The 144179-nt window shown below is 38.4% G+C and overlaps 4 protein-coding genes across 5 annotated transcripts in view; 1 reads left to right on the top strand and 3 right to left on the bottom strand.

Annotated features, from left to right (window-relative positions):
• Positions 1–30796, bottom strand: part of tgfbr1b (transforming growth factor, beta receptor 1 b) — a 77340-nt gene extending 46544 nt beyond the window's left edge. Inside the window, exon 1 of the mRNA XM_046848484.1 lies at positions 30567–30796. Coding sequence (XP_046704440.1) covers positions 30567–30636 — 70 coding nt within the window. The 5' untranslated portion in view covers positions 30637–30796. The remainder of the gene's footprint in view (positions 1–30566) is intronic.
• An 18233-nt stretch (positions 30797–49029) lies between these two features.
• Positions 49030–70349, bottom strand: si:ch1073-59l16.1. 2 transcript variants are annotated; one of them, XM_046848487.1, is made up of 8 exons: positions 70226–70349; positions 63833–64138; positions 61394–61694; positions 60925–61010; positions 60759–60802; positions 60521–60592; positions 59737–59779; positions 49030–49886 (listed from the first exon to the last, which is right to left on the bottom strand). In XM_046848487.1, the coding sequence occupies exons 1-8, from the start codon at positions 70287–70289 to the stop codon at positions 49795–49797; spliced, it is 1008 nt and encodes a 335-aa protein (XP_046704443.1). In that variant the 5' UTR covers positions 70290–70349; the 3' UTR covers positions 49030–49794. The 2 variants fall into 2 exon arrangements, with proteins under 2 accessions (XP_046704443.1, XP_046704442.1); XM_046848486.1 differs by having other exon boundaries at positions 49032–49886; positions 60732–60802.
• Positions 50438–53770, top strand: LOC124385259. Its single transcript, XM_046848482.1, has 2 exons — positions 50438–52428; positions 52459–53770. Exons 1-2 carry the CDS (start codon positions 50873–50875, stop codon positions 53471–53473), a joined length of 2571 nt encoding a protein of 856 aa, XP_046704438.1. The 5' UTR covers positions 50438–50872; the 3' UTR covers positions 53474–53770.
• Positions 70350–72034: 1685 nt separating the features above from the next.
• reck (reversion-inducing-cysteine-rich protein with kazal motifs) lies at positions 72035–138552 on the bottom strand. The gene is made up of 21 exons (XM_046848476.1): positions 138318–138552; positions 117687–117745; positions 112391–112465; positions 110745–110781; positions 109932–110017; positions 109364–109411; positions 106232–106265; positions 104864–105061; positions 103480–103744; positions 103183–103356; positions 98345–98557; positions 92895–93031; positions 92664–92804; positions 92323–92511; positions 90922–91044; positions 89634–89805; positions 85048–85243; positions 80894–81104; positions 80697–80770; positions 78642–78797; positions 72035–74083 (listed from the first exon to the last, which is right to left on the bottom strand). The coding sequence occupies exons 1-21, from the start codon at positions 138385–138387 to the stop codon at positions 73847–73849; spliced, it is 2895 nt and encodes a 964-aa protein (XP_046704432.1). The 5' UTR covers positions 138388–138552; the 3' UTR covers positions 72035–73846.
• Between the last annotated feature and the right edge of the window lie 5627 nt (positions 138553–144179).

The raw sequence follows: 144179 nt of genomic DNA, 5'->3' as shown, positions 1-144179 counted from the left end.
ATACTTCTCCATCAACATTCTCAAAGCAAATAATGCATCTGTGGTGCTCTTCCTCGGCATGAAACCATACTGTTGCTCACAGATGGTCACCTCTTCTCTCAGCCTGGCTTCCACTACTCTTTCCCATAACTTCATGGTGTGACTTATCAACTTAATTCCTCTGTAGTTACTGCAGGTCTGCACATTTCCCTTGTTCTTACAGATCAGTAACAAAACATTCCTTCTCGATTCTTCCCAGAATGAGAGGTATCCTCTTACCTTTCAAAATCTTCTTGAACAATCTTGTTAAAAACTCCACTGCCATCTCTCCTAAACATCTCCAAGCCTTTACCGGTCATCTGGTCCAACCGACTTTCCACTCTTCATCCTCTTAATCGCTGCTGTCACTTCCTCCTTACTAATCCTATCTACTTCCTGCTTCACCATCTCCACACCATCCAACCTTCTTTCTCTCTCATTTTTCTCGTTCATGAGCTACTCAAAATACTTCCTTCATCTTCTCAACACACTCTCCTCACTAGTCAACACATTTTCATCTACATCCTTAATTGCTCTAACTTGTAGCACATCCTTCCCAGCTCGGTCCCTCTGCCTGGCCAATCGCTACAAATCCTTTTCTCCCTCCTTAGTGTCCAACTTCTCATACAGCTCCTCTTTTGTCTTTTCCTTGGCTTTCGCCACATCCCTCTTCACCTGCTGCCGCATCTGCTTGTACTCCTGCCTACTTTTCTCATCACTCTGTCGATCCCAATTCTGTTTTGCCAAACTCTTTCTCCTTTTGCTTTCCTGTACTTCCCCCACACATTTGTCTTCCTTTCTTTTCCAGATGTCACACCAAATACTTTTCTAGCTGTCTCTCTTATCACTTCTGCAGTAGTTGCCCAATCATCCAGCACCTCTTCATCACCACCGAGCCCCTGTCTGACCTCTTTACTTGATCTCACACTACAGTCTTCCTCCTTCAGATTCCACCATCTTATTCTTCTTTCAGTCCTCACACTCCTCCTCTTCTTCTTCACCTCCAAAACCATCCTACAGACCACCATCCGATGCTGTCTAGCTACATTGTCCCCTGCCATCACCTTACAGTCTCCAATCTCCTTCAGGTTGCATCTCCTACATAGAACATAGTCCACCTGTGTGCACCTTCTTAATACGATTTTGTACCCGTGCCTACCTATAGCCTAAACTACAACTGGTACAACTAGAAGACTCACTAACAATACAGTTCCTAAATGCTACTCTCATTCTCTCTCCAAAAGCAGCATCATATTAAACCAATAAAATATATAATGCTAGATTAAGAACCGGTAAACAACAAGATGATGGGCGGCTCTGGTCAGACGGCATCAGCTGTTTCTCAGCTGATTCTTTGTGTCGAATCAGCAGCAGAGCTTGTTGGCGAGAAAGAGAATGAGCTAATCAGCTAATTAGCTCAGCGAATCCGTAAGTAATGATCCCAGCAGGTGGAAACACTCCTTGCTTTAGATATTTACAGTTTCCAGCTCTTATAGCTCCGGTTTCCCTGCTTGGGTGCTGAATACAGACTACTGCCACCTGCTGGTATGCGAAAGTTGTGTTCTTTTACGCGAGCGCAGAATGTCCACGCACGGTCAGGCCTAATAATACGGCCTAATTTGCAGCATTCGATGCTGATCAATAAAAAATACCAAAAATCGGCCCGATTAATTGGTTAGCCGATCGATCAGTCGACCTATAATTGTTATAATAGAAAATGTGGAATGGGATGTTCAAAAAGCACAAGTAAATTACAAGTGAAATGCTCAGGTGTCCACAAACTCTTGTCTATATAATGTATGATTTGAACAGCCGATCTGAATAAAGTTACCACAGTGCTTAAATATCTGCCTCTAGTTTATTTGTAGTGTTTGGTACAAACTATTGGAGGTTATTATAACAGCTAATGAGGACATGCCAAGCACATGCACACGTATATACTGTATATACACCGAACAGGCATAACAATTTGACCACCAGTCCTGATCCATCGAGCATCAACATCATTAACCAGACATCACATTTTCGCTCTCGTCAACTCAAATCCTTACGCTTGCCCATTTTTCCTGCTTTTAACATGTCAACTTTGAGAACAATATATTCACTCACTAACAGGTGCCATGATGAAGAGATAATCAGTGTTATTCACTTCACCTCTCATAATGTTATAAGGTCATAATGTTATGCCTGATCGGTGTATGTTTACAGTCCACAAATATATACAGATTTAAACAAAAGCTGTTTTTAATAACTGCAGCTCTCAAACTTCATCTTCATTGGTGTTGACCATAACCTATTTCAGAATCTGAGAGCCCAAAATCTTTGCATTATTACAGCGTAATTGGATGAACAGCAGTTAGGAGATGGCGATAAAATGAAAATGTCTTTAGTAAAATAAAAAAAAACGGAGACGCAATTTGGATCCATTAATGTCACGCATTTTTCAAACATTAAGAAATGAATGCAAAGTCGTGCACTGAGTGGCTTTATTTCCAAAAGTACACCGGTCTCGCTCACCACTACACCAGAGTCTGAGACGACGTCTACGCTAATCCGTCTGCAAACGGCGTTTTCGTCTAAAAGAATCCTTGTACTGCGCATGCGCAAAAAACGCCAGCCGATTTGATCTGCGTCGTTTCTGCCTGGAGTTTATTTACTTTTCGGCTCTTTGGAATGTGGCGGCAATGATTAAAAACGCGTCATCATTTTTTTCTTTTTGAAAGCCTCCGTTTTCACAGTCCACACTCCGATGCGGAAACGGCGTTTTTCGCTGACTGGAAAAATGCGTCTCCGTGTAGACAGACGGCCACAACTAAGAAAAAAATATGCGTTGTCAAACAAAAACGTATCAGTGCGGGCATGGCCTCAGATAAAAATCAGACCTGAAAAGCCGATCTTTCTGCCTCTTTCCTGTTTCAGCACGCCCGCTTGGACCGTGTACTGCTCTGCAGGACGCGGCAGAGACCGACATGAGATGTGTGTAAATACTGAGTCACTGTTTGGCTAGACCCTGTGTGTGTGTGTGTGTGTGTGTGTGTGTGTGTGTGTGTGTGTGTGTGTGTCTTGTAGACATGGAAGAGTAGTTGTGACTTCCGCACGCAGAACTGTGTCCCAAAGCCAGAACTATTTTGGGATGCATGTCCTTAAGGAAAACTTGCATGATCAAAAGGTCACCATTTAACACATCTGGGAGCTCCGGGCTGAACGAGAGACTGAAATTACTCGCTTTATGATTGTGCATCCTAAAGAGAACCTAATGAGACAAACGCAAAGCCGCTTGACAAATGGCTTCCAGTCTGGAACAACTGATATTCGGTATACACCAGAGGTCTGCTAGTCAGGCTCATTTTTCACGAACAGCTTCGGTTCGGATTAGGCTCCGGTTTGAAATGAAATAAAATATATATTTTTTAATGTGCTCTCGCACCCACACTTTCTCGGTTACACAAAACGCTGAAACCGTCGCCGCTCTGTGCTGTTTATTCACGGCTCGTCCTGATCAGAGGTACGTCTGTGTGAATAGTTGTGCACTTTCTGTAAACTCTGGTAGGAAGAAGTTTGGGTTCTAGGAGAAATTACTGATAATTACTCATAACTGATAATTGTGTTTTTGTTCTCTTCTGCTCTCGTGCGCTGAGGGGGCTGCCATCAACCTGGGTTTATTTAGTGTTGCATGCAGTCCTGAAATACTGTTTACTGCAAAATATATTATTGTGAATAAAAAAAAGAAAAGAAAAGAAAAGAAAGAGATTTACAGTTCTGGTTTTCAAAACTGAACAATACCAGCCGGGGCTGTGAGGAAACACTCTTGGGTACGGTCCAGGGGTCTATTCTTAATACATGGATTGCTGGATTCGCTGGTGTTTATTGTTGAAATGAGCTGGGAATGTTTGGCTCGTTCGAAGTTGATTCTGGAGTCTGTAAGCACGCACCTGGTCGAGAGCAGACTTATGTCACACAAACAGGATAAGATTATGCTGTTATAAGCGAAGTGATACAGGAAGTGTGTCACAGTCATGAATAAAGCACAAGAATGGAGTGTTTTTTAAAAGATGGTGTATCTTGTGATTCGTTTGTTAGACACTCGTTAAAAGTACAGCATGAGCGGTAAAAAAAAAAACGCCATTTTGTAAAATGTTCTTGTACTGATTTCTATAAAGCTGCTTGGGGACAATGTTCGTTGTTAAAAGTGCTATACAAATAAAACTGAATTAAAGTAAAATCAACAACTTTTGACCAATCAGACTTGAGGATTTGGATGAAGAAGAATCTTTGTGAGAAACTGGAAGAAAAAAACTTCTCCTCTGGGTGGCAACAAATGTCCATTCATTATAGTTTGATTTATTCAATTACATTTACATTTTAATTTTATCACACAGTATCACAGTATCAAAGCAGCTTCACAGAGATAAAGCAGTTATATAAGGATGTATAATTTGTTCCTTATGATTGTAAGTTTGTCCCTAATGAGTGAACCAGTGAAGACTTTGGCAAGAAAAGACTCCCTGAGATGGTATGAGGAAGAAACCTTGAGAGGAACCAGACTCAAAAGAGAAACCCTTCTTCATCTGGGTGGCCCCGAATGTCCATTCAGTACAGTTCATCGCTGTTAAGGTGTTCAGTTATTAAATGCGCCCTAAGGTCCATTGTGGTAGACTGCTGAAATTAATTACAGTCCAAATCCATCCTCATAGTTATTGAGTTACTCAGCAACGTAAAGTATCTTCAGGCTGTTCATGTGGAACCGGCCACCGAATGGTCTCTAATTAAAGAAAACTTTATCCAGAGGAAATCTGTTTCTATAGCAGCAGCTCTGATTGTAGAAGCCATCTTTAAATTAATAAAACATATCTGTATGATATGATATGATATAAGCTTTCTCAGCATTGTAGCGGTCTGCTGCATTGTAAATGTCTCTGTGACAGAGGAAACCTGCGATAACAAAAACGGTCTTGTAATCCGCACCTGCAACATTAATGCAACTGTGAACAAATAAAAATGTAAAAAAAAAACCTTCCCGTTTCGCTTTTATTCCTTCTGTATTATCCAGTCCTCCTGCGCAGCAAGATGATGGTCCGCTAAATGCTTCTGCTCATCCACTCATAACCAAAAAAACCTTATAGAACTTTACTTCATTCCTTAGTGTGCGCTAATGAATCTTTTTAGCCCGATGCATTGCTTTATTAAAACTCCTTTCATCTGAGCCAAAAAAAAAAAACCCAGGACTTCAAAGACCTCATCCAGGCACTCGAGCCAGTAAATGCAGTTGTCGTCTATAGCTTGTTTTCAGCCGGTCTGTAAGACCTGTTCTGTTGCAGGGCACGAGAGGAAATGGCATTACTGAGGAAAGCTTTAATTGCTTTAACAACAGATGAATGGGTGTCGAACGAAAGCCGCGCTACAATAATTGTAGACCGACGCGTGATGAGGAAACGGCGAGGTGCGGACAAGGCCGCTGGACAAAGCGCACGAGCCCAAGCGAAAGTCAGGAGCTCGAATTACCAAACCGTCTATCTCGTCTTAGTGTGGTGAATTCTTTTTCTCGGGATTAATATGACGAGGCTGTTCGCCCACACGCAGATCCAGCACTGGTTCATCTTTTACACTATTGTTGAATTAATAATGAATAATATCATTTATAATTGAATTTAATTTATGTAAAAAAAAAAAAAAGAGAATGCGAAACATTCGCATTTTTACTCAATTATATCTAGGAAATAGTACACATTTTTTGGTTTCTCACATATCACATCTAATATAAGATTGAACATTTGTATTATTATAACCCTATGTAATCTGATGTTATTTAGGTTCTTCTAGAAATAAAATGCTACAACACAAATAATTCAATTTAATTCATATTTATTTGTATAGCGCTTTGTACAATGAACATTGTCTCAAAGCAGCTTTACACAGATAATGTGGTGATAAAAATGAATATGTTCTTTATAAGTAAGTTTGTCCCTAGGGAGCCGGTGGCGACTGTGGCAAGGAAAAACTCCCCGAGATGGCATAAGGAAGAAACCTTGAGAGGAACCAGACTCAAGAGGGAACCCATCCTCATCTGGGTTGCACCAAATGTCCATTTATTGCAGATATACGATGTTGCGGGGTGCAGTGATGATGATCAGAAGTGAAAAGTAGTCCTGAGTCAATGTAGCAGACTGTTGACATTAACTACAGTCCAAATATTAAGTGATTGCCTTTTAGTAAATTGTGTGTGTGTGTGTGTGTGTGTGTGTGTGTGTGTGTGTGTGTGTGTGTGTGTGCGTGTGCGTGTGAGTGAGCGCGTGACAATAACTGACTGTGATTTGTATAGTTGCCTTTGATGATTGTATTTGGTGTTTGGGCCACAGTGATATGCCTCGGGCGCCTTAAAATACAGAACAGAAACAAAGCAGTGACATTTGCGTATGCGTGTGTGTGCGTGTTTATGATCTACTTCAAGAAGCGTATGAAAATCAGAACTAAGCCTAGTTATAGCAGGTGTGAATAGAACTACATCAGAACACACACACACACACACACACACACACACACACACACACACACACACACACAAACCTTAATATGACCTTCTACAGAGGCATACTTTACATACCATCCATACTTTAAAGGTTTCCAAATATAGGGGGAAATAAATGTGTTTTATATTCTATACACACACTATATCTATACTATAACAGTTCATCCCTAAACTGAAAGCACACAATTGTATAGGATGTCTTTGGATGCAGCAGAATTCAATTCAAGCTCTCGAGTAACCTGCTATAGAGCTCCAACCTCAACCTTATGGAACACCTTTGGGATGAATTTGAATGCTGACTGAACCCCAGGCCTCCTCGCCCTCACCTACATCACTACCTGAATTTACTCACACCCTTGTGGCTGAATGAGCACAAATCTCCACTCCCAAAATCGAGTGTAACATCTCCCCTAAAAAGTGGAGGGAGGGTCCAGAAAATGGGGACTCAATGTGAATAGGATGTTCAAAATATCACACAAATCTAACATAAAGCACTAAATCTTATGCTCAGGTATCCACAAACTTTAGTCCATATAGTGCATGAGCTCATGTGACATCCAATCAAAGAGAAATAAATCAGAAATTAATGTTGACACTGTGGACCCTGAGCAGCTACACTAGTAATAAACAGACATAAAGACACGTTTTTATGCAGCGTTAAAAAAAAAGGTAACCGAACCCAAAACCTTCCAAACCGCCCATGTTCCTTTACTCCGCTCATGCGTGAGTGTTTTTCCCAGTCGCAGACGTCAGCTCAGTCTGAAAGGTCACAACTCGATAATAATGTGGACACGCTTTACTGCAAACAAACAAAAGCATCATAATGCTTCACTGCACGTCGAATAAATCCAGATAACGGCATCACTGGGGTATTCTTATGCTAATGGGCTTTTAATATGAAACTTTAATTTGGAGCAAACTAATCATTTTATTTATTTTAGAAAAAAAGAAAGAAATGCTCACATTCGGGACAGTGTGGACCTAATTCCACTAAATGTATGCCATTCAGTTTTTCATTTACATTCATTGCATTGCATTAAGAAAAAATTAAACACGAATTAATTGCCAAAATACTGAGAGAGAGTAAGTGCGAGTTTATTATTATTATTATTATTATTATTATTACTGTTATATCAACAACTTATTTATTTTACCTACGTATTCTTTTTTTAACTGTATTGTTGAATGTACAGAGCCTGTCGAAAGAAAACGTCTAGTCTTTCATTGTTTTTGAGAAACACGTGAGAAACTAGGTAATTTAACTGTATTTATTTTCATCACATTTATTGTTTTAGGTTGATTGGGTCATTTAACACTTCATTTTCATTTTGTTCAATTAACCTTTTGATTTGCGTAGCGCTTTTGACAGTGGACATTGTCCCAAAGCTGCTTAACAGAGAAGAGTTAATGAAGTTCGAATATAAAAGTTTTGTGCCTATACGTTTGTTCTAGATGTCGACTGATTCATCGGCACAGATGGTTGATCCCGGGAACTATCTGCAAAAATCCGTACAGATAGTTTTTCCGGGTTTAGGTCCGCTGTCATTACTAGAGCGACATCTAGAGGCTAATCACTGAAGCCATGTTTTAACACATGAGACTGCGTGCTGCACGGAGAGAACGTGATGCACAGAGAGCGGTATATTATACATATTTATTGATTATAATATAATAAAAAAAATAATATAATAAATCTATATATTTTTTTTTATTTAGCACATTTTCATGATTCAGTAATGTTCTTGTATTTTTTATTTTTGTAATAAATTTCAGTACTATTTTACATGGAGTGTTATTTATTAATTTTTTTTTAACCTAGCATACATTTTAAAAATTTAATCAGATGATTAAATGGTTATCGGCAAGTACGATCCAACCCAGCTAGCGGTATCGGCAAAATCTACTACCGCTCGAACTATCGGCAGAATCTACTATAGTCTGTTCCTTATAAGTTAATCCCTAACGAGTGAGCCAGTGGCGAATGTGGCAAGACCCCCTTTAGACATTATGAGGAAGAAACCTTGAGAGGAACCAGACTCAATACGGAATGTTCCACTTTACAAGATTCCGTTTATATTTGCATAATAAGTCATTATATGCTTGTACGTTAAATGTAAGTTGATTAATAAAAGGAATACTGGACCAAACACGACTGCCATTCCATAATGACTGAATTAAAAGCATACGTCTAAGCTCTGTAAGCATCACTTATCTAGCATGGAATGACCTGCCCGGTCACTGCACCTAAATTCTATTGAACTGCTCTGGGATGAACTGGACCGCAAGGTCAGAAAAATCTCCAACTAGTGAAGAAGACCTTTGGCAAGTTTTACAACAGGCATGGCTGAATGTATTTCAGCTGAATGTTTGGAGAAATGAACTGTCCAGATATACATGCTGAGAGAGGATTTCTTTAACTTCGTCATGGAAGTTATAAAGGGAGTTATAAAGGGAAAGACTTCTGTCTCGCTCGGGCAACTCTACACTTAAAGTGTTCGACAGTGTAGTCTGTGCGGATGGCAGTCACATCCACACTGCGTTTCTCGTCGACGCCTTGATGTTTTTCCTTCATTTGTAAAATAAAAACCCCACACTATTAAAAGCCCAGTCCTGAGGCAACAGGCTTAAAACACATGAGCTTTACACGGAGTGGGAGTGAAGACGCTGGAGCCCCGGGGCCGAGCGCAGTCCCTGTGAAAGGATAACTGATCTCTCGGCTATTTATGGACATCACTCTAATAGGAAAGACCTTGCCGTGGGGTATTGTTGAACGTAAAGGTGGCTAATGGGAAGCTCGGATAGAATAAAGTGCTCCGGCTTGTTTGCTGAACACGTTTGTATACTGAACCAAAGAAGCACAACATAACTCAACGGCAGAGGATGGAAAGAGCAAAAAAAACAATATTGGAAATGGGCGTGTGTTTGTTTATAAAATGCTTCATGAAAGCAAAAGAGTGGAAACTTGCATGGACACCAAAACAGACTTTACCTGGTTTCTTCTTCACTTTAAAATACCACCTATATTTTATTAAATCTTTTACAGTCTGTCCAACTCACAGCATGTTTTCTCTGAAACCTCACTGGGTCATACTACTAGCGTTTTATCCCATGATGCATGTACGCGTGAACGGAAAAGATGTGATTGGTGGTCTCACGTGTCATTAAAGAAGCCTATAATGAGAATGGGTTCCCTTTTAAGTCTGGTTCCTCTCAAGGTTTCTTCCTCATGCTATCCCAGGAGGTTTTCCTTGCCAGTGGTTGGCTCATTGGAAATAAACTTACATTTATAAGTAGCAAACTTATAGGCACTAATACATTCTTTTACACAACTTTATAACCGCTTTATCTCTGTAAAGCTGCTGTGAGACAACATTGTTAAAAGTGCTATACAAATAAAAATGTACTGACTTAATTTAGGGCTGAAATGATTCCTCGAGTAACTCTAGTAATTCGAATACAATTCGTTCCTTTGCTTCGTTTAGTCCATTTAACTGCACACAGAGCATTGTGTTTCCCCACAGGCCATTATTACTGAAGCACCACCCGCTAAACTTTAGAGTGCTCTGGAAAGGTAACACAGAAGATGCTGCAGAAGGAAAAAGTGGAGGAATGGGGAGAAAACAGCAAAAAAATGTTTGTCTAATTCCTACTTTATTTCTCGCAATTTCCAGTTGTTTTTTCCTCGCAATTTTTTCTTCACCCCTCTGTAACACCACAAAGTGTTTATACTTTCAAAAAATGTAATGGGCTACAGTCAATAGAATCGCATGGTATCAAGCTAAGCCTCTGATCCCTGGAGAGAACTCTGTCTAACAATCAATTCTGAAGGAAACGCAACAAGACACATGAAGCAGAAAATGTAAATGAAGCTTCAAACTTCAGACTCACAACATGGCTACCGGTGGATGCACCAGAAATGTTGGGATGTTTACGAGAAATGAAGTCGCAATTGTGAGAAATAAAGTCCGAATTGTGAAGAACAAAGTCAGAATTATGAGGGAGTAACTCGGAATTGTGAGGAAAAGTTTTGGGGATTTTTGTGTGGTGGAAATCCATAGGATTCAGGCCAAAGGAGACCACAGAAGGTTTCTAAAGATTTCAAACTTAAACATAAAAAAAAAAAAAAAAAAAACCCACCATATAGTGCGTTTACTTTTTATTTTAATTTATTTTTTTGAGTAATCTGAAATTTATTTATATATTTTTATGTATGATTTTTTATTCATATATTTGTGTTTGCATTTTTATGTAATTAACAATTACATGCACTAAATGGGTTTATTTTTCACAGAATTGCAATTTCAGCAACAGAATGTAAATTTTTCTAAAGAGGAAACAAATTACGTGTTCGTTTTAAGAGACCCGTCTTATTTTTTCTTGTATATTTAGTATTTCTCTTTAATAATCGAAAAACAGCCCTACAGTAAATATCCATCTCTGGCCACAAAGTCGGCTGTAACTCAAGTAACAGCTTTATATTAATGCACTCATTCTAATCAAGTCACAATATATACAGTGCATATGTTATTGTTTCTATAGTAACGGCTTATGCAGGAAACTCTTCCTTTTCTCTTTTTTTTTACCACAGGAAAGTCAACACTTTTTTTACTTCAGGACAGAGCGAACCAGAAGGTGAAGGTGAGCGACTGTGTCTGGTATGAAGTGAATGACCGCAGAAACCTTTTTCATTTACATGCCACAGCATCAATTTGTTAAACTGAGGCAGTCGCATTCTAATACAATTGCAGTCAAACGCTGCGGTGTGAGAGGAATAAAACATTTCGGGCTTTTATCGGCAAAGACTCAATTTCACTAAGAGGTGACAGTGCCTTCACTTCACACCATTACGCTTTTCTTCCTACAGCAGCACTTTAACTTATGTTTTATTCCTTACACAGCACTGTGTCTGTAATCGGTAGTACATTTTTTTATCTCCCTTTCGATCATTAATTGCTTGTAACCTTCTTAATGAGGTCTCTATCACAGCACGCATCTTGTTTGGAAAACTATATAGAAATATATGAGGTACAATCATCAATTTTAACCAATAGAGAAATCTCCTGCTTGGCAGAGATGAGTTTTTTTTCCAAGCTGAGAGAGAGAGAGAGAGAGAGAGAGAGAGAGAGAGAGAGAGAGAGAGAGAGAGAGAGAGAGAGAAAGAGAACAGCTCTATAGCAGGCCTCTGAAGATCTTCCATTCTAGCACATCCAAAGACATTCTACACAATTGTATGCCTCCAAATTTGTGGTAACAGTTTAGGGAAAGATGGCTAAAAATGTCAGATGTCCCAAAACTTTTGTCCATTACAGACAGAAAATAAAATAAAATAAAGGAAATGTTCTTTTTTTTTTCCCTCCTTTTATTCTCTTTATTTTGCTGTGCAGTGTCTAACTTTAGTTAAATTAGTTTTAAGCCCTAAAGAACACCTTTCTGGCCTTTCCCAAATTAATTTGGCATTTCTGAGTTATTCAATTCGGAGCCACTGAAATTCTGAAAAGACTTCTCATAACTAGTATGCACAGTTCATAATCTACACAAATCATGTATTTAAAAAAATAAATACAATTAAATATTTTGATGTGATGGAGGGCAGTAAGGTTGGCGGGCCTGTGGCTAGACGATCTGCAGAACACAGAGGCTTCCCCAGGGACATGCAAATGAAAAGGATGAAAGATGTTTAATATAATAAGCTGTACCACAGTGGGCAAAAAAATTCTAAGAATCAATGGCAATTTAATTTCACATTTTTGGAGCCTGTAGCTTCAGCATCTAATGGCTTAATCAAATCATCCGGCATTCAAAAGAGAAGCAGCGGTCGAGCGGGTGAGCAGAGTGAGAGAGAGCAAGTGCTTTACTGTCTACACAACTGCTGTTAATTATACACTTTTACAGCCATTTCTCTTTTAAAATGCAAGAACATAACATTATGATATGTTTCACTGCTGTGTGATAAATACTGCCATTAACCAAATGCTTATATCTATAACCTTCAATTATTTAGATGTTTTTAAATAATTATTTTTTCAAATTTCTTAGCTCCCATTCCTTTTTATCTTCAGATAGATAGATAGATAGATAGATAGATAGATAGATAGATAGATAGATAGATAGATAGATAGATAGATAGATAGATAGATAGATAGACAGGCTGACAGACAGACAGACAGACAGACAGACAGACAGACAGACAGACAGACAGACAGACAGACAGATAGATAGATAGATAGATAGATAGATAGATAGATAGATAGATAGATAGCAATTATCTACCTATTATCAATTAGTTGGGCTGCAGAGTTTACGGCAAGATAACAGGGTCAACCAGCAGCAGGAAAAAATGTGCATTCCAAGTCACGGACGAAGGTAAAACTTCAGCAAAAGCTTTTGAACACCAATGTATATTTTTTCCTTTTCAGGCCTGTTGGCTTGCTGCGTTTCTCCGTTCCATTCTCTTTTTATAGCATTTATCTACTGCAACAGCTTGTCTACTACATATGCTTGTTTTCGATGTTTGTATATTTAATTTATGCATAAATCATTTAATTATTATACAAAATAAAATTCATTATATATTCTAGATGCTTACATCTTCACAACTAAACAAAATGTCTGTGTGTTTTGTTTATGTCAAAAGATTGTTGCATTATATTTTATATAGATTTTTAAAGCACGGGTGTCAACTTGCCTTTTGCAATTATCATTAAAAACAATACAAATGTTGATACTTAAACGCTATTTTTTCTGTTTGTACAGAAAGAAGCAACCGAGTGAATTTGTTCAAGGAATCTCAATATGTGGATTTTGCATTTTTGAAGTACACTTTTATACACAAATACCCTGATTTAGGATTTTATATAGATATAATAAGCAAAGCATAAACATTTTTTTCCAAGTTAAACGATTAATCATAAATAATAATAATTGTCTGATTAATCGTTAGTTGCAGCCCTAATGCTAATGCTAATGCTAGTCGACTCTTTTAGAAGAAGTAGCACGGTATAAGCACTGCGATGGTTCCTCAGCAGCTGTTCACTGTGTCACTGTGCTCCAAATCATATCATACAACACAATGAACATCAGCATATCCTCAAACCACGGCTGTTTTTCATGTGGTTTCGCTAACCTTGATTTTGTTCGATTTTGCTTGATTTTGTGGTTACTCAGAAAACAATTGAAATATTCGTTTAAGCCACTAGAACAAACGGTAACAGTATAAAAGTGACTAAGCCGAAGCCGTTGTGCTTTTTTTTAGTCGAGATTTGTGTGGATTTTCTCATGTTTTTAGGTCTGTTACATTTCCATGAACTTCCTGCTTTCTTATCTTTCGAGTTTGCTCTTTTTGTACTTCCAATCAGTATCACACGATGTACTTTTTAGATATATGAGCTGGTCAGTCAGTTATTGATTGTTATTACCACACAACTCCGTATGTGTGTGTCCCGGCTATCAACCGGTCTCTGATGCAATATTAGGAGATACGCTGAAATCGGAAAAAACGTCGATGATGCACCATTTTCAGAGTCGGCTCAGTTGGAGAGGATAAATCCCTACCTGATGCGGTGCTTACACTTGTATTATGAACAATTTAGTTCAGTAATCGTATTTGTATTTATTCGTTTTCATTCACCGAAATCTACTTTTATGCGTTTAGTCCCTGTGCTCATTATCCACTCTGGGCTTCAGTCTACATGAATCACTGGTTTTGATTGGAGCAGATATTTCTAATTAGCTCATCATCAGGCCAACATGACAGTAATAGCATAATCATGTAAGGAAAGAAAAACCCTGACTAAACAAATAAACCAGCATTATCTTGCCAAACAGCTTTCCTATATCAGGTGTTCTTCTAAAACTGTTACCTACGGCCATTTTAGATGCTATGCGCGATAAGAGTGGCTTCCTCATCTAGAACGACGATCTCTCTTTTGTAATATTACGCTGGGCTTCTTGCTCAACTGTGCCTAGGAGACAAGAACAGATTCAGGCAAGCCTAGCACTTATATGGATATTTTTTCATCTGACCATAAAATGTGTGTGCTTTTTGAACATCCCTTTCCACATTTGCTGTTATAATAAAAGCCACTCTTCTGGGAAGATGTTCCACTAGATTTCGGCGTGTACTCATGGAGATTTGAGCTCATTCAGCCATAAGGGTGTTAGTAAAGTCAGGCACTGATAAGGTGGGAGGTGAGGAGGTCTGGGGTGCAGCCAGCATTCCAATTCAGCTCAAAGGTGTTCAGTGGGGTTGAGAGTTCAAGATCTTCAACTCCAACCCATGTAATGCAGAGTGATGCACCAGGTATATTTTCCATGTTAATCTAGGCCTCTACAATGACGTGGGATAAGCAATATTGCTGTGAAACTGATTCAAAGCAGATTGAGATCTGTGTTGGTACTACATATAGAGCTCAATAAGGTAAAGGCATCTTTGCATCTCTATTACCGTATTTTCCGGACTATAAGCCGCTACTTTTTTCCCACGATTTGAACCCCGCGGCTTAAACAATGACGCGGCTAATTTATGGATTTTTCCTGGGTTTTTCCCGGTTTCACAAACTTCAAGCCAAAAAACTCCCATAACATTAGACCAATGAAATTTCCGAACAGGTTCAGGTGAACCAATGAAACTCTTTATATTAAATCAGATGCGCTCCCACTGAATTGGGCCGCACCACATCATAAATATGGATGAGGTTCCTCTGACGTTTGACCTGCTGCTCACTCGGACTGTCTACAGGAAATGTGAATCATTCGTCACGCTGAAAACAACCGGGCATGAAAAAACACACTTCACCTGTGTTCTGAGCTGCACGGCATCGGGAGAAAAGATTCACCGATGGTGATTTTTAAACGCACGACGATGCCAAAAGAAAAACTCTCAAGAGAAATAGTTGTGAAAGGAAGGAGGAAGACAGTGAACAATGACTTTCTTGGTAAGCTACTGTTCAGATACAAGCCGTGTTACAGTCACTGTCTTTCATTAAAGCCTGTGTAAAGTTTATTAGTTTCAGTGTAGACACCTGCGGCTTATACACAGGTGCAGCGTATTTATGTTCAAAATAAAAATCTTTGTAAAATTCAGTGGTTGCGGCTTATATTTGGGTGCGCTTAATAGTCCGGAAATTACGGTATTAAAAAAAAAAATAAAATAAAATACCAGACTCAAATTCTTATTTCCCTTTTTGGATATTTTACATGCATCATGTTTTCACGTGTTTCGCGTCTTCGCGTGGTTCCGATCAAAGAAACAGGGTTTTAACTGAATCATCAGGGACGTTAGTGACGTTCGGTGAGGCAGACCATCTTCAGCTTGTTAATGATAAGACGTCTATTCTACCTCTGATATTCACCGGCATCTTCAGCAAGCTGAAAGATTTCATTACACACACTCTGGATCCAGATGAAGCTGCCTGACCGCTTAAACCTTCACTCCATACAAAATGCAAAACTGCTTAAGCTATTATTTATATCTGTACAACATATAGGGTCATTATTAGAGTCCTTATAGTTATTACAATGATTATTATTTGAAGAGTTTATCACAAGCAGCAGAACCTTGAGATGCCCCAGAAAACAACATATTGTGCTTTCTCTACCTATAAAGATCAAGACAATAGTAAGGTAGAAAAAGTTGTTCTAGTGATGTTCTAATGTTTCGATGGCACATTCATGTGTTAGTTTGATTTTTATAGTTAAAATGTACAGTGTAGAATGTTTATGAACTCTGTATGATTACAGATATTCCCAAATGGCTGTGTATGGACCCTAAGCACAATGATCTGATTCAAGATCTGTTTACATGAAGGACCAAATATCAAACATGTTAGAAGGCCGTGAGCCAAAAATAAATAATCCATAATCTAAAATATTATAGTTTGCCATGGTTCCTCTCGTTTGCGGGTTCATAATATTTAACTATAAGCAAATTTAAAATAATTCGAAACGAGTTTATTAAAGGGGACAGTGCATGTAGGACGTTTTGGAGACAATGCGAGGGAGGCGAGATTGAGATGGTTTGGACATGTGCAGAGGAGGGACATGGGGTATATCAGTAGAAGAATGCTGAGGATGGAGCCACCAGGAATGAGGAAAAGAGGAAGACCAAGGAGGAGGTTTATGGATGTGGTGAGGGAAGACATGCAGGTAGTTGGTGTGAAAGAGGCAATGTAGAGGACAGAGGGGTATGGAGACAGATGATCCGCTGTGGAGACCCCTAATGGGAGAAGCCAAAAGAAGAAGAAGAAGCAAATTTGAAATAAATAACATTTAGTAATTTGCGTGACTAATGCAATTTAATTTCCAAAGTCCTCTTCAGTGAAACTTACAGAAGAATAAAAAAGATGTATTGTGAATAGAGTTCAGTGCTTATTATAGCTATTTAATGACCTCTATTGAGACAGGAAGCTGGTCCTTATTTTTCAAAGGTTTTTCCAAATGGCATCTTCTCTGTCTTTTTTTTTTTTGCTCTTTTTTCATATATGGCATGACCAAAATCAACGTCATCAAAAGCCAATTGTGGCCTAGAAGCCCTAGTTTGCGCATTTCCGGTTTGAATAATTGCCGAATTTAGTCGTTTACATAACGCGCAAGACGGAAATAAACATACGCGTTCCTGCAATGTGCGTTTGCGCAAAGGTTTTTTTTTTTTTCAGCATCAAATTGAAAGTACTCGGTTTAAGTGGTTAAGTGGAAATTTGTCTTGTATTTGCCATATTATTTCCGGTCGACGAAGCCCCTTTCGATCTGTTCGACGTTCCGTTGCGATCGAGCTCAAAAAGACCGAGCGAGGTGAACAAATGTGGGCTTTTCGATCCCATTAAGCTTTCATTATGATTACTGATGGAATATTTGGTGCCTTCCCTCTCCAATGTTAATCACAGCAACTGTAGCTAATTGTGAGGATCCATTAGCTGTTGTATGCAAAAAGATGGTAGATTTATGTGCGCCCGCACACACACACACACACACATACACACACACACACACACACACACACACACACACACACACACACACACACACACACACACACACGCGCACACACACACACACACACGCACACATCTGCCATCAGGATGATCCATGGGAAGAGGGGGAGGCTTTGTGTGTACATGTATATTGCTCGTAGTGCTGACAAACTGGAAACACACTTTATTGAAATGCTCTTTTTTTTTTTTCATCAGATAAATTCGATATCCACTATGTGAACGATGGCGTTTAAACTATAGAAAAAAAAAATCGAGTGGCTGCCTCGTCGGGTGCAATGCCATTTCCCACAAGCCTTTGCGTTCGCATTTGTATGCAGCTGAATTATGTATCCTGTGTCTCCTGGCAGTCAGAAACGCAGCTCCCTTCGATTGGCTCCTTGTACATCTTTTACGTGTATAGAGGAGGGAAAAGCTTGATACGGCGCAGCGTGCTGTATGGAATGCGTGATGGAGCGGCGGCGTTACGGCGATGTGAGGTTTTTAGCTCGATTCCCTTCCCCCAGTGTGTTTTTCCCTCCTCCAAAAATAACCATTCAAACCCCCTATATATCCCATAAGGGTACCATTTCCATAGGTCAGCGCCCTCGTCCCTTCCCCCGTTTCGGCCATTATTGCGCGTCTTTTGTGTGTGACAGATGTGGGCTCGGATGCATGGGATCGGATGGAAGGAACCACCCTGACCTCCCCCACACGCCGTTATAGACCGCAATACTCTTTGTGCATGCTCGACGGTAAACTCCCTCGTGGGTCGTGCCGTGGTTATGCGTAGGATCCTACACAAGAAGTCACGACTGTGCGTTTCTGATTGCAATCTCTGCCTGTGCACCGAGGTCATGGTTGTCCGGTTACGTAAAGCAGCGCAGATACCGAGCGTGCGTGCAGAAAGCCTGGCTTCCCGACTATGATTTCGCTTAGACCAAACAGGGATATGATATTTATTCTGTAACTGTCTCTTGGGTTTATTAGGAGAATGATTTCGCATATCCGGTGGTGAAGCAAACCTGCGGGGTTTCCCTGCCAGGGAGCTTTTTTGAGCAGATGAGAAACAAAGCTGCAATTACAACTAAATTGTTCTGAATGCGGTTCTAATCAAACTCCGGGAACGTTCTATTAAAATGAGGAAAGCATTTAAACTCAGAATTGCCCCGGTAAAACTAAATGTTCCTTTGTTTGGAGTTCAAGTTTTGGTTTTTTTAGGGTGCCGAGGGGCGGGACATTTCTGGTAATGTAATGTAAACAATGTAAACTTCATCTGTGGAATATTGGAAATATTCCAAGTTGGTGAATTACCAGGTATTTATGAGAATGTACATGAATTAAATAGATATTCGGGGAAATCTATATAAACTGTATCATATACAAACATAAATATGATCATTTTGTTTGGTCATAAGCTGATATGCATGCAAACATAATACAGATTTTTAAAAATTTAATTTTTGACTTTTACTTAATTGTTAGTTTCATTTTATTAAACAATTACTGACACACAGCACAAGGAACTTTCTTAATTTATGTAATATTTATGTCATTTCTTTTATATTATTTTGTGTGCAGGATTCAAGAAATGATCTGTGTTATGTTATTGAGATATGTTGTGTTATGTGGATCTGTTATGGAGATCTGTTATGTTATGGGGATCTATTGTGTTATGGGGATCTGTTATGTTATAGAGATCTGTTATGCTAAGGAGATCTGTTGTTTTATGGGGATCTGTTATGTTATTGAGATCTGTTATGTTATAGGGATCTGTTATGTTATGGAGATCTTTCATGTTATAGGGGATCAGTTATGTTATGGAGATCTTTCATGTTATAGGGGATTAGTTATGTTATTGGGATCAGTTATGTTATAGAGATCTGTTATGTTATTGAGATCTGTAATGTTATGGGGATCTGTTTTGTTATGGAGATCAGTTATGTTATAGAGATCTGTAATGTTATGGGGATCTGTTATGTAATGGAGATCAGGTATGTTATTGAGCTCTGTAATGTTATGGGGATCTGTTATGTTATGGAGATCAGTTATGTTATAGAGATCTGTTATGTTATTGAGATCTGTAATGTTATGGGGATCTGTTATGTTATTGAGATCTGTAATGTTATGGGGATCTGTTATGTTATGGGGATCAGTTATGTTATAGAGATCTGTTATGTTATTGAGATCTGTAATGTTATGGGGATCTGTTATGTTATTGAGATCTGTTATGTTATAGAGATCTGTAATGTTATAGGGAGCTGTTATGTTATGGAGATCTGTTGTGTTATGACGATGTTTCCCCTGGCTGATGGGTGCTTTTAAAGGTGTTTTTCTGGTTACACGTCTTTGGCTTTTGCGTTTTGTTCAAATAAATCTTGCAACCAAACTTCCAAAGAGACAGCCCCAACTACTTAAGCTATCACTGAACCTTCACTTGCAAGCTACTGTAAATAAACACATCAACCTCAAACACACCCCAACCCCCCCAAAAAACCTGAGCGATTCGAGCTTTGACAAACCGCAATCAGCGGCTCAGTGCTTTGCATGCGAGTGTCAAGTGTTTGTGACCTGAGGCGCACCCCATTATATGAAAATCTAACACAGGGCATAATGATTTGCTTTTCGGTATCTAAAAGTAAGCGCTAACCATGACATTTACTTGCGTAATTGTCATGATAAATACTTTCACTACGTAGGAACAAACTCTAATCTCATCCAGGGATGCAAATGAATATAAACGGTTTCAACTTCAAACCTTTAGAATCACAAACAAATGAGGACAATCTGATCATCTACTTATACTCACCTGGTTCCAATAATAATTCAATTCACAATCTATTAATCAACATAATAATGAAGTAATCAACCAATGGAATCAATGTTCAGGTGTCACTTTTAATGTTAGAACGTCACAGCAGCAGCTTCACCACCAAATCATCGTTCTCATGGACTTCCTGACAATTGTTATGACTTTTATGTTTTTTTTTTTTTATAAAACTGCTAAAAATGTGTACATCAGTTCTGACAAAAAAAAAATAATAAACCAAATCTCAGACCCCTGTGCTGTCAGACAACTTGGTTCATCCAGCGGATGAAATAAACCTATAGGTCTTTATTAAAATACTTGAAAGTCATTACAAAAATAAATTTTTGTATTAGTTGTTAATTACAGAAACAACTCACTCTCTTTCATTATTTTCCAGCATTATACAAATATCCTCTATTAAATTCACCCTTTACTGAACCTTACTGAAATGAACCGAACAGCGAGACGGTCATTACCGACTGTACTGATGCCTCGAGCGAGCGAAGAGCATCAGAAAGCCGGTCAGAGAGCAAAACTGTTTACGAGAAATGGATCTTTACGCAGATATCTCAGTGTTCGGAAATCTCAAGGCGTGAGCTACAAATAAGCAAAATGAACAGGAGGAAACCGGGGTATTGAGACCTCGTCGCTGATATATGATAAAAGGTTTGTGTTTGAAGGGGCGATTGAATGCCAGCATGGTTGGATAGTGAAATCTGACAATATGCAATGGATACCTGTTTACTCCGTCTTCCTGAACTGATTTGACAAAGTGAAACCGAACACATAGTAAGACTCTCGGTAAGACTCACTCGAATATCCAGTGGATTTCTTAATAAGACTCACTCGAATATCCAGTGGATTTCTTAATAATGGATTAGTGGATTTCTTAATAATAATAAACTGACATCATTTGCAGCATTTACAATACTGCCAACCGGGATCACATTGTAGTTTCTAATTTAATTTGCACACACCCGCACACACATATATAAATAAATATGTACACACACACATATATATATATATATATATATATATATATATATATATATATATATATATATATATATATATATATATATATATATAAAATCAAGCTGTAGAAACATTTTAAGGATGATTAGTGGAAACAGGATATATATATTAGTGGTGCAATGGATAACAAAACTTAGCAAAATTCAACTTTCGGATCAGCAAAAAAAGAGGAGGAGACTAATAGAATTTATTTATACAATATAATACCATACTTACAAAATGATCCCATACAGGCTTTCCAAGTTCTTCTACTACTCCTCTAGCCGTTGTTGTTGACTGATTAACATGTCGCGTTCACGTGAACACATGACCGCTCTGTGTAGTTACTTAAAAAGCAATATCAGCTCTGGGATCGTTAAAAAATTAAGATTATACACACACACACACACACACACACACACACACACACACACACATATATATATATATATATATATATATATATATATATATATATATATATATATATATATATATATATATATATATATATATATATATATACACATACACATACACATAAAATTCATGGATATCGGCTCCAGTAAAAAAAGGTATTCGGCGGTTGAGTAAAAGCTAATCTAAGAAAGAACGAACGGACGTCAATACATTATGTCTGTGAAGAACCGAGGTCCATAGTTTAGAAGCAATCAGAAGAAATAACCAGTGGAGTGTTAAGTGTTGTCAGAGTAATGGCAATGGTTGCCTGGGAAAAGTTTTGAAGTACATTCGTTGGGTTTAAGTATAGTGTCCGGGACACATTAACGTGCACTCGTCAGATACGTGGTGCAAAAACCTGACGTGTTAATGAGCCCTGAGAGAAAAAAAGGAGCAATAAGAGTCGCGCAGCGGTTTCACAGCATCTGGAGCTCACAAGAGAATCGTAAAGCTCCAGTTCGAGTTTCCTGAACCTCGGAGAAGCGAGTTTACTTCGATGAAAAGATAAACCTAAAGAAATACAAGCTGTGCAAGAAAAAATGAAATAAATATATTCTCCATTCTTATATTTACCTCCTCCCCTCCCTAACTACTAGCTCAGCGCTTGTGTGTATTCTGCATGCCACCATTTCAAATGTGTAAACTGCATTCTGGATTTGGCACCAATCCAGACACACCAGCTATTAATCACAATGCTGTCTCTCTCTTTTTTTCAAAACCGCAGACACCACAGTCTGGGCGTAGTCTGAGTATTACGGGCCGTGACGAATAATCTACAGACAGGTACAACTCATCAAGGTAGTGAGATGGAAACCTGATAGCAGGGTGAAGGGATGGGAAATGTCCTCGTCTGGGGCTACGCTTCATCCTGACATACAGAGAAGCTATTTTTCAGCGTGTAACCCCTGGCGAACATGTGTCTGAATGACAAGGCGGTGATAAAAAAAGCAACAGCTCTCAGATCTACGCTGTAATGATTTCCTGTATAGACAGTGTGAGAGCTGTCTTTACAGGAAGTGCACATTTAACCTTGCTCGCTTTAGCACACACGGAACAAACTGACTAAAAACAAAATGTTTTTAAAACGTCGTTCAGGGTGTTCTGCTGTAATTAGTTACAACCAGTCAAAGGTTTGTGGACACCTGACCATAAGATTTCTGTGTTCTTTTTCAACATTTCCCTTTCACCCATTTGCTGTCAACGTTCCAATTCATCGCAAACGTGTTCAATAAGGTGGAGGTCAGAGATCCAAAACAGACCACTCAAGATTTTCCACTCTAACCCACACAAGCAATGTCTTCATTAAGCTGACTTTGTGCATAGAAGCCAGGTTTGGGTCTCCTAGTTCAAATAAAGGGAAAATGTAATGTTACCACGTCCATAGACATGGATGGTGACGGGGGTTGTAGCTTAGTTAGTTGTTATGACATTGGAGTTTAGAGCAGAAAGCTGTGAGTTGAAATCTCCACCACACCAAGCTGCCAGTCCTAGGCACCAGAGCAAGGCCCTTCACCCCATAGCTGCACAGTTGTATGAATGTGATGAATGCAAACTGCCAAAAGGCACAAATGTAAGACATCATATACAATTGTGTGCCTCTAACAGTTTGAAGAAGAAACACATATGCCTGAAAAAGTCAGGTGTCCAAATACTTTTGTTCCTATACTGTACATATAGTGCTATAATGTAATGCAAATTGGTTGTTGATTATTAACTCTAAAAAAAGAAACGAAAAGAATAATGATTCTCCCCCGGTGCTGACTCGGAGGGTATTTAAAGCACAATAGAGTGTATCTAACTGCAGGGAGGATGTGACAGAGGTACTCACAATACAATATCCGATCCATCATCCGTGCCGTCCCTTACAAGCCTGAATCATTTATTAAACACCGGGAATCGATAGCACGTTTGTTCAGGAGTGTTTTTCACGGCTGAAATTAAACCGTGACTGAAACAGGGATGTTTCATAATACACGTGTAATACTGCAAAAAAAGGGTTTTAATGCAGATATTGAGCTGTCAAAGCTCCATCAAATGCCATCCGCACCTCACCCCCTGGAAATCACTCAAACACACAACCTGCCGTGACAGAAAAGACAGCTGCCGTTACACTCGTCTTCCTGAGTTTGATGGATTTAAAGGTTTTTCCTAGCAGGAAGCCGGGGTCGCTGTAGTCAACTGCAAGAATAAGCCTTTGGCATTATTGTGTACGAGCAGAAAAGTTTGTGCACCCTTTAAAATTTTACTGATGTTCAATCCCATGAAAAATGTTTTATATATATATATATACAGTGGAACCTCGGAGCTCGCGAGGGTTAGGGACCAAGACCGGTCGCGAGTTCCGAATTTTCGCGACCTTTTGATACGCCTGAGAAGGGTTGACCTCAAGAACCATGAAGATGGATTTGGGCTCTAATTAATTGAAACAGTTTTGCTACAAGAGCTTGGGGCTACAATTACAATGAATGGGTTTGAATTCAAGTGGCCATCAGTGAACTGGTGACAAAGTCAACAATGATGGAACTATAATGAATTGACATTCGGTGTCACCCAGATGAGGACGGGTTTCCCTTTAGAGTCTGGTTCCTTGCGAGGTTTCTTCCCATCATCTCAGGGTGTTTTTAATTGCCATAGACAAATATGCTACACTGTATATTCACAATCTGTTTATTTCTATAAAGCTGGTTTGAGACAATGTCCACTGTTAATTGCTATACAAATAACATTTAATTGAATGATGATATAAAGGTTATAAGATTTAAATGCTAAAAGATTACATATAAAAGATAACAGGCTAAGTAGCATTAGTAAGAAGAAGAAGAAAAAAAAAAAAAAAAAGAAGAGGAGAAAGAACCATTAACTTTCTGCAGAAAGGTATATTTTGTTGGTCCACGTACTCAACCGTGGCAACTTTATTCGCCAGGAAAAACCTCTTCGAAGGCATCTCTCTTATATTCTGTCACAATCGCGGCAAAATACAGTCTCTCTGTCTAAACCCGTCGTTCCTCTTTACATTCTTTCGAAACCACAGCTGGCATGAACACAACAAGCGCAGACAAAGCACGCGCGGTAAAAGCTGTGACAACGGTTAGACCAAGGTCATAAAAATGCTTTGGATTCCTTTGTCAGAAAAAAAAAAAACGACTGTATTCGCCGCGTCTCGAACGCTCGCTCCCGAAGCCCTTTCTGAAGGCCTCATAGCGAACGCTGGCTCACATCGTGCTTCCCGGTGTGTGTGGATATGAGTGCAGCATACATCCCCAGCAGGATACAAAGCTGTATGCCTTTAGCTAATGTGTTCAGCTGTAGAACATTAACACACTCTCACACACTTTTATTCGGCGTACTTATTCAGGGAGAAAAGAAATGAAACACGGGAGCTTCAGACTAGTTTCAAACTTTGTCTCCTGCATGTGAACTTCATTTCTAGTCTGTTAATAAACAACACGTCTGCACAGGAAAGTCGAGGACAAAGAGTGCCACACACACACACACATACACACACACACATACACACACACACACACAAACTGTATCACTCAGGCCACACACAGAAATACTGTGATTTCAATAAAGACTGTTTCTGTAGCATTATCTGATTTTGAGATCTTGTTACGAAAACCAAATACGGTAAAGAAAATAAACCCGGCGCTAATGTCAATGCTGACCCGTCGCTCTGTGAATGATTAGCCTCGTGAAAACTGCGTAAAGATTTTCTATCCCTCTGCCCTAGTCAGCTATCATTCACAATTACACTCGCACTGACATTTGCAATAAACAAACATTCCTACGGATGCAAGTTACACATTGTTATTTTTTTACGTTTTTTCTTCCTGCTTTTATGATCTGTCAATTACACTTTCGAAAAGGAACGCACGAAGGAGTGCTGCACGGGGTTGTGCCTTTCATAATAAGTAGGTTTTGTTTAACTCAAAGCCGTACGCGCTTCGGCACCACGACTGGCCGGCATTGATTCGTCCGCTTCCACCAGTGAACTAACCGAATTAGGATCGCACTGAATCGAAGGTTAGCAAGATGAGCCAGTCGTGGTCAAGTCACGTCAAGAAGCAACAGTGCAAACAATACAACACAGTGCAGGACAATACAAGACAGTGCAAGACAACACAAGACAGGACAGTGCAAGCCAACATAAGACAGTGCAGGACAATACAGGACAGTGCAAGACAACACAAGACAGTGCAGGACAATACAGGACAGTGCAAGACAACACAAGACAGTGCAGGACAATACAGGACAGTGCAAGACAACACAAGACAGTGCAGGACAATACAGGACAGTGCAAGACAACACAAGACAGGACAGTGCAAGACAACATAAGACAGTGCAGGACAATACAGGACAGTGCAAGACAACACAGGACAGTGCAAGACAACACAAGACAGTGCAGGACAATACAGGACAGTGCAAGACAACACAGGACAGTGCAAGACAACACAAGACAGTGCAGGACAATACAGGACAGTGCAAGACAACACAAGACAGTGCAGGACAATACAGGACAATACAGGACAGTGCAAGACAACACAAGACAGTGCAGGACAATACAGGACAGTGCAAGACAAGACAGTGCAGGACAATACAGGACAGTGTAAGACAACACAAGACAGTGCAGGACAATACAGGACAGTGCAGGACAATACAGGACAGTGCAAGACAACACAAGACAGTGCAGGACAATACAGGGCAGTGCAGGACAATACAGGACAGTGCAGGACAATACAAGACAGTGCAGGACAACACAAGACAGTGCAGGACAATACAGGACAGTGCAAGACAACACAGGACAGTGCAAGACAACACAAGACAGTGCAGGACAATACAGGACAATACAGGACAGTGCAAGACAACACAAGACAGTGCAGGACAATACAGGACAGTGCAAGACAAGACAGTGCAGGACAATACAGGACAGTGCAAGACAACATAAGACAGTGCAGGACAATACAGGACAGTGCAGGACAATACAGGACAGTGCAAGACAACACAAGACAGTGCAGGACAATACAGGGCAGTGCAGGACAATACAGGACAGTGCAGGACAATACAAGGCAGTGCAAGACAACATAAGACAGTGCGGGATAATACAGGACAGTGCAGGACAATACAGGACAGTGCAAGACAACACAAGACAGTGCAGGACAATACAGGGCAGTGCAGGACAATACAGGACAGTGCAGGACAATACAGGACAGTGCAAGACAACATAAGACAGTGCGGGACAATACAGGACAGTGCAGGACAATACAGGACAGTGCAAGGCAACACAAGACAGTGCAGGACAATACAGGACAGTGCAGGATATCACAGGACAGTGCAAGAAAACACAAGACAGTGCAAGAAAATACAAGATAGCGTAAAACAAATACACAAAACACAAAACAGTGCTGCCAGTAAACCTGTTGTATACTGCACACTGTGGTGTGTAAGAGACGTAACGTGAACATTGTATACTTGGTGGCTCAGTGATTAAAGGTTGAAAGATCAAACAGATATTTGAATGTTCCCAAACTGCCTCGTCTGGGTTGTCAAGTTCTGCTCAGTTGTTTCCTGTATTAACCAAATCCCCTGGGGTTATGTGTTCCCTCATCATGTGAGATGTTACAACGCATTACCGCAAATATGTAAACCCAGGTTCCCTCTAAATGTTCAAATCTGCAATCAGTTATATATAATGTAGCTAGCACTTTCCATACTTTTTATCCATACGGTTACCCAATTCTGTTCTCTTGAAATTCGTATGACCAAAAAAAACAAAAACAAAAACAAAAAAAAAAACTAAGCTTCAACACCGGATGTTTCACAAATATGAAATTATTTTTGTACAATAAAAATAATAATTCTCCATACACAAACGCTTCAACCGTTGTATAATCTGTCCATGTGTACGCCGTTCAGCTGTTGCACATCTCTGTTTAAGAGGGTTTAAATACTTTTCACTATATAACCAAAAGTATTGGGACGCCAGCCATATGTGGTTCCTCCCTAAACTGTTACCACCCAGTTGAAGGCACACGCTGGTAGAGACCCAGACCTGAGCACAGTTGTTCGCAATCACACTCCAGAATCTAGTGGAACGCCTTTCCAGAAAAGAGGAGGTTATTATAACTTCAAATGCAAAAAAAAAAGCAAATACGTGTGTATTACTTTTGACCACATACTTTCGAGCGATCCACCGCCTGAATCCCAGCTCACTCCTTCACTTCTTATAAAGTGAAATTTAGAGTTAAGGATGGAACGGTGTGTTCTTTCAGTCTGTACCGGAACACCTTAACCCACGAGTGCAATTCTGCTTAGAGCGCCGTCTCCGAATTCTCCTTTTCTTATTGTTGACATGCATGAGTTTTAAAAACACGTACAGCATGTATTTAATGAGAACACACCGGGCAGGACTGTGACATGTTAAAATATACCATGGTAGCTTTTCATTGCTATGTAAAGATTTTTTATTTTTGTTAAAAAAAGGCGTTCTTCAGGGAGACTTGTGAATGTGTTGGACACAAAATTTAGCCGCCATCTACCACGATATTAAATAATGACGACAAACAGTGTGCCGTCGATGAACACGTCGCAGATGCGTGTTTGTAACTGCCCCATTGTGCCATTTTGAAAGCCACTGCTTTTAAATCCAATTTTCTACACACAGAGACAAACTGTAGCAGCGAACCAGCTGCTGAATTGTGTTTAAAAATGCCGTATCAAGGGTTCTGTGTCCTCTGCGTGTAAGTTAAGGTTAGAGCACAAGCGCTACATTGATGCGCATAAGACGCAAACCGAACGTGATACTGCAACAACATGAATACGATCCACAGTGTGGAAAAACAGAAAGAAGGACAAACTATCCGAGATCTGATTATAAGCACTGGCATCGGCATCGAATACCGGATCACGGATCAGGATCAGATCAATCAGCACGTTTTCTTATCAGAACCACACCTTTTTCACGATGTAGATGTGTTACACTGAAGTGTCTAATGTGCACGGGGTCGTAAATCCTGACAGACGGTGCGCGATGACCGGTCAGATCAGATACAAGGAAGATTCTGATGGGATCTGTTTTTGTATACGTGCATACAATGAAATGATAGCTGCCTCTCTGCTTTCCATTCGGATTTTATTAAATGCCAGGACCTATCCTGATGTCTCTCCGCTCGTTGCTTCATTTTCAGCAGTTTTATTTGTTTTTTTGCTCCTCCGATAGGATGTACGGCCAGTTTCCCATGTGGACGTGTAATGCTATGTGACACAACACTGATTTCCAATGGACTGTCGGACACAGCTCACCTTAAAGACTGCACATAAATATCAGGAACAGTCCGATACTCAGAAATCTGAAAATCCAGCACAAAAACATCTGAATCTGTGCTGCATTACAGAACTTATAAAATGCAATATCCATCATTCCTGTGTATCGTGTTCACTCATAACATCCTTTACAGACTTAACATCGATGCAAGCGTAAAAAAAACTGATTTATTTCTGTGGATACATCTTCTGAAGTTGTAAAAGTTTATAATTATTATTTTTTTAAACAATAAACCAACAAGACATTTCACTATAGACAAGCAGCTCTCAAGAGTGTGTGTGTGTGTGTGTGTGTGTGTGTGTGTGTGTGTGTGTGTGTTTAGCTAGCAGCGTCCACCTACAGTCATTAAAAGCTATTTTATTAAATGTTATTAATATTATTAGTATTTTTTGCCAGTAATAATAATAATGTTAAAGTGGTGTGTGTGTCCTGCTAAGTTTTCTTTGCTAACAGGTAGCACCGCTACCCAAACCTACACCAATTAACGGGGAACTCGCAAATCGGCTAGCACGCTACTAACCCGTTATTCAGCGTTATAACTAGTTTATAACTACTCCTTTTATTACTTAAGCGTATCTAGATTAAAAAATGAACTTTTATTTCAACTAGAAATACGCCAGCGAGGGGGGGAAGACAGAGGAAAATCCAAATAATATACATACACACACATATATGTATACATATAAAGATAAATATCAGCCGCTTAGCCAGCTAGCTAACTGTAAGAGGAGTTGTAGAAAGGGGGTCGGTGGAGGGATCAGTGTTTAGTATCGGGAAATAAGTTTATTTTGATTGTTTTGATCATTTGTATGGCTAGCGAAAGATTTATAGATTAGACCTATGAGTGTGTATGACTTGTTTGTTTTGTGAATCACGGCGTCGAATACACACGAAGTAGTAACGAGGACACAAAGGCTGCTGGGACACACAAAGATCTCAGTAAGATGTCGTTTTCCTTTTATTCAATCACAAGAAAACAGTGTATGGTGTAGAGGATGTTTTATTAGAGTGTGTTGGTTGACTGCTCTGTGTGTGTGTGTGTGTGTGTGTGTGTGCGTGCGTAGAAAAAACACTCAGCGAAAACACGCCTGACTTTCCGGTCTTCGCTTTTTGCCTTCGCTTTCTCTCTGTCTAACCCGATTTCTCTCCACCCAGACACTCACACGGACAGGGACATGGACAGGGACATGGACATGTCCACCCCCCTGGTCAGAAACAATCAACATTCCTGTGGAAAGCACGGCTCTTTCTGTCTCTGACCTGCGCCATCTTTGAACAGAGTCCTCCGGCTCAGCTCGGCTCTCCGCTCCCTCCAAACAAAGAGCAACACACACACGGCGGCTTCCGCCACACAACTTCACCGAGAAACTGGAAATAAACAAAACAGCGGCAAGAGCGATTCACACACTCTCACACACTCTGTCACACACACACACATCAGCGTCTTACCTTCAGCTCTGTGAATCCAAGCGTTAAAGAACAGAAGAAGGAAAGCGAGACAGCACGGGACTGCATCCATCCTCGGATCACACTTTACTCTACACTGGCTGCTGGATCTGTCTCTCTCTGTTTTCTCTCTCTCTTTCTCTCTCCCCCCTTCATACACACACGCGCGGGCGCACACACACACATATACACAACTGCATATATATATATATATATATATATACACACGCACGCTGAACTTCTCCAGCTCACTGTTATAGAGGCGTGAAGCACGTGTGATTGGCTGGAAGCGCCACTCCCCGCCCAGACACACACACACACACACACACACACGAGTACTCTCTCTCTCTCTCTCTCTCTCTCTCTCTCACACACACACACACACACACACACACATTATATATATTTATTTATATATACGCATATGCATATATACAGTACGTGCACACACACACACACACACACTCTATCTCTCTCTCTACTTATGACTGCACAACCCATTAAATTCCCCCTTGCAAACAAAAGTATACAGTGAATGCACACTCAGCCATATATTTACACATAAACACACACTACTTACAAACACAAACACCACACACTTACACAAAAGTTTACAAAAAAATATTTTCAACAACTGATGTTTATTGCTTGTCCTCCTAGCCATTGTGCTTCGTCTTTCCATTTCACTCGCAATCATTCCCAAAAAATTTTTTACACACAATTCAAGGTCTATTCATCACTGTCTGTGTGTAACAAGTTTCTTTGTGTGAATATCTATTCCTACATAGAACTTTTTTTTTTTTTTTGCACCTGAAATACATGTATTTTTTAAATATATAATTCGTATTTGTACATATGTCTTGTTATTCAGATATGCATAATATCATTCCATAATCTCCAGTAAATATTTTATCCAGGTCAAGTTCTTGGCGGATCCGGGAATGGGAGCATGAGCCGGGAATACAACCTGAATGTGTGCTTCACATTGCAGGAATGCACACAGACATTCACAAGTAGGAGCAATTTAGCATCATTGATCCAATCCAATCTGATTTTCTGGAGGTTGGATGGAAACCGGAGAACCTGCAAGAACCAGCAAGAATCCTACACGGACACAGAAAGAACATAAAAAACTCCAGACAGACAGTAATCTGAGATAGTAAGAAAGCTGGAACTGTGGGATGGGCAGCGATACCCTCTGTGCCGTTATGTCTCCCATTTATAAACTATTCTGGCTATTTGTTTTGGCCACAGAGCATTTTATTTGTGAACCAAGATGATTATATCCAAGCTGATTTCAAATTCATTTTAGCTTTATATGTAAAGCGCTTTTAACAATGTAATAAATATCTTTACAGCGATAAAATAGGTTATAAAATATGATTTTATTCATTAGTATCCATAAGTTTAACCCTTATAAGTTTATCCCTAATGAGCGAGAAGTGGAGACAAAGTTAAGGAAAAACTCAGTGAGATGGGATTAGGAAGAAACTTTAAAGGAACCAGACTCAAAAGGCAACGATCCTCATCAGGGTAGCACCGACTTTTATTCATTATAGTTCCTTTATTATTCAGGTATACTGTTCATTGATTGGTCCTTACATGCAGAGATGTTCATGCAAATCCACCTGCAGTCCTGAGCCCTTGTAGTAGACTGTTGATATTAATTACAATTAAAATATATCCTTATAGTACTTCTGTTGCTCAGGACCTTTCTATAACATTTTAGCATGATTTTTAGGTATTGAGGTTTAGATTCAATCTCTTTCATTTTCACACCATCTTTATTTATTGGGTTAAAGCTTATTACTGCTAAACCGATTGCCAAGACAACTGTGTTGAACGATCCAGTACATTCTAAACGTCTCTCTAATTTAATATTAGATATGTGATGAAGGGAAATGAACAACATTTTATACAGAAACATATTAGTGCGGCTGGCAAAACTGTTAAAGGCATTATTTTATCCTTTAAATGATCATCAAATTCAGTTTATAATTACTAAACTATATGGACAAAAGTATTGGGACACCAGACTTATGGTTTTTCCTCAAACTGATATCACAAAATTATGTTTGGATGTATGTGTTGTAGTATTAAATGGAGCAGTAGTAGGATTCCTAATAACAAGAAGAACCGCAACAATTTAAAAAATTTGATTTTGTGTCCAATAACTGAAAGTCAAGTCAAGTTTATTTCTATAGCGCTTTTCACAACAACATTGTCTCAAAGCAGTTTTACAGAAATTAACAGTTAACTTGAGCAATCTGTATTTATCCCTGATGAGCAAGCAGTGGCGACTGTGGCAAGGAAAAACTCCCTTAGATGTTATGAGGAAGAAACCTTGAGAGGAACCAGACTCAAAAGGGGAACCCATCCTCATTTGGGTGATATCAAGAGTGTGATTATAGTCTTTAAACAATAAAGTGCTTTATGAAAGCGTAAGGCTCTAGATTAACAGTAGTCCTCCTTCAACCAACCAAATCTTTAGGGAAAGACTTCAGAAGATCACCATGATACACCAGACCATTCCGAGCTAGCCAGGGTATCTATCTCATTAAGTGTGAAGATACAGGCTGATGTAGGCTGAGCAAGCTGAATTGTTGATCTCCCATCTACACACGCTTTGAGATGCATGCTGAGAATTGGCTAAACAACAGGTTTAGAGTTGAAAGGATAGAATGAACAGGGATTACAATAAGTAAATGAATTTGACCGTGAAAAAAAACATTGTCTTCTGGTTGATGGATATCAAGATTTTAAGTTAGATCTACTATACCGAAATGATCTAATTTCAAGATTACAGGGATGAAACTGTCAAATGTTTTAGAGTAGTCTGTGACTAGGGATGCATTACAATGTATTAAAATTATTTTATTTCATATGAGAAAAAAACCAAGGACGAGCGTGGGAAAATATGATAATGCAGGTTTAGGAAGCTTTTCTAGTAAACATAAAACATTTTATGGTGCGTAATGCACTGCAAAATGTCAAGACAGACATCTAAACCAAAAAAAAAAAGATATTTCCTAACAGCAAATGATTTAAGCTGACCCACGCAATATTACTCCACGAGTCCATTATTTACAGACACAAAAGCATTTGCTCAGGGCTAGTCGAGTGCGCTTCTTTATGTGTCTCAGCCATTGCTCCAATCCCTTTTGCATATATTTTCAGGATTGGACAAAGGATGTGACCTCCTGAAACTTCGAGCTCCCCAACACCCATCTGTGGTGACAGAGATTGATGAAGGTCTATTGTTCAGGCTAGAGCTCAGTCTCAGGCTCACACCCTAAGCAGCAGCTTCATCCAATTCTACCCAAAATATTGTGCCTAAAATATAAGCATATTGATTGAATGGGGGAAGGGGGAGAGGTACCTCATGAGGAAGCAGTGTTTAGCACATATTGAGGCATCTTGAGCTTGTATATTTGTTGACTGTGCACCATTAGCAGAGCAATGAATACAAACAGCAGAGTAAGGGTCAGTGGCGTTTGATCATGTGGAGATCATGGAAAGCTGCTTGGCTTAGCTATTTTGGTGGGAATAACAGGGTCCATAGAATGAGACTTGTATATAATTAAGTCTGTCAGCGGTTTTTATGTCTTGCTGTTTATGTAACCTGAACATTCAGATAAGGATACCTGTGCTTCTGTGCCATTATTTATAGCCAGACATAGAATGTAATAAATTGCACAAAAAAACAGAAGCAGAAGCATGATTTAATATGAAAGCACAGCTATGCTTTGCAATATTCTATCTGTTTTGTATGTATGTATATATATATATATATATATATATATATATATATATATATATATATATATATACAGACCAGCTATATTAAAAACTTTTAAAGATATTATATGGAAACCTGTACAACCCAGTCATTATGGTTGCATTAGCCAGTGCACTCTTAGTGCCGGTCCCAAGCCTGGATAAATGGGAAAGGTTCCGTTAGGAAGGGCATCCAGCGTAAAACATGCGCCAAATCAAATATGCGGATCACAAATCTGAATTTCATACCGGATCGGTCGATACCAACAATCGCCACAGGTATTGTATCGCCACAGGTATTGTATCGCCAACAGGGTACCAGTGGAAATTGGGCTAATGTTGGCCGAAGAAGAGAAGGAGAGGAGGAAGACGTCTACAGAGACAGCAGGAAAAGGAGAAGTGTAGGGGAGTGGAGGTTTGTGTGGGCACTTTACATGTTGGTACTATGACTGGTAAAGGGAGAGAGATAGCTGATATGATGGAGAGAAGAAAGGTAGATATGTTGTGTGTTCAAGAGTCCAGGTGGAAAGGGAGTAAGGCCAGAAACATTGGAGGTGGGTTTAAACTGTTCTATCATGGTGTGGATGGAAAGGGGAATGGTGTAAGGGTGATTCTGAAGGAAGAGTACAGTAAGAGTGTAGTGGAGGTGAAGAGAGTTTCTGATTGAATGAGTGATGAGTAATGAACATGAAGCTGGAAGTTGATGGGGTGATGATAAATGTCATCAGTGCATATGCTCCACAAGTGGGTTGTGAGATGGAGGAGAAGGAAAAATTCAGGAGTGAATTAAATGAAGTGGTGAAGAGAATGAACAATTCAATAGCCATGTTGGTGAGAGGAACAGAGGTGATGAGGAGATGATGGGTAGGTATGGTTTTAAGGAGAGGAATGTGGAAGGGATGATGGTGGTAGATTTTGCTAAAAGGATGGAAATGGCAGTGGTGAACACTTATTTCAAGATGAAGGAGGATCATAGGGTGACGTATAAGAGTGGGGGAAGGTGCACACAGGTGGACTATGTTCTATGTAGGAGATGCAACCTGAAGGAGATTGGAGACTGTAAGGTGTTGGCAGGGGACAGTGTAGGTAGACAGCATCGGATGGTGGTCTGTGGGATGGTTTTGGAGGTAAAGAAGAAGAGGGGGAGAGTGAGGACTGAAAGAAGAATAAGATGGTGGAAACTGAAGGAGGAAGACTGTAGTGTGAGATTCAGGGAAGATGTCAGCAGGTAGAGAGAGATGTGGCGAAACCCAAGATAAAAGGCATATGAGGAGCTGTAGAAGAAGTTGGACAGTAAGGAAGGAGAAAAGAATTTGTAGCGATTGGCCAGGCAGAGAGACCGAGCTGGAAAGGATGTGCTGCAAGTTAGAGCAATAAAGGATGTAGATGGAAATGTGTTGTCTAGTGAGAAGAGTATTTTGTAGCTGATGAACAAGAAAAATAAGAGAAAGAGAGAGAAAGAGAGAGAGAGAGAGAGAGAGAGAGAGAGAGAGAGAGAGAGAGAGTACGCGTGTGTGTGTGTGTGTGTGTGTGTGTGTGTGTGTGTGTGTCTGGGCGGGGAGTGGCGCTTCCAGCCAATCACACGTTAAGAAGATGAAGAGTGGAAAGTCGGTTGGCCAGATGACATACCGGTAGAAGCATGGAGATGTTTAGGTGAGATGCAGTGGAGTTTTTAAAAAGATTGTTGAACAGGATTTTAGAGGGTGAGAGGATGCATAAGGAATGGAGAAGGAGTGTGCTGGTACTGATCTTTAAGAATAAGGGAAAGGTGCAGACCTGCAGTAACTACAAAGAAATAAAGTTGATCAGGCACACCATGAAGTTATGGGAAAGAGTAGTGGAAGCCAGGCTGAGAGAAGAGGTGACCATCTGTGAGCAACAGTGTGGTTCCATGCCAAAAAAGAGCACCTTCTCCTCCATCTTACAACCCACTTGTGGAGCATAAGCACTGATGACATTTATCATCACCCCTTCAAATTCCAGCTTCATGTTCATCACTCTATCAGAAACTCTCTTCACCTCCACTACACTCTTACTGTACTCTTCCTTCAGTATCACCCCTACACCATTTCTCTTTCTATTCACACCATGATAACAGTTTAACCCACCTCTAATGTTCCCTTTACACCCTTTGCCCAACCTATATCTTTTCTCCTCTCCATTATATAAGCTACCTCTCTCCCTTTACAAGTCATAATAACAACATTTATAGTACCAACTCAAACCTCCACTCTCCTACATTTCTCCCTTCCCTGCTGTCTCTGTAGACGTCATCCTCCTCTCCTTCTCCTCCTTCGGCCAACATTTCCAGATTTTCACTGGTACCCTGTTGGCTAACAATACCTGTAGCGGTCGTTGGTAAATATAATATATATAATAATATAACAATACGTATATGGAAATGTATATGTAATAATATAATATGTATATATTTATAAATATAAAAAATATAAATATATCAAAAGTAAGGTCATGCATGCTTAAATTTTGTTCAAAAAGCATACTGGTTATAAGGCCAATGAGCTACAATTCTTGTTTTTTTCACTAATTTTAATGTAAAGTGTTGTATCATAGAAAAATGGCCGAGTGGTCTGACGTAACATCCTCTTCGAAAGTTGTCCGGAAAGCTCAGATGCTTTCCTGTTAAGCCATGAAAAAAACCCAGGCCTTCCACTTAACTGCCCTCGCTCATGTAAGCCATTAACTGATACCGATAGCATCGCTCCTGTTACTAAAGTGTTTCCAGCAACCGATTTTGTTAAACGAATCTTCCTTGCAGTTGGTGAGAAGTCCTTGTGTAACCCTTTCTCCTGACAGGCGTCCGAGAGTCTCATTTGATGATCATGTGTCTGCACGAGTCATCAGGCTGCTGAGGTGCAGAGAAAAAGAGTTCCTGGTATGGCTTTACTACAGACGTCTGGCAACGAAAGTGTCCATCTAGTGAAACCTCCAGTTCCGGGTCTGAATGAGAAGCTTGTCTAAAATTTTTAGGAAGTGAACACACAGACGTGTAAACGAGGAGAGTAGACGGCGAGACTTAGGGGCAGACGCTGTCACACTCATTCTCATATGCCCCTGATTTTATTCTGTAATGAATGATTCAGCTTTTCCCACAGGTTTCTGAAGGTCATGCAGCATTTATCTTTTAGTAGCCACTTTTATACAAAAAAAGGGCATGGAAACAATGTAAATGGATCGAAACCCATTACAGACTAATGCTACTGTTAAAGCCCTGGCTCATAATCATCCAGATAAATGATAGTTAATATTAAAGCTTTCATAAGCCTGTTTCTATCTACTGCATCCTGTTTAAATATGGAATCAGTTTAAAAGTGGACAATCCTCACACATCTAGGGCATAAACACAACACCACTTATTCATACACAAATCCAGGACAAACACATATCACACAAGCAATTTGTACTAACCAAAGACCAGAATGCTCCAAACCCTGCCTAATTTTCTAAATTGCTGTTTTGATAGAGCGTGTCATGGGCCCTCATGGTGCACAGGTGACAGTTGGGGACACGAAGGCAACCCTCTGTTTAAGCATTAATGGGAAGCCACCAGCTGTCCTCGCAGGTAGGATCCAGAGCCCTGCTTCCAGCCATCTGTCTGTTCACCATTACTGGGTGAGCAAGACTAAGAGAAAGAGGAAAAGGGAGAATGGGATAGGGAAAAGAAGGCGGATATAGATGAAAGAACAGATACTGAGATACAACTAGAACCACAGTATCAAAGAGGAACAAACAGAGAGATGAGAAGACAAAATGAGAAGGACTTTGATGACCCCACGTGTGTAAAATAAACCCCAGCTGTCGTTCGCATCCCTGAGGACCACCACCACCACCTGGACATCTTTCCCACACACCACATCAAACCCCACATGACAAGGGCTGCCCCTGAGCCTTGTGGGGTGTAGCAACATGAGCTCTGTATGTTAAATCTCATGCTGAACAATAACTGACATAAAAACTAAGCTGAATCTGTAGACAAACACCACACCAAAAACACTAAACCTAGAGATTCTGTTTTAGCAAAACACCAACAACATAGATATGATATTTTATTAAAAGGAATATGCATTTTAGGTCACATTTCGTTTGAAACCAAAGATTTCATTGAATTCAGTGTCACGTTTCTGTAAAAGAAGCACCAGATCATTTAATTGGCAAAAGAGGTTAACCTCCCTGTGATTCAGGGAATAACATCATCTTTTAAGTGCTCATGTGTGACCACGCATACAAATATCTAGCTAGTGGTGTTTCTAAACTGTCCCTGGTTGAAAGGCTTCAGGGTGAGTCCACATGCTTACAGTAGAGCAACAGGACTGTTTATTGTGTGCAGTATTGCTGATAAAATGTTGTGCCGAAAATTGTCCTGAGGACTACGTTGGAGACAACTGAATTGTCCAAACCACCAATGGGTGGAGCTTATCTTTCATGTTTAATATTGTGTTGGTTGTCTAGCTCGGGGGGCTCGTCAACTGGCTGTTTTTTTCTATGAAGCAGCTGGAATTCTGTCGCAGATCCTCTGTTGTGGTTTATCTAATCACACACATTTACTGTATGTAAATTATTTAGCTGAAGGCAATTCATCAGACCAGAGATTAACTATAAAAGAAGAGCCATTATGTCTGCATAGGGAAAGTATTAACAGACATTCATAGGTTTTACATTTTATTTACCATTTCTGGTCCACCATGGAAACAGAATATACAGAAAAATTTGGTTTTATTTTTCTCTACATCAGTTTCAAAAATCATATGTCATTTGTTGAATCTGTGGCACTAGTGAGATGTATTAAATAAAAAATTTAACTATATAAGACAACTATCTTTAATCGGCTTGTATATTTACTCATTTTACCTTCTTGTCCAGAGACCTTTGTAAGTACAATCATTTATTTTCTCTCTTCATTCTATTTAATTTATTTGTATTTTATTTCTTGTATTGCTTTTTTAGGCTGCTTGCTCTGTAAAAAAATTTTTATATAGTGCTTTTGACAATGGACATGGGTCACCAAGCAGATTTACAGATATCCAGACACAGATTTATATCCCGAATGAGTCAGAGGCGACAGCAGCAAGAAAAAAACCCGTGGACACAGTATGAGGAACAAACTTTTTGAGGAAGCAATCTCAAAAGAAAACCTTACCTCTTCCACAGTGACCCTGAATAGTGCACAATGATTATGCATCATTTTACTTCCACAACTGTATTCCATAAAGTCAAACACTGTTAAATGCTTAAAAGGTCTTCAGTATGAACATCAGGGCCTGTGATATTTCAGTTAAATCTTTCACATGTAATGGGCATAAAGTTGTTAACTGAAGAATGGCCGAGACATGGGCATGAACTATTTCCAATAAATAACATTTATGTTATCCAAATGAGATGGTATTAATTTAAAGGGTGTTTGTGTTTTACCATCCAGAACAATCTTACAGCAATCTTTAGAGTTTTCTATGTGAGTCATCCTCTCAGTAGTGATTGAGTCTCAGGTAATTGAAGCTCCAAGCAGAAGTACACCATCAGGATGCCATATTAATGGCTTATAAAAACATAATGACAAGGACCTCAACCTTTGTCAATATAGTTAGTACCACTAAGCCACCACTATTTTAAAGTTACAAGAGTTACACTGTAAACTGCTGAAAAATATATATTTAAAGTTTACAAGACAAAAGGTTTTAAAATAAAAAATAACTAAAATAACATCTTTAGTTGTTGTCTTAAACTGTAAAAATTGCCCAGAAATATTCAAACTTAATAAGGAATATAAACCATAAACCTTTTTCATTCTTGTTAGCTACAATATATGGAAAAACTAAAGTATTGGGACATCTAACTTTTCCAGTTGCACATAGAGGCACATAATTGCAATTGTATAGAATGCCTCTGGATGTGGTAGCATTACATTTTTCCTTCATTTAAACTAGAAGACCCAAACCTATTCCAGCATGAAAATGCCCCTATGCATATAAAGAGATTGTTTATATGGGATGGCGTGGAAGATCTCGAGTGTTCCTGCTATAGAGCTCTGACCTCAACCCTACTGAACACCTTTGGGATTAAATGGAACACTGACTGCACCCCAGGCCTCCTCGCCTACATCAGTACCTGACTTTACTCACACCCTTGAGGCTGAATGAGCACAAATTCAGTTCAAATCTACACAAGCACAATCCAAAATCTAGTGGAACATCTTCCCAGAAGAGTGAAGGTTTTTATTACAGCAAATGGGGACTGAATGTTAAATAGGATGTTCAAAAAAAGCACATAATCTTATAGACAGATGTTCCCCAAACGTTTGTCCATATAGTGTAGCTAAGTAGGTAGTGTTTTTTCTTTTGATGGAAATGCAAAGTTGAGTTAATTTATAAATAGTATAATTATATGCTGCCTGTGTTTCTTGGTGTAACAAATCAATTTGATTCAGCCTCTTGGATGTAGCTGCCTTCATTAGTGACCTTGTTTTGATTATGCATTGTAGACCTACATAAAATGCAGATTCCTTAATAGAAGTTAATGTTATACCTGTAGCAGTGAGCTGGCATCTAATGTCTTAAAATAATGTCTTTTCTTTTTTCGTTTTAAAAGTGTCATAGTTTGTTTTATTCCCCGTAAAAGGTAACTGATTACACGACGCACTGAATTTTTTATCAAAAAATTGATAAGGCTCTGGACACTTGAACCACCGATGAACTACAGCAGAGAATAAATGATAAGTTTCAAACCCACTGTGGTAAGGAAGAACTCCGTTTTCCTTTCCTTATCAAAATTTCTCATTTCACAGCAGGGCTGATGCGCAATACATCACAGAAGTCAGTGGTCAGCTGTAGTGTTTATCACATTTTAATGAGTACAGTCCCCCAGGAAACACCCTCATCCCAAGCACATAAATACAGAAGCTGGAAATTTCACTGGGACAACTTTTCAACCGTATCATTAAACCCAAACTTGTCAAGTTGTCAGCAGCCCATTGCAAGCAATTTCCTTTCATCAACTGAGAATATATCAGCAGTCCAAACATGGCATCATCAAAACACACCGGTGTGTCACATCTGAGTCTGTCTGTCATTCCAGGCTTCTATTCAGTTCATTTGAAGCATGTCATGTTGATCCATCTTTCCTCACTCATTCACATCGCAACCTTGTTCATTAACAAGCTAGTGAAATACACTATGGTCCCCGGTTAACCTGTGTTCACTTATTTTTATGTCCTCACTTAAAGGAACTACACACAGGGTAACACCTTTAAGTGAACACACAATAATAATGAGCTCCTTTATTTCCATTGCTAAGTCTTTCAATATCTGCACTAAAATTCTATGTAGATTTATTATTGGTTTATGAAGACTCAAGTGAATTCAAAATTGGGCTTTTTTGTATCGACTAAGAATTTTCATCAGCATGAATGAAATAATCTGGTGTTAGATAAATCCCATTTTCATTCCTATCAACTTCATTGACATTATCTAAACAATGCCCATATGAAACAGAAGACATACCCTGTAAAGCTTTAATAGCAGCACCATTAGAATTTTATCTGTAATCAAATTACACACTCACCACTTATCTCACTGTACCATACCCTTAACTATTATTTAAAAATACTGATACAGATAAAAAATCATCCATATTTGGAGCTCTCGAGATCTCTGTTGAGCTTTTATCCTGATGCCTTACTTCCGGATGGAGTTCTCTTCTATTGGAAGCCACTGTGAACCAAAGATGGTTCCATATAAACAGAAGGTTCCAGGAGGTTGCTGTGGAGAGTTTAAATCAGGAACCATGAGGATGGATTTGGACTGTGATTAGTGTGGACAGTTTCCTACAATGGCTTGGGGCTACACAATTGCCATGAAGAGTTTTACACTCAACTGTTCATCAGTGTACAGTTGATAACATCAGCAATGATGGAACTATAATAAATGGATATTTGGTGTCACCCAGATGAGGAAATGGTTCCCTCTGATTTCTGGGTTTTCTTAAGGTTTCTTCCTCATACCAGGGAGTTTTTTCTTGCCACTGTCTCCTCTGGTTTACTTATTAGAGATAAATATTTGAAGGGACTAATTTTTAATATTTTATAACATTTTAAATATATAATTACATTTTATATTTGCTTTATAAAGTCCAACTTTTTTTTTTTTTTTTTTATAATTATTGATATTCACCGTCCAGCGAACACGTCTGCACTGGTTTGGTTCCGATCGGGCGAAAAAATAGGACTAGTTTGCAAAAGTGGTTTTGGACTCAACTTTGCGGGACTTTGTAGAGCGACACATTTGACCCAAGGATTGTAATGATGTAAAACTTTTGATTAAACGACAAATGGTGTATGGGCTATGGCTAAAAATGTGTGAAATTATGTTTTTTTGGATTGTAGCGCCCCCCTTTGGACAATTGGGTTAACACTTTGTCAACCTCTCACAGATTAAACACTTCGATCTGGCCAAGTTTCAAGTAATAAAAATACAAATAATAATGATATAAATCCCTACAATCACAATAGGGTTTGAATGTGCTTGATCCTCTAATAAAACCATTACATAAGAATTTGCATAATAACAGTTTTAAAATGTTTGAGCTATGTAGGTGAACTGACTAAAGTAGCAAATGTGTACAAAGAGTAACAGTAGAGCAGGAAATAACCTATATACACAGACAAAGAAAATGTAAGGAAAATGCAACAAAAGTAGTATCATCAAAGCAGTATTAACCTCTGCAATTGTTCATATGCTTCACTAACTACTAAGTATACCATGTTTATATGAAAAATACTAAAAAGTCATAAAACATTTCCAAATTGACCAACATCTATAGTTTTCTAAATAAGTAATCTTCTCCCAAAGTTTCAGTTACTGTAACCAACCAAATGTTAATTACTTTACATAATAGCACCTCTTGACATGTTTAATTCCTCTCACAACCCTGCAATTTGACAAGATCATGTTATGCCACATTGTGCTTTTTGATCATTTTCTTGTTGTGTAGCTATAAAAAACATCTCTTTTTTTGTATTCAAGTCAAGACAAAAAAGGCGTGAATACTTTCCTATGGTAGAAACTGTAATGATTTAAATAACGTGGTTCATCTGCTGTACCGTTGCTGCAGATATTCTGGTACCAGAGATGGTAAAAATACACACATCCTTCATTTAAGTAGAAGTACAGATAGTTATGTTTTAAAAAGACTCTGGTAAAAGTTGAAGAATTGACTACACTTTTTCATTCAAGTTAAAGTAAAGAGGTTTGAGCTCTGACATGTATTTAAGTAGAAAGGAGACATTAATGCTACCTGTTTTCAATTACAAAAAAAATACTGCAGTTTTTTTTTTTTAAGGAATTCTGCAATTTTCATTAACTGCTGAAAAAAATTATTTTAAGGTACAACTGTTAATTAATACTACAGTACATAATAAAACTAAAGTGCAATTTCAATACTACTGAAATGCAATAAAGTGATATACAATACCATTAAAATTCAACCAGAATATTGAGAATATTAAGTTTTATTTGCACACAAAACTGTATATAATTACAGCACAATGCCACAGTGAACATCATAAAATACAACGCAACAATGAATACGATTATCTTTTTCTTGTGTTGTTTACTTTAAATAACCAGGTGAAAATTAGTCTACATGCATTTGACATTTACAAACCATTCATTTATTCACTTTCTTTATTATTCATAAAGGGTTAATTTTTTGAAGACCTTATCCTCATTGTTTAGCTTGGTTCTAATGACTGCCTTGATCTCAAATGTGGAAACACTGAATTTCTTTTGGATGTAGTCTAATCTGATTTGCACTAAAGCAAAAAAAAACACATTGGTGTAACAAATTTGTTAAAAGAGGCATAACTTCCAATTAAAATCAAATCTTCTCAGATTCAGACTTTTAATTAGTAATTCATTATTTCCTGTTTCCCTGGGGTATAAATATGACGTGACACAGAGGCCTAATTCTCTTACCCATTTGTCAACATGGCAAAGACAAGAGAACACACCATTCAAGTAAGGCAGATGTGTGTCGACCTTCATAAGTCAGGCAATGGCTACAAGAAAATAGCCACTCGCCTTAACTTGCCGGTATCTACAGTCAGAGGAATCATTAAGAAGTTTAAAACAACTGAAACAGTGAAAAACAAGGCTGGAAGAGGTCCCAAGTTTATCTTGCCACAACGCACAGTGAGGAGGATGGTAAGAGAAGTAAAAAAATTTCCCAAGCTCACCGTCACAGAATTGCATCAAAGAGTGGCATCTTGGGGTCACAGAGTCTCCAAAACAACCATCAGACGCCTCTACATGCCAACAAGCTGTTTGGGAGGCATGCAAGGAAAAGCCTTTTCTCACTAACACTCACAAACGTAAACGCCTGGAGTTTGCTAAGCGGTACTGGGACTTCAACTGGGATCGTGTGCTTTGGTCAGATGAGACTAAGATTGAGCTTTTGGCAACAAACACTCTAAGTGGGTCTGGCGTAAAACAAAAGATGAGTATGCCGAAAGCACCTCATGCCCACCGTGAAGTATGGTGGAGGATCTGTGATGCTGTGGGCCTGTTTCTCTTCCAAAGGCCCTGGGAACCTTGTTAGGGTGCATGGCATTATGAGCGCTTTGAAGTACCAGGATATTTTAAATAAAAACCTGATGGCCTCTGCCAGAAAGCTGAAGATGGGTCGTCATTGGGTCTTTCAGCAGGATAATGATCCAAAACATGTGGCAAAATCTACACAAAAGTGGTTCAGCAGTCACAAACTCAAGGTCCTCCATGGCCATCTCAGTCCCCAGACCTCAACCCAATCGAAAACCTGTGGGGCGAGCTAAAGAGAAGAGTGCATAAGAGAGGACCCAGGACACTGGATGATCTAGAAAGATTGTGCAAAGAAGAATGGTCAAAAATCCCTCTCTCTGTGTTCTCCAATCTTGTGAAATGTTATAGGAGGAGATTAAGTGCTGTCTTGTTGGCAAAAGGAGGTTGTACAAAGTATTAACATCAGGGTGCCAATAATTGTGGCACACATGATTTCAAGTTTTTTTTTTCTTTTTCTAAATGTGTGATTTTTTTACAAAAAGGTTGGATTTTTCTCTTTTTTTGCATTTGGGTTCTATGTTGTTTTAAATTTTTAGAAGTCCACGACCACATCTTAAACAGGGGTGCCAATAATTGTGGAGGGCACTGTATGTATATATATATATATATATATATATATATATATATATATATATATATATATATATATATATACATACAGTATCTCACAAGAGTGAGTACACACCTCACATTTCAGCAATATTTAAAAAACTTAAAAGTTGGTTAGATAAAACTTTCTCTTATACTGACCACTGGATGTTCAACATGGCACCTCATAGCAAAAACTCTCTGATGATTTGAGAATTTGAATTGTTGCTCTACACAAAGATGACCAGAGGCTATAAGAAGATAACTGAGTTACAGTACAGTGGCCAGGGTCATACAGAGGTTTTCCAAGATGGGTTCCACTCAGAACAGGCCTCGTAAGGGTCCATCAAAGAAGTCGAGTCCTCTTGTGGTGCGTCAGGTGCAGAAGCTGCTTCAAAAAACAGAAGCATGAGTGCTGCAACATTGTTTTAGAGGTTGCAGAAACGGACTGTCTGCTTGTCAGTGCTCAGATCATACACCACACACCACAACAAATCGCTTTTACTTATACACTTAGCTCCTCCAACACCCCTATAGGCTTCGGGTCTTGAAATACAATATCAGTTATTATGTTTTCTAAACCTTTGCAATGAAAGATATAAATTAAACAAGTTACCTGCCGCAATTTGCGATTGAGATCAGCATTGTTTTACAGCCGCCATTATCTTTTGCTAAATATTATTTTTTGTCATTTTTTGTGCAACTGATTCATTTTCCTGAAAACAGCATCACACAATAAAAAATTATTCCTGTAAATTCAAGATTTATTCTATTGTCTATAATCTAAAACAACCTCTTGGTAGATGCTTTAAAGACATTTAACATAAAAAGGCAAGAACAATTATCATTTAGTTGAGGTTGATATGTGGCTAGCGAAGTGAAATTATGTATTTACCAGGTCAAGAAAGGAAGTGTCGTCAGCATCTGAGTGCCATTTGACTTACTCTCTTCTTTCCTAGTGCTTCCTCTGGTGCAACAAGTGGTATACTGTCAAAGACACAACTCTTCTCTATTTTTTTTCGTCAGGTCAACTAGAGGATGATGCTCTCCTTGAAACAAACAAATGATATTACAATAACAAAATATATTACGTTTATTTTTGTTCATATAAACAGTGCATTTTTTAATGTTGATTGCTTATGCTGCAGTGATAGTAGTAATAGTGGGAAAGTTTTTGTAATATGTGATGAAACAGTCACTCTTGCCCATATTTGAAATCTTTTCAAATTTCCCCATTCATTTTCCCATAGAGGATTTTTAGTCCAAACCAACAAGCTACAAGGTGAATCACATCTTTACAATCTTTGACTTAAAGCAAATAAGTATATCAAAATAAAACAAAAAGACAAAAGTACAAGACTGTGTAGTTAACAACATCGCAGGGGGAAAGAAATATAAACCCTGCACTATTGACACAATTGAATGACACAATCGAATTAAAAATGACGGAGGAATACAAATAGGTTTAAAGAGAAATATGCATATAAGTAAATCATATTTATTTTTTTATTTTTTTATTAAATGCCAAAAGAACAAGAAGTATTACATACTCATGTCAAATTTACACTTACTTACAGAGACAAAAATTAAAATAAACAAACAAAAAATGAAACAATTAAACATTACATAAATTTCAAAGCTTTTACAGCATTACATGTTGTTCAGTGCTTTTTTGGTTTTTGTTTCTTCCAAGAGATTTACATACAATATAAAGTCATTAATAAAATAGTAAAGTTTGGTCTACATTGAGCCCACTTTTTCTTATGAATATGGAATTTTCCTTATAAAACAAAAAAGGTATTATATATTGTTGTTCACAAAACAGCACTTCAAAAATACATATTTCTATCCCACTTTGCATTTTTTTATTAATATAGAATTCTATATCTTTCCAAAATATCCTTAAGTAAATACAATGGGAAAAAAAGATGCAAAATGGTTTCTTTTTCTTGACCACCGAATTCACAGATATATGCATATAAATAAATAAATCAGTAATACAGTCGCCTCGATTACATCATTTGCGGTGTGCAGTGGCGAAGCTGATTGGTCTAATATTCTGCGAGCATTGTGGGTAATGTAGTTGTTTTTTTGCACATTTCTGTTTTCAGAAATAAGTTTATTAAAGTGAACAAATCGGTTAAAAAATAAGTAAATACAAGTCACTCAATCTCTGGGCTCACATCAGGTTTGTCTTTAAAGGTTCAGTTATTGTTAAAAATATATTTTACAAAGGAGAACACTTGTTTTTACTTCCATAACCGACTATCGCACGCTAAAACCATTAGCTCATTCATGTGCGCGCCACAATTCAGTAACGGAGCGGCGTTTTCTGATTGACATTCGTAAAGCATTTTGCACAAGAGATTATATATGAGTAAAGTTTGTTTACATTTTTTGTTTTTAAAAATTGTGAGGACATTATATAGTTATAGGCACTCGCCGCAAAAATCTGACTCGACAAGTCCACCGCTCGATCTCACATGAGGAACATAAGCTTCTTATCTTTTGCCCCACTTGTGAGTGGCATTGGGGTGTAGTTTTGTCACGTCCATATGTTTGAATTGTGATAGTTCACACACGTCAGTAAATAAAATCAACCAACACATGTTTTATCTCCATTTCGCAGCCACAGCAAAACTCTGACAGTTAAAGAGACCGCGCTCGAGCCTTGTTGTCAGGGCAACACGTTTACGCGTGCGCATTGCCGCGAAGACAAGGACGGGCTGCTTTCATCAAATGCAGGTCAAATGTCCCATAGGCGAAAGACATACAAATCCTATTTAGAAGGAGACTCGATTCCAAATAAAAAACAATCTCAGAAGAAACAAGTACAAAAAAGAAGAACAAACCCCTCGGAACACAAGTGCAGGAAAAAAAACCTGGGAAAGTTTTGTTGTTAGCCGGTTAGCATGTAATAAATACATGACTTAATTAATAAACGACCATATAACCTCTAATTACATTCTATTAATATGATTATTTATTAATCCCTTTACATTATTATTATTATTATTATTATTATTATTATTATTATTATTATTATTATTATTATTATTTCAGTCAGTATTTCCTTTGGAAATAACAAACAAATGTATAGAAATTAATAGACCAGATGGAAGACAAATAATCTGAATTTTTGCATTCGTCACAGTGACTCAGTGTAACATGTTAGAGAAGTTTACGAAGATACCAAGAAGCAGGGCAGTTTATTTTTTTGTAGCCCTCCGCCCTGCTCTTTGTTATCTTTATAAACCATAAAACCATAAACAAGTCTCCGTCTGTGGTGTGTGAGAGCCAGGAAATGATACACCATGTGGTACAGTAGATTAAATAAGATGTACAATGACAAGAAAAAGTTTGATGTGCTGAAAACAGTGTCCAATAAGAAGAATAAATATTGATCATGTCATCAAATAGATTCAAACTAAAGTAATGAGTCTGGGTTGAAAATGTAAGAAGTAGAAAGTACAGATTTTTGTGTAAAATTTTAATAAGTGAAAGTTAAAAGTTGTCCAAAAAATGAGTAGTAGTAGTGATACAAGAAAAATAATCTACTTATGTACAGTAATTAAGTATTTGTACTTCGTTACTTCTCATCTCTGGCTGGTGAGTTGCATTGATGGCATTAGTATTAATGTGTTTAATGGTGTTTGACAAAGTATATAATTTTTTTTAAATTTACATATTTACTTTACATTTTTAACATAGAAAACATAAAAAAAGTACAAAGAACTTGTGGATATTGTAACATTAAAAAGAGCATAGACTACTGCTAGATTGCAAAATTGCACCTATAAATACCAAACAATTGTGTAAGTTATCAGTTTTAATCTATTGAAATATCACAAGCCCCTCTTGATGGCCAGGCGCACAAAAAAAACCAAACAACATCAACAAAAAATGCCGCAGGAATGAAGCTCAGTGCTTTCTTGCCCTGCACAATCGTGCAGAAAAATGAGTCATCACATGCAGTATTAAAGAACAACATGCTGTTTTTTTTAGAGATGTTTTACACACCAAACACAGAAGCCCTTGCCTATAAGAGTAAGATAAAAACGTTTTAAATTAGTTATGAAGCAGCAGTGCTTTGAAGGAAGGCCAGGTTTTTGTGCATTATAAAACATTCATCCAGTATTGAGTGTTTATATTCTGGTGAAGGAATTTGAAAATTTCACACATTTTGGTGAACCTGATAACAGACAGCTGCACTGTACTGTACTACAAATTATTTGTGGAAATTGGACAGGAATGATTTATTACAATTTTTCATTTGAAGCAAATGGCTTTAAGAAGGTGCAGTAAGGTTCTTTGAGCCCAAAGCCGCATTTTTGTGTATGGTGGCCTCCATCTGAAACAAAAAAAAGTTAGGAACTCACATTACTCATGCATAAAGCACTGGCAGAAAATCGAGTAAAACATGCACAGCATTGTTCTCATGAACGGAAGTTATTCAAGATTTTTTTTCCTGTATTATTTAAAATATTGATATTTTTATTAGAATATTGACTTAACAGGATTGTCTAGTTCACTAAGCAAATTCTTATAATAGCGGGAAAGTACACCACAAAGCAAGATGATATGCCACCATATTCCGTCTACACAATAGATTATAGTTTACAGCCCATACTTTTTTGTTCTGCATTTTTTGTGTATTCAATAAGATTGTGTATTGATGATTACAAGCGTTGCATCATGGTCATGCATTATGGCATTTCATTCCAATATACAGTATACCAGTTAAAGATACTTGATCTAATTTGATTATTGTGCAAAATGTTTGCAATAATATGAGAATTTTCATATAATAATAGTCATACAATGTTTAAGCATCTAGGGAGTGAACCTGGGACGCTGGGATTCGCGTTACAACCCAAAGGGTGCCATCACTCAGTGGACCTTGCCACAGAGTCTAAGCGGTGCCTCAGGAATTGAGAAGGAGCCACCTCGGAAGAAAGGACTGAGGAGTAGTGTGGCAGAGGGTGCCACCACTGAATAGACCATCCCACAGAGTCTCATCGGTGCCTCAAGTATGTATCAAGGGATATCAACATCAAGTCCTACACAACAGATCTAATCATCTGGCGAACCAGTGACTGCTGTGAAAGGGCAGCTGACAACAAGGGAAAGACCTTGTGACAGCATGGAAAGACAGCTGACAGGAGGGAACAGACCCCAACGGGGCCGCCATGGGCTAGCTACCCGTGGCGGCGGGATCCAGCACGAGAGGTGCATGGGTCCCACCCACACATAGCTACGAAAAGCCTTAATAAGAAAACACCCCCTGAGCCAGCGAGAGCGGGGGCGGAAGATGGCTCGTGGGCGGATAACCCGGTAATGAACACAGGAACGGAACAGACTACGAGATTGATGATCAGCATACAGGAGACTCCGACAGTTACAGCAGGACATAAGCTCCAGAACTGCATTTGTGGTTGGACAAAGGTTACCTCCACCCAAGGCCTGAAAATACACCAGGGCAAAAAAGGGTGCCTAAAGAAGGGTCAACAGGGAAGACGCATCGACAGCTACTTTCTGAGAAGCAGGCCGAGTCAGTCGACAAAAGTTCAGCAGCAGGACACACACCACAGTCTGCAGGACATCAACACCCCTGCCCCAGACGAGGAACAACAAGGCACAAGAGGGCAACCTGAACCCAACCCATCACGACCAACAGCAGAGAAGAAGACTCAGGGGCGAAGGCCATTAGTTAAGTGGCCAAAAGCCTGCAACAAGACGATGTGGAAGGAGGCCAACACTGATCTCTGCAACATGCTGGAAGCGATCAGAGGCACAGCCTTGAAAAAGTTGGAAAGGATGGGCGATCTTATCTATGCCTACGGGGTGGAACGATTTGGAGTGGTCGAAGACAAACGAGCTACTCCTTCAATCACCACCAAGTCCAGAAGGCAGACAGAGATAGATCGCCTAGTCAAGGAGAGGAGACAGTTAAAGAAGCAATGGAGGAAGGCCATAGAGGAAGAGAAGGAGGGTATTAACCTGTTGCAGGAAGAGATTCGGGACAGGCTCGCAACACTGAGGAGAGCTGAAAACCTCCTAAGGAAGCGCAGAAGGAAGGAGCAAACAAGATCCCGCTTCTACAAAGATCCATTCAAATTTGTGAAGACCCTCTTCACAAAGGAGAAGAGCAGAAGTCTCTCAGTGTCAAAGGCCGACCTGGAAGAACATCTGAAAAACTCCTGCACAGATGACAGACACCAGGAAGAAGTTACACTCCCACATGACATGCCACCAGTCAACCCACCAGAGCATGAGCTGGATATCAGTCTACCCAGGTGGAGTGAGGTAGAACAAACCGTGCGCAGAGCAAGGGCCGCATCGTCTCCAGGCCCAAATGGAGTTCCATACAAGCTCTACAAAAGCTCCAGCTGTCCTGCGATTCCTCTGGAAACTGATGAGAGTAGTGTGGCAGAAGAAGGAGATACCAACATCCTGGCGGAGAGCCGGAGGGATCCTTATCCCAAAGGAAAAGGACTCTGCAGAGATCGGGCAGTTTCGCAGATCAGTCTTCTAAATGTGGAGGGGAAAATCTTCTTCAGCGTTGTCGCTCACCGGCTGGCAGGATACCTGCAAAGAAACAACTTGATCGACACGTCAATTCAGAAAGCAGGCATCTCAGGCTTCTCTGGTTGTGTAGAACATGCTAGTGTCATCTGGCATCAGTTCCAGGTCACCAAAAAGGAGGGAACAGATCTGCACCTGGTGTTCCTGGATCCTGCAAATGCCTTTGGCTCAGTCCCTCACAGCCTCCTCTGGACAGCCTTTGACTACTTTAGAGTGCCAGCAGCTCTTACAACCCTTGTCAAGGCCTACTTTAAGGACGTCCAACTCTGTGTGACAACAGCAGAGTACACAACAGCTTGGCAACACCTGGAAGTGGGAATTATGGCCGGTTGCACTATCTCCCCACTGGCCTTCACCTTGGCAATGGAGGTCATCATTCGGGCCTCTAGATGGACAGTTGGCGGACAGCAAATAAGACCTGGGCTGAGGCTGCCACCAGTCAGAGCTTACATGGATGACCTCACAACTCTCACCACAACCAAGGTTTGCACTGTACGGCTATTAAGTAAGCTCCAGGGCAACATCGAGCGGGCCCGCATGAAGATCAAGCCGAGCAAGTCCAGAAGCATTTCCATCATCAAGGGAAAGCTGTCAGACCACCAGTTCCACATCGGCAAGGAACCCATCCCAACTGTCTCAGAGAAGCCAGTGAAGAGTCTAGGTCGGTGGTATGATGCCTCCCTTAAAGACAAAGAGCAAGTAGAGCAGCTTAGGAAGGAGGTAGCCAGTGGCCTGGAGAACATCGACAGAACCCTGCTTCCTGGCAAGCTAAAGCTCTGGTGCATGCAGTATGGACTACTTCCACGTCTCCTATGGCCACTAACCCTCTACGAAGTCCCACTCTCAAAGGTGGAAAAGCTGGAGAGACTGGTCGGCTCATACGTAAGGAAGTGGCTTGGCCTTCCCAGGTGCCTCAGCAGTATTGGTCTTTATGGCAAAGGGATACTACACCTGCCCATTTCCAGTCTGGTAGAGGAGTACAAGTGTGCCAAAGTCAGACTGGAGATGATGCTACTGGATTCGAGTGATCCATTTGTAGCCCAAGCGGCCCCCATCTTGGCCACCGGAAGGAAGTGGACACCGATGGCTGCAACTGAGCAGGCAAAGGCGGCACTCAGACACAAGGACATTGTGGGCCGAGTGCAGGAGGGGAGGAGTGGTCTTGGACTTGGGGCCAGTACACCAGTGTGGAGCAAGGCCTCTCCATCTCAGAGACGCAAGATGGTGGTCCAGGAGGTACGGCGGGAGGAGGAAGCAAGAAGGTGCGCCCAGGCAGTGGCACAGGCAAAGCAAGGGCAGTGGATGGCATGGGAAGGAGTGGAGAAGAGGAAGATCTCCTGGAAAGAGCTGTGAGAAATGGAGACATTCAGGGCAAGCTTTACCATCCGGGCTGCCTATGATGTCCTGCCTTCTCCTGCAAACCTAAGCCAATGGTATGCTGAGGACCCCACGTGCCCTCTATGCCCAAGTCTAGCAACACTGAAGCACATCTTAGTGGGATGCAAGACCAGCCTCACCCAAGGGCGTTACACCTGGCGGCACAACCAGGTGCTGAAGTGTCTTGCTGCAGTGTTGGAAAATCGACGGACAAATGTGAATGCCCTTCCTCCCCCATCATCCCAGTGGCAGCCAACACCATTTGTTCGGGAGGGTGAGGTCAAGCCAACCTCACCACCATAAGATCAGACTATGGTCAGCTGGGTAGAGCAGGACTGGAAGCTGCTGGCAGACTTGAATAAGAAACTATGCTTCCCAGCTGAAATTGCAGCCACCAACCTGCGGCCAGACCTTGTTCTGTGGTCAGCCTCGCTCAAACTTGTCTACATCATCGAGCTCACCGTTCCCTGGGAGGGTGCAGTGGAGGAGGCCTATGAACGGAAATGGCTGAGGTATGCTAAACTTGCAGCCGATGCACAACAACAAGGCTGGAATGTAAAGGTACGCCCAGTGGAAGTAGGTTGCAGAGGGTTCGTAGCCACCACAACATCCAGGCTACTCAGGGAGATGGGAGTACGAGGAAAGGCCCACCAGCAGGCGGTCAAAGACCTCTCTGCAGCTGTGGAAAAGGGAAGCCAGTGGCTGTGGGTGAAGAGAAAAGACTCCGCCTGGTTCTTTAAGTGAGTTGATGGCATCTAGGGAGTGAACCTGGGACACTGGGATTCACTGCTGAACTCTCTGGAGGTGTCGTGGGCCTATCAGCGAAACACCCAGGAAGGAGGGCGCCCACTTGACAACCCAAAGGGTGCCATCACTCAGTGGACCTTGCCACAGAGTCTGAGCGGTGCCTCAGGAATTGAGAAGGAGCCACCTCGGAAGAAAGGACTGAGGAGTAGTGTGGCAGAGGGTGCCACCACTGAATAGACCATCCCACAGAGTCTCATCGGTGCCTCAAGTATGTATCAAGGGATATCAACATCAAGTCCTACACAACAGATCTTGAGCTATGTAGGTGTACTAAGTAAAGTAATAACAAACTATAAAAAGAATAGCAGTAGAGCATGAAATAACATTTATACACAAACAAAGTGATAAAAGAAAAATGTAAGTACCTCAAAGGACACTACAACAAAACTTATCCAAAAATTGTATTCAGTTACAAAACATCTAGCAAATTTAACCTAAAAAAATCCTTCCCAGTCATGTTAAATAAATGTGAGATTCTGTGATTATAAAGAATATTTGCTTATAATATGGTTTAGAAATGTTTTTTGAATAGGATAAATGCGATTAGTCAGAATACCTGTCATAGGGAACGTATAGAGCCAAATAACTCAGAAGAATCCAAAACGTTCACATCCGTTCAACAGCATAACAGATATATGATATTCATTTTTATGTCACGCTCTGGTTCAGTAGTTCTGGTCTGATTAATCTATGAAATATCAAATCTGACTAATCTACTAACTGTTGCATGCAGAGTGAGATGCTATTGTAAATATTTATTTATTATGGTGAACATGTCTATTTTGATAAATGGGCCAGGGCACAAGATAAATACAGTGATCTGGAGCGGATAACACTAGAAGAGTACAGTGGAAGAGATATTCTGCTTTGTCTGCATTATCATTGACAGCTTTAACTTTTTAAGGTGGCGGTTGTGTAAGCAGGAAATAAATACAAATCATTTGGGTATATTAAGGGTTTACTACATGATATTATTGAAAATATAAAAGCTTTGTGTCTAAAATGTGGTTATTTGCCTTCTGTATCATGCATTAAAATCATTTACAGCATGTTTGGCCATGGATTTGCCCTTAAATGTATTTCTTCAAGCCTAGTTGTTGGCAGATGACTCAGCTGGTTATTCATTTGAATTTAATTGAATATTTGTGTAGTACATTTATCCATTGACATTATCTCAAAGGAAGTTATGAGAATGCCAAGGGCATGAAAAATTGGCATGAAGGCTACTACTTACAATTTGGTCTCCTAAAAAGAATGATATATTTGCTATATCCTTCAGGCTTATGGTTTCTTTTTCCCAACATATTGAGATTTGTCCTCAAAGCTTCAACCATTCAATTGTGTAGAAATGTTTTTGTATGCTATAGCATTGCATCCGTATACTGGAACTAAGAAGTCCAAACCTGTTTCAGTATGACAATGCCCCTGTGTACCTGTGCACAAACCAAGCTCTATGAACACACAGTTTTCTAAGACTGAACTAGGAGAACTTCAGTGTCCTTCATAGAGCCTTAAACTTAACCCATGTGAACACCTTTGGGGTAAACTAAAAAACCAACAAGGCCTTCTTGCTGGGCATCGGCTCCCATCCTTTTTAGTACCCACAGCCACATTTTAAAATCTATTGGAAAATCTTTACAGAACAGTGGAAGCTGTTGCAGTAGCAAAAGTGAGTTAGTGCAGTTATATTACTGCCCAAGGTTTTGAAATGCACTGCTCAACATGTTTGGCCGTGTAATACTTTTGGCCCTGAAGTTAGTATATTTTTCAAGTCTTCATAATTATTCTAAAATGTTTGAAATAGTACAAAGAAAAACTTACATAAGTATTTCTACATTATTTATGGTGTATCAGCTAGCTACAGTTTAACTTTAGTGTTGTAAGGTTTTATTTGAATTAAGAATGAAAGCAAGTTAAAGCATTACATAATGGAACAAAATCAAAAGTATAAAAAGAGAAATGTAAGTACCTCAAAGGACACTACAACAAAACTTATCCAAAAATTGTATTCAGTTACAAAACATCTAGCAAATTTAACCTAAAAATCCTTCCCAGTCATGTTAAATAAATGTGAGATTCTGTGATTATAAAGAATATTTGCTTATAATATGGTTTAGAAATGTTTTTGAATAGGATAAATGCGATTAGTCAGAATACCTGTCATAGGGAACGATAGAGCCAAATAACTCAGAAGAATCCAAAACGTTCACATCCGTTCAACAGCATAACAGATATATGATATTCATTTTTATGTCACGCTCTGGTTCAGTAGTTCTGGTCTGATTAATCTATGAAATATCAAATCTGACTAATCTACTAACTGTTGCATGCAGAGTGAGATGCTATTGTAAATATTTATTTATTATGGTGAACATGTCTATTTTGATAAATGGGCCAGGGCACAAGATAAATACAGTGATCTGGAGCGGATAACACTAGAAGAGTACAGTGGAAGAGATATTCTGCTTTGTCTGCATTATCATTGACAGCTTTAACTTTTTAAGGTGGCGGTTGTGTAAGCAGGAAATAAATACAAATCATTTGGGTATATTAAGGGTTTACTACATGATATTATTGAAAATATAAAAGCTTTGTGTCTAAAATGTGGTTATTTGCCTTCTGTATCATGCATTAAAATCATTTACAGCATGTTTGGCCATGGATTTGCCCTTAAATGTATTTCTTCAAGCCTAGTTGTTGGCAGATGACTCAGCTGGTTATTCATTTGAATTTAATTGAATATTTGTGTAGTACATTTATCCATTGACATTATCTCAAAGGAAGTTATGAGAATGCCAAGGGCATGAAAAATTGGCATGAAGGCTACTACTTACAATTTGGTCTCCTAAAAAGAATGATATATTTGCTATATCCTTCAGGCTTATGGTTTCTTTTTCCCAACATATTGAGATTTGTCCTCAAAGCTTCAACCATTCAATTGTGTAGAAATGTTTTTGTATGCTATAGCATTGCATCCGTATACTGGAACTAAGAAGTCCAAACCTGTTTCAGTATGACAATGCCCCTGTGTACCTGTGCACAAACCAAGCTCTATGAACACACAGTTTTCTAAGACTGAACTAGGAGAACTTCAGTGTCCTTCATAGAGCCTTAAACTTAACCCATGTGAACACCTTTGGGGTAAACTAAAAAACCAACAAGGCCTTCTTGCTGGGCATCGGCTCCCATCCTTTTTAGTACCCACAGCCACATTTTAAAATCTATTGGAAAATCTTTACAGAACAGTGGAAGCTGTTGCAGTAGCAAAAGTGAGTTAGTGCAGTTATATTACTGCCCAAGGTTTTGAAATGCACTGCTCAACATGTTTGGCCGTGTAATACTTTTGGCCCTGAAGTTAGTATATTTTTCAAGTCTTCATAATTATTCTAAAATGTTTGAAATAGTACAAAGAAAAACTTACATAAGTATTTCTACATTATTTATGGTGTATCAGCTAGCTACAGTTTAACTTTAGTGTTGTAAGGTTTTATTTGAATTAAGAATGAAAGCAAGTTAAAGCATTACATAATGGAACAAAATCAAAAGTATAAAAAGAGAAGCAGTTAACAGTAATAAATGTAGCAATCTTAAGTAAGTTGTTTCTTTAGCAACAATGCCAAGAAACTAGCGAAATACTAACGTGTGAAAATAGGAACTAAAAACGTAAATATTTCAAAACAAGCATGATCTATAATTCTATGAAGTCTATAACGGAAGTATGGAACCAAACTCAAAGTCTTGGAATAAAACGCAAGATTGAAATGAGCAGACTTGCTTAAATTGTGATTTACAATCTGCCTGTGATTTCATGTTCGAACTGGATGGCTGTTCTGTGAAACGCTGATGTAACCCTTGCACAGTCAGAACCCACATATTAAGCAACAGCAAAGAAACATCGCCAAAGGATAAATATGCTAAACTCACATGAGGCTTAGAAACTAATCCACACTTTTGAACAATCCTCCACATTGCATTGCTTTAATATAAACAGCTGTCTGGCTGCTTCAGCTTCTTAACTGAACTTCAGACGGTTAAAAATGCAGCAGTTCACAATATTACAAGCTCCGTTGGATGCCTATTAAGCTCCACACTGACTAAAATGTCCTGCTTATGAAGTTTATAGTTCTGAATGCTTTAGGTCTGGTATATATTGCTGATATGCTAAATGAGAATGGACTACCTGAAGACATTCAGCTAAGACAGACCTCTGATTTCCTCAACTTTGAGATATTAAATTTTTTTCTTCTCACCAGCTTTACTGTAACTTGGCAATATTATATGGACAAAAGTTTTTAGGACAAAACACCTGACTTTACCAAGTATATTGGGTTCAAGGTTGGAGGCACACACTTGTATAGGATGTCTCTTTTCTTGAACTAGGAGACCCAAATCTGTTCCACAAACAATGGATCTTGAGTGGCCTATTATAAAATTCTGACTTAACCCTACTGAACAGTTTTTGGATGATCTGGAATGCTAACTGCACCTCAGGTCTCTTCACCCTACATCATTACCAACATCTAGTAGAACATCTTCCCAGATGTACAGTATAAGTATATAAGTTGTGTTTGGACACAACTTCTTATTCATTTTTAACATTGTACATTTATACTGAAGATACTGATATAATGACAGAGTATGGAATTATATAGCCAACATAAATGTGTTAAAAAACCCAGAATATGCTGTGTTTTTTTTTTTTGTTAGAACAGATCATCAGACCAGAGGACAGTTTTTCACTGATCTGATGTCTATTCCTTGTGTTTCTTGGTCTGAGGATGTCTCTTCTGCTTGTTGTTCTTCTGAAGTTATCGTTTCTTTGCTGCAATTCGACCACGAATGCCTGCCTCACACAGTCTCCTTTGAACATTGGATGTTGAAATATGTCTGGCAGTTAAACGCTAAAAAGCATTTATGTGGGCTCTAATCTAAGGTGCTATAAATCAACCATATTTGATGCTGATAATTAAAAAATTATTCTCTGCAGCAGAGGTAGCTGTTGGTCTTACTTTTTGGGGCGGTCCTCATGAGAGCCTCTTTCATCATAGCTTTTGATGGTTTTTGAGACTGCATTTCGGGATACATTTAAAGTTCTCGAGATGTTTGGATTGACTGACCTTTATTTTTTAAAGTAATGAACTTTACTTAACTGCATGTTTCTTGCCATAATATGGATTTGTATAGTAGTTGTACAGTAGTAGCACTAATATAGCTATTGACTCTGTACCCACCCTTTCCTCTGCACAAAAACGACTGATGGTCACATTTAAAAGGCATAAAATGTCACAAATAAACTCTTAAAAAAGCACACCTATAAATTGAAAACCATTGCAGTTGACTACCTTATGAATCTGGTGAGAGAATGCCATGATTCCATAAATGCAAGCCTTCAGTATTAATGTACAATGTTCAAAGATTATACAAATACATACCTTTCTTTGAAGATTCATTTCCTTCAGAGCTTCTCCCTTCAACCTTGCATAAGTTAGACAAACACATTAGCTAAAATTGTGCATACGTCCTATGACACCATATCACTGATTTATCATTATTCTCTATTTAAAAGCATATAAATAGTCCAAAAACTGTATTATATTTTAATAAAATTGTATCAATCTATCTAATTGTATGAAATTCACATTTGTATGTTTAGATTGCCAGTACTGATTCTTTTTTTCTTTCTTTCTTTCTTTCTTTCTTTCTTTCTTTCTTTCTTTCTTTCTTTCTTTCTTTCTTTCTTAACTTAAAAATAAAATTCAATTCAATTCAAATACTATATAATGCAATTACAATTTCATATATATATATATATATATATATATATATATATATATATATATATATATATATATATATATATATGAAATTGTAATTGCATTATATAGTATTTGAAATATAAACTTAACTGTATGTATGACATACATTCTATAACATAAATGTGTATTTTCAAGTTAATGTGTAATACAATATAAGCACTTACCAAACTCATATGATCATTATTCATAACTCTGTTGTGTATAAATAGCATATAAAAACTATAAATGTCTAAACTCTACTCTTGTTTTTGTTCTGGTGAATAATATGATGATTTAAGCATTGACATAATCTTATTCAGCAGAACCAAACGATCATGATTCAAAACTTCTCCAAACTATATAAAACAGTAAAGCAGAGGTCATTTTCTAATGTCCAACATGTTTGGTTGTAATGTATTACCTCTAGTGTTACAGGACTGGACATAGTTTCATATTCCTGGGCTTCAGATTGTTCATTTTCATGTTGATTTGTCTTAAGAAAGGAACAGTATTATTAATGTATCATAGTTTAATGAATGAATAAAAAATATCTGTCACTGATTATATGTATTATGTTTATGTACTAATTATTTATCTTTTTGCCCAAGAACAGAAATTGTTGCTACCCTTACTTGCTGTTTTGGATTTTTCATGCTTACGTATGTATTTTCAGACCTCTTGCGCAATGGGAATGTTTCACATTCTAAAGAAAAAAAAGGATGTTATACAATTTCATATAAAAATCATTATTTGTAATCTTGATATTGTTATCTCTGTACAAGCAATCATGTACAATAAAATGGAAAAATTTAGTAAATTACATACGTTTTTTCTTTTGCCAGATCGCAATCACAGCTATACAAGCTAATGCAAGCAGCAATCCCAAAACTACCAGCCACGCTAATGACCTTCTGTGGGAAAAGAAAAGAAATATATTCAGGTTCAAGTCAAGTTTATTTCTATATTCTATAATTATTTTAATGGACATTAACCAATAACCCTAACCCTAACCCTAACCCTGATGAGCAGCCTTTGGCAAGCGTGACAAGGAAAAACCCCCGTAGATGCTATGAGGAAGAAACCTTGAGAGGAACCAGATTTAAAAGGGGAACTCATCCTCTTTTTTAAACTATGAAACATTCACTGGAAATAATGAAACACTTTGAGTTCATATACAGGACAGTAAAATCACACCCTACAATATTTTGCTGATTTAAACCAAGAACATTTTTCTAATAACATACAGTAAATAATAATTAAAATCCTTCAAAGTTTTAGAGAAGAAGAATTGTACCTCTCCCAGCTGTTTGCAGGAGTCTTCACAGTGATGTGAACAGGCATCTGATTGTCTCCTCCTGAGCACCAGTACCATCCTGTATGGTCCATCGTCAGCTTGCTCATTGTCACGCTAAAACCCCCAGCCATACTGGTGAGCTGAACCAGAGCACCGCTCATGTTTCCAACAGTGCTCACACATGTACCACCAAGCTTACACCATTCCTTTTGATTCATCATTTGATGATGGCAGAAAATCACCACATGGCCACCCTCATATCCAGTTACCATCTGATTATCCACATACAGCACAGGAGTAGCTGAGAGGAAAAATCTGATTAATCAGATTGATCAGATTTTTTATTTTTTTAACTTATTTACTTGCCTCAGCCAAAGTTTTATTTCTGCCGCAGGATACCACAGATGCTGTGTTTTTTCTTGTTTGGTATTGATTTTTTAATCTTCAAGCACCATTACTTAACATTTAAGCAGGATATTTTAACCTTGTTTTTATTGCTTTATATTTAGTAGGCTATTCTTTGTACCGATTGGCCAGGCAATGAGAGCGAGAGAAGGTTGGATGGTGTGGAGATGGTGAAGCAAGAAGTGGATAGGTTTAGTAAGGGATAAGTGAGAGCAGCGATTAAGAGGATGAAGAGTGGAAAGTTGGTAGGGCCCGATGACATACCAGTAGAAGCATGGAGATGTTTAGGAGAGAGTTTTTAACAAGATTGTTTAACTGGATTCTGAAGGGTGAGAGGATGCCTGATGAATGGAGAAGGAATGTTCTGGTACCGATCCTTAAGAATAAGGGAGATGTGCAGACCTGCAGTAACTACAGGGGAATTAAGTTGATCAGCCAAACCATGAAGTTATGGGAAAGAGTAGTGGAAGCCAGGCTGAGAGAAGAGGTGACCATCTGTGAGCAACAGTATGGTTTCATGCTGAGGAAGAGCACCACAGATGCAATATTTGCTTTGTTGATGTTGATGGAGAAGTATAGAGAAGTCAGAAGGAGTTGTATTTTGTGTTTGTGGATTTAGACTGTAATATGCTGTAATATGCTTTCTCTAAATCCACAAACACAAAATACAACTCCTTCTGACTTCTCTATACTTCAGCTGTGTCAGAAGTATGTGAGGGTGGTGCAGGACATGTATGAGGACAGTGTGACAGCAGTGAAGTGTGCAGTAGGAACGACAGACTGGTTCAAGGTGGAGGTTGGACTGCATCAAGGATCAGCTCTGGGCCCTTTCCTGTTTGCAGTGGTGATGGACAGGTTGATGGACGAGGTAAGACAGGAGTCTTCACTATGATGTTTGCGGATGATATTGTGATTTGTGGTGAGAGTAGGGAGCAGGTTAAGAAGAGCCTGGAGAGGTGGAAGTATGCGCTGGAGAGAAGGGGAATAAAGGCAGTAGGAGTAAGACAGAGTACATGTGTGTGAATGAGAGTGAGGGCAATAGTGTGGTGCAGTTGCAGGGAGAAGAGGTGAAGAAGGTGGAGGAGTTCAGGTACAAAGTAACGGAGAGTGTGTTAGAGAAGTGAAGAAAAGAGTGCAGGCAGGGTGGAGTGGGTGGAGAAGAGTGACAGGAGTGATTTGTGATAGAAGAGTATCTGCAAGAGTGAAAGGGAAAGTTTATGTGACTGTGGTGAGACCTGCGATGTTGTATGTTTTAGAGACAGTGGCATTGAGTAAAAGACAGGAGGTGGAGCTGGAGGTAGCAGAGCTGAAGATGTTGAGATTTTTGTTGGGAGTGACGAGGATGGAAAGGATTAGAAATTAGTTTACTAAATAATAATTTATTTAATAAACTTTTAGCATTTCTGTCAGCATTACCCATGACCCTCTGCCTTCATTGCTAACGTTCCACAGTTAGGTGTCCATATAAACTTTCTTTCGGCTTCTCCCATTAGGGGTCGCCACAGCGGATCATCCGCATGTTTGATTTGGCACATGTTTTTACACTGGATGCCCTTCCTAACACAACCCTCCCCATTTATCTGGGCTTGGGACCGTCACTAAGGCTTGTGCAACCCTAATGGCTGGGGTTGTTTCTCTGACCGGGGATCAAACCCGGGCTGCAGCGGTGAGAGCGCCGCATCCTAACCACTAGACCACCAGGGAACCTACAGTTAGGTGTCCATATACCTTTGGCAAACCTAACTGATTACCATATCAACCTAGTCAGTTTCCAGGTTACTACAAAACAACAACAACTGGACACATTAAGCTGCTAGTGAATTAGTTACAGATTTGCCCTTTCCTGTATTAAAATATAGACTCTTCACTTAACCCAAATAACGTCCAAACCTAGGATCAGTTCTTGTCTTGTCATCATCACAGGTTTGTTATTATACATTTGAATTTCTCTATTACATTTTTAGCCACCTCAATTGTAAAAATGCCCTAAGTTCATACTTGGAAAACACAAAGCATACCGCATAGTAATCTTACCTTTTGTAACTTTTAGCTGAAACATTTTGTTTACATCATTTCCAAGGATTTCAACAGAGCACCAGTAACGAGCTGTATCAGTAGATGTGACATTCTTCATAGTCACAGTAAGTATATGCTGGGCTTTGTCATCTGAGATGGTGGTTCTCTGGTTAATTTTCTGAACATCTTTGCAGAAAGTCCATATATTTCCAACACACAGGTACTTTTTATCATCAATAAATTTAGCACCATATAAACAAGGAATGATGATAGACTTTCCCTCTTTTACAGACACATTATCCACTGTGATGACAGGCTGAGTAACTGCAGGAGCAAGAATGAACAAGAACATTTTATTAAATCTAAAGAGTAGAAATAATAAACTGAATACATATTTTAAAGATTTTTTCTGATGATATTCATGTAAACAGTAGATTAAGTGATTTCATGCATTGCTTTCCCTGACCCCGAAACTAATATAACAAATAAGCTTTGCTTTAGACATCCAGAGATATTGAAATTGATTATAGTGGTGTTTAGGTATTTGTCTTATTATTTTGCCTCAGTATACCACAACAATGGTTTGGAAAAGAAGCAATCAAAAATAAAGATTTTTGCGTTCAATGCATTCAAAAATGTACTTCCATTAAAAAATGTCAGTAATTTTTTTTATAGAACTTCCATTTTACAGGCTCAAAAATAATTCACAAAATAACATAATTAAAAATATATGGATTAGTTTTGATACTTGGATGAGGTCACTTGGTGCATTCAGTCTGGAATCTATCATTTAAACCATCAACCAAGTTGAGGTTAGGTGACTACCTGGCCATTAAAAACATTTTATTTTTTTGAAGTCCTTGGAAGTAATAAATGGCTGTAATATTCCTAAACAGTTAACGCAATATTTTGGTTGAACCAACTGAATTAAATCTATACTGTAGTACCGTCTTGACTGTTGTCTTACAAATCCATTGTGTTGCCAAAATGACAGAAATTGTGTAAAATATTTATGGACTTGACTGTTGATGTTGTTTGGGAATGATGGATCATTTTGACACCTATGATCTTCCTCTTGCTCTCAGCATCTGCCTGTTATAACCAATAATCGCTCAAATATTTTACATTAGAAGCCCTCTATGTATGTGAAATAATATTTCCTTATACAGGGAGTGCAGAATTATTAGGCAAGTTGTATTTTTGAGGATTAATTTTATTTGAGGATTTAATTTGAACAACAACCATGTTCTCAATGAACACAAAAAACTCATTAATATCAAAGCTGAATATTTTTGGAAGTAGTTTTTAGTTTTAGCTATTTTAGGGGGATATCTGTGTGTGCAGGTGACTATTACTGTGCATAATTATTAGGCAACTTAACAAAAAACAAATTCATACCCATTTCAATTATTTATTTTACCAGTGAAACCAATATAACATCTCAACATTCACAAATATACATTTCTGACATTCAAAACCAAACAAAAACAAATCAGTGACCAATATAGCCACCTTTCTTTGCAAGGACACTCAAAAGCCTGCCATCCATGGATTCTGTCAGTGTTTTGATCTGTTCACCATCAACATTGCGTGCAGCAGCAACCACAGCCTCCCAGACACTGTTCAGAGAGGTGTACTGTTTTCCTCCTTGTAAATCGCACATTTGATGATGGACCACAGGTTCTCAATGGGGTTCAGATCAGGTGAACAAGGAGGCCATATCATTAGATTTTCTTCTTTTATACCCTTTCTTGCCAGCCACGCTGTGGAGTACTTGGACGTGTGTGATGGAGCATTGTCCTGCATGAAAATCATGTTTTTCTTGAAGGATGCAGACTTCTTCCTGTACCACTGCTTGAAGAAGGTGTCTTCCAGAAACTGGCAGTAGGACTGGGAGTTCAGCTTGACTCCATCCTCAACCCGAAAAGGCCCCACAAGCTCATCTTTGATGATACCAGCCCAAACCAGTACTCCACCTCCACCTTGCTGGCGCCTGAGTCGGACTGGAGCTCTCTGCCCTTTACCAATCCAGCCACGGGCCCATCCATCTGGCCCATCAAGACTCACTCTCATTTCATCAGTCCATAAAACCTTAGAAAAATCAGTCTTGAGATATTTCTTGGCCCAGTCTTGACGTTTCAGCTTGTGTGTCTTGTTCAGTGGTGGTCGACTTTCTGCCTTTCTTACCTTGGCCATGTCTCTGAGTATTGCACACCTTGTGCTTTTGGGCACTCAGTGATGTTGCAGCTCTGAAATATGGCCAAACTGGTGGCAAGTGGCATCTTGGCAGCTGCACGCTTGACTTTTCTCAGTTCACGGGCAGTTATTTTGCGCCTTGGTTTTTCCACACGCTTCTTGCGACCCTGTCGACTATTTTGAATGAAACGCTTGATTGTTCGATGATCACGCTCAGAAGCTTGGCTATTTTAAGACTGCTGCATCCTCTGCAATATATCTCACTATTTTTGACTTTTCTGAGCCTGTCAAGTCCTTCTTTTGACCCATTTTGCCAAAGGAAAGGAAGTTGCCTAATAATTATGCACACCTGATATAGGGTGTTGATGTCATTAGACCACACCCTTCTCATTACAGAGATGCACATCACCTAATATGCTTAATTGGTAGTAGGCTTTCCAGCCTATACAGCTTGGAGTAAGACAACATGCATAACGAGGATGATGTGGTCAAAATACTCATTTGCCTAATAATTCTGCACTCCCTGTATTTTGTTCCACTCAACCTGTAAAAAGACTTTTTTTTAATTTTATTTACCCCATTTGAACTTTTCCACATTTCGTAGTGCAGTGAAATGGACTCAACTGTGATTCTATGCTATAAATCTTTAAAAATATTCCAAAATATTGAAGACTGTGAGTGTATGGGTTGGTGGTAGGTATGGAAAATCACATGACTGCATAATTGTTCATATGTATAATTAATGTATTCATGGATGGTCCAGTTCTGGGAAAATGTGAAAAGGTTTTGGTTAAAAAACACCACAAAAATGTATTGAAAAAATTTTATTGAAAAAATTTATCCATTACCTGGAGCACCATTCAATTTATTAATTTCAAAAATTCAATAATGAAAGAATATGGCACAACTGTGTGGAGACTGCTATCCACTGTGAATAGGTAAAAAAAGGATGTGAGTGAAAGAAGCATTTGAGAACTTATGTTCCAATTTGTAACTACACAATGAGAAAAAGTTTAAGGGGTTTTAGTAGTTTAGAAAATTACTGTGTAATCATAAATAGACAATAAAGTAGTAGGCTACTGTATTGTACAAGACATGAACAGCTTTTAAAAAACACTGAAGCTTTTAACCTTCTACCTTCTCTGCAATATTGGTACATTACAATGCTGTAATGTGGAATGTAAAAATATACATGCTATTCGCTGTGAGTGGTCTAGTTTGGAGTCTGTTCCATTCATTCAGGACTTTTTAGGATAGGGTACTGTTAAAAGAAGCGCTTTAGTCTAGAGCTGCAACAAATAAACAATCAAGTTATGGGTTAGTGTGACTGTAAGATAACAAAACTGCATTGGAAAATGTCGGACAATACAGGGTCAACTGGCAGCAGGAAAAAGTGTGTATCCCAAGTCATCCAAGCCAAGCATTTTATATTAAAAGCAACAAAGAAAGATGTACCTGAAAGTTATGCAAAGCGGAGCTGTGTGGCATACCACAGTGATGCACAAGCACGCAAAAAGAAAACACACTGGTGTCACAGTGAAACATCGTCACTGTATAATCCTCATCATGTGAAAATTGTATAGTTTAATGAATGCTATTGTGTAAACTGTTTGTTCTGTGACTCACGAGCATCAGGTTGTGCAATCTGCAATCATCTATCTATCTATCTATCTATCTATCTATCTATCTATCTATCTATCTATCTATCTGTCTATCTGTCTATCTATCTATCTATCTATCTATCTATCTATCTATCTATCTATCTATCTATCATCTATCTAGTGTATTTTCTTAAATGAAAATAGTCAAAACAATGTTGTATTATATTTTATATTGTTTTTCTTATTAATTGTATCTGCAAAATACAATACAAATGTTGATTTACACAAATCTCTTCACATTTCATACTCAAATGCTGTTTTTTTTAATTTTTTAACGGAAAGAAACAACCCAGCATGAGTGAATTTGTTTAAAGGAGACATCCTCCCAAGAACTTCTCAACAAGCAGCCACTATAAATTTAAAGATATAAATATCTAAAATAAAGAGATTTAAACTCAATATGTGGCTTTTGCATTTTTTAAGTACACTTTTATACATAAATACCCTGAATTTGGGTTTCATATAGTTATAATAATCAAAAATCTAACTAAAAATATAAACGAGCTTAGAAGAAGAAAAATAATTGTCAGATTAATCGATTATCAAAATAATCGTTAGTTGCAGCCCTACTGTTCGTAAATGGCTGCATTCACCATGCAGCCACACTGGGACTGTTCTGCTCCATGTTCCTCTGAGCATCAGAAATATCTATTTATTTCCCAAGCTACTAAAATAACATTCATGAATAACTGTCTGTCCTGTTATCTAGGTGGTGAACTGTCATTATTTTTAATCTCATTTAATTTCATTGAGTTAACTCTCTTACATGGATTTCTTTTCTTGCTAGTATTTACAGATGCTATTTGTCTGAGCATAAGGAGGTTACTGAATAAGACAAGCAATGTACGTTGTAGGGCATCTGCTTTAAGCTGCAACCATACCCTCTACATAACACCTGTACATCTAATCATTTATACAATTATCCACTCAGCTAATCTTATTGAAAAGATAACTTTATTTCGGCTTCTCCCGTTAGGGGTCGCCACAGCAGATCATCCGCATGTTTGATTTGGCACATGTTTTTATGCTGGATGCCCTTCCTAACGCAACCCTCCCCATTTTTCTGGGCTTGGGACCGGCACTGAGAGTGGCTGGGGTTGGTTCCCTGACCGGGGATCGAACCCGGCCGCAGCAGTGAGAGCGCCACATCCTAACCACTAGACCACCAGGGAACCCTCACATTGAAAAGATAAATCTTTTAATATACACTATCAGGGGAAAATCTCAGTCCTACTAACTCCAGCTGTAGCTTGGTTGTTGAGGCTTAAGGGCTGGTTTGAGTATTTCAGAAAGTGATGATCTGAAAAGTTTACATACAGTCTGTATAGTTTACATAGAGTGATGCGAAAAACAAAAAAACATCCAGTAAGAAGCTGTTATAAGTGAGGAAAGAGTTCAGGGGGAAATGGGCATACTATTTTGAGTCTGACTAACACAACAAGCACTCTTTACAACCATTATGAGCAGAAAAGCATCTGGGAATGCACATTATGTCAAACTGTGAGGTAGGTGGCGTACACAGGGAGAAAACCCCACCATGCCCCACATCTGTCAGGCACAGGCTGACAGAAACTAGACTTGGCTTTTATTTATGCAAAATATGATTTTTCTCTCTTTACTATTGAGTTCCTTGGATTGCATGAGTTTTCACACACGTTTGAATTTCCTATCTTCAGGGGTACAAGCGCAAGCAAGTGCAAGTAAAAAGATTCATGTTTGTATTAAATGGTTTTAAAGGCCCAGGAAAATTACTCAAAAATAACTTTGTATTCTGACATTTTTGAGTCACTCAACCTGGATAAAAGCATTTGCCCAAAAAAAAAAAAAAAAAAGTGTTTTGTATACAGCTGCATATCCTGGTGAAAACATGCAATGGACTGTTTTTGTTAAGCCTGACGTTGCTAAAAAATATCTTGAGGCCAAATTTGAGCCTTTATTCAATAACAGAAAAACCAAAACAATATTATCTTTAAAAATAATCCTTTGTAATTACAGCCAGTGAAGATACCCACAATGCTCGGTTTCTTTATCTTTATGCATATTTTGATTCACATATCGTGCTTTTACTTTTTTCTTGTTTTTGTATAGCACTTATTCTTAAAGCATGCTTTCAGCACAAAATGATTGCCATTATCAACAACATTCCTTTACGACTTTTCATACAAGTGCAGCATGAGAAAAGTGGAGAAAATTGAACAACAGCATCCCTGTGTAACCACAAGCTTTAGAAATCAAATGAAATGATGGCATTACAACACCATAAAACTCCAGCAGCCTGCTGAGAAATGTGAGCTGTTTCACCACACCCATTTCCTCATTTCATCACAAATCATCAAAAACAAAAACATCCTTAGAGTTATATAAAAAAAAGCCATTTATATAAAATCGCCATTTTTAATTTTCCTGACAATTTTCCCACATAGGGGTATGTTTGCTATCATAAAATTTTTGTCCACAAATAAGCACCATTTCATTTTACATGGTTATTATGGTTAGTGTTGAGCAAGTGATCAAACTACATTCCACCACACAAAACCAGTCATATTTCTCTTACCTGTACACTTCACCATGATGAACACAGTAAGAAGGAGCAACTTGGCCATCCTCGTCATCATCATGCAAGCGTGAGAAGTCAAGCGAACAGCTTCTCAGCTGTTTTGACTCGTTCCCTGCCCACTCATTTTGTACGTACATGAGTGACAACAAACATTGCGCTCACATGCTTCTGTAACGTAACTCATATATGTTACGTCATTATTTCATCCCCTTGAGTTATCTTATTGTACTGATTCCAAGGTTAAGAGGAAGTATGTTTTTGAGGCTCATCACCATTGAATAAATATTGAATAATAATTATTATTATAATAACATACATAAACAAAGAAACTGACTTCAATGGGGGAAAAAAAAAAAACAAGAAAATGAGGATAAGGAAAGTGATAACAGAGAGCCATTACTCCAATATAAAGTTTTCCTATGACAGAACGCTCGTCTCTTTTACACAAGTCACCGGTGATTATTGAATTATTATTTTTCTACATTAAAGAATGACTTCATACTTTTTATACCACATTTTAATGCTGTAAAAGTTACTGACATATGCTACACTTCTTGGTGACATAAAGTGTCTGTCAAAAGTTTGAAAACACTCGTCTTCTATGGCTTTTGGGACAAGCCTTTTTTCCCTGTTGTTTATTTGTAACTTAGTAAAAGGCATATTCACAACAATTGGACAGTGAATTACTAAAAGAAAGTTGTGTGGACAGCGGAGTACAAAGTTGACATTTTTGGTTCAAACTGAAAGATATGAACAGGAGAGAAGATGTCACACCTACAGACATGGCGGAAAAGCTGAATAGTTTGAGGTTGTTTTGGAGTAGAGAAGGTTGGAGATTTATTTCTAGGTAAAAGGAATACTGAACCAGCATGGTTACTATTTTATTCTTCAACACCATGCAAATCTGTGTGGTCAACCGACTTCACCGTACTGCTCTGGGATGAAGTCAGAATAGTGAAGTACATCTTTAGCAAGCGCCACGGCAAAGTATTTCATCTGAATGTTTAGAGAAACTAACTCTCAGAATGCCAAAAAAGTGGGTAAAGCTATTATTTATGCTAAGGGAGGATTTTTCAATGTAAATAAAGTGTAACATACATTTCTGTACTTGTTTGGTCCCCTGTTGGTCTAGTAGTTAGGATACGGTGCTCTCACTGCTGCGGCCCGGGTTCGATCCCCGGTCAGGGAAGTGACCCCGGCCACTCTTAGTGCCGGTCCCAAGCCCGGATAAATGGGGAGGGTTGCGTTAGGAAGGGCATCCAGCGTAAAAACATGTGCCAAACAAACATGCGGAGCATCCACTGTGGCGACCCATAATGGGAGAAGCCCACACTTTAACACTGTTAAACGACCTGGTTTGTTCTACATAAATGAAAGGAACATGTATGTGTCTCTCAAAAGCATAAAAGACTAGTTGTTTCCAAACTTTTGACAGACACCCCCCCCCCGAAAATAAAAAATAAAAACCACATTTAGACCGTGAATGAACAAAATAAAGATGATTTTGTTTTATAAGAAACAGCTAGATGTTTGAACTGTGCTTTAATTCATATAACTGATTTCTTGTTATTATAGGCAGCGTCATCATTCAGAGAAGTACTACAAAAAAAATGTGATGTACAATAGTGTGGGAGAAAATACTGTTCTGCTTTTTAATGACAACAGAATTTTGTAGATGCATCATTCTGAGTATGCAATAGCACACCATCAGAGTGATGACAAAAAAAAAAAAGCACTATTTAAACACAAAAAAGTGTAGAAAGGGAAAAAAAAATTACAAAATACAAAATATTAATCCTGACACGATTTACACATGGCAATATGAACACTTTTTATTATTATCTTATAAAAATACATCAGTTGAATTGCAAACACACAAACATAAAAAAAGCAGAATGCTCCACTGAGTGGAAATGCTACAAAGCTGCCAAGCATGATAATACTGTTAAAATCCTTCATTTGACACAGGCACATGTATTTGGACACCGACAGGACAGGAATGGAAAGGACAGGACAGAACGATACAAAGCTTTCTGTAAAAACACTTCATAATTGTCATCATGCAAGAATAAGATTTAAAAAAATGGCACATTGTGGCTCTGACCGGTGAGTCAGAAAACGTCTTAAAATAAACATTTTGCTATTTTTAAAAACATACTTAGTTTTTTTTTTTTCCCCTGGAATACTTCATATAATAAATCTTTACATATATAATCTATATAAACAAGGCATACTGTTGTGATTACCCAATTGTGGATATGATTGTCATATTCAGTAAAGCCGGATTTACACTGTACGATTTTTGGCCGACAAAGCAAAAAAAATTGGCAAAAGCAGAACCAAAGCGACGCTTTTACACCAACCTGTGTACTTTACATACACATGGATTGAGCCACATCCACTAGATGGAACTAGCCAATACACCGCCCATTTTTAAATGCTAGTGATTGTCGACACTCTGACAAGCGCCGTTGAAACTTTCTGCCATCATCATGATTGCTGTCAAAATGTAAACTTTGACCTCATATTGGAATATTTAAAAACAAAGAAAGGAAGACTGGTGCATGAAACTCAGCTTTTTTATACCATCTTTGCCATGTGGAGGCATGCTGGTCATTTCTTCTGACCTATTGGAAGCAACAGTCCTGGTGACCGCAGGATATGTGCGGCGGCCATATTGCGTATGTCAACACACAGATAAAAGCAAGTATGAATTCACCTTTAGATGAATATTGCATGTTTATGGGAGGCTGATTATAAAATCTGCTTTCGAAGACTACAAAGTTCAGGTAGTGTCAGAAATTTGTGGTTATTTTCCTAAAAGTGTGATTGTTTTGAGAGTGGCAAGTCTGCTACAATGGCCGACTAAAAACCATCAGGAGGAGGACGGTGATGCAAAACTCACTGCACAGACGTAAACTGGGTAACGGCAGTGGTGAGACATGAACAAACCATGATAACTGACAGACAAAAGTCCTGGATTAGACTAATTGGAATGCAGAACATAGAATTGCTTCAATCGCATTCTCAGATAATTGAAAAATGCCAGCTGAAATCGCACAGTATAAAAAAAAAAAAGGCTTAGGATGGCTATAGATTCTCCTTTTAGGTCTATTAAATTATACACAAACAGAAATGAAGAAAGATTCCCTCCATCCCTTCCATTCCTCCACTTTGACTTTTTCATTTATGCAGTTCTTAGCTATAAATTGAGGTGTGTGAGAACTATAATGTTAAAAGTATCTGCTCCGGTCTTTCAACCAGCAGAGAAAAGGCAGCAGAGAGGAGCACCAGAGCTGGAAAATTCATTTCCGAGATCACACTCTATCCATCCTTGCTTTCTGCTTTCTCTAAAAAAAAGGATTGACATGACTCGATACAGCTTACTCTTGACAGGAACACCGCTCAAAAGTCCTTTATCTATTCCTCAACTTCATTGTCCCGTCATACTTTTTCCTTTCGAGTGATTGTTCTCATCGGCTTGGCGTTTCTGTGATTGTCAAGGTTATGCAGACTGGGGCTAGGACCAAGACAAAGAAAAGTCAAAGGTCAGTCCGATGGTGGGTGGGGGGTGGTTGGGGATTGGTGTGGGGGGATGGGGTTTGTTGGTGCGGTTTCTCAGCAACGACAGTTCAGGTTGTTTAGGTAGGACAGCAGGAACGTGAGGAGGAGACAGACAAAGAGACAGGTGGACGTACTGAAGGAAGAGGTGCTGGGGGGAGCAGCAGAGTTAACAGTAGACAGTTGGAGCTCGGAGGTCAGGAAGGCGGACAGGGGGACGTGAGACACCAGCGTGGGACTACCCGAGTTAATGAGAGAGTCGATCTTCTCGGCTTCTTTGCTGCAGGCTTCAATCTGAGGAAGCACAACAGGCATATGCTGTGTTTAGCAACAGAACAGAAATTTCTATCATTTTTACACTTCATACTCACACCCACACACACACCCACACCCACACACACACACAGCAGCTAGATGATCAAATCTGAGGTAATATTTGTAGGTACTTTCAAACAACAAATGAAATATGATGCAAGGAAAAGAAATTGTTCACCAGACACATATTAGAATGAACAGTAGCAGGAAGGTGCATATACATTATTTTTTTTACAAAGTTCTGGTTTTGTAGTGATTAAAAGAAAAAAAAACTATTTTATTTAAAACTTGCTTTAACTCAAATTAACCTTAATGAATTTTAGTCAATCTCAGAGTCTGGAGGTGTTTCAGCACAGGCATTGAAATGTAATTGAAAATCCTAATTGAAAATTCCTCTGGAGGTAGGTGGTGGTGGTGGCGGTGTATAAATAGCTGGTGTATAGACAGACGTGTTTTGTAACTCAGTTATTAAATTACATTTCAAATGGCTGAATTATGTCTGGTTTGTCTGTTTGTTTACTAAAGGACTAATTAGCATTTAAAAAAAAAAAGCGAAAACAAGATTTTGAAGTGAAACGTTAGATTAGAGCTTTGATAAAAGTCATTTGCAATTGTTAATTTGAAGCCTTTAGATTAATCAGTGTATCTATTGAAACAAAAATGTATTTGTGTTTCAAATCCAGAACTGAAAATAAAGCAATAAAGCTGTGATCTCAAATCATTTCTCAGTGTAATTTGTTTCATCATAAGAAACACTGCATTAAAAACAACAAAAATGCCACTATTCCTTATTTGTTGTGACCAATGATCATGGGTGTAACACATGACCTCATGAACTTGAACTCATCAACAGGATTTTTGTATAATTATTAAACCTTTGTCTGGACATTAAAACTCGTTCCAAAATGCTTACAATGAGCCACATGGTCTGCCTAAGATGAATTTAAACTTGTAATGCTCAATATTCTTAACCCAGCCATTAGGGTTGCACAAGCCAGTGCACTCTCAGTGCCGGTCCCAAGCCCGGATAAATGGGGAGGGTTGCGTTAGGAAGGACATCCAAAGTAAAACGTGCCAAAACAAATATGCTGATCACCAAAGAGACATTCATACTGGATCGGTCGAGGCCCGGAATACCGATCCGAGCATTGGAGCATTGAAGGGGGGTTCAAACTGTTCTGTCATGGTGTGGATGGTAAGAGAAATAGTGTAGAGGTGATACTGAAAGAAGAGTACAGTAAGAGTGTAGTGGAGGTGAAGAAAGTTTCTGATAGGGTGATGAACGTGAAGCTGGAAGTTGAAGGGATGATGATAAATGTCATCAGTGCTTATGCTCCACAAGTGGGTTGTGAGATGGAGGAGAAAGACAAATTCTGGAGTGAGTTAGATGAAGTGCTAGAAGGTGTACCTGTGAATGAAAAATTGGTGATTGGGGCAGATTTCAATGGGCATGTAGGTAAAGGGAACAGTGGTGATGAGGAGGTGATGGGTAGGTATGGCCTTAAGAAGAGGAATGTGGAAGGGCAGATGGTGGTAGATTTTGCTAAAAGGATGAAAATGGCAGTGGTGAACACTTATTTTAAGAACAAGGAGGAGTGTGAGGTTCAGGGAAGAGGTCAGACAGGGACAGGGGATTCTACTGCAGAATTAAAAAGGGAGACAGCTTGAAAGGTACTTGGTGTGATATCTGGAAAGAGAAAGCAAGACAAAGAGACATGGTGGTGGAATGAGGAAGTGCAGGAGAGCATAAGGAGAAAGAGGTTAGTGAAACAGAATTGGGATTGGCAGAGTGATGAGAAAAGTAGGCAGGAGTACAAGGAGATGCGGCAGCAGGTAAAGAGGAATTTGGCAATTGGCCAGGCAGAGGGACTGAGCTGGGAAGGATGTGCTGCAAGTTGGAGCAATAAAGGATTTAGATGGAAATGTGTTGACTAGTGAGGAGAGTGTGTTGAGAAGATGGCGGGAGTATTTTAAGCAACTGATGAATGAGGAAAATGAGAGAGAGAGAGAGAGAGAGAGAGAGAGAGAGAGAGAGAGAGAGGGAAAGATTGAGAGAGAGAGAAGGTTGGATGGTGTGGAGATGGTGAAACAGGAAGTGGATAGGATTAGTAATGGGAAAGTGAGAGCAGCGATTAAAAGGGTAAAGAGTGGTAAGTCGGTTGGACCAGATGACATACCGGTAAAAGCATGGAGATTAACCAGATTGTTCAACCAGATTTTGGAATGAAGGAGGAATGTGCTGGTACCAATATTTAAGAATAAGGGAGATGTGCAGAGCTGCAGTAACTACAGGAGAATTAAGTTGATCAGTCACACCATGAAGTTATGGGAAAGAATAGTGGAAGCCAGGCTGAAAGAAGAGGTGACCATCTGTGAGCAACAGTATGGTTTCATGCCGAGGAAGAGCACCACAGATGCATTATTTGCTTTGAGAATGTTGATGGAGAAGTATAGAGAAGGTCAGAAGGAGTTTCATTGTGTGTTTGTGGATTTAGAGAAAGCGTATTACAGGGTGTCGGGGGGGAGTTGTGGTATTGTATGAGGAAGTCTGGTGTGTCAGAGAAGTATGTGAGGGTGGTGCAGGACATGTATGACACAGTGTGACAGCAGTGAAGTGTGCAGTAGGAACGACAGACTGGTTCAAGGTGGAGGTTGAAATGCATCAAGGATCGGCTCTGAGCCCTTTCCTGTTTGCAGTGATGATCAACAGATTGACAGAAGGTCAGACAGGAGTCTCCATGGACTATGATGTTTGGCGGATGATATTGTGATTTGTGGTGAGAGTAGTGAGCAAGTTGAGAAGAGCCTGGAGAGGTGGAGGTTTGTGCTGGAGAGAAGTGGAATGAAAGTCAGGAGGAGTAAGACAGAGTACATGGGTGTGAATTAGAGGGAGGGCAGTGGAGTGGTGCAGTTGCAGGGAGAAGAGGTGGAAAAGGTGGAGTTCAGGTTCCTGGGGTCAACAGTGCAAAGTAATAAGGAGTGTGTTAGAGAAGTGAAGAAAAGAGTGCAGGCAGGGTGGAGTGGGTGGAGAAGAGTGACAGGAGTGATTTGTGATAGAAGAGTATCTGCAAGAGTGAAAGGGAAAGTTTATAGGACTGTGGTGAGACCTGCGATGTTGTATGGTTTAGAGACAGTGGCATTGAGTAAAAGACAGGAAGTGGAGCTGGAGGTAGCAGAGCTGAAGATGTTGAGGTTTTCGTTGGGAGTGACGAGGATGGACGGCACTAGAAATAAGTTTATTGGAGGGACAGCGCATGTAGGATGTTTTGGAGAAAAGGTGAGGGAGGTGCGATTGAGATGGTTTGGACATGTGCAGAGGCGGGACATGGGGTATATCAGTAGGAGAATGCTGAGGATGGAGCCACCAGGAAGGAGAAAACAAGGAAGACCAAGGAGGAGGTTTATGGATGTGGTGAGGGAAGACATGCAGGTAGTTGGTTGGAAAGTGGCAGATGTAGAGGACAGGGTGGTATGGAGGCGGATGATCCGCTGTGGCGACCCCTAATGGGAGCAGCCGAAAGAAGAAGAATGTTTAATATTTTCATATTTTCTTGATAATAATATTATTTTAGGAGAAACGAAGTACATCTGACTATATTTAAGATATTTCCACTTTCTATAATTTTTTTGTAGTGTGGCAGCTTGAGGTTTCTAATGGTGTCCTGAAAACAAGTAATTTTATGCACAGAATATTATACTGTATATTCCCAAATTACTAATCAAATGTTAAGAAATTGTATGAAATGGTTTTCCCATCCTTGAAACCCCTGAGAAAATGATGCTACAGTAATGCAAGAACTTAATATATATATATATATATATATATATATATATATATATATATATATATATATATATATATATATATATATATATATATATTGTTCCTTAGAAAACCAGTATTGAGACGCCTGACTTTTCTTCCCCAAACTATTACCACAAAGTCAGAGGCACTCAATAGTATAGGATGTCCTTGGATGCACTAATAATACATTTTCCTTTCATTTCCTTTCACACCTGTTCCAGCATAAAAATACCCCTGTGCACAAAGCCAGCTCCATGAATATATGGTTTTCTTGAGGAGTGAAAGCTCTTGAGTGGCCTGCTATAGATCTCTGACCTCGACCCTACTGAACACCTTTGATTGACTAAATAATTGGAATGCTAAATGCACCCGAAGCCTCCTCAAACAACATCATTACCAACTTTACTCACACCCTTGTGTCTGAATAAGCACAAATCTCCACAAGCAAATCTAGTGAAACATCTTGCCTGAAGAGTGGAGGGAATTATAAAAGCAAATGGGAATCAAATGTGGAATGAGATGTTCAAAAAGCACATACAACTCTTATGTTCAGGTCGATATAAATAATTCCTGTGTGTGAAACTCACTCTTCCATGACGTTCATCTGAATGAAGATAATGGGACTGACAGCGCAGCATGCGTTCAGCCCTGAATTTACCCTGACAAAAGAGCTCAAGGCTTTTGAATGGTAAAGAAAGTATCTATTTTGTACAAACAAACACAGACACAAACCTGCAGCGGTGTGGGCTGCTGGTCAACAGGTATAATGAGGATCACAATCTCTGAATCGATGCTTAGATAGCCGAAGATATCACACTGAGGAACAGAGATGTGGAGACGTAGGACACTGAGTATGTCGTGCACTGTGACCGGCTGATTCCTGTTCAGCTGAAAATATCACACACACACACACACACACACACACACACACACACACACACACACACGCACGAGCATCCTGTTAGTCCCGGAAAACACAAAAATTACACTGACAGAAAAAACGTTGTGCTGTTGCTAAGTAGTGAGATTGGCTGAACTTACAGTATGTTTACATATTTCAATGAAAATGATAAGAACTATGTTCTGAATAAAAAACTTTGGCTTTGACAAAATCTCATTTTTGGCTGATCCTTTTGCAATGATACATGGCACCGAAAACACAGATTGGGCATATTGTGTACTGAATGTGAGTTTCACATTCAGTAAGTCTTTTTTTTTATAGTTGAATGTATACAGTAATTCTTATTGCATTATTACTACACACAGAGTATAATTATTAAACCTTTGTCTGGACATTATTACTTGTTCCAAGTTTGCTGGGGTTTTTTTTGTTCTTTCTAGAAACAAATGCTTGCAATGAGCCAAATTATCTGCCTACGCTGATTTCAAAATTGTAATGAAATGTTCTTTTTATAATACTACATGACACCATGTGAGTTGTGAAAGAAAAAAGCACATGTGGGAAAGCAAACAGTGGCGCAACTCTTTTCACCCCTACATCATCCAATCAAGTATTGTTATTCCACACTAGTTTACCAATAGTTCCATTTTGTACACACAATCTCTATCTATCTATCTATCTATCTATCTATCTATCTATCTATCTATCTATCTATCTATCTATCTATCTATCTATCTATCTATCTATCTATCTATCTAACTGATGAGATAAGCAATGGCAACTTTAATTTTAATATTGAGTTACTAGTTTAAAGGCATTGGACTTTGGCTCCAAAGATCATGAGTTCAAGTCCTATTCACACCAGGATACCACTCATGGACCCCTTAGCAAGGCCCTTAACCCCATAGTTGCTCAATTGTATAATAATTGAATAATTGTAAGTCACTATGGATAAGGGCATCTGCCAAATGCCATAAATGTAAATGTAATATAATACAGTTGGTATAATACAACATTTCTTTTCAGCCCATGCCTCAGTCCAGTTTGAAATTTGGTCCTTCATAGGAAAAAGGTTTGGGTCTCTCCAGTTTAAATAAACCAGTTGCCTTACATTATAACTGCTTTTTAAAAAGAGATCCTCTGAAAACATCGACAGTAAAGACTCTATCCATCAATGTTATACAAGTGTTATTTTACCGAAAATGTCCTCAGATTTTTCATTAAAAAATTATAACACCTTCATCTATCATTAATAATATATAGAGCGTCTGTCCCTGTGAATTATACGCTGCTACAAAAATGATAACATATCTGTTATAACAAACACATTAATGCATGTACATTAAAACATGAAAAATTACATTTTCACCAGTGCTGTAATTAATATGTTCATTTATCTTCACCTCCGGCGTTATAATTATATAACTAATGGAATGCGCCTTCGTCCATTTGAGGGTAAAAAAAAAACTCTGTCTATATGAGTTAGTCGATAATCAAAGGATAATCTCTTTAAACTTTGCTTTCCCTGAAGATATTTTTTGGAAAAAAAAAACTATCCAATTACGTCCAGTCACACGTGCTGAAAAAACAATAACTCACTGATTAAAAAATAAATTGAAGTGTTTTTTTTTTTGTAATACATGGTAAGAGCCTGTAGCATAATGTTTGCATGACCCTTTGGGAAATATAATTTCAGCTGAAACTGTTCATCGGCGCGTACTCTGGAGCATTTACAGGTGTCATGTGATCCATGCTGCCATCTACTGTTCGCCTTGTGTTACTGAAACTAAAGTGCAACGAGGACAGAAGACACCGACTGAACTGAAATGAAGCTCTATAATAAATATAGACCAAGGGCAGAAAACAAGCACAGAGTAAATAATTACTTTGGCAAAGATGTTCATCTGTTGTTTATTCCAGAGGATCTGCAACATCCCGGCACACACAGGGCAACATGCACCTACACACACACACACAGACACACACACACACACACACACACAAAAATAAGAGAAATTTCAAGAGAAATTTCAAGAGATACAAATTAGTTGTGTAGGGTGGAGAAAGAAGGAGTGTAACTCACCGGGTGGAGTGATGGGGTTACAGCCTGCAGCAGATAGGGGAGGACAGGGCACAGCATTGCAGCCTGAATCAGACGGGAAGCCTGACACGGAGCCCAGAGCATGGCAGCGACCTTGATAATCCACAGCTACGCGGTCAGAAAACGCCTCACACACTGTGTTATACGTCTCACCGTTGTGTCCACACACTTCCCGAGTTACCCTGCATGCTTCCTGTGCGCAAAACACACACATTTTGATTATGTATGTGTGTATACAGTGGAGGAAATAATTATTTTATCCCCTGCTGATTTTGTACATTTACCCCCTTACAAAGTAATGAACAGTTTAAGATTTTAATGGTAGGTTTATTTTAACAGAAAAAAAAAAAATCCAACCAGTTAGAATTCTGACTCCCACAGACCCAAATTTGTCATGTCCTTGTAAAAAATACTCCTAATTCTAATTCATTGTGTGTATAAAAGAGACCAGTTACAGAATCAACCTCTTTTATTTAAACCTCTCCACCACCATGGGAAAGACCAAAGAGCTGTCAAAAGACGTCAGTGACAAGACTGTAGACCTGCACGAGGCTGGAATGAGCTACAAGACCATCAGCAAGAAGCTTCACTTTGTCTAATACAAATTCATTTATAACCTGCCGAGTTTTTTATGGATATTTTTAATATTCTGTCTCTCTCTGTTAAAATATACTATAAAACTATAGCAACAGGGGATCAAATAATTATTTCCCCGATTGTGTGTGTATATATATAGACGTCAACATTGATCCTGAGCATCAACACAAAATATTCTTGTAAATGTTTTAAAGTAATTATGGTGTTTTAAATATTTAAATCATCAGGACACAAAACAGAACTTTTGATATGTTTCCACACGGACGGTTTTATTTGCCGGATATGTGCATCTTTTTTTTATTTTATTTTTTTTTATATCTGAGTAAAGAAAGGATGTCGAGAATAAATGTGTGATGCGTTGAAGGTTTTAAATTCGCCTCGTTTATATTTATTTATTTATTTGTTTATTTTTACAGTATTTTTTAAATAAACAAATAATAAAAATTATATATATATATATATATATATATATATATATATATATATATATATATACACACACACACACACACACACATATATATATATATATATATATATATATACATACATATATATGGTGCTATTTGAAGCCGTGTTCAATAAAAAATAAATATTTATTATATATAAAAAATACTCACAATAAGTTCTGCAGCTAGGCAATGCACTCTATTAACAGTAAAATACAGTTGCTAAGCAACAAAACAGAACAGACCAAGGGCTTAAATATGATGAAATGTAATTGCTATTGGCTACAATCAGTAACTGCTTGTTTCTAGTGTGTTTACAGCTTAAAGATAATATACAATGACTTCAGTATGTGTCCATTGCATATTTAGTGCACTCTAAAATAACAAAAACACTAAGTTTTTACTTATTTATTATATATATTTTTTTTTGGGATCGACATTTTTTAAATTAAAATTAAGTTTCACTTCAGAAACATATCACAGATCACAGTTTAAGAGAAAATCCTTTTTTACTTATAACATTCACACTAATGAGAATCTTAAACGAATATGCACAACCTAAAAATATAATGCCATCACCAGCAAGTGGCAGGAACATAAAATAGAAGAGCTAGCAGATGCTCTGTGTCATGCATCAATTTACTGTATATAACTGTGTATAAAATTAGAGTTACATTACATTCTTTTATTATTGCCTTTGTTTTCTTTCTAAATAAGTGTGTGCAGGTGGGTTTTTTAATTAAATTTTGCAATAACAATTGCCTTGTGTCTATCAGTCTGTAAAATACACAATAATGTGAAAAACCCAGCAGTTAAGATGTCGTATTTACAGAATGAGCCAAACACAGAAATCTAAGCCATGTGTTGTTGCTAAATACACTGATCATCTCTCTCTTTAAACATGATACCTAAGATTTCCTCCTGCACATATCCTCATTAACTGGCCTGCTTGCTTGCTGGTGGTATTTAAATGAGCTGGTAATTGATCTAGCTGTTTTCCATGAGATCAGACTCAGGGAGTGTGGGGTGAGTTAGCAGCAGCAACCTGAGCACCACAGGAAGCATAAATAGTGGCCAATGAGTTTACTCCTTTAATCTCTACATAATATGAGTGAGAATATGCCATTTTTATTACATATCATCTTTTATTTGGTGGTGGAATGTTCTAGGCATCACTTCAGGCGCATCTTTGAACGAATACTTGTAAAACAGGCTAATGTACGTAGCCCAAAGATAGTTAGCAACATGATATTCAGAATTTGAGGCTGCATATGAATGAGCTCTCCTCTTACCTACGCTGTGTGTGTTTATAGGTTTGGAGTGTCTGTGTTTGTGTAAATGCAGACAAACCCACACAGCTAGACAGAAAAATGTTCACCACACCTAGCCACGCTGAAAAATGTCCTACTCTTTTGCTATTATAAAAGTTGTGTTCATCATTAAACACTGCACATCGTGTGGACCCAGTGTTCAGACTGCTGTTTTAGCTGCAGCTAAATTAATGGCTTTGCCTCAGCAGACGGTTGTAGTTAATGTGAAGTCATTTGACCCAGCTTCCTAAAAAACTCCAGTTTAGACTATAAACACACTCTGCTGTTATTTGGGCAGGGCAGTTCCCTCTAGTGTCGCTTTGGAACAATGACAGAACGGGGACCCCAATTAAAGTTTGGCTTGAGTAGAATAATGGACTGTTGCCAGAGGTTACACTAAAGAACCAATAATGACTGATCCACACTTAAGAGATCTTTCACTCCTGTCAATTACACCAACATTAGCCAACCCGGTGTGCCTATGAATTCATGCATGCAGAAGTGGATAGATAGCACAATTTCCCCAACAGTTTGTTGCTTATGCATTACAAAAAACCCTCATGGCTGTTAGCTGATGGTTGATGTGCAAAAGGACAGAGGTCACTAGTGGGTGGGAACAGGAACTAAACAAACACAAGTGGATTGCTCATTAGGGACAAAGGTATACATTCTTTATTACTGCTTTATCTATGTAAAGCTGCTTTAAGGCAATGTCCATTGTAGAGCTGTTGCTGTCGATTCATTTAGAAATCGAGTATTCTGTTGATTATTGCAATGATTAATCAAGTAATTGGTTAAGAATTACTTTTTCTTTATTAAAGAGCAATACCAAATACACCAGCGAAAATAAGACGGGTCTTGTCTTGAAAACATTCTATTGCAGAAATTGCATACAAGAATATCTGCGAAATCTAAACCAATTTAGTGCATTTAATTGCCATAATTCATCAAAATGCAAATTTAAATGGTTTAGAAACTTTCTGTTGCAATTCTGGCTTTTGTTTCCTCACAATTCGACTTCTTTTTCTCACAATTTTGACTTTATTTCTCGTAAACATCCAAGATTTCTGGTACATCCAACAATAACCATGTCGTCGGTCTGAAATTTGAAGCTGTTGGTGTATAAACGAGGTTTCTCAGTTTTCTCCAGGGATCAGAGGCTTAGTTTGATTCCATGCGATTCTATTGATTGTAACATATTTTATTTTCAATGTGTAAAGCCTTATGGCACTACAGAGGGGGTGACGCTGCCCGATTGCCAAAAATAAGTAACAAGAAACAAGAAAAAGTTGGAATTGCGAGAAAACGGTTGGAATTAGGCAAACTTTTTACATATACCAGCCTTTTTGTTTTATCTAAAACCATTTAGAATTAATAACATATTTATTTAGCTACTTTTGAAATTATTATTGTCCATATTCACAGAAGAAGGCATGTAAAAACTACACTATACTATGTTATATATACTATACTATGCATTAGTAATTAAAGGGGCAGTTTGTAATTGTAGCTAAGGAATCATGGCCTTATTCTCATCTCCTTTGATGAATGGATGCATGCTTTATAAGTTGTCTTTAGGCAACAAAAGGCAATGCTGAATAAGTGTGCCAAATAAAAAGTTGCCAGGTCAGGAAAAAAAACAAAAACAAGAATAAACTATCAAAATGAGTCGCATGGCATTATTGTAAACCCTCGAAAGGATATTATTACAGTTCTAAAATGATAGGAATAAGTGTACAGGTTTTTGTGCAGCAATACAGTTAAAGACAGATGTGTGTACCTGACAGTGACCCATATACGCCAGGGTTTTGCCGCTCTGGTACAGCAGACACAAGTTGGTGTGCTCCATGTTGTCCGTGTCACAGGCTGGATCCAGCTGGTTCGAATCGCAGCCAGAAGGACGGCCCACACACTGGTACTGGAGACACGGGTAATCTGTTGTATTTGTCAGACACACACGCTCTTTCGGGATGCACCTGAGACAGCAAAAATGAAATTATGCTGTTTATTCATAGGTGACAATTTCTTACTGGGTTATCTGAAACAATTTTGATGTAGTCCAAACAAACAGCACAAGCTATAGAAGGTAGTAGGTTAGTGTTGGACTTTGCATTGGAAGGTCATGAGTTCAAATCCCTGTTTCACCGAACTGCAACTACTGGGCCCTTGCGCAAGGCCCTTAAACCTCAACTGCTGTAAGTCACTCAGGATCTGGACATGTTTGCCTTTGGAGTATATGTATGATGCTTTATGTGGGATTGTATGGTATAAAATGTTTTTTTTTTTTTTTTCAAGAACAAAGGCAGGTTTGTTGTAGATTGCATAAATAAGCCTCAAGTCATGATCCTCTCTCTGCTGCATCTCAAAATCCAATCTTTTAATATTAAAACTCCTTATGGAAAGAGCACAATCTCTTGCATGATATCCCTTTCTGCATGTGGGTTTCTCCATTTTCCTACTATTTCCCAAAAATTTGCTCCCAGCTGTGAATGAGCATCTGGATGAATGGATATTTAGTGTTACTCAGATGAAGAGTCTGGTTCCTCTTAAGGTTTCTTTTGCATACCATCTAAGAGAGTTTTTCCTTGTCACTGTCATACATATATTCTTTTCCTATATTTTGCTGCCTGAGCATGATCTTTAGAGAGAAATGTTCATATAAGAAGCAGACTGAACTGACACAATACATAAAGTATAAGAAAAATAACTGTTATTTTGTACATCCAACTGTTGCTATCCTCCTGCCTTTCTCATAAAGTCTCTCATCCAGGGCTTTGAGTTGTGCTTTGTGGATTTAGAGAAAGAAAGTGCAGGAGAACAAGGTAGAAGTTAATATTGAATCTCCTAATCGCATTTCCTGTTCATTTATATAATGCTTTGCTTTCTTATGACTATAATATTGAAAATTGAAAACATTTACTAGAGTTTCCACGCACAACCTTAATGCTACTCCGAGGTATCGCTCGGGATATAGGACCACAGAAAGCAGAATTTAAGAAAAAAAAGCAATTTTCTAAATGAAAAAACCACATAACAAAATTTCATACAAAGAAATGAAAAAATATATTGGTTGTAATGTAAAAAAAAAAGTATTTAAGATTTAATAAATAAGATCTTGCAAAATTTGTCCAATTTGCCCACTGTCTATCAGATTAGTGTTAAACGGTGCCATGACAGGGTATCAGGTCAAAAAGGACAGAGAATTGCTCTAAAGTAGAAGAGAGTTGAGTAAGCTGATTGAGGTGTTGTGATGGATCATATCAAACAGCATTAATTGAATGGAAAATCAAATGTGGAGTCAATTTGAAACAGCTATAATGTGAGATATGTGGCAGGCTCATTTGTTTTTTAAGTGCCCAAGCTGTTAGCCACATTGCACAGCACTGCAAAAACCTAACCCCTAATCAAATCAATCATTCAGGAGTCTGTGTATCAACTCAGTGTGGCAAATCTGCCCCCTTGTGGCAAGAAGACAAACTACAAGCAACTGATTATAGAAACGTACTTGTTGCATGGCATGTTAAAACATGGAAACATGAGAATAAGTAAAGAAAAAAGCCCTTTACAATCATAAATGATGAATTATGCCTATCATGTATAATCAGAACCGAAACTAATTTTGCTCCATGGTGTGAATGTGTGTGCACTGTGCCCAGTGAAACTGGCATCCCATTTCAGAGTGTATTCCTGCGTTGTATCCTGAAAATCAACTGATGATTGAAGTGACCTGTTCTTCCAGGTTATCTGTAGGACTACAGAACAAGCAGCTCCACATATACAATATATATATATATATATATATATATATATATATATATATATATACATATATCCCTGACAACCAGACTGTTTATGGACGTCAATGTATCAAGGTTGGCTCCATAAAAGCGCCGCAAACCGGAGTTTAACGACAAGGGTTTGCCATTTTATCATCTTGTTTACAAAAGAAAAAACAATGGAATCACGCTCTGGCTTTGAACGCTGGGCCAGGGAGGGATGTTATAAAACAAGCTGTTGGGTGTTACATAAGACAGATTCCACAAGACATTTATTTCAGTGGAATAGCCACACAAGTTGGAGCCGTATTCAATGTGCCCAACAGCTCTTTCAGACTGTTCTCTTTGAGTTGTTATAATAAACAAGCGTTCCTGAATTGCAATGAAAAATTGATCAGAAGAGACTTACACATGACTCGTCAAGTTCCATATTAACTGTAGAAAAATTCAACATTTTGCTAAAGCATGCAACGAGGAAGTGAATATAAAAAGCTTTAAAAAAACATTTTACACTCCTTAAGACGTTCTGCATGATTAGCAATAAGGTGTTAATATAGAGCTTTAATATCAAAAGTGTTATTTCGAACAGATTCACACTAGACTTTTACTGTCGCACTCTAACAGTAAAATAACACATTAGCACACAGCTAATAGCTGGCGTGAGCTCATGCCATTCCCAAAGGAGTCTGACACTCTTAAGCTAAAGGGCTTACGGCCCAGGGAGTATCCGGATGAAGGATTACAACAATACACTCTCGCTACAAAATATCTTCAGGAAATATTAGCCTGGGCTGGAGTGGAATGTCTGAACATCACACCTGAATAAACAACATGGCTAAGCATGAAACACCTGAACAAGACAAAGTGAAAATCTCTGGAGAGGAAGAGCAATAAAATCACTTGAGTATGGAAAGCATTTGAAACACTTTAATGCAAACATTTACTATATAGACAAAAGCCATATGCGGTTCTTTCCAAAACTGTTACCACAAAGTTGGATGCATACAATTGTATAAGAAGTCTCTGGATTCAGTGTCATTAGATTTTCCCTTCCACACGAAGTAGGGGAACCAAACTTGTTCCAGCATGACAATACCCTTGTGCACAAAGTCAGTTTCAAGATACACTTTAAATGGGTTGGAGTGGAAGATCTTGATTGCCCAGTTATAGAGCTCTGACCTGAACCCTACTGAACACCTCTGGTAAAAATTGGATCCCTGATTGCGCCTCAGGCCTCACTTTGCCTACATCAGACATGACTTTACTAATACCCTTGTGACTGATTGAGCACAAATCTCCACAATCACAAACCAAAATCTGGAACATCTTAACTAAAGAGTGGAGGGAATTATAAAAGCAACTGGGATTAAATGTGGAATGGGATGTCCAAAAAGCACACATGAATCTTATAGCGTCTCAGGTATCTTCAAACCTTTGTCAATATAAGGTACATGATACAACAAGCATATAACAGGTCTCTAAGTATAAAAAAATGTTAGCAATGCTCTCAATCGCCAAAAAAGTGACTTAACTGGAGTTCAAACTCTGATCTGTTTAATTCCAACAGGACAAATTTGAAGCAAAGGCCAATATACACATTTACTTCTATACACAGAATCACTTCTATCTTTATTTTGATTGCGTGAGGCGAATCGTTTCCAGAGCACGGAGTTGACTCCAAATATGATTCAAATAGCTTTTTTTTTGTCTCTTTTTGTCAAATTCAATTGATTTCCTCAAGTATTTATTTTACCAACTAGACTAATTAAATACTGCCTTATCATTTTAAGGTATTACATCAACATTTTAACTACATTTTTTACACTTACTGCATTTAGGAGACTCTGTTATTCAGAGCTACTTACAACTGAGCAGGTGGGAGCTGAGGACTGGAAGCTTGGTAGTGCTGGGACTTTTTTAATCCAAAGTCCAATACCTTAACCAATGAGCAACCACCTCCCATCTAATCATATAGTGTTTTGCTCATAAAACAGCATATATAATAATTTTATATAAATATATAACAGAATATATGATGCATTTTCCATAACACATGCACATCATCAATAAGTTTAACTCAAGTAACTCCATAACTCTATTACTCACAGGAACAGGTAGCTTATACTTGATTCGAACGTTTTACTTCAAATCCATTTCTAATGAAAATGTGAAACAAGTTTGTGTGTATGGTTTTCCAGGTATATTAGGTTACCAGCATAGCAGGGATTTAACAGGTATTTTAACATGCCATTACAATTCTTTAATTCACTACTATGAAACCCAATTTTTAAATAATTATTAATTCATTTACACTATGCACAATATCATGGTAATTTCTAGTCAGGGTCAAAGTTTATTACAGGACCACTATGTGCAGAAACTGGCCAATTAAGGCATCAAACATGCCTTTTTCAAGTTTCCTGGAGACATTTTGCACAGAAACTTGAAGAACATGAAACTTTGCCCAGATATTAAACCCAAGCTCAGGCTTACACCTAAGAAATCTCAAGCCGGCATACAATGTTTGATTTTTAATCCTACATATCGTTATTACAGACTACTCACTGCTCTGAGACAGGTTTGCTCTCACCTCTGGTTTCTCTGGCAGGGGTTGGGTGAGCAGGGTCCTGTGCTCCTGCACGAGCCAAACACAAATTGATTGTCTCGGAAGCCCATACAGCGTGCCACACAAGCACTGGGGTACGTTCGGCCATTATGGGCACACACTGGAACAAAATGATCAGGACAGCCACATGGAACACCTGAAAGAGAGGAGGAGACTCAAAAGTAGTAATAGCAGTGGCGGGCGGTCAGGGCTAGCAAAGCCTTCTCTGCTGGCCTAAACATTGTCAGAAGCACTGACCTACATTTACAACCTAAATTCTCATATTTGTTTCATGAAATTGTATTAATTTATTCCCAACAGTTTATTCTCTTCATTTTGTAGCGTCTCTCTTGGCTGCACTGCTTCCAGTATGTGTATGTGTATGTTAGATTTTTTTGTCCAATCAGATTTCAGCCTCTATGTGCTGCCATGTCAATCTAATCTGCCCAGGGCCTTCAAAGTCTGCACTGCTGGGGTCTTTACCATAGTCTCCTTAAGAAACAGCTCTGTTTTTTTTTATCCAATCAGATTTTATATTCGCCTCACAGGGCAGCTACCTGGCCCAGAATAGCATCAGCATTTCTCCGTCCTCTGATTGGTTGGTCAGAGGAAAACTATTACAGCCAAGTTTGACTGGCAAAACATGTGTGTAGCGCTGCACACATCAATACAACAGAGATAGACTTTTATGCCTACAGAGGAAGAGAAATTGATTTGGTCTCGGACATACTTAAAAATACATTTTCCAGAAAAGCTAGACTTCTTGAGGAGGTTGGCCAACCCCGAAGCGAGCTAGCTTGTCTCAGCCCGGGAAAGGTTTTGTTCTCCACTTCCAGACCAGTGAATACGAGCGGTACCACTGGATTACAGCCTCTGAGGAGCGGTGCTAATTATAAGTCTGCATCTTTGGTAAGTAGGTTGTATTTTATTTACATTTTGTATGTTTTTGTCATGTTATTAGACAAATATTTATTCTGAACTGTTCCAGATGATGTAGGTGCACAGTTGCGGTTGTAGTGTAGAGGTTTGGAACTTGCTTTAGTGAAATGGTTTTCACCCTCCATATGTGATATTCCTTTTTCTATAATAGTTTTTGTATAGTATTGATGGTTTCTATAATTGTGACGTGATAGTGCTGTATTAAGAGGTGGATTAAGTCAGGTAAGTCCCCACTGAAGGCCCAGGTACCAAATTCATGGCCCGCCACAGAGTAATAGGTAGTAAATTGTAGGAGCTAAAAACTGTAGGAGCTGTGAAACATAGACACACATACCTGTATATGCCCGGCGGGACTCGACTGAGCTGTCGAGACTCGGGCACTGTTGTTTGGGGCAGATGGTTTCTCCAGCGTAGCAAAAGCAGGACTTACAGTCCACCTTAAATGATGCTCCATGACCTTTAAAATAAAAACTGTGTCAATAGGAGGTCAGAGTTTAAAACACTTTGTTCTGTATTCTGATTTTTCTAAATCTAAATCCTGTTTAATAATATAATGACTCCTGCAACATAGCATAATTCAGTCTATTGCACATCTAAGCAGCATTTTCTAAATATTTTCAATCTACACAGAAACAAACACTTTAGAAAGAATTTGAAGAACTGAACTGAATTTAGACTAACTGCTACCTCTGCAAAGCTGTTAGAATATCTGTGCCACAAACCTTCTCCAGTGTTTCCTTCAGACTGCACAATAAACTGAATGGCATGCCATAGAAATCCCCATTATTATCGGTGGTATTTCAATTCCCTAACAAAAAGCTCTTGTAAACACAACCCTCTCCCGAATCAATCTAAGGCCCTGAAGATCTTTGTTAAACAAATCTTTCATAAATAAACCCAAATAACCAATCTGCTTAGAGTTCAATTACACAATAAGCGTAAAAGTCATTCAGGTTCAAACCGACCACCGTTTACAATACAATACAAAATGTACAATATGACACAGATGCTCATAAATAAAAACTCTGTCTTCAATTATAAGACACTGACCATTGCTATTGTGGTTTACTTCTCTTAGAGCAAGCCCTCTTTTTCATTATAATAAATTCAATATTTTGCTGCATATTTGTTTTACATGTTTATGAGTGGTGTGTTGTGGATAATATCATAAAAAAAAAAATGGTTATGAAAAAAAATCAGCAGCTGCAGGTTACAGTCTTCAGTTGTTTTTGTTAGCAATGACTATACCACTAGGGGGCAGTGTTAAAAAACACACTTGAAGCAGTCAAAGGCGTGAATCAATCATTTACAACTCGTGCCAAGAAGGGGCAAGTCTGTCAAAAAAAGTTCCTTAGTGACATTTCAGTCTGTCCAAAAAGGAGACCGCAGGAAGGAAATTCCAGCATGTGGTGGCGTTTACTCTTCTCCTTTAATGTAATGTTTTGCTAGGGGGTTCTTTCAGACGAGTGAGAAGGGCCGAGGGCTGCATTTGCTCTAGTCTTTGTTGTTTTGACTTTGAATCCAAAGAGAACAAAGACTTTTCTCCTTAAAACAAGATAATTATTGTGTAATGATCACATGATTGCACTCTGTTAACAATTACATACTCATTTTTCACAAAAACCATTCACCATCTTGACAAAATTTCTGGGTTGGACAGTATGATCGAAGGAAAAAAGAAAAAACTTCACAACAAAACATCAAAATATAATGTAGCAAGTCTTTCACGTCTCACTTTTCCTCTGTCCTCCGACGGTGCAGGTTTTGGTGGTGTCCACACAGGGCATCTCGGCACAGTTTTCCAGTCGTCCACTTTGCCCGCAGGTACACACCTCAAAACAGCCTGCCTGTCCGCTGCGCACCGGAACCTGGATCCGAGCATCCATGTGCACTAGGAACTCGGAAGCCTCGCCCAGTTTGCATCCTGCCACCCAAAAGAGTTCCCATTATTAATTAGACATTACCTTTACCAGGCACTAATCAACAACCAAGATTAGATAAATAAATTTTTTTCTTCGACAAATTTATTCAATATTAGTGTTAAATATCTGACAGATAATATAAAAAACCAAGTACCAGGCACACAGAAGAACGGAGAGCAGTCTTGTCCTGGATGACAGCCCTTTCTGTTCACTTCGCACAGATGGTTGCTGGGACATGGGTTAGGATTACAGGGATGGATGACCTCCTCGATGGTGTTTTCAAAAGGACTAGGAGCTGTAAAAGCCGATGGAATCCCACATATAGATGAGTTTCATGGTTCCGAACAGAAAAAATAAAGCTGAAGTTGAAGGATTTAAGACTCACTGAGGTATCTCTGCAGAGGAATGCATCTCTCTGGGTCATCAGTAGGAGACAGAAGGTCACAGATGCGCTCTGGTGTGTGGGTGTCAGGAAAGCGTGAAAAGTCACCGCAGTGGGTCAGGATGTCCACGCAGTCAGACCTGAAGGCAAACATTCAGGAATAAAATTTGAACAATATTACCATGAAAAAATAATAATTAGAGGGGGATTACTTTGTTTAACCTTGGGATAAAATGTATACTAGTCAGTGATTTGGCATTTTTAAACTTGAAATAAGATTTAAAAAATGGCAAATATGGAAAGCACCATATAAATTAGAGCATAAAAAGAGGATAAGTATATAATAATTAAAGGCAAAAACTATAATATAAAATCCTGTTTCAACTGTCTGCTGCCGAGAACGGAAGCACACCACTTCTCTGAGCTCCTGCCAGCTTGGATTGCAAACATGCACTCACACACACACACACACACCACTACAGGCCTCCGTGTTCAGATAGAGGAGATGAAAGCACACTTCCTGTTGACAGTATACACTATGAAACATCTTGTGCTTGGAAACACACTTGAGCTGTTGAGTTCACTGTTTTCATCAGTCAGGAATGAGAACATCTCAAAGTCATTCAACAAATTTGACATCCAGGAGTGGTGACTTTTCTAATCCGGGCTACTTGCCAAATTGTTTCATTATATACTTTACTCATACTGACATAAGATGTGCTGAGCTCTTTTTCATGGTCCAGTTCAGGTAACATATACCTGCAGTTTTCACACTGTGAAATAGTGCCAAAAGAATTAGTCCAGTGATCAGTTTCAACTGACCTTCACTAACAAAAACTGATCAGTTGAACTTTCCTTAAAAAGTGCTGAATTTGTAATATATACTGTACATACAGAAAATTATACTTAACTGTACTGATACTGGTAACTGATAGACAGAAGAAAAACACACCAAGCTTCAGCTTTTAAAGGGTGCCATTACTTCTGCTTCATAATTTATCTTTACTTGTCCCCAGTGGATAAAGTGAGCCAGAACAACATTCAGTAACTTTGTAGAGTGTAACTGTATACTTCTGATGGGAGTGGTTTCTTCCAGGATAACCGATGGCCTTCCACAGCATGCAAGGGCCCAATTGGTAGTTTGAAATGGATAATGAAAATAGTGTATATCATGCGATATCTCAATCCAAATGAACACCTATGGCAGATTTTGAAGTGATGTATTAAATCTCAACCACCAATATCGAAGGAATATATATTGAAAGAATGATGTTTATCAATCCAGCACAGTTCCAAAAATTAGGATCTGTTTAATAAAGCTGTTGTTCATGTGACTAAGAGGCTGTAATAAAGGTAATAAATTGCGCTGTACATTTTTAGACAAGGGCATGTGTAACTGAAACCAAGAAGGAAAGTAAATTTCCACTGAAGAAATTAAGAATGGAAACAGCTTAATCACTGTTTGCTAGCCGACAGTGAAAATACTTATTAAGGCCCTGTGGGACTTCAAAGGTTACCCTGAAATACATATAATCATAACTCAGCATGGTCCAAACAAAGCTGCTCTGCAAATGATTGAAAGGATGACTAGTTTGTGAGCTTGCTTACTTTCTGACTGATCTTTTCGCTTCAGTTCCCTTTCAGGAACTTGAGCTGCGTCGAAAATGCTTTGGGAACGTCTCGCATTGTTTACGCTCTGAATCATGTGTAAAATCCGACCAATAGTCGTGACGTCATTGGTGGGCGACGTCGTGCAAACAGGAAGCTACAAAAGCTTCTGTTGTTCAGGTGAGCGCTTTGTGTGTGAATCTGTGCAGTCATGGCTAAGAAGCAAACAAACTTTCGCATGTGTGTCCCTCCTTTCCCCCGTTTTATTACGGGGGTACATCCCTTAGTCAGAGAGTCAATCTACTTCAGACAGCCGTTGTTCTGAAGAAGGATGGCATTATGCGACCAATCCTATATCTGCGTTCTTTGAACTGCTCACTCAAGAGGCTCTGGTTTAAGATGCTCACTCTCAAGGAGATTGTGTCTCAGATCAAGTCCGAGGACTGGTTTGTCACGATAGATCTATAGGACGCCTTTTTTCACATATCCATCCTTCCTTCTCACAGGAGGTTCCTGAGGTTTGCTTTTGAGGGCAAAGCTTACCAATATTGGGTCCTTCTGTTTGGCTCTAGCCCCGCTGCAGCTTCAGGGCATCCGCATTCTAAATTATATTGACGATTAGTTGGTATTAGCTCGATCAGAGCTGCAGACGGTCCGGCATCAAGATGTCGTTCTCGCCCACATGAAGGAAATGGGGTTAAGACTAAACGCAAAGAAGAGTGTGCTTTCTCCAGTACAGAGAACCACCTTCTTGAGCATAGTGTGGGCCTCGACCGTGTTGCGGGCACAATTGTCTCCTGCCCGGATCGAAGTCATCCTCACTGCAGTCAAGAGAGTAAAAGCAGGCCAGTCACTTACTGTGAAGCAGTTCCAGAGGCTGCTTGGTCTCATGGCGGCAGCGTCCAGTTTGATTCCACTTGGCCTTCTCCATTTGAGACCCCTCCAGTGTTGGCTCAGAGACAGAGTTCAGGTTCTCCTGAAAGGGCAATCCTTTCCGTACTATCATGGTACTTCTGGCGAGCCCTTCGAGCCTTAAAAGTATGGAAAGAACCTACTTTCCTGTCTCAAGGCCCCTTGTCATCACGTTACGCTAACGATGGACGCGTCCCTCACAGGGTGGGGAGCGGTCATGAGTGCCTGCTCCACCCAAAGTTGGTGGAACAAGTCACATCTTTCATGGCACATGAACGGCCTGGAGAAGATGGCCGTGTTCTTGACACTGGAACACTTCCACTGAGACCTGAGAAGTCACTACATGTTGGTCTGTATGGACAACATGTCGTGGTCTCGTACATCAACCACCAGGTGGGTCTCTGGTCTCGCCCGATGTACAGGCAGATCCTCCTATTGTCCCAGGGTTAGGGTTAGGGTTAGAAAGGAGGAAGGAGCTCGTCTCCTCCTGGTGGCACCTCGTTGGCTAGGCAGACCATGGCTAACGGACCTGCTGTCCCTCCTCAAGGGACCTCCTTGGGAAATTCCTTCCAGGAGGGATCTCATCTCACAAGCAGGGAAAACCCTGGTTTACCCCCACCCAGAGTTATGGAAGCTGTGCCTGTGGCCCCTTTCCTGCATGCAGGTTGTGCTTAGACACACTAGCACAGTGGACAATCGTTCCCAAAGCGTTTTTGACGAAGCTTGAGTTCCTGAAAGGTAACGTCACTAGGTTATGTATGTAACCCTAGTTCCCTGAAAGAACGAGAGCTGCGTCAATGGGCCATACTCCCCACATCCCTGCAGCGCTTACCTTCTCCTTTTTCAGAAGCTGATGGTGTTGCTATCCTGCTCCCATTTTGTAGCTTCCTGGTTTGTGCGACGACGCCCGCCAATGACGTCACGACTGCCTATTGGCCAGATTTTACACATGATTCAGAGCGTGAACAACGTGAGGCGTTCCCAAAGCGTTTTTGACGCAGCTCTTGTTCCCTCAGGGAACTAGGTTACATACGTAACCTAGTGACGGTTTCTTGGAGACTTAATAATTTGTGTGCTTATTTCTAAAATATTTTTTGTCAAACTACCATTAATTCCACATAGCAAACCTTCTACTGTTGTCTCTAGAAACTCTATGATTGGCATTCTATGTTTGAATATTGTCAGACGCATCATCTCTGACGAAACTGGACAAGGTTTAGCCAAATGTCAATAAGAGAAGGTAAAAGCTGACCAGATGAACTCGCTCACAAATTTCAATGCAACACCAGTATCTAACAATATGCACTTATCTGCAAACTGTCAGGTGCTGATTGCTAGCAGACAGAAACTCTGATGCGTGCTGAAACAGGACAGAAGAAGGATGCTGATGAACGATGGTGAGGTCACTGCCTGCCATCACTCACTGAGATGGGCTTTTGTCCTGAGCTGCTGGAGTCAGGGCGTTTTATGTGTCAAACACATGAACTAGAGCATTCTCCAAAACTGTTGCGTGAGGAGGACTAATCCTTACGCTGCTGCAGTGGAGCAATTGCCGAGGGACGGCCTGCTGATCGCCAAATGAGACAAGCTTCAGCTCGGAGTGTAAACACAGGTGTGATAAAATGCAAACAAAACAGTCCGTTTTGCTCTTGTCTATGTGGGTGGGAATGACAGTGTCAGGTGAAACATCTCTCTAGGCTTCCTGACAGAACTGTGCTGTCAACTCCTGCATGCCTCTCTGCTGTGTGATGATTCGAATGTATGGCAACATGCTGAGATGAACTTGGAGATTTGCTTGAAAGTGTTTCAGCTCAAACAACCTCAGAGTCTGAATATCTACCAATCAGCCAACTTATTCTTACTGAGCTTACTCTTTTGAGTTGACTTTTGACACCATTTGTAAAACATGAAAATATCAAGTATGTGTGTGTGTGTGTGTGTATATATATATATATATATATATATATATATATATATATATATATATATATATATATATATACAAAAGTTTGGAATTTGGAATAATGAGAGCTTGGCAAACTCATGGGATTTCCTCATCAAATTCATGAGGCAGTCACCTGGAATGATTTTCAAGTCACAGCTGTGCATTGTCAAAAGTTCATTTGTGACATTGCTTGCTTCTTAAAGTGCTTTAGACCATCAGTAGTCTTGTGTGATGGTGTGGGGGTGCTTTGCTGGGGGCACTGTTGATGATAGTCAAAATTTGGAGCACACTTAAGAGGCATGGCTACCACAGCATTTTCCCACAGCGACATGCAATCCTATCTGGTTTTCGCTTAGTGGGACCGTAATTTGTTTTCCATTAGGACAATGACTCCAAACACACCATTAGGTTATGTGAGTTACAGTTCAAAAAGGAGAGTGATGAAGTGCTGCATCAGATGAGCTGGCCTTTACGATCACCAGATCCAAATCCAGATGAGATGGTTTGGACCAGAGAGTGAAGTAAAAGCAGCCAACAAGCACTCAACACCTCTGGAAACAATTCCAGGTGACTAAATCATGAGGCTGTCATGAAAGAATGCCAACTTTGAAGATTTTAAAATATAAACCATATTCTGGGTTATTTAACAAGTTTTTGTTTACTACATAATTCCATGAGTGCTCTTTCATAGTTTGGATGTCTTCAGTATTAATGAACAATATTGAAAATAATAAAAAATAAAGAAAAAGAGATGGTGTGTCCAAACTATTGACTGGTACTACACATATTTATATATTTGCCCTGTTAACATGAATTATACACACTTACTTACACTCAGTAAGTGTAATACAGTCAGTGTAACTTTTTGCTGATACTGTTCTTTGAAAAGAACTTGAGTTTAATGAGTTCAAATCAAATAAAAAACTGAACTGAACTAAATATGGAGAGAAAATAGACAGGACTAATATGTAAAGACTGGAATACACACTTGCAGATGACACTACTTCTTGATTTGCTGAAGCAGGGTTTGATTTGGAGTGCGCAGGCCACAGCTTTCCACATTTCGGGCCGACACTTTCTGATGTCCAACACTGGGATGTTCATCAGAGGCATCTTTATGGTTCCATTGGACCAAAGTTTGATGTCATTCATCGCACCCTGGTCAGATTGGATGTTGCAGCTCCGGAAGAGCTCAGTTGGCCTGAGAAAATATAAAAGGTAGAGAGTTAAACATTAATTGAATGTCTTTAGCACTTTTCAAGTATCCCACTCCTGACCATGACAGTTTATTACCCAGACTGAAAAAGTCTTAATGGGCTGTCTTGGCTTTGGCGAAGTGAAAGCTTTTAGTACAGTTCTTAAAAAAACAATAAAAGCTATTAAACTAAACATGGAAATTCATAATTTGGGGCCAATTCCAAGCAGTCTATGACCTGACCAACATCGGACCAGTAGAGATTAAATGAATCTGCATAGATGTAACAGATCCGTTGATGCTCAATAGGTACCCCTTGACAGAACTGAAAAATGCCCCCAAACCACATGCCATTCAACAGTGTGATTTGTTTTTTCTAACCCAGAAAAAGGTTTATGTACATCATGTAGTCACAGCATACAAAGTGGAGGTTTTGTCTGTGCTGGTAAAACACTTTACTGGCTTTTACAGCAGACTGACTCTACAAGCTATTTGTAGGTAAGAGAAGTGTTTGTTTACAACATTTTGTAATGTTTTGTTTTGGAGTGTGAGCCATTACCACCGAAAGAAAGAACCCATTTCCACAAAAGAGTGTGAGATCATAACATTATGTCTGGGATAGCTTTTCAGAATTCATCCATTCCAAAAAGTTTATTAAAGTATACCAAGACACCAAGATAACTAAGGTGCTTTAACATATGCAACAGTGAGGACAGCTGAGAAGATCATCGGAGTCTCTCTCCCCTCTATCATGGACATTTACACCACAAGCTGCATCCGCAAGGCCAACAGCATTGTGGATGAACCCACACATCCCTCACACACACTCTTTACCCTTCTGCTATCAGGGAAGCAGTACTGAAGCATTCGGGCCGTCACATCCAGACTGTGTAACAGTTTCTTCCCTCAAGCCATCAGTACAACCCGGACTCAACACACACTCGTACTCACTTCACATATCCATGTCCTCGGTACCACTAACATTACATCACTTCATTACATAAACTGTTTACATGCCGTTTCTGCACATCTTTCTAAATTGCTGCTATTTGCTCCTTTTGCACAACATTTTGTTTACATTTTTTGCTACTATTCACTTTACATCTCTTACACACCACAGTGTGTAATATACAACAGGTTTACTGTTGGCGCTATTTGTATTTTGTGTATTTGTCCTGTATTGTCTTGCACTGTCTTGTGTTGTCTTTGCACTGTTTGCACCAGGTTGCACACGATGCACTTTATGTGGCGAGGACACTTACTAGCCTTAGCCTGGTGTTTTCTGTTTTTCTGTGAATGATGTTGTATGTAGCACCAGGGTTCAGGAGGAACGTTGTTTCATTTCATTGTGTAATGCGTCAGTTATATATGGTTGAAATGACAACAAAAGCTTCTTGACTCTTGACTTGAAACATTAAATCTGTTTGAATTCATTTTCCTTGGTTCATTTTCTCTGTTCTTTTGGCAGGTGAGAACACAGCAATCTTTTGTCGCAGACCAAAAAAACTTGTCCAACTGCTTCCATCTGAGTGAAGTTTCCATTCAGTTGCAAGTGAGGTTTGATGCAGTGTATTTTGAGTTACAAGCAGCATTTTTGTTGCAGCTTGTAAATTAAACCAATGAAACCCCAAAGCAGCCCCATATACCCCTTGAACCGTTTTTTTTTTGCTATTTGGTTTGGTCAATAAAGTGCAGTATGTGAAACCAAACCAGCAAACAAAACCATCATTTTTTTCTAGAGTGGAGGGTGCAGCCTGATGGAACAAGTGGTAAGACTAAGCTGATGAGACTAATCAGTGTGCTCTGTTTTAGTCCGGCGACGCCAATAAAGAAAGAGAGACAGGCAAAAGTTTACCAAACAGAGCTTCTTTAATTACTTTTGTTTTCACCCCGGTGCTTCCTTTTCAGTACTCACGCCGGGGCTCGCCTACACATTCGCGAATCGGCCCGCCTTTCTCCAGCTAGTGCCCATGCTCAGTCACTATTCAGCGACTCTTCTCTGCTTGGTGGCGCTCTCTCCCTAGGCTGTTGTCTTGCTCCTCTTTATTGCCGTTGCCAGACTAAAATAGAGTGCACTGATCAGTCTCATCAGCTGCAGGTGTTTCTTACCGCTCGTTCCGCCCGGCTCCGCTCTCCACCGCAGGCACAGCAATTATGTGACAAACTGTCCTAAAAGGATCATGATGATTAAGTTGTTCCACAAACCTTCACTGTATGCTTAAATATGCATATTCATCTTATGCTGGACTCCTTTTGCATTTCCTGTCAATACACACGCTGACTCGAATAACAACCTCAAAGGCGAATCGACCCTTTCCCCCTGCATCCGTTCGATGACAGGGTGTGTGCGGGATTTACTGGTACCCCTCAGCATTGCAGATAAACACAACAATCCACAACCATATTTGTCCCCAATAGCTTTTTCATGCTCAGTTTTTTGCTCTGTGCCACTGCCAAGTCCTCGAAGCAACAGCTTTTGAAATCTGCAGGGGTACCCACTAGTGCAATCCTCTATAGGAAGTCTTCAAAGGAAATAAAAGCCAGGGTTTGTTTGCATGACCTTTGCATCCCGCCGTAGCGGCAAGGGTGCCGTCATTTTAAAGAAAGATTCATCAACCCTGTCCAGTCTAAACAATACACAGAATAGTTTGGATTACTCTGAATGCCTGAGCCTCTGGGGGGATGTGCGCAAAAAGCCTACAAATAATGATATCTTTGACAAGGTAAAACATCTTAAGCAGAGGGAATCAATCTTAATAGTTTGCTTTATGCAATACATTTTCCCAAGTAAAGTCTACATCAAATGTGATTTCAGTTATTTTAGGACTTGAGAGCTATTTAATAATGACTGTACATGACAACTGACTTTCAACAACCAATAAAACATGCACCAGCCATAACAATAAATCCACCTGCTTCATATTGTGTAGGTTCTCCTTGTTTTGCCAAAACATCTCTGACCCGTTAAAGAATTTGCTGTGGTTTCTGGCACCAAGACATCATCTGCAGATCCTTTAAGTCCTGTAAACTGCAAGGTGGGGATCTTTCTTGGATCTGACTGGTATGTCCAGCGCATCCGACAGGTACTCAATTAAACTGAGATCTTTAAACTCTGTTGTCATGTTTGGGAAACCATTTTTGAGCAATTTGTGGCAGGGTACATAATCCTTCTGAAAGAAGACACTGACATTGCTATTTATGCGTGCACAACAATGTTTAAATAGGTGGTATGTGTCAAAAAACTTCAGCATGAACCCCAGGACTCATCACAGTTTTTTCCAACTTTGCCCAGAGCATCACATTGACTTTACCAGATTGCTGCCTTCCCATAGTGCATCCTGGTAATATTTGTTTACTACTTGAGCAATAGCCACACATGAAGGTAAAACAAACATAATTTATAAGACTTGCATTACGTTACATTCACATTTTTTCTAATTGATGATCATGCTACATCATAACACAGCTCTGCAGGAGAGCATAAAATGCTTCACCATTAATGCAACATCCCCCTATATTGGACACATGATTTTGTATTGATCATTTTATTGTGTACATAAGTGCATAGCCAGCACTATCGGGAGGCTCTTGGGAGGTTGGAAGGCTCTATGATTGTGAAGAAAAAATCAATCAAATTAACTTTAAATAGGAGGTCCACTGTAGAATCTACTGGTGTAGAAGACACGTTTGTATGTCTTGAATGCATTGTGATTTTAAACTGACTGAGATTTGTTCTACATGATTGTTTCTCTCATTTTTACATCCTTGTCTGTCAGTACAATATTCTTCACTAACAGCCACTGAAGGTCATAAAAGAAACTGTCCTCTCCATCAACCCAAGAATGCTCCAATTCACCAAGCCACATCTGAAGGAAAATGCCGGCGGGTTCTACCATCTGACAACAGTTCATCATCAAACCATGAACATAAGGATGCTGTTGCAAATTCTGTAAATCAGCTGACCACAAGTCTCTGTATTGCACGATGGAGACTCTGAACCTAAAACTGTTGGGAATAGTTCTGATGGGTGACCTGAAGTGCAAGCACACAAACAGCCACTCTCGCCATAATAACACAGACCATGCAGACTGCGATGCAGCATATACTATATATTAATTAATTAATTTCCTGTAAGCAATTTTTTCTAATCAGGATTGAAGCCTATCCTGGTGACACATTGATATGCCAGGACCCTGGTGGAAACACCAGTGCCTCAAACACACGTTCTCATTTTTACTTAAAAGCAATTTAAAGACAGAGCAATGGTGTGAACTGGCCTAAAAAAGAACCCATTCGGACAAAACAGAACCTCTGGCTGGTGAGAACCTATTTAACTCATTCAATTCAATTAATTTTTATTTGTATAGCACTTTTAACAATAGGCATTGTCTTAAAGCAGCTATACACAGAAAATGTTGTAAGAAAGAATGAATAAGATTGTAAGTTTGTCCCTAATGAGCAAGCCGGTGGGGACTGTATCAAGCAAAACTCCCTCAGAAGGCATAAGTTAGAAACCTTGAGAGGAACCAGACTCAAGAGGGAACCCATTTTTATCTGAGTGGCACTGAATGTCAGTTTATTACAGTTAAAGAACCTAGATTTATGGTTAATGTTTTTTTGGGATCTGTTACCTGTTGTTAAAGTTGGTGCAGTAGGTAAGATCTTTGCAGCCCAGTTGGCACGGTTCCCGCACATCTGCCAGGCAAGTGATGAGATCAGTTTCCACAGGGCTGTACTCACAGACCTGGTCAAACTCCTGCCATGTCTGAGTTCCCCAGTTGGTGCTGATCTCCTGGCACATAACTCTGTCGAACAATATGTTACACAACTGCATTCAGAGACGTGAACACGTGGGCCTGTCAGATCTGCTTTGTGTTAAGCAAAAGTGCCACGCTATAAGGTTAAACCTAGGTTAAAAAAAAGCTGACCTGCACTGTGAGGAATTCGCTTTGGAGCAGCAATGGAGCTTGGCACAGTCCATCTTGGCTGTTGGGGAGGTCTCTGGGTCACTTTTGGCCGGAGGGTGAGCACTACCCAGAAAGCACTGCCACAGTGGGTCCTGGGGGAGGGGCTGGCTTCCACACTCTTCAATCAGACCTTCCATGATCTCTTGCTCGGTGTTCATGGTGCGCAGGATCCGTTTACATGCCGTCTGGCAGTGTGTCTCCTCAGCCCGGTCGCAACAGTACAGGCCTGGAGGAAACATATGCTTATGGTTAGAAAGTATGACAAGAAGAATGCATAGAAATTTACATGGCCTGTGGAAAAGGTAAATGTCCTGATTAGGTAAGAAGCATATGATGTATTGGTTCTAAAATTGCTCAACAAAAGTGTAACATGAACACAAACACATAACTACATATAAAGCATGAAACCATAACACTTAAATGAATATCAAAGAGTAACAAAATAAGAAAATGATTTTATGCTTGGTAAATTAGGTGAAAGTTTTTGTGTTCAGTAAAATAGGATTATATGGTCATTAGATTCATATGTAAATAAATATTCAAGTTTATAATTATGGCAGCTTAGAAAAAACATTCAAAACCTTCTAACATATTATACTTTATACAGTTCCAAAACTTTTTGTATATACATTGTATATACATACATTGTGTATGTTTGTGAATACCAGACCTATTCCAGATATTGTTCTATTTCCTGTTATAATAATCTCCATTATTTTGGGAAGGATTTTGACTAAAATTTGGTAAGTGGCTGTGGGGATTTGTGATCACTTAGCCACAGAAGCTTGACTTCAGACATTGATGTTGAGTAAGAAGGTCTAGAGTGCAGTCTGCATTCCAGGTGCTCAGTGGAGGTGACGAAGTTCACTTGAGTTGTTCCACACTAACCTTGGCTACAACATTTATTTTGTTACCACCAAATAAAATTAAAAAAATGTATTACTTAAAATAAATAAATAAATAAATACATTACTATTTATTTGACACATTTTCAGTCTATTTTCTCTTTTTATGATTATGTTATTTATACAATATATTTTTTTTATTATAATTATTTTAATTAAATAAAAAATTCATATATGTGTGTGTTTCTCAATTGTTGTGTTTTTTTTTTTTTGTTGTTGCCTTCTTGTCCAGGTCACTCTTGTACAATTAATTTGATCTCAGTTATGTTGGTTAATTAAAGGTTACTTTGGCAGAACATTTTTGCCATTTTTCTGGAATTTACTAGCAGAGTTGTATCAGACCATCATACATTTCCATGTTAGATCAATGAGAGCAACACAAATTAACAGTTAAAATAATCTCATTGGTTAGATGTGCAGAGTGCAGGAAGTATGCTCACTATCAATCGGGCTCCTAGTCGGATATGATTTGGTATAGTTGGCCACGCAGCTCATGAGCTGAGGGCTAATGCTCTGGCAATACTCCTTGACAGTGTTGATCTGAGACACGGTGGGTGAGGAGTCTGTGCGGAAGATGGCCTGGCAATATTCCCGGCAGTGAGTGTGTCTCCCTGCGTAGCTGCAGCACACCGAGCCCACTGCAAGAGCACAAAAAGACAAGCCAATCAAAATAAATAAATATACAAATAAATAAATACAAATTCTCAAAGCTGATAACATTAGTGAATTAAATTGAGCCTGTAAGTTATAGTGGTAGAAGAATGCTGAGGATGGAGCCACCAGGAAGGAGGAAAAGAGGAAGGCCAAGCAGGAGGTTTATGGATGAGGTGAGGGAAGACATGCAGGTAGTTGGTGTGAAAGAGGCAGATGTAGAGGACAGGGGGGTATGGAGACGGATTATCCGCTGTGGCGACCCCTAATGGGAGCAGCCGAAAGAAGAAGAAGAAGAAACCGCAAGAAAAATCTGGGATCTTTTTTTATTTAAGAGAGAAAATTTTAATAATTGGAAAATGTAATTATTAAAAAATGAAAACTATTATGAAATATATATAATAATTATAATTAAATGCAAAACGTTGAATATTGAATCATATTCAGTATCGAGCTGTAAGCAAATTGACCAGGTTAACTCATTCATCCAATTAAAGTCTTTTTTCTTCCACTGAAGCACATGCTTAAACGATGGAATTGATCCGACATTGAATAGTCAAGCTTTACACAAACCTGTAAGACTTGCAACTAAGAAATTCTTGTAAAATAAAAAAGGAATTCTTGTACATATTTCTAAGATTTGAATTTTCACTCAGCTTGTTACACTGAAGAAGAATGACAAAGAGAAGCATTTAAACCCTACTGTGTGTGTGTGTGTGTGTGTGTGTGTGTGTGTGTCTGTGTGTGTGTGTTTGTGTGTTTCATAAGCCCATGTACCCCTTGGGTCACTTGAACCAAAGGTTATTCCTCATAATGCAAAGGGCTATGTGTCAGGGGGTCCGAAGTCCGGACAGGAAACCTGTACCCCCTGTGACTGTGTCTGCAGGCCAGTGAACACACATATGAACACAAATAAGCATTTCATTCGCTAGTGAGCTAAATTGCAACGAGATGAAAGGTCATGCCCTTGCCTTGCAGGCACAGAAACATGATTTGCCAAGTAGAATGGGGTCTTGTTTCCTTTTTGCTCACATTAAGGCACATAGAAGTCACAAAGCAGTTTCAATATTGTACAATATTTCCAAAACTAAATACAAATGAGACAATATATGAGCCATTTCAGTATCATTTAGATTGTTTAAGCACTGCGCACTTACTTTCATTTTTGGTGATACAGCTGTAAAGTGGTTTCTGCAGAAAAAAAATGAAAGAGCATGTTAAACACAGGCTCTGCTTTAGAGAAAGCAATAATATTCTTGATAGAGAAAGTAATTCTGTTACTTGTAGGTTTTGGCACTGCCTTGTTTAACATGTCCCCCTCCCCGGTATATCAACATCAAAGAATAAAAACAGATTAAATCCTTGGAAGATTTTCAAAAGGCTGTGTTTCGACCTTGACAGGCAGTTCAAACCTTCCGTCCCATATTTTTGTATATAAACACATAAAGCACCGAGATACCATTCAAGCAACAATCTTTCTCCATACTCCTGCTTTTAAAATTAATTTCAAAATTGGGCCATCATAACAATATCAATTAAAAAGAACCTTCAGAAGAGCTTAACAGCACTGGTCATTAACACCTTACTCTGGCTTGCTTGCCAAGTTAAAAAGAAAATTTCGGGATTCCCATAAGTGCTTTATAAAGTTGCGTGCTTTGGCTCGAAACAGGATTGCTCGTAAATTGAGGGCATAAGATAAAAGCGTCTCTGGGTTTAAAGCGGGAATGTGTCTGCTCCAAAACAAACATTATACCAAGTGGTTTGTTTGTTTATTTAGACAAAGAAGGTGATCCAGTTTAAAGGAGGAAATAATGGAAAGGGAAAATGTATCCATTAAAGCCAAGGTATGTGATAAGTGCTATACTGAAAAATGACTTTTATTTATTTTTATTTTATATTTTGTTCCATTGCTTCACATTTCTTCTAAAACCAAAAATGTCCCAATATATCATGTATGACAAGTAAGGAACTTATATAAGAAACTAATTTGTGAGAATTAAGACTGGCATATGGGAAATCTATTCATTAAAACATACATCAAGATTCAGACTCAGTTCTGGGAGTGATCCTCAGAGACATAAAGGCCATTTCTGCTAGTCTTTAAACACTATCAGAAACACTTACTTACCTACATTTTGATATATTCTTTTAGTCTATTCTCTTCATTTTTTAGCTTTTCTCTTGGTTGTGCTGCATCCAGTAATGCATGCATATTATCATATTATAATAATATAACAGAAATACATTACATTACATAAAGCTGTTGCTTTAACCAATCAGATTTGCTGGCAATACTGGGGTCAGGCTAAAGTGTAAAATGCACAGCCCACCACACAGAGTTCTGGCAACAGAGCAGCTTACAATAAACCTTCATGTCATGTAAAATAAACAGGAGGAATTACTAAGAATCCAGGTTAGAGTTTTGTTTATCTCTTTATCTAAAAACAAAGAGAGGTAAATATACTGAGATAGAACTAATACTGTCCATACCAACATAAAACGTGTAAATGATTTATGAGTTTAAGAAATACCTATTGGTTAGTTTGTCGTTCAATTTTACATTCAACAGAAGCTCAAGGCTTGACCTTGAAGACTAAGATTTATTAATTTATTTATTTTACTTTTCATTACTCGCATTACAAACTGTAAATTAAGAAAATTTACATAAAATAGTAATGTGATCCTGATATTATGATAAAAAAAAAGGCAGAAACTTTGTATCATGCCGTTAAAGGAAGTAATTATCAAGGGTGTAGTGTGATGCGAATCTGTTTTTTTTTCTAAAAGCACATTCTGAATTGTTTGATTGCTCTGTGGAAATAGGGTGGGGTTGGTCATTAACTATGGTGTGCATGGAGGGAGGAACCAGGGAAGATGAGCGGTAATGATCAAGCTGTATGAAATTGAGGTTTCTGTATTTCAGTGAGCAACACAGATTTGGGTGTGTGTGTGTATGCGTAAAAGAAAGTGAAATTAAAGAAAGTAGCAAAATGAAGATCCATTTAAGTTGTTCCAACCTTTTATACCAAAACAGCTTGCAAATAATGACAAATTCTATCGGATATATACCAAATATATATAAAATATATAAATATATATAAACTATCCACTTGCCATCCTTTTTTTATCCAATTATAGTTATGTTTAATGCTGTAAAACATGTACTTATAATTACACATATGTATCAGTGATCAATGTGGTATAAGAGGATTAACACAATGAGACTATAATCGACTATAATAGAAGTTCTTTACCAACCTCTTTCTCACTCTTTGTCTATCTATCCATTTATTATTAGCCCCTGACTTTAAAAAGTGTTTACCAAATAGGTTACTGTCTATGAGCTGTTACTACAAAAACTATTAACTGTAAAAAATATATATAAATTTGAATGTGCTCTATAAATGATCTGACCAACCCGATTCAATCATTTAACTGCGCCGTGGGATCAAGGAAATTGCATAACACCTTTATGCCAGTAATATTTGGGAAATCCAGAAGCACCTTACTATATGCATCATTATAACACTTTATAGCAGTCTTTTCTAGAGGGTGACCAATTCATCGGTTTTGTTTATTAATCGGCACTGATAGTTGATTCCAGGAATTATCGACTATCAGCAAAAATCCATAGAAAATAGTTTTCCGGCTTGCGCCCGTGCGCTTCATAGACGCTGCACAAAGAGCGCTACATCACATTTATTATTTATAATTATTAACTATTAACAATTTTAATAATTATGTATTAATTAATAATTATGAATAAGAATCATGATTCAATACTGCTTTTTATTGTTTATTTTTGTAATTAAGTTCATTACTATTTAACATGAAGTGTTACAGTATGCTTGTTTGGTTTTTATCCAGTATCCGTTTTTAAAAACTTGATTGATTAATTGGTTATTGGCGAGTGCGATCAAACCTGGCTATCAGTATCAGTATTGGTCGTCCTCTACTCTTATCTAGCCACTGATTCCAAACTGTTATTCACAGAAAGCAAGTTAAGAGTTAGGATTGTGTTTGATTTTTCATGATTCATTAGCTACGTAAGACGATCTGAAACACAGTGTTTTGCTATTGTTCAGTTGAAAGTTGTCACACCAAAGTCTGAATCAAGTTTGCAGGCTGACTTGTGATCAGCTCTAACTCTGAACTCCTCAATTACTCCTCAATTAGCCATTAAATCCTCCTACACTGAAAACTCTCACTTAAAGATTTCTAAACTTATTACATTCAAAGTGAGCACTTATTCTATCAGCTGTTTAGCGGATACTTTACAAAATACTTACCTCTGTGTCTTTTCTGCATACTTTTGAGATATCATTTCTAGATGATGCCTGGACACGAAGAAGAAAAAATAAAACATCAGAGATTGAGTCCTAACCGAAAAAAAAAAAATAAAGTGTCCATAAAGTGTATGTCTGAGATTGCATATAGGGCAAAAAAGATGCTATAAATATTATACTCAGTACACACTGAATAATAAATCACTTATGACATAATTTAGCCTGTAGTTAATTAGACTTTTTTTAAGCTCCAAATTCTCGAAAATATAGTTTCTACAAAAATAAAATACATAATATACTACTACTGTTACTACTATTGCTACTACTACTACTAATAATAACAATCTGTATATAGAGCAAAGCTATTTTACGATTCAAATGACCAAATAATTGCAAATTTTGTATATAAATATAAATGTTACATTTATATCCGAAATATTTAACAAAAAATTTGTAATTACATTTTCACTGTTAAATTTTCAGTGTCTTTTCGCAGTGTATCTCTACAGTAGCAGGTTTCCAGGGCATTTCCCTTGGGTTTTTTTTTGGCTAACAGCATCTGAGTATTTACCTTTTTGCATTCCCTGCGGCACTCTGCCGAGATGGCCAGCTCGCAGCAGCCGAGGCCGACCCATCCTTCAGATTTCCTTGATGCCCCTGAAAAAGACCACAAACATACTCATAAACAAGTACAAAACAAATAAATCTTGTAGAATAATGCAGCACGCATTTCTGTTTGACCATTTTTATTCGAAATATAAATAAATAAATATAAAAGAGCTGAAATTGAAACCTATAACGCCACACACATTTATTCACGACAGATATATATATATAAAATACTCCACTAAAAAATTATTTGTAATCACTAAACATTTGTACATTGTACATAAACATTTCCTTTTTAATGGATATTATTACACGATGTCTGATTGCTATAAACTGTGATATTTTTGTTTCTGGAAGACATAAGGCCTTCGTTTAAGAATACACTCTTGGAAGAAAAAAATAGAGCACGCTCATAATGTAATATAAATATAAAGCTTTTAATGGTTTTAACAACAAATTATAGGGCATAAAATAAGAAATGCGTTCCTGAGACTCTCCTGAGACTCTCCTGAGACTCTCCTGAGCCTACATTTGCTTGTTTATTTAAAAGCGAAAAAACAGATAAAATCATGATAAAGATTAAAATGTTTGATGTCAAATTAACACAAAAACACTAACACATATCTGTGTTTAATGCTTGCTAATCATTAAAAGCTTTGTATTTTATTTTTGGACCAGCCCATGTCCTTTACCCGGGAGTGTACAAGTACTGAGTAAAAAGATCAAATCACACATCCTCACATCGCTGTTATGCATCTCTGCCTAAAGTTCTTACCAGGTAATGTAGAGTTAATGCAGATCCAAAGCTCATTCTGCAGAAAAAAATACAACAAATTATGGTAAGACTCCTGCACAAGACTGTTCAGTTAATTCACTTAATTCAGTTAAGACATCTGTCATAACTTCCCAGGTGTTTTGTGCATACTTGATTATTATTATATTTTAAAGCTATGCCAGAAAAAAATTATAGTATATAAAAAAATTGGAAAAACACAGTAAATATATTTGAGTAAAATGACTGTGATCTGTCATTGAAAAAGGATTAAAACAAAAAAGTGCATTGCAAAAGAAAAAAATGTAATAAATTGCACACATGCAAAACAAACACAATGAAACTAAATACAATATACACGAATAAACAGAGCAAAACCTGAAAAATGGAACAGGGGTACAAAAACATGAACAAAATCCATAAATAAGAGACATGAGGTGCAGAAAACTGTAATTCTATATACAGGTGTTATCCAGCATCATTGGTGCATGAGCAGACGTGTCATGGCCCTGTGACGTGCAGAGGCTGATGGGAAATGTAGTTTGTGACATAATTGGGATAACTATAGTAAGTATTTTATTTGGCATTTATTTGTATCATAATTTATGCGGCATGTGTTTGTTTGAAGGATTATTTAATTTTTCCAGTACATGATTCTTACACCTTCATTTGCATATATTTGTTCTCATTTTCTCAAGCTCCTCAGATCACTCTGATTCACAGCTATTTTCATGCGATTTGCAGGTGAGGATCAAAATGGAAAACTAAATGGAGGCAGTTTTAAAAAATTATTTAAAATGCCTGAACCAAACTAAACCGAAGGCAAGAAACGAAATCCAGCTGTACAATGATTTCATGAAACTCTTGCTAATCTCAGTATTATGCAAGGAGTATTTTGTTATTGTGTCTTAAACGATGCCGATCAAAGAAATGCAACAATCGTGAGTAGAAGTTTTATAAAAAAAAAAAGCCTGTGTTGCAGCAGGAGCGGCGGTCTCCCAGGATGATGGCTACTTGAGACAGAGAAAGTGTACTGACTTTGTCATAGATTTTGTTTCTGGCTTTTCACAAGACAGTCAGCAAAATAAACAGGATATTTTCTGAAGTTAGGGTTGTATGTCACTGCAAACATTCCTTCATGCTTTCTGGGAGGTGAAAAAAGCAGCTCCTGTCAAACACTATCACTGTTATTTGTGAAAGGCAAGAGGGAAAAAAAAAAACAGAGTAAGAAGCGTATAAGCACTCGAATTAAAGTGTTTGAGTGATCCCATCTTCTCACGTGCTACGTGTTATTCCGAGGAACCTGGAGAGCGATTTGAAGCTCTATGTGGTGCAAAACCGCTTCTAAAATCCATTTGGGCAAATTAGAGAAGGACACGTGTCCAAATAAAATAAAGCGTTCCACTTGCTGCCTAATTAGAGACTGAGTGTAATTGCACGCTGCTCCCACTAGCATTCCAGGTTTGTAATTAGGGATTAGGGTGGTGTATATGAAGCTGTTTGTCAGCCTTTATCTTTCAAACTTCTTTCCTTTTTTTCACCCTGCTTAGGTGAGACCAAAACAGAGGGATCCACGTCACACAAAAAAAGCAAGGAACGTTTACTGCTTACTTCAGAGCTTATCTGGATGGACAGGTGATTCAGCTTACCATAGACTCGGGACAGTAACTCGGTAAACGTGGGAGTAGATACCTTAGACGGGATTCACTTCTAATAGTTGCAAGCTGTGGAAGGAAAAAAAATACAATACACCACTGAGCAGACAGAATTGAACAGAAATATCATTTTGATATCAATACTAATAAGGCAATCAACATTTTAATGGGTTGGCGGCTCTTTTTATAGAAGGACCTAAAGATTCTAGCACTGTTGAATACTTGATTTTGATTGGTCAGAAGGTTGTTCATTTTCTATTGCAGCACAGTCTGGGAAGTTTTACCAGCTGCAATTACAGTACTAAGTTTTCATTTCTTCAGTAATAATTAACACAGGAGGTTTATATAAACACTAAATGCTATAAAAAATATCATGGACAATATCAAAAAGTCAATGACTCAAGAAGTCAACAATATGCCTTTCTTATTAGTTTTCCTTTGTTGTGTGTCTTTGTTTTTAGAGTATTTTCATATGGGAAAACTTTTACTTCGCTGAATTTGAATGCATATTTTTTATCTCCATTAAATTTCGCTACTTTGAAGTAAAAACATAAAGAGTATTAAATGTGAACCTGTTGTGAGACCACAAATTTAACCACACAGGTCTTTTGAGAATTGTGTACAAACTTGGCATGTTCTTTATAACGAGAATTTACAGTCCTATCTGTAATATATACAAAACGAAGAACAAGTCTAAAAAAAAAAAAACAAGACTTGGATGATACTAAATAGGTGTGAAATGTTAAAGCTTTGTGACCAAAAACAGGAGGAACAGGAACAAAGGAACAGGAGGGAATAAATTGATAACCTAATCAAGGAGTAACACAGAACAGGTGAACACAATCAGGCAACAAACTAGTCACAGAATGGGGCAGAAACATGGCTAAGACAGAAACCAAAACATGGCACGTGGCACTTGTTGCCATGGGAACGGAAAACCTTGAAACTCCTCTCGGTTCTTTCCACACATGATGTGATTAATTGTCAATCTGCTGCAGGGAATTTCAGTTCTCGCGAAATAGCAGTATAATGTTTGTTTTATGAAAACCAGTCAAATCCACCACAGGTAAGACAGTGTCATAGTTGTTTTGAATTTGCTTGGCTTTGGTGGTTAGGATTACTCTGAGAGGACATTCAGTACGAGAGATTAATTAGCATTCGAGCCTCTAGGACAGTTTGTCGTACTTCCAAACTGCTGCAGGCAAGACAGAAAACCTATCTGCCAAAACTGTCTCAAATTCCACATGCTCAGCTAATTAATCCTGCTTTAACAAAATTAGGATACATTCATGCAAACTGTTCTGGAGTGGAGGGTAGAATCTTAATAGAGATTTTGCAATTTAAATGGAAACCGAATCCTTGATTAGTTTCGTCAGCGAGTGTGGAAGAAGTAGTCATTTTTTATCAGATCATTTCAAAAAGGACTCTTCATGTACATTAGTAGTCAGAAGAAATGGTAATGCTGAGTGAACCATAATTGAGTAAGTAAGTCCGAAATGCATGATATTAAGCTTTTAATGGTGTTAAAAACAAATCACTGGTCACTGAGTAGGAATGAAACAAATGCACTCCTGAGAGCTTCAGTGCCACCATTTGCTAATTTACTTTGCCCTTAATCATGTCCCTAGTCTTCTTGTATACAAAGGTCAAATTTGATTTGATTTGATTTGATTCGACTTTATCGTCATTGCAAGTTAAGGTACAAGGCAACGAAATGCAGTTAGCATCTAACCAAAAGTAAATTTCCTCAACAATGATTTATAATGCATCATAATGTTTTGCCATTTTGGATTATTTTTCCCGAATGCAGTATTTAGCAAGACTGAGAATAACTATGCACTTTCCATGCCTCCATTCCTCTAGACATTCGTTACATACTAGGGATGATAAGATTTACAAGTATGCATTGATGCGGCATAAAAGTTAATGATGTGATGCATGGATTTAAAAATGTGTGCATCGGACACCAGTTGGCATTTGTATCGCGATGCTTCGTTTTTAGCAATTTGCATGGCAGATTAACATGGCAGAGGTAGAGCTGCATCTTCCTGGAGAAAGAACAGGTTTTATTCACCTTTTTTACTTACTTACTACCTGTACCAATTTGAATTGCATAGCATCATATTTTTTCCATTGCATCGTATTGCATTGTGTTGAATCACACTGTGTTGAATCAAAACGAAATTGGATCGCACTGCATCGTAATCGGGGTGAATTGTATCATATCGCATCGCATCGGTTGCTGATTCTTGTGCATATTTTATGTATCGTTGAATATGATTAGAGATTCCCTAGTACATACTATTAGCCCCTGTCCTGCTCTATACAAAGACTATTAGACTATGAGTATTTCCTGTTTTTCTCTAAACATTTCTTTTTCTTCCACTCATCTCTCTCCCTATGTCAACTGCTTAAGACAGATGTCCCAGAACACTACAGGCTTGTTTATGTGTTTTATGGTGGTCTGTATCTTGTGGTAAACCCTCTGAAGTGATGCTGCTCTGTTCTTCTCTTCATTCTAGTCATGTCTACATCCTGGACATTTTTATCTCTCTGAGATCAACATCTAAGCAGAGGTTTTTATTTTGTCTACTTTGGTGGCTGTCCATGCTGTGTGTTGGTTTGCCTTTGCTGTGCTCGTCGTTTATTATGCAGGTGATTTCAAAGCATGTAAAACATTGCCCTGCATCTGATTTGCCATTGTTTATTTTTTTAATGAAGGACTTCTTTACTCGTGTTTAAATTTCTTAAGTTCTCATGTGGATAGACAACAACAACAGACACCATACATGTAGGATCATACAGAGTCTATGCTGTCTATCCTGTTTGTTCGCTTTCTAGTGTATGAATGAATAATACACAATTAAGCAAAAAAAGATATCTAATTGTTTCGCACTGCAGTCTGAAGTTTTAAGGCCTCACATTTTAATTAATGCCTTATTTATTAGTGCAATTAGTGCAATTAGAATCACAGGACATCCGTGCATTATTTCATTTGGCTTGTTCGCTGATAAGCTCCAGTTACTTATAATGTCCTGTCCAGATTGCTGTATGTTCATTTCATATATTCTTTAAAAACCTCTCTGTATACCTAAAACAAGAGCAGCTGATGGCCAGTGATTTCTTGGCGGCTCTTCAAAGGAAATCTGCTGCGCACTCCAACAGAAAAGGACCAGAGCCTCTGTGAGTGAATGACCTATCCAGTCCATTTAGAAAAGTTTTTCTCTCTTTTCCTTTCGAAGGCTAAATCAATGGCGGGTGCCAGGCAGAACATCTAAAGAAGGCCGTCTTGCTTCTTTCAAGAGGCTCGAGGCCTCGTCTCATCAAAGCTCCAAGCTTCCATTAAGGTGAAATAGCTGGGCGATTACAGTGACACAGCCTGGAATCCTCCACTCTCTCACTCTCTCTCTCTCGCTCTCTCTCTCCCTCTCTCCCTCCCTCCACAGAAACATGCAGCAGTCCAGCACTAACAAGGTGTCATTATTGTCCCAAGCTCTCAGCTCCTACATTTGTCTCTTTTTTCAGCTATCTTTCAAGTTGTTGATGTTTCAGACTCGGAGTCCAATTCTCTCTTTCTATTTCTTTATAGTCAAATAATTTTTATTATCCAGTAGTTGTCTTTTTTTCCCAAACTCATTTATCAACAAACTCACTGATTTGCACAGTATAAACTGTGTTGTGTTCGCACTTTCCTCTCTTTGGCAGGTGCAATTATTGGCATAAGAGGGCTTCCCGTAGCTGGAACGTTGTCTGGACAGCCACTGTAATATCAATGGGACTTTCTTTTTCAGAAAGGAGGGGGTTGCTGCTGGCAGAGGGTGCAAGGTTAAAGTAATGCCACTGGCTCAGCTGTTTCTGATTGCCCCCCACCAAAAAAGTTCTTTGAGACATCTCTTTCATGTCTTTGGAGTTTTAGAAGACTGACGGGAATCTATGAAAGCCTTCTTGGCCTCATCACATACTTTCCCTGCAGTAAATAAAAGTAAGTGAAAAGCCCTCACCTGCTCCTCAGTATGATGGGAGGAGTGAGGGAAACTTTTATTCACTCTCGCTCTTTTTCATCACATAAGTACAAAAGGAAAAAAAAAACTACTTCTCCTCCAGACTATATATATCTAACAGCTGACACTGAATACATTGTTCAAAAAAATAAGGTAATGCATTCTCTGCTTTATAGCAAGTGTTGGACTGGCCCTACATACCCACAAACCAAAAAATGTATTTGATTTTTGTATTTGATTTTTGCCCAACTAAGAACGAAAAGAACTGCACCGCTTTAAACAACAGCCAAGAGTCTGGATGTCAGGCATGGTGTTAAAGTTGTGATATAATATTAGAAAGCACTGAAATAATGAATGCTGTGTTAACATATTTACTATGTCCAGATGTAAATAAATAAAAATTCGACAACAAATTAATAAAAAATTTAAAATGCCAATTCTATGTTTCACTGCAAATTCCACAAATTGCTGATTACATGAATTCTTTCAAGACCTGTAATCAGCTCTAGACTTATACCCCTAATAATTACATGCATTCATTTCTTTCTAGTTACTGAACGTCACAAATCACCTCAGTGCAATTGCATTATATTTAAATTTATATGACATTTATGGGATTTAGCAGACATTTTTATCCAGAGCAACTCAGTCATCACATCTATTCAACTGAGCAGTTGAAGATTAATGGACTTGCTCAAAGGGCTCAGCAGTGGTTGTTTGGTTGTGCTGGGATTCAAACTTATGACCTTCTGATCAGAAGTCATCCAGCACTTTAATTACTGAGCTACCACATCCCATTTCTAAGCCCGTGTTTCTATTCAACTTTCCTAGACCTTATTCTGTCATTTTATACATTTCCTGATTATTGTCATTTGTTCTTTATTATTTTTATAGTGAGTTTGTTTTCTTTGGAAACTCTGACCATGCATTCATTGCTTCAAGTCTAAGCCTTGTTTCCTGTTTTTGATTCTTGCTTGTTCTTCATGGTTGTGATTGTGGACCTTATTTGATGCTGCCTGCTGGATATTTGACCTATTCTGTGAATTATGAGTATCGGATTTGCCCTAAAGAAGCCCTGTTTATGGCCTGTCTTTAATTTCCACATTTTACACTAAATATTCATTGTGAATTCTAACTAAAATGCTTTTTGATAAGTAAACTGAACAATAAACCAAGGTTTTAATAGACACATAGTGCTATACACTCTAAACACACATTTACAGAAAAGCTTTATTGACCAAACTGGTGTGTGCATGTAAAAATATGCGAGCATGTGATTTACTTCTCACCTGGTCGCACGCATCTTTACACTGGGGGAGCTCCACGGCATGATGGCAGCAGGAGGGATCTAGAAAAGGCCAAAATGTACACAGAAAAAAAGGAGTACAGAGTCAGTTCTATTAGCTCTAATCCACTGCCCAATCTACATCAATACATACACACATCATCAACACGATCTGTATAGGGTCTGAGGATAGATGTGTTGATGGGTAAGAAAGTAAAAGGAAAGTACAGGTCTCTGGATGAGTACTGGTAAGATAAACTTGAGATCTGGTGACAGATATTTTGTATATATATTGTATATGAATTGTATAGGATTTACATTATTATTATCACAATCAATCCATTCTATAAGACCCAGCAAAGTTACCCCCCCCCCCCCCCTCCCCCTTTAACAAAAACAATAAATTTTATTTACTGTGTTATCAAACCTGAATATATATGATTAGCTTTGAGAATGCTGCCACTGGCAATATTATGTTGTTTGCTAAATTGAAATCTTAAATAATCACACGCTAATTTCCAATTTTGTTGAGTTGGTAAGTCTAAAACAAACTTATGTCCACAATTAACGCTGAATACATTAGCAAATACATGTTTTTTTGTTACATTTTGGACTTCCGTCCACACCAAAAATGCATTTTGTCCAGCAAAAACTGAGCTAGCATAGCGGAAAATTTCAGCTGTTTTGCTGGCAGTTTTTAACATATCCATGTACTAAGTTTCCAGGATGTGTTTACTGCCCTGTTACTGGAAGCCTGAATCCTGGCCCAAATTCTTGGTTGGCAATTCAAGTGAGTATAACTAGCCCTGTTTTCTGGATGGAAAGGACGTCATTGCTCTCTTCAGGTCAAGTACAGAATATACTGGTGCATTCAGCAGCCCTTGCACCAAGTCTGTCTGAAAGGGTGGCTTTGTACATAATATGTGTCAGAAGGTGCATAGGCTTTTATCATCCAATATTGGTAGCTGTATAAAATACTAGCAGAAATGAATTTGATATAAATAAATATTTAAATTCCAACTTTATATTAAATCTCATGAAACTGCACATGGTTACTGAGGCAAATTATGCTTTTTAAAGGGTCGGGTGACTTAGGCATGCAGTCTGGCAGATATATATTCTTTGCTCACATGCCTTCCAGCTAACTTTGGACAAAAACATCTTGCCTGATTGGCTACGTTTTTGCTCATGATTGACTCAGCTGCTCTTCTGAGTTGTTGCTAGAACACAGTCAACAATAAAGACTCAAAGCAGCATTATTCAACCTGACTGTTTTGAGAGTGAACAGGATAAAAACAGATAAGGAACAAAAGTAAACATGAAACAGTTGTCTAGGCAAAAAACACAGGCCAAAAATGTTACAGTTTAGTCAGCATTTCCCTCTACTGCAACTCTAATCTTAATGAAAATAAACTACACAAACAATAAATTTGTATATTTATTTCATGAGGGAAAAGAGCATGTTGGAAAAATTAAAATAAAGCCATAAAACATACTGAAATATACCAAGCCCATTCAATGAAGATGAAGTGTATAAACAGAACTAGCATATTTCACAGAAAAACAGTGCATAGCAGGATAAAAAAGAGCATGCTCTTTGTGTGTGGAGGCAATGGTTTGTTTATAATAATCACAACGGGGAGGTAAGGCTTTGAGGACCTTATGCAAACATATTTTCATCTGGTAATGCTCTTACACAAAATATCATTATTATCAGACTGGTGTGCTTTCATCTCTGCCCAGCCTCGACCGTCATCCATTTGCATCTCATCCAAAGCCTGAGCCTTTCATCAGTGTGATTCGATCTGTTTCTTTGCTTTTGTCCGCTATGTCTTTTACCTTTTTTCCTTCCTCTTCAGACGATGTAAGGAGGAGCAGAGTGCAGGCTGTGATTGAGCTCTGCTCAGTACAGGTTTGAGTGGCATCACAGGTTCAGGAGAAAGTCATGGGGGTCTGTCGTTGAGAGTCTGGACTGGTACTGGATTCTATCACTAAGGGTTACGTGTCTGAAACAGCCAGACGCCTTCAGGAGTGAGAGAGAACAGGATGCTTCACCTCTCAAGGTCCTGATAAAGAGAAGCTTTCTGGAATGAGCTTACAGCAGCTTTCTGTGTCATATGGTAAAGCTGGTATGCTTCAAATGAAAAAACTGAACAAAAAGAACACTACCTACCACTTAGCCATTGGAAGAATTAATTAGAACCTGGTGTATGTATTTTCCAGGACTGGAAAACCAAGTGTATTGATTGAATGTGTGTAAGGAGGCTGAGAACCCAATTACTGTGAGATTGAAGTGGAAACGCAGTAAATTTTTTTAATATAGTCCTTTCACGAGGTAGAGACTGATTATAGTGAGTGTTTGTGTGTGTGTGTGTGTGTGTGTGTATATATATATATATATATATATATATATATATATATATATATACAGCTTTTTCTCTGGCCGATGTCGATATTTAGAAATCACGGCAGACAATGGCCGATATTTGATGCCGATTTTTTTGCAGATTTTCTTTTTGCCCCATCATCTTATAATATCTTATAGTTATTAAATAAGACATGGTACAGAAAATTGCTTAAATTAAACATTTATTGAACAACACAAGTCTCTCCAATCAGTGTACTTGTTACAGTAGCAGGTTTTGGTCCCCGAGCCTACATGTTCAATTCAATTCAATTCATTTTTATTTGTATAGCGCTTTTAACAATGAACATTGTCTCAAAGCAGCTTTACACAGATAATGTGGTGATTAAAAGTGAATATGTTCTTTATAAGTAAGTTTGTCCCTGATGAGCAAGCCGATGGCAACTGTGGCAAGGAAAAACTCCCCGAAAAAAATGTTCCCTATACCAGCGGTCCCTAACCATTTTTCTGCCACGGATCAGATTAATGTTGGACAATATTTTCACGGACCGGCCTTTAAGGTGTGGCATATACCAATTTCTTTCGGCTTCTCCCGTTAGGGGTCGCCACAGCGGACCATACGCATGTTTGAATTTGGCACGTTTTTACCCTGGATGCCCTTCCTAACGCAACCCTCCCCATTTATCCGGGCTTGGGACCGGCACTGAGGCTTGTGCAACCCTAATGGCTGGGCCGCAGTGGTGAGAGTGCCATATCTTAACCACTAGACCACCAGGGAACCTAAGGTGTGGCATATAAATACAACAAAATAAAATCATACAACCGGCATAAAAACTGGTATTTTCTAAATCTAATAATAAATGTGAATCCACTGTGTTGTTTTTTGTTCATTTTGCTAGCTTGGGGGTTTGAGTTTAGCGATAATGTATTATGTGTTAGCGGCCGGAGCAGCCTCTTTAAGAAGGATGGAGGTAAGACATGTGACAGAGGCATCATGACATGCATTAAGAGTGAGTCATAGACAGATGTGGCGGAGAGAATCCGGTAATTTTCCAAAATAAAACCGTTCAGAATAAGATAAATAAAACGGAAATAATGTAAGTTATGTATTCTTTCTGTGCGGCCCGGTACCAATTGACCCACAGACCGGTGCTGGTCCTTGGCCCGGGGGTTGGGGACGACTGCCCTTAAACTACAACTGGTTGAAGACTCACTAACGATACAGTTACAAAAACCTCTCAACTCTCAACCTTTCTCCAAAACTTATTCTCATTCTTTTTCCAAAAACAGCATTATATTTTAACCAATAAAATATATAAGGTTAGATTAAGAACGAATGATAAGAATTTAAAGCCCGGGACACACCAAGCTGGCAGTTGGCCACTGGGGAATGTCAAGTGGTTTATGAGAGTCGGACGGCATGAGCTGTTTTTCTGCAATTCTAATGCGAATATGGAGCAACTTATTTTGCATTTATGAACAAATGGGAATGGTAAAACAGTAGAGATTGTAATCCAGTGATAAATGTGATGCCTTCAGTCGACTTCCTAGTACAATGACTGGTAGCTACTACACTCGTTTGTGAATGCATCATAAATATTTCCAAAGTGCATACATCTTAGCTAAAGCTTCAAGATGTAGTGTTTTCTATCATCTAAGATTAATAGATAGACACTATAAATGTTTACAGTGGAATTTCTGGCTTGCAATTATGTTGCATACGGAAATTACAAAAAAAATAGGGTTTTTATGTGCCTACTTTTAGTTACTCTGTACAGGTAGTCGTCGACTTACAACCTATGCAACTTACGACCATTCGACTTTACGACCACAATCGCTAGCCGCGGCGTACGTTATTTTTTTTACCAGCTTCCGCCATAATTTCACAGTACTGTACATATAGCCTACTCTACTTATGACCAAATCGTGTTACGAGTGTCGTATGCCTCGGCTACGCCGCTAGCCGCTGGGTACGACAGTGCGTACCAGCTTCCGGCATCATTTCACAGTACTGTACATATAGCCTACTCTACTGACCAAATCGTGTTACGACCGATCTGTGGTCGTAAGTCGACGACTACCTGCATACATGACAGATTTTAGATTTGATTTACACTGATGCAAAATGAGGATGCAGAACCAGCAGGAAAACTAAGGTTAGTGATTAAGGTGAGGTGAATTTTAAACCATCTGTGCAGCTTGTCAATCATTCCAGATTCACAAGACGATTGGCTTGTAAAGAAGATGCATATTTTTGGAAAACAAATAATAGAAGAATACTTGTTAATATTTTACACATTTTAAAAATTGTATGAAAAATGTATAAAGTTGGGCAGGTTTTACATCAGTTAAATTATTTTAACCGTCATAACTATATATAACATTTATTTTCATGGCAATATTGTAAAAAACAAAACAAAAAAAGACATTCTGTACATTCTTTCATTTGAATACATGTGCAGACCAGATTAAAAAAAAAATAAATCAAGCATTTAAATGATGTGCAATAGCAAAATATGCTCTTACAATATGTCTTCTTCTTTCGGCTGCTCCCATTAGGGGTCACCACAGCGGATCTTTCGTCTCCATACCACCCTGTCCTCTACATCTGCCTCTTTCACACAAACTACCTGCATGTCTTCCTCACAAAATGTCTATTAGACTGAAATAGATTCTAGGTGTACCTATTTCAAATGTTCATAGAGTATTTTCTCAAAAAGTTTGGCTATTTGCAATGTCAGTCAAGCATGTCAGTCTTCCTCCTGTGGTAACTTGTTCTTTATCACTGATAGGGTTTAGTAAAAATAGTTCTTTATCATAGGTTCTCTAACTCTCCAAACTGTTTGTATAATAAGGTCTTTAAATTTGTGATGAACCCACATTCAAAGTGTGAAGCAGACACACCAGAAAAAGGCTCATACTGTTAAGTTACCACAGTCACAGACTGTGTGTGAATATTAGTGGAGGAACGATATCTGAAAATATCTGAATGCATCCTTTACACTCAGAGTTACAGTAGACCCGCTTAATATATTGTAGTTATGGCTGCCAAGAAAATGTAGACATCTTCAAGCCGGAAAAGCAGCAAGATTTGTGATTTGTATTTGTCTGCAGTAATTACAAGTTTTTGGGTCACAGGAAAGAGGTTGTAGATTATCTTCACAGTGAGCCTCACATGTGCTAGCATTTTGGGCTTACCCGCTACTGTGTCTCTGTTTTTGGAAGAAAAGTAATAATGCCACCCACAAGCCACATCAAAGGAATTCTCCTCTGTGACCCCCTAAATTCAGCCCCCTCCCTCTATGACCCCCCCGCAGAGTCCTTCATGTAAACATCTAAATCAAGCTTCTTTTTTGACGAGCCACAGGAAGCCCCCTTTGCACCCCTCCCATTCCCAAGGCATGTTTTAGCAGTGGGAAGAGGGGGTCCAACAGCGTTCAAGTGGTACAGGAAGAGAAGGAGGGGTGTAACACTCGCAAGCCTCTTGCACGTAGGGTGTTTGTGAAAGTGTGTATTTGATGTCCAGAGAAGCAGGCATCTCTGGCAGAAATTAAAACCAACTTAAAAGAGCAGCTCTCTGACAGGCCCAACGAAGCTGATCAAAACTGAATGAGAACCAGACATGAAAACTCAAGGCGCAAAAGAGGGGCTGGGAAAGCTCAGGATGCGAGGCTGTGGCACTCCAACCCGAGACACTTCCACAAGAAGGCATGATGTGTCTGGATTCTATTTGGGCTCAAAACTGTCAGCATGAGGAACAGCAGACATGCTAGCCCCTGACATGTCAGGCTCATATGGGGTTCAATCCAGGGATGAGGAAACAAAAAAAAAAAGAGCAAGGTCTCAGGGGGACATCTGTTCCTGGACTGTCTCTGTTAGAGCTTGCAAAATCTTGGTGCTTGCATTCCTTCACAGATTGTCTGGTCAAAGTACTATGCCCTTAAGCAACAAAGGGGGCAAATATCTCAGACATTAACAAAGCTGTCTGTGCAGGGATGTGACCAGAGATCAACTTAAGTGGTAGAAGCATTTACTATTATAAAGGTTAATGACTTCTTGGAAACAGATATAAGCACATTTTAAAATGTGCATGAAAAAATCAACCATGTGAGGCTAATGTCATTGTATTATTACCATATATAAGTGATCCATTTTTTTTTATTCTATCTGCATAACTGCATTATCTGATTTGGAACAAGAGTATGGCCAGTAAGAAAGTACATCTTGAAAGAAGTTGAAGTGCATTCTAGGTAAATATGGACCATTGTCCTGTCCTTTTATACATACTTCCAATGTGCCTAATTCATTCCAACACCATACCTGCATGGAGTTCTCTTCAATTGAAGATCACTCTGTGCAGCTAGGGATGGTTCCTCATGAACAGCCTAAAGATCCTGAGCAACTCAAGAACTATGAGGATGAATTTAGACTGTAATTAATATCAGCAGACTGCTACTATGAATGCAATTTGCACAGTTCTGCATTTAGGCATCAATCAGTACACGTGAACAATGATAAAACTATAATTAATGGACATTTGTTGTGTTTCAAATGAGCATGGGTTCCCTTTTTGAGGCTGGTTCCACTAAAGGTTTCTTCCTCATACCATCTCAAGGAGTTTTTCCTTGCCATAGTCACTACTGGCTCGCTCATTAGGGATAAACTTACAAAGAAACAAATTTATAGGTACTACACTTATACATTCATACTTATCTCTGTAAATCTGCTCTGTGACAGTGTCCATTGTTAACAGCATGGTCATGGTTTACAGTGACCGACTGCTTTATTAATATTTGGGCACAACTAAAAATCTGTCAGAGAATATCACTGGCATGAGTGAAATAAACGTGCAGCTCAGATTATAAAACAATTCAGCATAAACCACTAACCGAAACCAATTTGAGTGATTTGTCTCAGTTTTAGGAACTGTCAAACCCAAAAGTCACATACCACACTAACAGCGTGGACATATTTATCACTGTTTTTCCCCAGTTTTCTATGGTTTATATGGTTTATATGTAATTCAAACAAACAAACTCTTTCTGGTTTCTGGTTCCTCTGAATTTAAAATACAGATACGTAAAGAACTCAAAGAAGTTATAGCCACTGCACATGCAATTCTTTTGCTGCATCTATCCATTCACCCATAATACACTGTTTTCTATTCATTCAGATAAGACAAATGAGACAGCTCTTTCTGTGTAAGTTTGCTGGTGTTTGAGACATAGATAAATAGCTGCACACTATATTGAAGAAAGCATTGGGACACCTGACTTTTCCAAACATATTTGGTTCTTCCGCAAACCTTTACCACAAAGTTTTTGGATGTGGCAGCATTAAATTTTCATTTACTTAAACTAAGAGACACAATCCTGTCACTGTGCACAAAGCGAGCTCCATTAAGATATGCTTTACAAGGGTTGGAGTGATCTTAAGAGGCCTACTACAGACCTCTCACCTCAACCCTACTGAAAAACACCTTTGGAATTATTTGGAGCGCTGACTGCACCCCAGGCCTCCTCACCCTACATTAGTACCTGGCTTTACTAACCCCTTTCCGACTCAATGAGCACAAATCTCAAGCATACTCCAAAATCTAGTGGAACACCTTCCCAGAAGAGTGGAGGATATTATAACAACAAAAGGGAACTAAATGTGGAATGAGATGTTCAAAAAGTGCATTTAACTCTTATGGTGAGATCTACAGAAACTTTTGTCTTCACCAAGTCCAAGTTTGAAGTTCAAGCATTATTTCTATAGCGCTTTTCACAATGAACATTGTCTCAAAGCAGCTTTACAGATCGTAAGAATTATAGAACAAAAGTTTTCAATGGACTATTTTTAAACTAAGTATCGCAGAAGCAGAAGTTCTAAATAAGCAAAAACTCTATGCATTTGCTGATTTGGTATTGTTAAAAGCACTTTACCTAATAGCCTTGCTAAGATTCTTGTCAAGGCTAATTACCTGGCAAAAGAAATAGCTGGCACTCTACAGCATAACTGACAGCAGTAATGTGGAGCAAACGTTAGTCAAATCAGCTGCCAGTTCTGGCAAATAGCAAATATTATCTGAGGCAAGCTTGCTTTATTTTCTCTGAGGATTTGCATAGCATAAGCTGGCTTTTGCTCACTGTAATTGGGAAATTTGTGCTTGAAGTACTTCTGCACTGTTAAGGGCAGCAGGGCAATCTGGGTTCTCTTTGTGGTTGCCGCCCAGCTCCTTTAACGAGCTGCCATTTTAATGACACAACTGAAGGTGCAGCAGAGCATTCAGGCCAAACTACAGCGCCAGTCCTGTGCTCCGTGCACTCGTCTAGCTCCTTTTGTTTTCCTGACCCTGAGAGAAGGCCGCAAGGCATTCAGCCCTGGCCATACAAATTACAGTTGCTTAAGAAGTTGATAAAGGCTCAGTAACAATCGCATGCACTAGCAGTGATTGTGTAATTTTTTTAAACAAAAAATATAACAGTTTTTATTATTCATGTTTGTCAGATTAAATGGGTTTATTTTAGGCCCGTTTGTGTGTGTGTGTGTGTGTGTGTGTGTGTGTGTGTGTGTGTGTGTGTGTGTGTGTGTGTGTGTGTGTGTGTTTTCATTCTTGATTAGGGGTACACAAAGGGCAGCTAAAAGCGCTCGTCAGAATTTTTGTGTCAGGCGTCCTTGTGGCTGCTAATGAGAAAGAGAACAGCAACATAGAACTTGTTACACTTGAATTTGTTATGCCATTGTTATGCAAATGTTGAAGTTGTACATAAAAAAACAGTGGGGGTTAACTGTTGTGTTCTAGTCATGCTGTTAGTTTAACTGGCACTATTAAGAATATTTGCTTACATGTAGTTACATTATAGTCCACAAATTAATGGACACCTGATCATCACAACCATATGTACTCAATGAGCATCTCATTTTACATTTAGCTGTTGTAATCACCTCCAATCGTCTGGCATAAATACCAAAAACATTTAGTGAGCATCATTTCTGTGTGTAGGAACCCCTTATTGATATAAATTTTTTCACTGAATCTCATCACAAGTATTTGCATGAGCCTATGCACTGTCCTGCTGCCATGTGATTGGCTGGATAATTGCACAAATATGTACAGGTGTTACTATTAAAGCGTTAAAATCTTTTCAAATTTATCAAACCATTTCACTCTAAGCATTGATGATACCCATGCAGAAAAGTGGTCAAATATATTGTAGAGTTACATTCTTGAAGTATATGATTGAAATTTTGACTTGCAGGATTTGTGATCATTTAGCCACAAAGACATTAGTGAGATCAGACTCTGATGTAGGGTGGGGTGGTTTCGTGTGTAGTTGGGGTTGAGGTCAGGGTTCTGTGCAGGACACTCAGGGTTTTTCCAATCCAGCCTTCACAAATCATGATTCATGGAGCTGGCTTTGTGCATTGTCATGCTGGAGCAGGAATGTGCCTCTTACTTCCAGCAAAAAGAAATTGTAATTTTACAGCTTACATTTTTAACATTTGTTTGCTTTCAACTTTGTTGATAGTGTATTCATGTATTTGCCTTCAATTGAATTACTAGTTAATTTAAAGTAATGTATTATAGTAATGTTTGTAACTGTAAATGATAGACAAAATGGAAACTTTTGATTTTTTTTTACTTTAGAAGTAAAGAAAGCACTAAAGTTTTGTTTTGTTATTATTAGTCGTCTTCTTTTGAAGGTCTCTATGGCTAACATGAAACCATTTCTCTCTATCTCTCTCTCTCTCTCTCTCTCTCTCTCTCTCTCTCTCTCTCTCTCTCTCTCTCTCTACGCACTATGCAGCTGGGGATGGTTCTACATGAACAGCCTAAAGATCCATGAAGTTACTGAGAACTCAAGAACTTTGAGGATGGATTTTGACCTGTAAGTAATATTAACAGTCAACAATATTGCATGAACAGTTTTGCATTAAAGTAGCAACACTGAACACCTCAATAACAATGGAACTGTAATGAACGGATATTCGGTGCCACCCAGAGGAGGATGGGTTTCCTTTTGAGTCTTGTCCCTCTCAGGGTTTCTTCCTCATGCCATCTCAGGGTCAGTCCTTACCACTGACACCAGTGATTTGCTCATTTAAGATACATTTACAGCTATAAGGAACAAAGGAATCAAACTTTTAAATTCTTTAAAATCCCTTTGTCTCTGTAAAGCTGCTTTGAGACATTCTCCATTATTAAAAATTCTATACAAATAAAAATACATTGAATAAAATATCTCATTAATAAAATGAGTTACACTATTTTTACATTTACATTCATTATGAAACATGTGGAAGTGAAGGAGATCCTCTGAGAATAAAACGAGCTGCTAGAGCTGGAAGATGGAGAACATGAAAGAGCCTTATAGACAGATGTGAGGCCTTAAGAGGCAGCTAAAGCATGACTCAGCTGAAAGAAAAGACAACAGGAAAAGACAGGGGTCAAAAGAAAGAAATGGATCCATACATGATTGGACCCTGTCTCAGCTAAATAGTGCTAGTCAAATTTAGTAAAATAGATGCACCTGCATTACATTAAGCATCTGGTATGTGTCCTGGAGGTTTAGAGGGAAATTAGCTACAGCAAAGAGCTAAAGAATTTCTTAAAGATGACTACGTCATTTTTTTTAACACTCTCCCTTTTCTTTCTACAAGTGGTGTTACTCACTTCCTTGATGATAAAATCATAGAGTGACGTATCCACCCATCCCCAAGCAGCTCTTTTTGATCCAAAGAATAAAGCCTGTGGAATGTTAAGAGCATTCCTGTATACAGACCATGTGGACAGGAAATGGCTTTATAGGTAACGTTTTTTTAGCTTTGAACTTAATTTGGGATTACAGTACAAAATATTCAACGTTTTGGAAGAATTTTTTTTTTTATATAACACACTTTATGGTATGTGTTGGAGGAATTACTTTCTAAACAGCTGTGTTACAGATCAATACTGCATTATGATATATTCACGGGCCACTTCAATAAGAACATATGTAACCTATTCAATTATCTAATCAGGCAGTCAAGTGATGGTATTTCACATTAAATATCAGAAAGTGGGTAGAGTGGGGCTGGAACATGATCTTTTACTTTGACAATGAGAAAGCCAGACAGGCTAAGAATCTGGAGTATTTGAAAACCTGCTGATTTGGGATGTTTGTAGAGTGGTGCGAAAAAAACAAACAAAAAAAAATATTTAGTGAGCATCCTTTCTGTGTGTAGGAACCCTTTATTAATGTGAATCAGATTCAGAATCAGAATATGAAGATTCTGATTCACACCAGTAAATGGTATCAATAAATTATCTTTTGAACCCTGTATTAATGTGAATATTAACTGAATCTCTTGACCTATATCTGCAATATTTTGCTGCCATGTGATATGGAATTTATATTTATTTATTTATTTATTTATTTTAATTCATTTTTCAAGTCCTGTTCAAATTTAACAAGCCATTTTACTCTAATTATTGGTGATATAATTTCAGAAAAGTGGTACAATGTATTGCAAGGTTACATTCTTGCAGTATATTATTGAAATGGTGGCATAGTGCTGCATGGGTAGTGCTGCCACCTCAAATATTCCTGTTTTCTTTATTTCGGATCTGAATTCGTTGTGTGTGTGTGTGTGTGTGTGTGTGTGTGTGTGTGTGTGTGTGTGTGTGTGTGTGTGAGTGTGGGGATGCCGTATATCATTCAGAGTGTAATCCCATTTCACACCCAGTGTTTCTCAGATTCAAGACAATGAAAGAATGAATGAATGAATATTTTGAAAGGTTAATTGCTTAATAAAGAATAGCATAAGCAAAGAAAGAAAAACAGATGGAATAAGGGTTTCAGTTTCCTAGGTTGGAGACATGCCCTCAACAGCTCCAAAGATAAACACTGATATGTTCTAGGGCAGCATGGGGTCTGAGGTAATCCTTTCAAGCTGTTAAGACCCACACTGACACTTAGGAGGGGGTGAGGCAGAACAATAGAGAAGTCGATGGATGAAATGAGCAGAGTAGTTCTCTGTGTAAGATAGCTCGCTGTTAATGCAGTGTGACCATATTGCCTGTTGTCCTAACTGACAGCTAAATACACAGAAAGTGAAAAGTACTACAAAACAAGAAAGTTTCGCAAATTACCGACAAATGACTGCTGATCAGCTCTTGTTAGGGTACAAGTAATGCTGTAAAAAAAACATTTTCACATTTTCTCAGCTTTGTGTGATCTATCAACACACATACAGATGCTTCAGATAAATCTTTGATTTAAAGGCGCTGTGTGCACAAATCTTGATCGTCATCATCCTCTGTGTGAAGCCAGCCGTCGAGCTTGAGCCACTCCAAAGCCAGGCTTCCTGTGATGCCTACATATGGGCAGTTATCAATCAGGCTGTGTGACACATGCCTTCCTTGGTGTGAATGGGACATCTGCTATGGCAAAACCCGTGCTGTTTCCTCTCGTACTCCCTGAGCTGCTGCTGTTTCCTTACTGTACTGCTCAATAGAAAACATCAGAGAGCTTGGCAATTAACAGATGGAGCCCGCATGTACACAATGATCAGACTAATGGCACAAGAAGAATCATTAAAAGCACTGAGTGGTGTCTGATATATCTATTTCTCTATTTTAATTATCATTAATGTAAAAAAAATAACCATAAAATTTAAACAGGCACTAATTCGCATAGATAGTGATAGATCATACTCATTTGTTCGATTTTCTTGAGACGCCCAAAACTTTTTTAGCTTTAAATTGATCAATATCAAAAAATATAATAATAATAATAATAATAATATTTTTGTCTCTTATTTCTGATTAGTTTTATTCTCAAATTATTGAACAACCTTAAATGACTCTGATATGTAAAGCACAAACTACAGAAAAAACACAGACTAAATAACATTATTTGTGCTTCATGTACTGCTAATAAAGATTATTATGAGTCCATGTTTGGTTTGAATAATAAGATCATGAGAGTAAAGGAAAATGACTTGGTGGATGAAAACATATTAAGAAATTTTCCAAGTGCTTCAATTTGAGTATATTTGACCCAGAAATGTATTGCTGCATATTTGATTATATCTTTCATTAAAAAAAAAAAAACAAGGTTTCAAAGTACACATTGAACTATCTGCTTGTGTGACTTCCAGATCGGCTCTGTTCTAGACTTTGTGGTGAAATAAGTAGAGACCATTCAATATATTTATCAATGATTTATAACAATACTAATGTTCTATTGTAGTGTATGCCGAGAAAGACGAAAAAAAAATTGCTTTTCCATTGTTTCCCGTTACCATTATAAGACCATAGCAAAAAATCTATTTTGAATATCTGTTAAGAAAAAAAGCAGGACTTGCTCAGACAGTGAATAATGCCTGTGCCATGCTTAGCTCAGTGTTTTGGAAAACATACAGGGATTTTCTCCTGGCTGCTATCTATAGCAATCAACACCAGACCACATTATCCCTCAGTCACTTTCCATTATTTTTGCAGATAATTACAAAGGGCTTTTCTTCTCTCGTGGACGGCACTTATGTGGCTAAGTTACATTGTGTAACCACAACGTTTGAATTTTTTTGGGTTATATTTCCTGGTAGTTGCTGAACAAGGGTGTGTGCAGTGGATTCTCTCATGGCTGACTCTGAGCCTCTTTCCCAACCTGAGGTCACAGTTTTTCCCAACCTGAGGTCGCAGAACATTCTGTCTTCTGGTGAGAGCAAGTCATATCTAAAAGTGTGTCCTGTAGACTCCGGGCATAGTAATCCGAACAGTCACTGCTGCATTATAATCATATTCCGTGGTCGAAGTCTTACTGCTCGATGGCCTGAGGGATGTTTATTGCACACAAGCACTGTTCACATTGTACTGCCAAGGTGTCCGTGTTTTGGATTTCTGACTAAAACATCTGTTGGACTTAATAAGAGGGTGTGAATACCAGGTCTTGGCTGGTTCTCCTGCCTAGCTAGGTTTAGCTGGTCACAGATCATTTGAGGCTCAAAAAGTTTTTCCCGCCTTCGAGCACAAAAAACGACTCAAAGGATATTTACTCGGTGACAAAGAGAGTCAAAGGTAATAAAGTGAGTGTTCTCTGCTGATGAACGGTGTAATTATGAAGATTCAAAACATGGCTTAAATTTCCTGCCAGGGCATTTCCTGTTTGTGTAGGGTTTTTTTTTTCTTCTTTTCCATAGCTGCTTTTTTCCACAGCTGGAGTGAAAGCACAGTACTTCCTGGCTTGACACAGGAAGTATGGACAATAATTGCCACAAGCCAAGAATTCAAAAGACCTTTAGCTGCTCGTGGCTAGCTGAAATGGCCATTAGCACACTCCCTCCCATCTTTAGTAGTTGGAAAGTCATAAAGATGTACTATGCTGAATGGTCGACTCTGGTCAGTTTTTACTCCTACATTCGTGCTGAGCAGTTCGGCATTTTGGACAAAGAACGAATAATGGGCTTGGGTCAAAGTTGACTTCCTGTGCATCAATTAATCAACTTTTGACAAGAGTGAAAAATGCTGTCATGCTGTAATAGAAAATTCTCTACTTGGAAGGAATAAAAAGAAAACATTCCAATTCCTCTTACTTCTTTAAAAAAAAAAACTAAACAAACCAAAACAAACAAACAAACAAACAAACAGGAAGTCAATCTAGACTTTTATGCCACCAAGCCAACTCAGTATGTCTGCAGCTTGTCCTTTATAAATGGTCATATTCAGTATTCAGGGCAGACAATATTTGACACCCTGGGTGATAAAATCAGTTACATGTTCCCAAACCTTTTATAATGTCACAGAAGTTGCAAATATTAACTACTGTCATGGCTGAATTACTACACTTAATGTAGAAGTGATACGTTATGGAAGCCTTCAGTCCCAAAGTACATAGCTGTTTTTTTTTTTTCAGCCTGGGTATGGGAAAAAACAGCAGTGTTATGAATAGACTAAACCTTTAATATACATTATTTTATTTGCCTTTAATAACTGCTTTTTTCGGGACATTTCTTAATCCAAAACAATGCCACACTGATATTAATCAGAACTGTTTTAATGAGAATCACAATTTTTTTTTTCTTACATTTTTATTTCATCAATGGATCAATACATATTTCATCTCTTTCAAGTGAAAAAACACTTTTCCTTAGGATCAAGTGGTGGCCATTATTAACCATTCATGTTTTCTTTCATTTGCATTTTCAAAGTTAAAAATCAACAACACTTGAATGGAAGGCCCCACACAGCCACCAATTCAGAGAAACGGTGACTGGAAATTGTATTCGATTCTTAGAGTTCAAGCCTGCAGCCAAAAGAGAATTGTTTATTTTGTCTCAGGAAACAGGACAAAGTGGCTAAAATCTGTGTAGTCGCCATAAATAATAGACAATAATCCTGGGCAAAATAAACCAAACATTGACCTAGCATAAAGTGGCTAATATTATGTCTTTAATAGTCTTTACAACTACATTACCTGTCAGAAAATGAGCAAGAAAAACAGATAAAGTAAATTAGTATGGGATCATTTTTATCATGATTTTACCTTTTAATACAGAGAAAGTAGAGAAGTGAATTCCCTGTTTCCAGGTTATCGCCTAACACTTCAACGCAGCAAAGGTAAACGAGCAAATGATGGCAAAGGAGCTCCTACAAGGGTATCTATTTAATTCTTGCTCATTTTCTGACCTATGATTTGTTTTTAATATAATTTCAAGCTTCATATTTTGCCATGTTTGTCTTGGTCAAATTCAAGCAGTGAGTGAATTTTGAATTGATCTTGTTAAACAAATGGACATTGGCTTTAGAAGTCTATCAGGCAAATGTCATGTCCAAGGTCAGTTCAGTAAAGATCTAAAAAGCAAAAACCAATAAACATTCCAAACATGGCCAACACGTGCCAATGACTCTGTCCTGAACTGCGTCAGAAACCACTTCCTTCATCAAAACTCTTATATGGACTGATGTGATTGAGGCCTATAGCAAGCTCAAGCATGTGGTCAGAAAGTTTAATCCCAAATAATAATAAAAATAAGAATTCTGAATGTTTCTTCAAAGAAAGTTAAATAGCAAAAAGATACATCGCTGCTGTAAATACATCTGGAAATATTTTATACATCGGAGATAATATTTACGTATATTAAAGCGATGGCATCCTCATGGTCCATGTGCTGTGTAGGTGAAGATGGCAAAAATATGTGGTCAAGACACGAATCTGGCTGTGGAGCCTCTCACATGTGTACTCCAGGTGTTTAGGATCTATATGGCATGTGCTCTCTGAGCTTTTGAAGCACTTGGGCTCTCACTTTTATTCGGCAGATGTCAAGAACGAGCTAGTTCTCGTAGAAAAGCAGAAAGACACCACTGTTTCAGATTCAATAACAAGACATCAGAAAGGACACATTATATAGACATGTCACACAGTTACACACTGAAGGCAGAGAAAGGACATGATGAATGAAATGGTTTGCATATGTTTGGATAAAGAGCGTGACTGGTGGACTTGCTCAACAGATCGGCTGGCAAAGGATCAAACGAGAGACGCGTCCTACCCTGTTACGTAAGAGCGCCTCCTAATCCTGACAAGCTGAGGGACCTTGTCCAAACATTCACCACGTAATAACAGGTAAAAAAAACCAACAGGAGAATAAGCATAGTTCTGCAGACAAATACAGAAACCGGACAATATCTTTTCACCCTCTTTCTCTATTATTCAAATCAATTTCAACTGTATAGTTTGACTGCTTTTACGATGTTATTGCACGGTGCTTATCCAGGCACAACTTACGACTGCTTGAGCCAATGTAGAGCAACTTACTGAAAAACAAAACCATGTGACTTTATCAAGAGCCATGGGGCAAAAAGCATAGACTGCCAATGAATAACTATGTTATGTCAATAGAACCGTCAATACATTGCAGCTTAAAGATGTAGACTGCATTCATTCTTTCGCAGACACAAAGTGAAGTATAATTAGTAAGCAAGTTTTTCTCTCTATGTGTTTTCTCTTGGACTATGATAGATATGCTTTTTACAAAGACATTGCTAGGGAAACAAAGACACAGTCTTTGGCTGGTTTTTGCAATTGACTCTCATGTACTTACAGCTCAGCACACACATACACAAGATGGCAGCTGTGCATATCCTACATTCTTTGGACTTTGGAAAAAAAGGGATGGTACATGTGCACAGTAAATTGTTAGATTTGTGTCAAAAAAGTATTAAAGTTAGCTAATCAGAAACAAAAAACTATACAATAAGAAAACAAGAAAAGTAAACAAAACAAATCTACCACAATGTAAAAAGATGTATGCTACAAAATAAAGCGGTGTCTTTTGCCCAATATATCGATGTGGTGCAAGGGACAGCATTAAGCCTGTTTTTTCAGGAAATCATAAATTCTAATCCTGATCATGCCATCTGTGCCTGGGATCAAAACAGGCCATGCACTCAGGGTATCATTATAACTATCATTAACGCTAATGACACTAGTCAATCACTGTCAGCGTTATGGATGCAGAGGAGAGTCCTTTCAGAGAATGTGTGTTACACTGCCTGGTGATGAAGCGTGAGCGGGAGTCCTCGGAAAAAGATGTGGTTGGCTGAATTCATGTGTCTCTATAGAAGCATACAGTATCTTATTTGTTTCCTTCAAAGGTTTGTTATATGTCGTATTAGCTTACTGCTTGGTTGGAATTGGTAGGTGACCAAAATTGGGAAGAAAATAAGCGGAAAAAATATATATAAAAACAAATATAGTATAGTGTGGTATAGTACAGTGCAGTATAGTGTATATTATAATATAGTACCTTTGTAGTGTCTAGTAAAAGCACAGAAAACTCTAGTCTATATTCAACACTTTGTATCTCAGATGTTTTATAAAAATAGTCAAGTTCTATAATATTACTATAATACAGAGCTTTTTTTAATAGATTACATAACATTTTCCTTGGTGCTATATAAGCTAAAAAAGAACAAACAAAAAAAAAAACCTTTATATGCATCATATACAAAATATGCACAGATTTGTTCAAAGTGTATGTTGTAAGCATCTCATATCCCCAAACTCTCACATCTATAATACTGCTGTGTATTTGTAATACACAGTATAGAATATATGTTAAGGTTGAGTACAGGTCTGTGCTTTTCCCGACACAGCATCTTATTGATACTGCGTGTGCTGGCAGTGAGACACATTTTCAAATCAATATGAGTTCAAATTTCATATCCATACTCCTGAAATTAATCCTATCTATTATTTAGGAAGTGGCCATTTAAAACAGATAGAAAAGCATTTGTGCATAAATAGTGCTTTGAGAGACAGAGTGAGAGTGAGAGTGAGAGAGAGAGAGAGAGAGAGAGAGAGAGAGAGAGAGAGATTTTTGTCCTTTCTTCCAGAAAATAATCTAGAAGCCCTTTTCCCCTTGACTTTCCAGAATTTCAGACAACACACAAAATGTGTTATTCATTCGAGACGCTTTGTGCAAAAAATGAGAAATAAAAAACAGAAGAAAAAGAGACAATGCTGCCTGGAGTCCTATTCTGACAAATAACTATCAAAAGTGACTACCACTTCTGTAACTTACACATTTTCATAAGGTTTAGAAAGATTTTTTCCCCAGACACTCTACTCAGAGAACCCTGAAATACTGTAAATTTCCAGAATTTCTGATGTTACACTTAAACCGTGAGCTGTACGAAGAACTAAAGCTGTTTAAAGGAGGGAGCCTCTGAGTGCCACCTCTCCCCAACCCCCTTCATGTCCTGAATCTCACTTGAAGGAGCTTAAATGGGTTGCAGATGCTCGCTAGGGAAAAAAGGAGAACTTCAAATAGGTACAACATGAGAAGATTTACTTGACCAGACAGATGTGAGGGGAACCTCTGGACAGCTCGGTGTGCAATAGCTGCATATCTGGGGCAACAATTGAAATAAAAACAAAGGATATACCCGATTCTTGAGAATGTCCATGTTATAGAGGAATAACATCTGATCTGGCATTATATGTGATCTCAACACTCACCCTGTAGTGAATTCCAGGTGGCCTAAGAGTCATTTTACATGTTAATTGCTTTGCATAGTGCTTTTTGATTAAATAAATAAATTAGAAATGTGTAGAAAATGGCTTTCAGTCAGGGGTTTAGACTAACACTTTGCCAGACTGCCATTTGCTTTACAAGAGCATGCCAAACAAATACAAACAGAGAAGGCCAAATGGACTAGTGAACAAAATGTCAAGTTAGGCCTTGCTAGCATCCTACTTGAGATTTCTATGGTGTTAGAAGACACTTCACACTCTCTCTTATAAATGCAAATGAAATGAAATTATTTCTATTTTTGTTTTTTTACGGGTTGTACCTATAAAAAGACACCAACAATGCGATAACACAGGATCAAACTTATAAAAAAAATTATTTCAACAAACAAATAAACAAAGTCAGCATGGTTCAATACCTTCCAGTGATCCCATGCTACCTTCAAGTGCTTCACATTGTCATAATAATAACCATACAGATGTTCAAGTATATCTCTAACACTACCTGCTTATACAGTCTGAAATCATTTCCTATCCTACTAACATGGTTTAGTCAGTGTTGTAAAAAAACACACATAATCTGTGATTAGACTACTTGAATAAAAATGCATTAAATTATTATTGATGATAATAATAACAACAACAATAATCTTAATCATACAAAGTGTTCACCATTATTATAAAACCTTATAAGTGACAAATTACACACTAGGGTGACTAAAAGTTGTGTGTATTATATTTTTCAGTAAATATTTCAGTGTATATTTAAGTGTAGTTGCGACTTGAAGCGGTGTTCACGCGTCGCCTGAACTGATTCGGAAACTTACATTCATAATCATTCCGATGGCACGTGAAGGCAGCATTTTCACGCAGTACAGCTGCTATTATTGAATGGCGGCGCGTTTCATTCTAAAGAATAAAGAGCAATTTTTATAAAAGTTGGACGGTGTGTACGGGGTTATGGAGTGTGTTTCAAGTTGTGTAGCTGGGGATCTGTAATGCTGGACTTTCTGTCCGACTTGTCAGCTTGGTGTGAAAGTGTCTCGGAGGAATGACGACGAAACATAACGGACCCCGTCCATAGAAACTCCGCCATCATAAATACATATTTTTATTGTGGAAAGGAGTGGGTTTTTTTAAATGCATTATATTGAATTACAATTGTGCATCGGCGTAACACGAATAATTGGCCCTTAATCAACACTTTTCTATGGCACAAAGTGATACAAAACAACTTAAAAGAAAAGAAAAAGCCCCAAAACTGACTTACCCTGAGTATAAACGAAGGCGCAGAAGTTGCAGGCGAGAAGCAAAATGATTATCTGGCAACACACACGCATCTTACTAAGCTCCTGAAGTGCATGGTGAAGTCAAACGCAGACGAGACGCTGTCGGGCTGACCAGCTCCATGAGAACATCTCCTCCGGCCAGATAACTCTACATCAGCGTGTTTGCGGCTTTTTCTTCCGTGCCACACACACACACACACACACACACACACACACACACACACACACACGCGCGCGCACACACAACACACACACAGGCCGCCTACTAGAGATGGGTTGGCCCCGATTGCGCATGCGTATTGGTTCTAGCTCTAGATCTTGTGTCAAGTTACACAATTAATCCAATAACTTTACAAATACATAATAACCAGTGCTGGAGTAATATATGTTTAATATCCTGTCCAGTATTGTAGAATTACTGTCTGAAATGCAGCATGTTGTTTGTTTGATGTTATGGAGAACTGGTCTAACATACCAATATGTAGTATTGTAGAGCTCTGCCCTGGTGTTGGATGCTGGATATATTGTTCTTGGGTTATCATATTTTATGAGTTGCTCAGTAGCTCCTAGTTTTATAACCACAAAGACTGTATACAACTGTAGAAAGATCATTACTCATAATCTTACATTCCAGTACTCATGTTAGTTCTCATTCTCCAGTGTTCTGTATTGTTTAAAGACTATAATCACAGTCTTGATGTCACCCAAATGAGGATGGGTTCCCCTTTTGAGTCTGGTTCCTCTCAAGGTTTCTTCTTCATAACATCTAAGGGAGTTTTTCCTCGCCACAGTTACCATGGCTGCTCATCAGGGATAAATACAGATCATTCACCTTAACTGTTAAATTCTGTAAAGCTGCTTTGAGACAATGTCTGTTGTGAAAAGCACCATAGAAATAAACTTGACTTGACAATTGAGCAATAAGTACTTTTTAGTACTGTAGTATACTTTCTCAGAGTTATAATAGATGCTGAAGGATCAGTCTGATGTCCTGTCTCGTACTGCAGTATACCGTCTCTTAGTTATAATACATGCTGGAGTGACTGTATAAAATAATGTGTAGTACTATAGTATATTCTCTGTGTGTTTGGTGCTGAAGTACCAGTCTAACATGTTGTACAATACTGTAGTATGCTGGAGTATTTTTCCAACATTATATAGTACAGTAATACACTGTATCAATGTTTGATGCTGAAGTACTAGTTTAACATAGTGTTTAGAACTGAGAAATATTGTATTTTGGTTACAATAGAGCATGAAGTACATGCTTAGTATTGTAGAATACTCTCTCTGAATAATAATAGGTGCTGGAATACTAGATTAACATACTGTTTAGTACTGCAGTACACAGTATTTAAGTTATAATACATGCTGGAGCATGAAGTACCTGTTTAGTACTGTAGAATACTCTCTCTAAATTATTATAGATGCTGGTATACTAGATTAACATACTGTGTAGTACTGTATCATACTCTCTCTGTGTTTTAGGTGTCTGTGTACAACATAATGTTTAGTACATTAGTATATTGTCTCAGTGTTAGATGCTGAAGTACCTGTAAAACATACCTCATAGTACTGTTGTTTACTGTCTCTGTGTTATAATTGATGCTACTTGTATAACATACTGATTGGTACTGTTGTATACTCTTTCTGTGATTGATGCTGAAGTACCAGTCTAACATATTTTATTGTCCTGTAGTTAACTGTCTCAATATTAGATGCTGGATTACTTGTTTAACATAGCGTTTAATACTGTAAGAGCATCAGTTGTACATGTTTAGTACTGTAGCATACTCTTTCTGCTTTAGATGTTTAAGGACCAGTCTAACATACTATAGTACTGTAGTATACTCTGTGTCTTATAATAAATGTTGTACTAGTTTAACATGCTGTTTAATACTGTAATATACTGTCTAGGACACATTTAAATTTACATTTGTGGCATTTAGCAGACGCCATTGTCCAGCGCGACGTACAAAAGTGCTTTGAGTCTCTAGCAATGAATAAATCTACACTGGTATGCTAGATTACAAACTTAATATAAATATAACTCTTGCATTCTACAAAACAAACTTGGAAAGTGCTAATTTAAGTGTTTGACACTATACAGTAGTACATGAGTGGCTTTGTGTTATCTTAAATTGACCCTTGTGGTAAATGTGTGTGTGTGTGTGTGTGTGTGTGTGGGCGGGTGTGGTACTTTGCAACGAACTGCCATCCACTGTGAATGATTCCTCTTTGTGCCCAGTATTCATGATTTCACTGTGACCCTAAACTTTCTTTCGGCTTCTCCCATTAGGGGTCGCCACAGCAGATCATCCGTATTCGTGATCCACATGTTCAATTTGGCACGTTTTACGCTGGATGCCCTTCCTAACGCAACCCTCCCCATTTATCCGGGCTTGGGACCGGCAGTAAGAGTGCACTGGCTTGTGCAACCCTAATGGCTGGGTTATCAGGATAAAATGGCAAAATCTAGAGCTATACTTTCAGAACTAAAACCTAGGTGAATGTTCAAACTTAATTATAGTATAAAGCATTTACATATTACATAGATATTTTGTGGACAATAATGGTTAAAATTTTTATCTTTTTTCATATTCAGGTTTTTTGTTCTGCACTAGAATCTGTTTTCACAGTCTTATGAAGCAAAGAAAATTGTTCCATTGTTTGGTGAAGGAACTTTTCTGAACTTTAATTGAATAAACACACTGGGTCTGCTCCACACAATGAGCCTTATGTTTCAGGCAGTTCATCATATAGTGCCCAAGGCTATCCTGCAGCATCTCCATGACCATTTTGCTGCTCTAGCACACAAAGCTGATTGTTTGGTCTTCTTGCAAATTAGATTAGAAACCTACGTTCTAATTTCTATATCTCTGACATGAACAACAGCTATAGATAAAAAGTGTAAACTGCACTTAAATAATAAAACAAAAGTGTTGCATAGAAAAATCTGCATAGAAATAACGATTTATAGAAACAAACCAGGTTAATGTCTCTTTCCATTTAAATTTTCCCCTATTTGCTGGACTCTATATATGGACTCTGGGCTAGTTGTCAATAAATGTCTATATTTAAACAGGATGTAATTATAAATACTATACCACATCTAACCTTGGTAACAGAAACACCAACTATTTTTTAAGTCTAAGAATAAAACTCAACACCAATAACAGCCTCACATTAAATCTAATTAAATACAAATGCCATACAGACCCACCTACATTAAGGCACTATGCTGTCACATCCTGTGTAGTGTTCTAATTACAGCTTATGACCACAATTTTTGTTGTGGTTATGAACCAGCTCCAGCTTGAAAGAGAGGAAGCTCAGGAAGCAGCACTAATTCCACAATGTGGCTTACACATGTAGAGTCGCTCACCCTCAGTAGACCTGGGTCCACCTCCAATATAGTGTTTGGACTATATTTAGACAGAGGAAACCTCATATGAAGAGTCGTGCGTATCCCTTATTAGGCTTTAATGAGGCTGAGGCAGATGCCTAATCACAGAGCTAGAGAATAATGAAAGCTAAGGAGTCCCCTTCTGGTGGAGTTTAAATGTCACCCTTGATGTGAGAGGAAGGAATTTCACACTGTTTCCGCTTTCCGCTAGCTGCATATAGAAGGAATGCATAAAAATATGCAAAGAGGATGAATACTGAAATATAACACAACCCCACACAGCCTGTAAAGATAATGTTTCATTAATATACATTTATTATAATGTACTACATGTTCTTTATACACACTTCAGATGATGAAAATATGTTAATAGGATGATTGTTATTATTATATTTCTTGCACTGTTTTGTATTTTTGTATATCTATACCCAATTCAGTAATCTTTTGGCTGGTGTAGAAACCCTTACTTTTGAGTGTTTCAACCCTCGGCTTCACCACTACAAGGTGTGCAATATAAAAATACTTTTTGAATCTAATATATGTAATTAAACCAAATACAATTTAAAAAAGTGCATTTTTTTCTTTATTCCTCATAATTGTATTAGCATTCTAATGTCTCTATATATATAGTACATAAGGTACATATGCACATTTTTCTAACAAAATAGACAGGGATTTATATGTTTGTCTTCTTCTACGTTTGAGAATTTTTGATTGACATAAACTTTCTGTGGCCAAAACCTGGATGGGGACACCTGACCATGTGGTTCTTCCCCAAACTGTCTTTGTTTGCCATAGCCCCAAAATTTTCCCTTCACTGGAACTAAAAGGACAAAACATGTTCCAGCATGACAATGCCCCGTGTGCTAATCTAGTTTCATGAGCACATGGTTTGTGGAGGTTTTAGTTGATGAGCTGAACCTTCTCACTTAACATCAGTGTCTGACCTCACTAATGCTCATGTAGCTGAATGATAAAAAATCCCCACTCAAAAATCCAGTAAAAAGCCTTCCCAGATAAGTGATGGTTACTATAACAGCAAAGTCAAAACTGCAGGTATTTAGTCACCCACCAAGTTTTAATAGCATGACCATAACACACAAAATGTATGAGATTTTGCAGACACTCTCATTCAGAGCACATACAATTAAACCACTTACAGAGCAGCTAATAACAACAACAATAATAATAACAATAAAAGAATTAAGTTAAAACTAAAACTACAAACATGTTCACAGTTATTGAGTAACATTAGGGTTTGTATATTTGCTAAGATAAAACAACAACTTATATATATTTATATAATTTCTTATTATATTATATTTAAATTATATTCAATTATTCCCATTCGTCTATTTTCTTCATTTTACAGCTTTTCTTTTGGAAGGAGCAGTGCACCTTAAAGGAGCAGCGCACCCAAGCACAAAATAGGTTTGAGTTTCTATCCAATCAGATTTTAACCTCAAATCACATGTCAGGGCCAAAGGTATCTGCCGTAAGCCCTTCACGGTCAGCACTGTGAGCAATTTTACCAAGCTGTTGCTTTAAATGATCAGATTGTGTGCTGGAGTCACTGCGGCCATCAAGCAGGCATCCAAAAACTTTGGCATTTTCAGGTCCGTTAATTGGTCAGACACTAGTCAAAGCTCACAAACTGCATCTGTAGCAAACTGCACAAGATCAAATATATCTGTGTATATTTCATAGCAGTTTATTTTTCATTCCACAATGACTCACAGAAGAGAAGAAATTGATTTGGTCACAGATACATTTATAAGGTGGAATTTATTTTATAAGAAAAACTGGACATTGTGGGGAAAACAGTTTAAAACATTTGTTTGGCTTTTTGATGGTTTCTATAAATATGGCATTATAATGATGGTATTGAGACTCATGTAAGACACCACTGAAGCCCTAGATGTGAAATGCATGGCTCCCCACTGCTCTAGTGCGATAAACAGCAAAACTGCACTAAGAAAATGAAAGACCAATACAAAGGACAATCGCACTAAATCAATTTAATTTGTACTTATAAATATCTGCCATATTCATTCATGTATATACATATCTTTTCTATACTTTATACTTTTTATTTATCTACATTATTTTTTTATCCTTAAATTCTATTCCTTTTTTTATGCTTAAATGTTGGACAATCATACAAAGCATTTCACTGCATGTTGTACTCTGTATGTATGTGTATGTGACAAATAAAAGTTGATTTGATTTGATTAGAAAAAAGGTAAGCTATCAGGGTGATGATGAGACAGTAGAAAGGGATATGAGCCATTGTTTTTTTTGAACAAACAAGCTCGTGGGCAATTTAATACTTGTTGGCAGGTGACATTAAAGTGCAGTAATGAAAGCAGGTAATTTAAACCTCACTGCCTCACTAGAATGCCTTGAAAAGCCGACAAAAACAACCTGACGAACAACA

Source organism: Silurus meridionalis, chromosome 4 (genome assembly GCF_014805685.1).
Source record: "Silurus meridionalis isolate SWU-2019-XX chromosome 4, ASM1480568v1, whole genome shotgun sequence".
Taxonomy (NCBI): domain Eukaryota; kingdom Metazoa; phylum Chordata; class Actinopteri; order Siluriformes; family Siluridae; genus Silurus; species Silurus meridionalis.
Note: the sequence above shows the minus strand (reverse complement) of the source record. Positions and strands in the feature narration are given on the sequence as shown.

Bases quoted from the DNA above. Each gene is read 5' to 3' on its own strand.
- LOC124385259 (XM_046848482.1), top strand. From the start codon at position 50,873: ATGAACACAGGAACGGAACAGACTACGAGATTGATGATCAGCATACAG. The intron at 52,429-52,458 runs GGAAGTGGGAAT...CGGTTGCACTAT, and splicing joins ACAACAGCTTGGCAACACCT to CTCCCCACTGGCCTTCACCT.
- si:ch1073-59l16.1 (XM_046848486.1), bottom strand. From the start codon at position 70,289: ATGATGATGACGAGGATGGCCAAGTTGCTCCTTCTTACTGTGTTCATC. The intron at 60,593-60,731 runs GTAAGGGTAGCA...TCCTTTCTTAAG, and splicing joins TGAAAAATCCAAAACAGCAA to ACAAATCAACATGAAAATGA. The intron at 49,887-59,736 runs GTATGTATTTGT...TTTTTGTTTCAG, and splicing joins AAATGAATCTTCAAAGAAAG to ATGGAGGCCACCATACACAA.
- reck (XM_046848476.1), bottom strand. From the start codon at position 138,387: ATGCGTGTGTGTTGCCAGATAATCATTTTGCTTCTCGCCTGCAACTTC. The intron at 81,105-85,047 runs GTACACACATCT...TTTTGCGCACAG, and splicing joins CGTATATGGGTCACTGTCAG to GAAGCATGCAGGGTAACTCG. The intron at 78,798-80,696 runs GTAATTATTTAC...TGATATTTTCAG, and splicing joins AGATGAACATCTTTGCCAAA to CTGAACAGGAATCAGCCGGT.